The sequence below is a fragment of the Marmota monax genome, unplaced genomic scaffold (genome assembly GCF_021218885.2).
Source record: "Marmota monax isolate L192 unplaced genomic scaffold, Marmota_monax_Labrador192_F-V1.1 WCK01_AAM20220418_F8-fsc00017, whole genome shotgun sequence".
NCBI classification, from domain to species: domain Eukaryota; kingdom Metazoa; phylum Chordata; class Mammalia; order Rodentia; family Sciuridae; genus Marmota; species Marmota monax.
In genome coordinates, this window is record NW_026695241.1 from 8,352,679 (window position 1) to 8,496,857 (window position 144,179).

The 144,179-nt window shown below is 38.4% G+C and overlaps 1 protein-coding gene across 5 annotated transcripts; it reads left to right on the top strand.

The window, feature by feature from the left end:
• The first annotated feature begins 11,487 nt into the window (after nt 1-11,487).
• Galc (galactosylceramidase) lies at nt 11,488-82,779 on the top strand. 5 transcript variants are annotated; one of them, XM_046440715.2, is made up of 17 exons: nt 11,492-11,744; nt 17,511-17,579; nt 17,820-17,883; nt 20,893-21,006; nt 32,468-32,607; nt 34,628-34,666; nt 38,815-38,945; nt 48,450-48,605; nt 50,587-50,711; nt 52,896-53,023; nt 69,514-69,603; nt 70,491-70,577; nt 72,648-72,798; nt 73,821-74,001; nt 78,354-78,517; nt 79,712-79,788; nt 82,010-82,779. In XM_046440715.2, exons 1-17 carry the CDS (start codon nt 11,550-11,552, stop codon nt 82,157-82,159), a joined length of 2,061 nt encoding a protein of 686 aa, XP_046296671.1. In that variant the 5' UTR covers nt 11,492-11,549; the 3' UTR covers nt 82,160-82,779. The 5 variants fall into 5 exon arrangements, 4 of the variants coding, with proteins under 4 accessions (XP_046296671.1, XP_046296673.1, XP_046296674.1 ...); XM_046440716.2 differs by lacking the exon at nt 11,492-11,744 and adding an exon at nt 14,761-15,211; XR_009226354.1 differs by lacking the exons at nt 79,712-79,788; nt 82,010-82,779 and adding an exon at nt 74,900-75,049 and having other exon boundaries at nt 11,488-11,744; nt 78,354-78,485.
• The last annotated feature ends 61,400 nt before the right edge of the window (nt 82,780-144,179 follow it).

The following is a 144,179-nucleotide window of genomic DNA, read 5'->3' on the forward strand; positions in this document are numbered from 1 at the left end:
GAATATGTTGCTATTGAAATAATAAAAGATTAAAGCACAATGTGGAAAATTATTTTTTTTAAAAAGCCGTAAATCATTACAAAAACAAAAGTAATGATTTCAGTGTACTTGTGACTACGATCCCAAATTCTCCTTTTTTTGCATGGTTTGGCACGTCTGCTTCTCTGTGGTTTCTAAACATGCGTATTTCGTGACTCTGAGAATCTCTTACACTACCTAAATAGACTGTACTTCTGCTTTTAGGGAAAGAGAATTTCATGTCCACATCAAAATTCTATGTAGTTTACTCTTCAAAAACAAAAATTAAAAAAAAAGGATATACTAAAGAACATGAGAAATACAATTAAACTTTCACTTCTCCTGATTTAATAGGAGAAAAATTGTGGCCGACCGGTGCTAAAACCTTTGTCCAATTCACACAGTAAGTTTACCAACATTTATAATATTTCCTTCTTATTTAGGCCAAAAAATAGAGCATTGCCATATTTTCAACCACATGGGTCTCTAATGAGTAGTTGGAAATGCTGATTAGAGCACTTACACTGTGACATTTTAACAACATAAAGGTCAGACAAAGCCAATTAGCATTACTGTCTTTATGGAGGTTGGCGTTTGTATCCAGGTGTCTAGCCTTCTGAGGTCACAAGCTGGGCACTCAGCACTGGCCAGTCAGGGCACTTGGGCTACCCAAGGGGGAAAAAGGAATCGAATGTGGATTTGTCTGGTTCCAACTTCTCCATGAGGCAGACAGCCCAGGATTTGATTCTGCTGATGAGGGCTCTTCTGTGAGGCCACTCCTTTGTCTGGTGCAATGGAGACAACAGCTAAATATGGCGGGCTAAGATTTTGAAATACTGTTCTGTTTTCTCAGTCTCATTTCTTTGTACCTCAGGTCTCCTCTTACACACTCAATGAGCCATTTTGGGTTTATTGTCTCAAGAGAAGAGATTCTCATCAGGAAGTAGGAAAAGGAAGAAAGGGGGGAACATGTGAGTTTAAGGTTACAAAAGATGGAAGCAGCTCAGGGAATGGAAAGGACTCAGGCAGAGACAGTGTGCTCGGGAGAACTCCTGCTGAGGTGAAGCAAACCTTCCAGGCCCCAAGAGCACAAAGAGATGTTCCTTGGGGTTGTGAGAGAGGCAGTAAGGAGAGCTTAGATATGGTGAGAACCTGAAACAGGGCCCCTGCATCCTGACTGCTACTCTCCCCCCAGCAACCTCCGGTGGGTGGTGGTGAGGGGTGTGAGATGAAGTGTGTAATCTGGGGAGGAGAGTGGACTTGTGCCTCCCTTCCAGGATGAAGTCCAGTTAGGTGGTGTGACTCAGGGGTAGGTACGTGAGGTGCCTGAGGCAGCCCTGTCACTACAGCACAGTAGAGTAGAACAGTTTCCAGAAGGCCTCATGTTAACTGGCAAAATTTTGAAAGCTTTCTCTCCAAAATCAGAAACAAGAAAAGGATGCTAACTCTTGCCACCTCTATGCAGTCTAGTTCCGAAGTTCTAGCCAGAACCAGGAAAGAGCAAGAACAAACATCCCAGGGAAGGAAAGAAGTTAAATTGTCCCTGTTTGCAGTTAACATGATCTTATATGTAGGAATCCTAAAGATTCTACCAAAAAGCTCTTAGAACTGATAAGTGCATTCAGTAAAGATGAAAGATACAAAGTCAATATCCAAAAATCAACAGTATTTGAATACACTAACAAAGAATTATCTGAAAAAATTAAGAACATTCCCATTTATAATAACAATAAATAAATAAATGTAAGAATAAATTTAATCAAAGAGATAAAATACCTGCACATGGGAAACTGTAAATTGTTAATGAAAGAAATTAAGGAAGACATAGATAAATGGAAAAATATCCTATATTTATGAATTAAAAGAATATTGTTAAAATGTCTAAACTACCCAAAGCAATCTACAGATACAATGCAATTTCTATTGAAATTCCAATGATATTTTTCACAGGCTTAAAAAAATCCAAAAATTTGTTATCAAATCCCTGAATAACCAAAGCAAAGCTGGAGATATCACACTACCTGACTTCAAAATCTAGTACAAATCTATAGTAATCAAGACAGCATGAAACTGGCGTAAATGCAGACACATAGACCATGGAGCAGACCAGAGATCCCAGAAATAAATCTATGCATTACACTCTCTTTATTTCTGACAAAGATGCAAAGGAAACACAATGGGGAATGGCAATTTCTTCTTTAAATAGGACAACTAAATCTTTACATGCAGAAGAATGTAATTAAATCCTTTTCTTATACCATATATATATATTTTTTTCTCTAAAATGTAATAAGGTTTAAATGACAGATCTAAAATGTAATAAGGTTTAAATGACAGATCCTGACAGATCTAAAACCATAAAACTACTAGAAGAAAACATACAGGAAAGGCTCCCATGACATTGGAACTGGTGATAATTTGGGGGGTATGACCCCCAAACCACAAGCAACAACAGAGAAAACAGGCAAATAGGATTGTTTAAACTGAAAAGCATCAGCACACCCAAGGTAATATTCAATAGAGTGAGGATAACACCTATAGAATGAGAAAATATTTGCAAATCATATATCTAAGGAGTTAATATCTAAAATATGTAAGGAGTTAAATTCAACTGCAAGAAAATAAACAATCCAATAAAAAATGGACTATAGACCTGAATATATATATATATATTTCTTAAAGGAAGACATAAAATGGCCAACAGATATATGAAAAACAAAACCCCAATAATTTAAAACTCAAAATCAACATCACTAATTCCAGGAAAATGAAAGTTCAAACCACAATGAAATAACTCCTCGCACCTGTTTGAGTGGCATTTGTCAAAAAGAGGAAAGAAAACAAATGGTGGCAAAGATGTAGAGGACACATGCACAGTGTTGGTGGGAATGTAAATTCTTATGACCATTATGCAAAACTCTATAGAGGTTTCTCAAAGAACTTAAAAATAGAATGACCATATGACTCAGTAATCTCAATACTGGAAATATATCCGAAGAAAATGGAATCAATGTGGTGAAGAGATATTTGCACTCCTGTCTTCATTGCTGCAGAGTTCATAATAGCCAAGACATGGATTCAATCTAAGCGTCCATCAATGGATGAATGGATAAAGAAAACAGGACACTGGGAAGCCCTAAAAAAGAAGAAAATCCTGTCCTTTATGACCACATGGAAGAACCTGGAAGACATTATGTTAAGTGAAATAAGCCAGGCCCAGAAAGACAAGTACTTCATGATCTCATTTATGTGAAGAACCTAAAAAAATTTTTTAAACTCATAAAAATGGAGAGTAGAATGGTTGTTATCAGGACCTGGGAGCTGGGGTAGTTTAAGGAGAACTTGATCAAGTGATACAAAATTTCAGTTATATCAGATGATTGAGTTCGAGAGAATTATCGTACAGCAGGGTGACTACAGATTATATATCAGGAATACAGTGGGTTGTATTCTTGAAAATAGCTAAGGGAGTAGATTTCATGTCTTCTCCCCACAAAACAAAAATGGTATATGAGGCAATGCATACGTTAATTGACCCCATTTAGTCAGTACATAGTATGTTGTACATGATAAATATATGTGTAACTTTTGTCTGCTGAAAATACATTAATTTTATAAAAGAAGAAATTCAAACTTATGAAAAGGCACCAGGGTTGCCTGTACCATGCCAGGAGACAGTGAGAAGGTGGCTATCTACAAGCCAAGGAGGGACCAACCCTGCAGATATGACAATAGATCTGTTCAGTCTACAAGAGGAGATTGATTTTTATGTACTCGAAATGTCACTAATCCAAATTCAGATGTGTTTATGCATAAAATGCACCCTAGGTCTTTGAAAATTTAACATGTAAAGAAGAACATCAAATAAACATTTATGTTATTCCATATGGTGATGATAATAATTTGGATATTTAGGGTCAAATAAAACATATCACAAAAGTTAATTGTACCCCCATTTTTTACTCTTATGTGACTACTAGAAAATTTTAAATTTTATGTGCACTTTGCATTACATTTCTGTTGGACAGTATTGTTCTGACTGTCGTTTTCTTCATTCTTTGGATCTTGAGCTAAGTGGACTCTAAAATTATTCCTCTGGCAGAAGTACAAAAATAAATGGGTATTGACAGTCCAGAGGAGACAAAACACATTACGGGTTCAGCATGGGAGACAGCAAAACTTCCTAGAGTTCCTTATCTGAGAAAATCTATTCAGTAACAACCACCAACAGAAGAACTACAGGTGATGAAGGCAGTTTTGTTTTTCTTTCTCTCTCTCTCTCTCTCTCTCTCTCTCTCTCTCTCTCTCTCTTTTTGAGAGAGAAAGAGAGAGAGAGAGAGAGAGAGAGAATTTTTTTATATTTATTTTTTAGTTTTCGGTGGACACAACATCTTTATTTTATTTTTATGTGGTGCTGAGGATCGAACCTAGTCCCCGCGCATGCCAGGTGAGCACGCTAACGCTTGAGCCACATACCCAGGCCGGCAGTTTTTAAAGCAAAAAAAAAAAAAAAAAAAAAATTGCATACACAGAGACTGAAAATTCTTATCTACGATCATGTTAGCCGTCGTCTGTCACCTGGTCTGTTGGTCAGGGTTCTGGTTTTTCATTGCAGAAAACAAATGAAGCAAAGGCTTCAGAAACAGGCTTATAAATAGGGTGAGAATCAAAGGCCAAAAGACAGACAGGTTCCTGCCTAATCACTCAGGCTAAGATGGCACTACTGACTCCTCTGTGCTGGGCTCTTGCAGCCACCTCTGATGGAGCCTTTATGTCACTGCCTCCTCCAGACTCTGACATGACTCCAGGGTGATTTTCAACTGTGTTGTCAGGACCAGAGTCCAGTTGTGCTAGGGCAGTGGGACAGGTTGCTGAGATACCAAAGAAATACCCAGAGGAGGCACATGAGACACAAGGTTGATTGAAGAATGTTTATAGGGAAGGAACAGTGGTGACAGGCTGGACAGAGAGCACCTCTGTCCCTCATGGTGCTTCACCAAATAGCAGCTCCATCCCTTATAGTGCTGTTCCCAAAAGTCCAGTGGTGACAGCCTGACAGATAGCGCTTCTGTACCTTATGGGACAAATATTGCTTCCATTTCTGATGACACCTTATCTAGTGGAGGTTGACTGCAAAACAGGTACTTCATCCCTAGTGCTCTCAATTCCATGTCATTTACCACAGGGAGAGGGGCTTTATGTTAGGCTATAGAAATGGTGACATCATGAGTTTACTTAGTTTGCTTTGTTCTTTGTATGAACAGCAATCCAAGGAGCAGCTGTCCTAGGGTGAGTACAAGAAAGCAGTTCCTACAGAGGACACTGGTTTACCCTGTTTGCAGAATATGCAATAAAGAGAGTCAGAAAATGGAGTTTATCTGCACATTCTGTTCCTGGCCGGTTCTCTTAACTTGGCTAGGCTCTTGGAACCAGATAGGGGAGTTTCAGGAACATGGGGCTTTACTGTCCTCCCTTTTTTAAAGGATGACAATGTGTGCATATCTGGTCACCCTTCCAAGGTCAACGTTAAGGGTTCAAGGAACTCACTGAGGGAGCTTGGTCACTGTCGGAACCTGTGTTGCTGAGAGCAGCAAGAGGAAGGGTCTGGAGACTTTGCTCCTCAAAGAGGCAGAATTCTACTTCCTGCCAAGACCCTCATCGTGGGGAATCAGTCTCATTGAATGTGGGTTTGGGTAATCATGGGCCAATAGAACAGAACAAAATAACACATAAAAATAACAAAACAAATACACCCAGACTCTCCCCCATAAATAAAATATGCAGACCCAATGCAAAAATAAAAATGATTCATTTTTCTGGGATTGTCTTAGTGTGGAAAGAGAAGTAAACATAAAAGTTATACTGTTGTTAAATTAGTGTGTCATTTCAATAGCAGGTAATATGTGTTGGTCACTCTTCTAAGTGCTATATCACTGTAAAATTGGCTGAACTCCATATCAGTGCATTGCAATCATCATCTCTGCTTTATAGATGGGTAAATGAAAACTTAAAGAGGAAAACATCTTACCTATAAGCACTAGCTAGTAGGTGGTAGGAGAGTGATTTGAAGTCAAGCAGTCTAGAAATTCAGGACCAATGTTCTAAGCATTACACTTTGTCAAAAAAATTTTTTTTTTAATTTCTGCGCACTCTTAATATTCAGTAAGCAACATCTAATTTATTTCATTAGGAGGATTCTGTTCTCTAAAACACTTTTATTGCCATTATATAAAGTCCTGAGTTAACAGAACCCCTTCATATATTTTAGAGAGAAGCTGCTGAGCAGGGTGACCACATTAACAGTTGAGATCAAGAGACTTTTATTCAGAGTTGAAAAACCAGATCCACAGGAGATGCCACAGGATAGTTCATGAAAAGAAAATAATTCATATCATTTTATGGCCAGAGACTACTTTAAGAATTGTTTCCAATGACTTTACTGAGTATGCTACAGGTAGCACGTTGTTATCATACATTTTGTCCTCAGGAAGTACAAAGAGAAAAAAGCCTTGACCTCTGACCTTGAATTTCTGACAGCCTACTTGAGATTTCTAGAAGTAAAGCCCTTTCCTTAAATGATATGTCAATGAGTTTTTGTTAAAAGGCAAGATCTCTCCTCCTAAGAGATCATCTGATTTTTTTTTCATATTTTTCCTTTAGAAAAACTAGATTTTTTTCAGTGACTGGTGTACCCTTGTGTACTCAGAAGAACTTCTGGTTTAAAAGAGAGGATGTCATTGTCACCAGGCCCATGTCTGTTTTGCTTGCCATTCAAGCTTCCTCAAGAACTAGTTGCTGGTGCAAGGAAAAAGGTGTCCTTGAAAGCCAATAAACCAAAGAAGATGGGAGCTTAACACCAACAAAGACAATTTTAGGGAATTTGGGTGTAAAGAATTTCATGAGGAAGAAAAGGAAGAGTGAGGATGGACATCCTGCTCACTGGGGTATTCATCATCTGTAGCCTGTTTTCTTTTTCTTCTTCCAGAATATCCTTGAGATAACAATTGACTTTCATCTCCTAGGCTGTTTCCTATAATTCTTTAGATAAACATATTATTTCCCTGCAAATTAATCATTCTTTTTCTTTTGACTCGGAATTGAATCCACAGTTGCTTTACCACTGAGCCACATCCCCAATTCTTTTTATTTTTTTGTTTTGAAACAGAGTCTCACTGAGTTGTGGAGGGTCTTGCTAAGCTGCTGAGGCTGGCCTTGAACTTCCGATTCTCTTGTCTCTGCCTCTTCCTGTGATTACAGGTGTCAGCTATTGTAACTGGCCACATTATTTCTTTTTAAATTAAAGAACAAGATAAGAAACCCTCTTCCCATGCTTTGAGGTTATCTGAAGGGTATCTGAAGATGATTAGATGCCTTGGGTTCTGTAAATCTAGATACTGATAGATAACTTTTTTTTTTTTATTTATTTCAACAGACACTAGTATGGCAATATGTAAATCAATGGATGTGTAACTGATGTGATTCTGCAATCTGTATATGGGGTAAAAATGGGAGCTCATAACCCACTTGAATCAAACTGATAGATAACTTTTACAACTTGTGTTTCTTCAGTCCGGTTTCCCAGAGATAGCTAAACTTGAAATTGATCACTGAGATACAAAAGGAATCTTTTATTGGAGAATGGGGGAAGACAGTGAAAGACAGTTGTTTTCTCTGGTAGGAGGCACTCAGTCAGAAGTATCAGCTACAGCCAAACTAGTGGGAAACTAATAATAAATGGCTCAGCTGTGGGACTTCATAAAAGAGTGATTTTTAAAGTCTACTAAAGCAAGTGAAGCTAGAGTGTTTACTTAGGATTTGTTTCGATTATATCATTATTTTTAAACTCATTTGAGATGGATGAAATGGGATCCTCCTCCCTTAAGTTTAACTCACTGATCCTGAACCCATAGATGCAATGGGAACCAACCACATGCTAGTCTCTTTATCTTTATTGAACATCCTAAGTGAAAAAAAAATTCAGCTTGTATTTATTTTTCAGCTTGTATTTATTGTTTCTTTGCTTAACGATCTTGCAACAGAAAAAGTTGCATTCTGCAGACTCCTGATAAGGCTGATGACTCAAGAGACCCAGTGACAGAAGAAAGAGCTTTTAAAAAACAGATTTTCAACTCTAGGGGGCTGAGAGTTTGCAGATTGAGGATAGGAATAATGAAGGAGGGAGATAGGTCAGTAAAGGAAAGGAATATTCATGTCTTTTCTGGGAACAGGGGGAGATCTTCCAGGAACTCAGGGGTCACCTCTTTTTGCTCCTTTTATGGTCTAGTGTTTCGGATCTTGGTGGATGGTAGGTGTCTTTAGTCCAAAAGTTAAGGCCACAAAGGAGACAGAAACAATATGAAAACAGAGATATCAAGCCTTTTTATATTGTTCCAGATCCCTTATCAGACATCCTGCAGGCCCAAGTGAAGAGTGAGTGTTTTTAGCAAAAGTGGCCTTCAAGTCTTGAACAGCAACTGTTAAACCACACGGCAGAAGTGTTATCGGCAGACAACAAAGGTAGTGAGAGACAAATAATAAATTGCAAATAATGAATGGCTGTGTAACCTCCAAAATTAGTAATTTTTAAGTCAACTAAAAATCAAGTAAAGCCAGAAAGTTTAGTCAGGGTTTTCCTCATAAATGGTCTCCTGGATATAGATTAGAAATTAAAAACAAACAATATTCTCTCTGGTAAGCAATTACTTCAGCATAGTAATTACTAGGAACCAGTGGTACTTCCTGTGGGGGGTAGGGGTACTTTTTCTGTTAGATGTTGCATCCTCTTCTGCAGATTTTAAATATTGCACAAATATTTGTGGCTTGTCCTCTAAGTACAAGGTGCAATGATGTGCTACAGGATGACATTTGCTGGGTACTGGTTTCAACTTTCTCATCTCATGTACATGGTATTTTCCTGTTTTCACCTTCAACTTACTCACTTTATCATGTGGTGCTTGTATGCTATATGCATATCACAGATATGAAACTTCTGGTTAGTAGGAAGTGTATCATTTACTTGATTTATCATCCATGACTTGCAACCATGGTTGTGAAGGATATGGAAAATAGGCCCCAAGGAACTTCCCCTACTGTATTTCCCTTCCTGCCCCACCCCGCCCTAAATGGGCTCATCACCAAAACTCCTCCTATGACCTGGACCTGCCTTCCAAAAGGGCCAACCAAAAGTAGCTAATTCCTTCCATGAGCTGGCTCTGCGTAGGCCCTATAAAACCCAGACCCTTGTGGTGGCCTGCTGCCATCCCTCACCCCCCAAGATGTGCCCCTTCAGTGCTGAATAAAGCATCGCTGATCCATGAGGTCTCTTCCATTTTCTTATTCTTTTTGTATTCTCTTTCACGTGCTTTCAGGTTTCTCCAACTCATACTTAAAATTTGGGGGTGAAACACATGGGTCAGAGTGAGTTCTGCAAAGCTAAATCTATAAAAGTGGAGAGTTACTGACTTTTATCAGAGAGTGGTGGTGGTGGTGAGGCAGAGTGTTCAGATATGTGTTGTGTGGGAAGAGGAAAAACTGAAGAAAATGAGCGTTCATGAAGGACATGGGAAACAACATCCCCCAGGGAAAAAAGAGAAATAACCCCCAGGGAGAAAAGGAGGACAATGGGTCCCAGAAAGAGAAGGAAAACAATGGGCTCTGAACTTTCACAATTTGTTCTGCAACTATTTTCCTGACTGCCAAACCCACACATGCTGTTATAATTGTCTCTGATGATCAAGTCATATTAAACATTCTGCTATGATTAACTCTCACTAAACCCTATGAAAATCAGACTCCTGTTGTAAGCAGTTGCCATTTTCTCCCCTGAAAATGTGCCATTCCACTGCTTAACAAAGAAAGCTTGCTGATCCATTTTGGTTATTTCTGCTTTCAGTTCATACATGGGGGACCATATAACTTATTCAAACCAGGACACTTTTTTGAGGGTGAAAGGGTATTGCTGGTACTTATGCTGGGACTGCAGAGAGAAACTGAAACTGTCTTTGGTAAATCAGACCTAGAATAATTTAAATAGAAAAAATGAACATAGCTATTGTTCAGTAAGAACCTAGGGATATCAGAGGGTCTGATGAGGTTGTATATGGGATTACCCAGATGGAGATTTGACTTCCTCATATAATTAATTGTGGTCCTGAAATTCAAATCTAGTTTGTGGGTAAATGGCAAAATAATTAGATTTCAAACAGGACTGTGCAAACAAAGTGTCCTTAAATCTTGTGTCTTCTTGAATTTGGTATCTTAGGGGCTTATTTGGGCACTAATAACCAATTTCATGCTTCTGCCAAGGGAGAGTCAGGGATAAGAAAACACTTCCTCTGCAGTCTTTCAGAGTATATTTAATTTGATCCAGTTGCAGGGTATCAGAGATACCAGGGCAACTTTGCTAACAATTGGCTTGGAGTCATTTCAACTAACAGTGGAAGATGGTTCACGATACTTTAAGTGAGACATTGGGTCCCGGGTGGGCCCAAGAATAAAATGGACAAAAGACAGATTTGCAGGGGAGAAGAATACGGTTTAAGTTTACATGGCACAGAAGACTTCAAAAGGAAATGCAGACTCAAAGAAGCAGGTTATATCCTGCTTATAACTTATATCCTGAATTGGACCCCAAAACCAGTTAAGTTGTGAAATGTGATAAGGCAAAGGGGCATGGGCAATGGTGTTTAATTCAATAGAGAACTGATTAGGAAGATAAACGGTGTTTGCAAAGATTGCTATTGGGTTTCAACTTCCTGTCCTTGTTATTATTTTTATAAAGATGACATCTTACACGAGAGAATTTCATCTCCTGTTTGAAACAAACGAAGGTCAGAGTGATCCTGCACCTCCTGTTTTCTTTCAATTGCTTTTAATTGCAAATAGTGAATATGCCAGAGCAGCATATTTTGGGATGACATATTCTTCAAGCCCAGGCTACTCCAGGGTAGTTAGCAGAATGGAGAACCTTGTCAGCTAAAGTTTGTGAAAGTGTGGTGCATACTAGGAAGGTTTACGAGTGTCTATTAACTGATCTCATTTGATCACACCCCCATGCCGTTGCTCTTCTCATCTCATCCAATATACAGAACAACTCGCGCTCCGAAAGCTAAGTGACTGGACCATGATGACAGCTGAACTGTGGCTTGGTTAGGGGTACAAACCCCTTGCAAACCTGGCCCTCTTGTTCTGCTACAGACTGGTACATGGTAGGTGCACCCCAAGTTGTTGGGGTATCCGTGGTAAGCCTACTCCTTGCCATCTGCCTTTGGCAGGTTTTGGATATTATCCATCTTTCTTTCGCTAACATGCTCCATCAGGTGAGGCCCAAAGAGTAGTCGCGAAGTGATAGCACTTGAAGGCGGGTAAAGTTTAAAAAAAGACTCGCCCCGCCTTCCCTCAACACTATTGCGGCTGCGCGGGCGCGCCCTTACTCAGGATGTCCGGAACCGCTTCAACAGCCTTTTGCCCTTTTCCATCATGGCGGCGGCCGGACCCGCCTCTCTGGGCACGCGTGTCATGTGACCCACACAATGGCTGAGACCCGGCACCGGGATTCCCGGCAACGCCAAGCCAAAATCATGACGGCCGCCGCGGGTTCGGCGGGCCGTGCCGCGGTGCCCCTGCTGCTGTGCGCGCTGCTGGCGCCCAGTGCCGCGTACGTGCTCGACGACTCCGCCGGGCTGGGCCGGGAGTTCGATGGCATCGGCGCCGTCAGCGGCGGCGGGGTGAGCGGCAGGTATCCGGGTGCGCGGGGAACGCCGGCGACCGCCGGGACTTGCCCCAGCCCACGAGCCTGGCGGCGCCGCCCCTCCATGGGAAGCCCCTCCGCGGGGGGCCCCGCTCCCCGCCGTTTGGCTGCGGCCGGGGGCGAACCGGTGCTCGTTTAAGATGAACTCAGGGCCATTTAGGTTTCAGGAAGCGAGTCCCCGGAGGTCCAGCAGGTGTGACAGGTCTAGGCTCGAACCCTCAGCCTCCGCGCGGGCCAGGGCTGTCCTCGCCGCCAGAGCGACCGGGAGGGTCGCCCCTGGAAGGGCCACTTGGCGCCACCTGGAGTGCCCCCGCGGGAGGCGCCGGCGCCGGCTCTTCGTTTTGGGAGGCTGGGGAGGCGGAAGCCACGCGCCATTAGTGCAGGTTCTGGCGACCCCTTTCTGAGGGGCGAATGGGTTTTTATTTGGAGGCAGCACTGTTTACCCCAAAGCCTCGCGAGAAAGGTGCGCGGCCTCCAAGTGGCTGGGACCTTTTTCGTTTGCGCTGCTGGGAGTCTGCGTGGTCCACCGAGGTCTGGGGTTTGCTGTTGGCCCCGCCAGCCCCGCGGAGGGTCGCGGCCGAGTGCCCCAGCCCGCAAGGCCGGGCGCTCCCGCCTCGCTGAGGGGTATTTCTGGGTGTGAGCCGCAGGGAAATGTTGGCGCTTCGCGTTCAGGGTGCATAAGAATCACTGGGGGTGTGCTGTTAAAATGTAGATTCTGCCTTCCACATTCCAACTTTGTTGTTCTGGAACAAGGGGAGAATCCTGATTTTAACCAGTCCACCAGTCAATTTTCAGTAGAGGTGTTTGAGAGACAGTATTCTTAATTCAGAAATCTCAGGAGGAGATTTTAAGAAATTAATTTAAAATTTTAAATGCTGGTGAGGATGTGGGGTAAAAGGAATCCTTATACACTGTTGGTGGGGATGTAAATTAGTAAGCCACTATGGACATCAATGCAGAGTTTCGTCCTCAAAAAAATAAAAATAGAACTACCATATGATCCATCCGTACTGCTCCTGGGTATAGACCCAGAGGGGTTGAAGCTAGCTTACTATTAGAGGTACCTGCACAATTCACAATAAACAAATCATGGAATCAGTATATACACAATGGAGTATTATTTAGTCATAAAGAAGAACAAAAATCATGTTATTTGTAGGAAATGGATGGAACTGAAGATCATAATGATTAGCAAAATAAGCCCGACCCAGAAAGACAAGCCTCTCATGTTTCCAACCTCTTGTGAAATCTAGGAGGAAAAACAAACACCCCCCCCCCCCCCCCCGCCCACCCCCCCCCCACAACAACAACAAAACGACACATGACATAAAAGTTGTAGGGAGCCTGTTGGAGAAGAGGAAAGAGATTTGAAGAGTAAGTGAGGGTACTGGTGGGTGGTTTATAATCAAAATATGTTATTTTATGTGTGAATATGCCACAGTGAAACCCATCATTCTGTGTAACTTAAATACACCAATAAAGAATAATTTTAAATTTCACAGTAGTTTTAGAAAGACAACACCCTGTTCTCATATACCAGTAGCCAGTTTCCCCTGTTATTTTTATCCCATATTAGAACGGTTACCTTTGTCACGAACAATATGCATACATTTTTAAAGCCCATACTTCTAATAGATTTCCTTCATCTTCACCTAATACCCTTTTAGTTGGCTTGTTTTCTTAGTCTTCTCTTGGCTGCAGCAGTGGGATGAGTTATTTTTATGAGGGTATTCCATGAGATTTATTTCAAAGGAATTGGGAAAGCAATTGTAGGTTGGGCATAATTGTGAATGGGCACAGCTGGTCATTTTTTAGTTCTCTGGACATGCCAGTAAGGTGACTTCTAAGCCTGGGAGCTTTCTTCAGTGAGATGATTTGTTCTTGGTGCCTAATAATATTTACTATAATATTTACTTACCCCATCACAAGCTCTTTGTAATCTTTGCCTCTTTTATTTGTAACTTGTGGACTCTTGGGACCCAGGCATTCAAGACTTTCCAATGCTGCCAAACCTTTGGATTATTTATTTATTTATTTTTGTGGTTTTATACCCTAGATCACATCTATGGCTCATTTTGTTTGAAAACGTTGAGGCTGAACTCTTAAACTTCTGATTTTGTTAGGTTGAGTCAGATGGGAATCACCATCTTTAAATTCAACTCAGAACAAGCTTGGATGCTTGCTTGCTGTGTGGGTGTCCCAGCCTGTAGAATGATCACAGATCTGACCTTCAGCTGGGGACAAATCGTTTTCTTGAAATTCTACTTCTTGGTTTTTGCACTTTTCAACGAGTCCTGATGCATATTTCAGAGAGAACCTGTGGGCTGATGAACTAATTGTTCTTCACTGTTATCATTCTCCTTTTTTATTTTTCTCATCTTAACCTGAAATAGCCAATATTTCATAATGAGGCCCTGATTTCTCCTTCTGATACCTTCACTTATGATATTAAATTTAGTTTATAATCTTACTGAAAAATGGAAGTGTTTCGTTATATTATGTTTATTTAGCTCAGTTTAGAATTATTGAAATTGGAATCATTTCATAACCCAGAGTAAGAAACTCTGATAATCTATGAAATGTTCAAGTTATTAGTGTCTCTAAGTGTACAGTACATTACTCATCTTAGAAGGTCAATAAATAATGAAGGTAAATGGTCGTACCACTGTATCTGCCTACCAGTTTAAGTATTTTTTTCCTGTGGAATTCTTGGTATCTGGCATGGTTTGAATGCTCTCATTTAATCTTAAGATCATAGGGATGGCATTTTGGTGTAGTAGTTAAGAATGTGGGCTCAAGAAGGTTTTTGGGTCCATGCTGGAATCTGCCACTCTGTGGCCTTGGCAGGTTACTTCACTTCTCTTTGCTTCACTTTCTTTTCCTGGATTCCAGTGATACCTGCCTGATATGAGCATTGTGAGGATAGATAAAAAGTGCCTAGGATAACAGTCTGGCACATGGCTAATTTTGGTTAATATCAACTTTTAGGCATTAGGGTGGAGGAAGTTATTTCAAGCCTTGGAACCAAGGGATGTTTATCTCAAGGCTTCTTCCTGGTCTTGTGAACAGCTTCAAGCCTTATTCAGGCAGTGTGATCAGTGCCGCAATCTGGCTGGGCACAAATCACGAGCCACTCAAGCAGGAACAAACTTTATTTCCGAACTCACCCGAATGCCACCCACGCGGCCCTTCCAGGCACACCACACACCAACTGGAACTCCCTCCTCCGGAACTTCACCAACCAACTCCAGGAAATCCTACCAGAACTCCAAAGTAGCGGGTGCTGGAGGCGGACAGCAGGGGTCTATATACAATTGAATCAATCCAGCATCATCTTAATGGCTCGCCTCTCAACCATTACTTCTGGAAAAATGCCAGGAGTCATCCCAACTCTGCTGTGGCCCTCAACAGATCAGCCTTTTGGAAATATGTTATTGCTTGATGGTACATTTCATCATTTGGTTATCTTACCTTTGACTAATGCTTTTGCATTGCAATAGCATAATAATATGGTGTATTTATCTAAGGCTGATACTTTCTGTTTAAGGGAAAGAGTGCATAGGGAGCAAAATAATCTCAAACAGCAAAATACACAGTTCTACTGGAATAATGCAAGGTATGAAAAATTGCTGACTAGAGTCAGGGATATGTTGGTGTGCACTTTCGGTGTTCAATCATTTGAGAACTAATTTTGGCATTTGAGCCTTTGCTGTGTTGTGAGCTCTTTGAAAACAATATATTTAAAAATAAATTTGTGTATACAATGACTACCATTTATTGAGAGCTTCTGTGTGCTGGTAACTTTGCTAATTTTTTTTTTATGGACTATTTATTTTAGTCTTACAACAGTTGATGAATAATTACAATAATTTACTTACAGTCATATGGCTTGTAAATGATAGGACAAGGGTGCAAGCTCTGTTTGACTCAGAGCCTCCTACATTCGGTTGACTGTACCAGTGCAGTAACAACACCAAAGCTATTAAGTAAATGTTAATTGAATAGCATAGGATGAGGATATCAACTTGGGTAACACAGTCTGTGTCCTCAAGGAGTTTAGAGACAGCAAAGTAAAGCAGCGATTAGGTGCAGAGTTAGAAGAATTATGGTAGAGATATGGACCTTGTGCCAAGGGTGCCTGAGGAGAGGTACTTACACCAAATCCGTGGGGGAGAGACAGAATGTTAGCTGAAAGCAAAGGATGAATTGGAGTTTCCCCAATGAGGGTATACGGTGCATTTTGGGCAGCAAGAAAGGAAAAGATAGTTTGATGTGTCTGGATAGAAGATGTAAGATAGTGATTGGGGCAGAATGTTAGAATTAGGGTCCAAATAATGAAGAGATTTGAGTGTAAAACTGAATAGTTTTGAACTTGATCCTGAAAGCTGGTGGGAAGGGGGAGTTCTTAGAAAGTTTAAATAGAGTAGTTTCATGATTTAGGGAAGGTGAATCTGATAATTGTGTGAAGGGTAGAATACAGAGTTGCAGATGGGATGCTTGAGACCATTTATACTATTCTTCTAAGTGAAGAGGGCTAGGTTAAGTGGTTATGGGGGTGTGGCAGGAAGAGTAGATTTAGGTGTCTGCAGATGGATGGGAAGTTTGATGAAATGCCGATCCCAGGTTTTTGTTATAGGAAGATGTTCTGCTGTAAGAAAGGAAATGTAGGAGAAGGGACAGATTTAGGACCAGTGCTATGTTTGGTCTGGATGTGTTGAGCTAATGAGATGGATCTTCAGTTCAGTGGCAGGGACTGGGGAGGTTCTGGGTGTGAAGAGAATAGATATGGGCACTACTGAATGTCAGTGGTAGCACATATGTCAGTGGTAGCATATATGAAAAGATAGAATGTAAGTTTGAACCCCATAAAAGTTATTTGTCTTGCCCCTGTTATATACCTGGAAGTTGTCAGCATTTTGAACCTAGATCTGTCCAGCTTCTAAGCCAGGTACATGCTCCTGTATCATGCAGAAAGTCCACCTCTTCTATTTCCTTTGCTTATATTGCCTCCTAAAGGATAGAGTTTGGGTCAGATACTGGTTTTGTGCTTTCTTTTTTCAAGTGGTCTTCTGTCATGGTCTGGGTATGGCTGTATATATCTATCTATCTATATCTATCTATCTATCTATCTATCTATCTATCTATCTATATCTATCTATCTATATATATATCTATATCCCCTGCACTTTCTGTATGTGTCTTTCCATTCTTTCTTATGGCAAACTTGTGTGAGGTTTCTTTAATCTGTATGTCATGGGGAATCGTTGTGTGGTCATTTGTAATAGAGACAGGTGAACTTCCGATGGATGAGGAAAGTAGTGCTTCCTTTCAACATTCTGCTTAAAATAGTTTGCTGCAAAATGTTGAGAGGCACAGCTATCTGAGGTTCATCCTACTCATCTTAGCCCCGAGATATTGTTGACAAATGGTTTTAAGAGAGAAAGTCTGTTTCAAGATGTTTATGCTCATGATTTTACCAGTAGCCTTAATAAGCTTACCTCCAGCCAACCCTTGTGTCTCAGCAGAAGAGAACCTTTTAGCTGTTGGGAAAATGACAGCCCTGCTTGTCCCATGACTGGCAAAGGCAGATCAAGCAAGTGACCTGGGAATGACTTTTCATAGTTCCATCTTGCCCACGAGCTAGCTAAGCAGGAGCATGCCAGGGGGCTTACGTGAGCATCTTAGACAAGTGCATGGTTCAATTTATTTTATTTACATTTTTGGCTACATTTTTTTTTTTCAGGCAACCTCCCGACTTCTAATAAATTACTCAGAGCCCTATCGTTCTGAAATATTGGATTATCTATTTAAGGTAATGAAAAATAATTATTTAATGGACTTGTGATGTTTTAAAAAGTGTTATGTTGAATTTCAGCCATAAAATTTATTAGTTTCACAATTCCAGGTTTTGAAAAAAATGGCAAATTACTTTTGGAATAAGCTGCTATTTGAAGTTGTGCTTTTCTCATCTGTAAACTGAAAGGTGTTACTAGTAATTGTCTTGAGGTTTCATATGATGAAGCAGTGTTAATACTGTTATTTCTTTCCACAGCCAAATTTTGGTGCCTCTTTGCATATTCTAAAAGTTGAAATAGGTGGTGATGGGCAAACAACAGGTAGGAGTATTTGGGAAATAGGATTCCCCCCCCCCCCGACATTTTAATTTTGTTTAACCTTATGGATTGAATTTCAGAATATAAATAATGCCAACATTTTTGAGGTATTGTTGCTTAGTAGATTGTTTCTTATTTTTCCTTTTTTACTTGTAATTATTAAAAAATATAGAAATGTGAATTTTTCAAAATAGTACTTAGAGTTTAAATCGCTTATTTAGTTGAAATAATCAGTAGTAAACAAATCCATAATTTTCTAAAAGCTATATACACTAGAGGGAGCATAGGAACAGTTTACAATTTTATGGAGAAGTTCAAAAACAAAGATTTTAGATTTTGTATAGGATATGTAAGATGCAAGATGTTATTAACTTTAAAAATATATGGTAAAATATGCAACCTGTATTTTAGAGATACAGCTTTTTTTCCTTTTAAAAGCAAAACTCTTTTAAACCACTAGGTCTTCGATCTTCATGGTCACCATTTTTTTTGTATAGTACCTATTGTCAGTCAATAGCTTATAGGCCTCTGGTTTTCAGGAAGGAGGAAAAATTATTCTCTCAATGGTTAGGTATAGCTTTTTATTTAGGGGTCTGATTCCATTATATTTAACTTTTCCTGCTAATGATTTGAAAGTCATTTTTAAATCAGATGTCTCTGTGTGGCGGTGTTAGTGTTTATGCTGAAAGAAAAAACTTTAAGGTGAAACTAAAAGAAAAACCTCATAATGGAAACTTTTCCCAAGAATTTGTAAGAGGACCTCTATTTTATTGTCAAAACCTTTTAGGCAGAACTGATAGTGACTGGCCAACTTTATTTGCTGAAGCTAAATTAGAGGTTGAAATGTATAAGCAAGCAGTTCTTGTGAATTATGATGTTTGCCTTTAATGGGCCAGTGTCCTTCTTATAAGGCCCTACCTAACAAGGTACATCTTAAGCATGGGGACATATGAGGACTTTGATGTAAGTTACCTATCTCTGTGCTTGATGTTACCTCAACTAATGTGGACTCATTATTTTTTTTTGAAATTATTATTAATGATGTGAGGTATAAGAACTGGGGTTCAGGAGTATAGATGTTTATGTCCAAATTTGAGAGTCTGGAAGTTGAGGTAATGCAGATTTGAAGTTGGACATGGGGATTTGAAAATCTTAGATCAAAAACTTACCAGAATATAGTCCTAGGACTTTTTAGCTATGTGAAGTAATAATATTTGTCTTATGGCTGCATTCCTGTCTGAGAATCTCTTTTGTAGCCTCCAGTTTACTTATTTTTGGAAGTTACATCTAACTATTATTATTATTTAAAATGCCCAGGAATAGTTGTGTTTTGGCTTTGACTGTCTTTGCTAAGTGTTTAAGATGAAGCAAGTCAAACTGACTTTTGTTTCTATCTATTGTTAACAGTCAGCTGAGTTTCCCTGGGAGTCCTCAGGGAACTTACAGCAGCTTCTCAGTTCTGCTAGTGCCATTTGCGCTAGGATGGGTCCAGGCCTTGCTTGACCATGTGGCTTCCCTTGGAAGCATCAGGGATGTCTCCCTTTTCTGATGACCCTCCTCTTCACAGCAAATGCACTGATTGGCTTTCTGTCCTCCACTGGTCTCATTAATCTCCCTGATCGGGAGGTTATGTGGCCCAGAGTTGCAAAGCTCTTTGGAGAAGTTCCCTATCCCCTGGATTCAGACTGACTCAGAGGGCAAGAACCAAATATTGGTTTTCTTGGCCCTTTTAATTTAACTTTAATTTTAAAACTTAATCTTAAACATCCAGCAAATAAGTTTCAACAGCCTTATACTAAGAGTACTGGGCTTTAATGTCTATCTCTCTCTCCTGTAGGTGATAACTCCTTATCTTAAATTAACCCAGGTTGTGTGTTCTTAAATCAGTACCTCTGTAAAACATTAACAGGCAATCTTAAATCATTTATAAGAAAACTACAAAATAAAATTATCAAGAGTAAAAACATATTTAGTTCATGTAATAGCTACCTTTAATTTTGGCAGAGTTATACATTATAATCCCTTGTTTGAGATCCTAGTAATTGTGACAAAAACCAACTTTTGGACACAACTTTAAATGTACTGAAATCTGGCCTACTTCTTTCATAGTCACTTTCACATGTAGTGAGATGGGACAGAGCCTTATCTCAAGTAAGGCAGGGCTCTTCATAAATCTTAAGTACTGTAGTTCTGAAACTGATCTTTGCTTTTTAAACATCATTTTACAAAGCCTACATAAATTGTTGCTCAAGTTCACATGAATATTAGCTAACAATATAATATCACACCTAAAACATGAATTAAAGAAAGGCTGAAAGCTGTGGTTTTATAATAATAACTTTACAGTGTTTAGGATAATGAAACAGGATGAAATAATATGCTTTGGTCATTGTGTTAGTGAGTTTTCCATTGTTGTGACAAAATATCTGAGGAAAAAAACTTAAAAGAGGAAAGATTAATTTTGGCCCATGGTTTCAGAGATCAGTCCTTGGTTGACTGACATTATTTTGGGCCTGGTGTGAGACAGATCATCATGGTTGAAGGGCTTGGCATAGGAAAGCTGCCCAGCTCACAACAGCCAGGAAGTAGAAAAAGAGGCAAGGAATAAGATATACCTATAAAGGGAGTGCCTTCAGTGACCTACTTTGTTCAACGAGGACCTGCTTTCTATAGTTTGTTTACATAACTTCTCAATAGTTCATTAAATGATGAACCATCAGCGGATTAATTCATTGACAAGGTCAGAGTTTTCATGTTCCAGTTCTTCCCCAAAGCCTACCTCTGAACATTGCTGCATTGGGGACCAAGCCCTTCAACATAGGAGGCTTTGGGGAACATTGCAGATCCAAACCTTAATAGCCGTCCATCTTCAAGTTATTATATAAAATTATTCTTATTTGCCCAACTTCAGGATTAGAACTGGAGTACTACTTTTGTGAAGTATGTATGTGTAAATGACCCAGAAAGCACCATTTATAATGCATTTCCCCTTTCTTTTACTCTCCTATTCAGATGGTACTGAACCCTCCCATATGCATTATACACTAGATGAGAATTATTTCCGAGGATATGAGTGGTGGTTAATGAAGGAGGCTAAGAAGAGGAACCCTGATATTATACTTATAGGTAAGAAATGAAGTTTGCAGTGCTTCTGCTGTTTCTTCTCCTTTAACTATAGATCATGGTGGTACAGTCTGCTAATACTGAAACACTAATAATGTTAATATTACCAGTATGCTACTACCAGCAAAACGTGCCAGGAATGATCTTTCTCTGCCCTTGTGCATTACGTCAGATCTTTATAATGTCTCTGAAATAAGGTGTTACTCTTCTCATTTTATAGAAGAAGCAGTGGGGGTTTAAAGAGGTTGGGTCACTGACTCATGGTTTGCAGATAGTAAATGGCAAAATCAGGTTTAGAACTTAATTCCATTTTTTTTTCCTGTGATGATAAACTTACTTGACCAAATTTCTCATTAAAATTTGTAAAAGGGCCAATATTATTTACAAGATTATAAATTAAGCATAATACTAGATTCCATTTTTTAGAAGCGGTATATATAAGAGCATTTTAATTTGTTTTTAAACCTCAGAGATATGCAGATCATTCTTGAAGGGACCAAGGATACTGAGCAATCCAAACCTCAATTACTGCCCATTCTGGACACAGGTTCTTATTGTCAAGATCATTGGATAATTGCCCAAATGTTACTTCATAGTTCTGTTGCAATGCCTGCAGAACTTCTGAAGTATTTTAGGCTTCTAGAGTGGTGGAATATTTTCATTATTTGAAATGAATTTGGTATTTTGAAACAGGTTTACATTCAAATTAAGTTAAATGAAAAGATCTGTTTTAATGATTAAATTTCAAATTATTTTAAAAAATAATTTTCTCCACAAATTAAAGGAAAAGAGCCTTATTTTTCTAAATAAAATGAGCGAGGAATGAATGTGTTCTTTCAAATGGACTTTTGTGAGAGATCCCAGAGATGTTTTGAGCAATAGAAGCAACATTGAATTGAGCACATATCTCCCCACTGAGTTGTTTCCAAGGTCAAACCTCATTTGAATGTAGAAAATCTGGCATGCCAACAATGTCCCAACAAAAACTCACTCATGGTGGGACTTCAGTTTATATTTAGCATTTCACTGTTTTAAAATGTTCCAATATTTTAGTGTCATATTTTTAATGTAATGTACTTACTTTATAAAAGTAGCATTTTGTCATTTTGATTTTGTACCCCCATCTCCCCAAACTCCAGTGGTGAACTGTTAGGGTAGCTGGTGCAGATATCCCTGGGAGACACATCTCAGTGTCAAGCAAAGGTCTATTTACAGAGGCTTTCTGCCAGGCTGCCCTTCTGCAAGGCACTGCAGCCTGCTGAAAAAACTTATTAACTATATAGTCATGTACAATGAAGTAGTTAAAAAGTAACCCATCTGGTCCTGTGAATGTTACGTGGCGTCTTTGTTGTGGTTGGGTAGTTAGGAACTCTTTGAGGCAGGCTTAATGAGAAGGTCATTAAGAAGCCTTTGTGGGCTTCTTAAGATAGTGGATGCTGATTTTTAAAATGTTTCTTTGGCCTAAGGACCTAACCTGAACTAGATTGGTAATATATTTCATAGCTAAGGATCTTAACTGTTAAGCTTATTTTAAAATATTAGTAACCAAATTAGGATTTACACCTGTAATCAGTGTCTTTCTACCATTCTCAGTTTTTAACTTAATAATCAGGGTTACTGGAAGAATATGGACTTATTGATATACATCATTTAACAAAGATGTATTTTCCTATTGAGTCATTGGCATCTATATTGATATCAGGACAAACCAGTTTGCTAAATTTGGTTACCTGACGGGTTAATGTTTTAAATAGCCTTAAATTGTAAAAAGATGTACTTGTGAATGGGAAATTTGTTTTGTTTATCTGATGGGGTAGTTGAGTATATCTTTTTAGAACCCATGGATTTGACCTCAGAGAACAGAAATTTAACATTGAAATCCCAATGGAGAATGGAGATGTTAGGTTAAAATGTTGTACATGTCTCTTAGTGAGTGTCTTTGAGAGAGGTACATTTGTTGTTTGTTTTCATTTCATTTCTTGGAAAGAATATTTGGAATTATGGGATCTGACTCTAGAGGTCAATAAGAAATTACAGTGTCCATAGATTGGAAGGAATTTCAAGAATTTGTGGTATATAATGGTTCCTTTTGGTCAGCTCTGTAATGTCCTTTAGTCATGGAGGAAGAAATGTCTCTGGAGGAGGGTCCAAGGAGTTCCCAGAGAATGGGGGGGACTCAATCCAGGAGCAGCAGGGTTCTTGCTGTATGTGACGGAAAAGAATTTCAGCACGAGCCAGACATAGGCATAGACAGAGGATTATTTAGGAAGGTAGATATATACTTGCTGGGAGCCATTAGCCAAGTAGGTATGACAATTTCCTTGCCAGCGTACCCCATGTTGCAGTGACATTGAATGTACGTGACCTTGCTCAAGGACCAAGGCAGATTAGGGTGTTCCCGGTTTTAAGATAATCCTGTTTAGGGCGTTCCCAGTTTAGGTTCCAGGTTTAAGGTTTAAGATTATTCCTGCTGGGAATAGGGTGTATCCTGCTGCCTGAGTTCCCCTTGAGTTCTCACGGGATTCAGACAGTATATTTTGGAGATAGAAGCCCAGTGGAGGGGGATTTGGGAAGAGAACGTGGATTTCCCCAGAACGTGATTGTAGACGGCTGGTGTGAGTTCGGGAATAAAGAGTTGCTGTTTGAATCTACAAGCTGTGTGGTGGCTCGTGATTGTGTGCCCAGCCAGACTGTGGCATATACTCAAGAGAGAATGTGGACTATCTTGAGAGTGAGAAGCAGCCCAGACCTGGGGTAGGGATCCAGTATTTATAGAATGTCTGTATCAGAGACCAGACTGGAGGTGAGTCTAGGGGAGCTGCACAATTTTGTACCAGTTTTCCTACACTTTTGAATTTCCCTCATTTTTCAAGGGAATGGGCCAAGTTTACAACTGTGTTTTCTGCATCTCAGTAGCTTGAGGGTGTTTCCATTAAGAGTCCATATTTCTCTCTCCTTATCCTAAATCCCTATCTCATTCTCCCGCTGAGACTTTGATCCCTAATCTTAAGGGTTGGTGAGGAATGAAAATCTGCCTCTTATGGCTGCTTCAGACTGGCAAGGGTTATGACCCTGCCTAGTCAGGGGTCAAAAATCTCACTCTGACTATTGTAAAGGAGATATATTGCTGGCTTTAATTGCAGGGATGGATTGATATTCTTGTGTTTCCATCCTATTAACATGGAATTGTAATCTGGAAGATACAAGCTTTATTAGTTTGGAAAGACCCAGACTTTTTGGTGCCATTGATATCTATTTTGCCTTCACAGAGACACATAAATTTATCAACACAATCACAGGAAATCCTTTATTTTTACTTTTCTTTAAAACTCTCTTATAATCTTACATATCTTTTATAACTTACCCAAATCTTACTTAGTTTTGTATTATATCCCTTTGTTATTTGAGATCACAGTAATCTTTACAACAAAAATCTATCTTTTGAACACAACTTTAAATAAGCTTAAGTTTAGCCTACTTTGGAACCATCCTAATATAGAGGAAGGTGAGAGGTAGAGTCTTAACTCAGGTGAGGCTGGACTGTTGACAGATCTTAGGTGAATTGTTTTATTTCTGAAGCTTATCTTTGCCTCTTCCTTAAATATACTTTTACAGAGTTTTCATTGTTTCCTTAGTCTGTATGGAATATCAGCTGACACAATTCAACATTATATCTGAAACATGAATCAAATAAACTAAGAGAGCTCCTGAATCCTTTTTGTGGAAAAGTGGCAAACTATTTTCATGTTTCACATTGTCAGCCTTTAAACAAATCAAGATTTACTTATTACCTTCCAAAAACACATTTAAGTTCCCATCCCAGTGTAAAAGTAACACAAAATTTTATATGTCACTTATTGATAACAGGTTGTTTTTATCTAGTTATAAAACATAAAATGACATAAATAAATTCCCAACCAAATTTATTATTTTTTATATAAATATGAAAGAAACTATTGCTACAGACAAAACTTTAGATTGGAGTAGACCAGCTTGATAAAGTGCTTGCCTAAGCTTTACATTTTAAAGGGCTTGTATACTTGGAGGACATGAATACATTTAGTACGCAAAGAAGCCAGTGTCAGTTACACAGATGTTCTTTTAAAGAAAAATTTAGAACTTATAATGTAGAGTAACTATAATCATAGGTCTGCATAGGCTAGCAACACAGACAAAAATCAAAGTACAACTTCAAAGCTCTCATGTGTTTAGGAAACAGTGTTGATGATCAGAAATAGACTTATTATCTGATGTATAAATGCACTTCATTTCTATAATACAAATGTTTACATAGCACTTAGATAAAGCTTGGACAAACATATTTAGTTCAGTACCTAGAACTTTCTTATATCTCTTTCCTAGATGCTGACCCTTTCTTAAATTTACATTCTGAAACAATCTTTATGAAATTTGAAAATTTGATTTTCCCCCCAATTACCCCTTTTAATAAGATGAAATTTGATTTTTTCCTCCAATTACTCCTCTTATTATTTATAGCACTTTAATTGAAACAGCTGGAACTTTTTGTACTCTTTGCATATAGAATTATTCCTGTTAGAATTTTAACTCTTAGTATCCTTGCTTTCAATAAAGACCCAGAAACTAAATAATCTTAAACTGTTTTCATTTACCAATTTATAAACACATTTAATATAGTCAAATGTATATTACCTTTTAAAATTCAAGAAATCAAGAGTACTTGAATTTTTATTTAATGGTTGATGTCTCAGTATTTTAATTTTGCATATTAATCAGGTGTCTCCTCTTAACAGATACATTTATGAAGATTAATCCCATTGATGTTAGATCTGATTTACTCATTTTTTTAACTGTAACTTTAAGCTACTCATGAAAACCAGGATATCAGTCAAGTGTAGTTAACAGTATAAGCCATCTTTTCCCTGCTGAAGAAAAATCTAGAAGCAATGGACATTACACTTCAAACATTTTATAGAAATCAAAATTCTATTGATTGTCTGACCACTTAGAAAAATGTATAAAGACATCTTTACTTTTATCTGTTTAACCAATTTGAATGGAACTTTTTCTTAAAGGTCTAAGTCATGTGGACTAAAAGGTATTTGGATCCATTACTTTAAAAAAAATTTAATTTATGAGCAATAATGCCAATTCTGGTACCAAGTAAATGACACATGTATAGACACAGATACAATACACAGGTGTGCATAAATATACGTGAAAACAGGAAAAAAGATTTTTCAATTTTGAATAATTGACTTTTGAATAAAGACAGCAGGAAGAACATACAGAAGGCAACAAACAAACAAAACAACAAAAACCCTCTATAGTTAAAACAAGGCTAAACAGAACAATATATATTAATTTAGGCATGCAGGATCAAGTGTGAATTTACCACAAAAACTTATGAGCTCAAAAAAAAAAAAGTACTGAAGAAAACAATGCATCGGTGATCACTCTAGTAAAGAGCACACAGAACATTTCTATCAGAACAGAGTGCAGTTTTGGATCAGATTAGAGTCGGTCCGGATATTTGAAGAATGTAGGAGGCCATGTGTTCCTCAGGAAAAAGGTTCTTAAGGCAAAGAAGACTGGTACAGATGGGATCTTTTAATTTTTCTTCCCTGGAGAGAAGAGGAAACCCCATGGGAAGTAGGGAATCCCCTGACATTCTTGAGTCTTTCCTGTCAGATTCCTGAAGCTGAGACTCTGATTTTGGGTAATATCTGCTCCATTATTCCCCAAACACAATGCAGAACTCTTAAGTGCCCCCAAAAGGTCCAGGACCTGGGGTAGCTGGCCTTTCCAGATCCCCTCCATCTTACTCTCCTGTCCTCTAGCATTTAGGAAGGAATTTACTGAGAGAGCAGAATACCAGAGTACAAGAAAAGAGAAAACAGTCTTTTATGTTTTGAATCCACAGCAGCTTAGATTTAAAAGTGAAACTTTCCTTCTCTGGTCTCCAACTGATTTGGGCATCTCTTATGTGGCTTACATATTAGATGGGTATCAGGTAGGCAGCGGAAGAGGAGGGAAAGCCGCCGTTTAGAGCATGGGAGGCAAAAAAAAAAAAAAATCTCATACACAGGGCACTTTTGACCATTTTCCCTCTCTCCCTTTATAAAACCAGTCTCTTAAGGAGTGATGTTCATTTATGTTTCCCTTTGGAGACCATTTTTTTATTCCCCCAGATGGAAATCTCGCCAGGTTTGTTGTAGAAAATTATCAGGCATTTCCTTTTTCTCAACTGTGAATAGGTCATCCCCTGGTGTTACTTTTGAGGCTGAGGCTCCCGTCTGAACAAAAGAAAACAAATCACGAATGAAAGTGAACAGAACATAGGCACCTATGCCTAGGAAACTGTCTCTTTAGCTAGGAGATGTCTCCCTGATCCTGGAGCATCTCGTGGTCACAGTTCCCTCCCTTCTTTTCATGACCTCTAGACTTAACTGCTGCCTTATCATTATGGTCATAACTTCTGTTCTTCTTCAGGCCTGGCCAAGAAAAAGGTGCAAGCCTCTGGACTATCCACCCTTACCCTGTGACTTGTAACCTTGGGAGACCATGAAACCCTTAGATGCCTTTCTTGTAATAAATCCTGGTCTGTCTGTCCTAAGCCTATCATTAGTTAATACTCTTTAGTGGTGGTGATGGGAAGAATTGGGCCTCATTCAGAATGGGGTATGCTGACTTCTCGATAACTATTTAATTTAAGGGAGGACATTTGCAGCTAACTGTGCCTTTACAATTTATCTTACATGTTCCCTTTGTCCTTTTGGGTCCTCATACTCACAGGACCACTTCTCAACTTGAAGTGGGAGGCAAGGCTGTTAGTCCTCTGGGTGATGTCCCTAATAGAGGAAGTAAATAGTTTGGCTCCTGAAGTAGGAGAGAAAAGGGAATACTTGACTCTAATTGAGTGAGGCAGAACTTCTGGCCTTTTTTCCTGCCAGATGAGGGGAATATAAAAGAAGAGGTGTCTTGTGAGAGTCTAGAAGGCAGCCTAATTTCAAAGTTAGAAGGGCTGTATCTTGGTAATCTCTCACAGTGGATCCCTATCTAAGAGGTAGATACCAGGGACAGACAGACTTGGGGTAGAAGCATTTCTGAAGAGGGAGGAACTGCTCAGCTCATGCTCTGGGGATTAATGGGTCACCTCTTTCCCAAAGACCTCAGATTAGACTAACACTTCATCTCAGGACTCAAGATTCACTGAGTGAGGGTACCCTCCACCATCGGGCCAAGTCAGTCAGAAACAAAAGACAGACAGTAGTTAATATTTGGTACCCTTGAGAGCTATTGGTGTCAGACTTGGGACATGAGACCTTCGTGCACCTGAGTTGCCTTTAATTGTCTCAAGCCTTCCTCTGTCCCATGCACCAACTTTCTCCCTCAGGAAACTGAAGCAAGTCAGGACCCCCATGCTCACATCTGGCTGAAGGGGGAGATCTGTATAGGAATGGCTGGGGCAAGGTCTGTCCTTCATGTTTGGACACTGAATCAGTGGTTCAAATGGCCACTTGTTCATCCATGAGGTGAATCCCTGTTAGCCGTCACTACTGTTGATTCTCCTTTTTAAAGAACCTGCTAAAGAGGAAGATCTTTCTCTTTTCTTTAGACTCAGTGAGTTGGAGAGTTAGCCCTTGAATAGTTACTTAAGATGAAAAACTTTGAATAATTAGCCAGTTTTTTAGACAGTTTGAGGGAAGTGGGAGACCTAGGTAATCAAATCTCAGTCCATTTTTCCCATTACAGAACAAGCCTCCATTCTCTAATTTATATTGGGACCCAATTATATTACAGAAAAAAAAGGAAATTGATTTAAGCCCTCTGTCTTAAACTAACTTTAATTATTTAATATGCACCCAAGGGGTGAGTTCTCAGGGATGTATGCTAAATTACCCACAATCTCCAATGTGGCTTTCTGCCGCAGTCCGGCTGCAGCAAAATAACCGGGGGGTGACGAACAACTTGTGTGCATTGATACAGCATGAGTGGGAGCCGTTTATTGCAGGACAGGAGCAGTATTTATACATTCCACACAGCTTATCTAATTAGCATAAACTAGATACATCAGTCAACCAATAAGGAATCTCTACACTTAATGGCTTGCTTTTGTTACTTCTCAAACCACTCCCTCTGGCATTTTGCCAGGCACCATCCAGACTTGTTTACGAACTCTAACATTCCCCTGGCTGAATGCCAGGTGTTATTTTGACTTGTTTACAGACTCTAACAGCTTTCTGAAAAGAAAACAGCCTTGGGGTATTCTTTGAAAAGTCTCTAGCCAGAATCAGACATTTTTGTAGTATCTTTGGGATATACTCTGTGTGTCCCCATTAGGATCAGACCTTACAGTCTGTCCAACAATGTAGCCTCTGGGATACTCTTGAAGTCCCCAACCAGGATTGGACCTTTAAGTCTGTCCCAAATGATCAGTGGTACGAGCATGCTTGTTCCATTAGGCAGTGTTCAGGGTGATTGATAGCCCTTACCTAGCCTCAAGAAAAGAAATAAGAAAAATCCTAAAAAAAAAAAAAAAAAATCTGTAAGATCTCGAGTAATCTAGGTACACTCAAGAATTTAAGATTTCTTCTTATTTTAAATAGTGAAGACACAAAAACCTTGTAGAGAGCTTAGAGGCACTTTGGGATAGGACAAAGTCAGGTAAGTTTTAATTAGAAATTTGTTCCTTAATTGGGATCCACTTTATGTTTTAAACCTAATCCTTATTGTCCTGCCAAATGCCGCTTATTTTAAAACTAACATTTTGTTTTTCTTTTTCTCCCCCTCCCTAATTAAGGAGGAAGTGTGATTAACTTTCCCATCCTAGGCTGAGTTATCCATGTAGTTCAATGACCATACAAATCAAGGAATGAAGAAATTTAGACTTTAGGGCTGGTTCCTGAGGGCCTAAGAAACTGTTGTCTCTCATGGCCACACACAAACCATGACTCTTTTCTTTTTTGGGTACCAGGGATTGAACTCAGGGGCACTTGACCACTGAGCCACATCCCCAGGCCGGTTTGTATTTAATTTAGAGACAGGGTCTCACTGAGTTGCTTAGTGTCTCTCCTTTGTTGAGGCCAGCTTTGAACTCTCAATCCTCCTTCCTCAGCCTCCTTAACCTCTGGGATTACAGGTGTTTGCCTGGCAAACTGTGACTCTTGACAGGGTACAGCCTTGCATCTCCTTTTTACAAGCCCCCAGTTTCCCTGACGGTAAGAACTGTAGCCTCTAGGATAGGGACGTTTAGCTGGGGTGGGTAAGGGAGACTGTGAAGAGATGGTTTGGAAAGGGGATGAGGGAGGACTGACCACGAGGTGTGCCTTAGGATTTACAAGTTTTAGCTGAAATTTAGGGTTGGGAGATTATAGCAGAAGCTTAGAGTTAGATTGGCCACTGTGTGTACTGGGTCTGAACATGGTGATTAATAGATGCAGCTACCTTGACTGTCCTGTCAAGGCCAAGTCCCTCCAACATTGTGTCTTGGGTGAACCCTGCATTTGGCAAAACGAGGGGGTGCTCAAAATGCTGGGACACCAATCCTTCGTATGTGCCTCGAAGATGAGCACTTTATGTTCCCTCTGACCCAGGAATGGAGTATTTTGGCCTAAGGGACTCTCCTGTCTTCTGTGCTTTTATAGAAAAGCATTTATCTTAAGGGAGAAAAGGGCTTTTGGCTTAGGAAAGGAGGAAGAGAAAGAATAAGAACATTACCTGTTCAGGTTTCTCAATGTCTGTGGGACTTATTTTTTTCCCCACTATACGGCATAAGAGAAAGAAAGAGCTTTAAAAAGGACCACTGAGCTCCTTCATGGTTTTAGAGTTCAAAGACTCTTTTCAGATCCCTAGGATGGCATCAGCTGTCAGCTTATTGCTACTTTATTCCCACATGGCCTAGGGATTTCCCAGCCACCCAGGAAGGGGGACCCTTGGCAAATGAGGTGGATCAAGATTAGGCTCTCTGGTCTTTGAAAGTGGAAGAAGTAGAGAAAGAGAGAGAAAGGGAGAGGTGTTTATAGCTATAGGAACTAATGGAATAAGTCAGTCATGACAGAAAATATTTGATAATACTTAGCAATGTCAATGCTTCTGAAGCCCTACATCTGAGCACCAAGAGATATCATGGGAGAAGAGTTATCTCTGGAGAAGAGTGCAGGGAGTTCCTAATGGAGGGGGGGAACTCAGGAACTCAGAGGCTCTTGACATATGTGACAGAAAGAATTTCAGCACGAGCCACGCAAAGGCATAGACAGAGGTTTATTTAGGAGAGGAGAATGCGGGCTGTCTTGGGAGGATCCAATATTTATAGAAGGGCTGTATGGGGGGCAACACTGTAGGTGGATCCATGGTGGAGCTGTATAATTTCATGCCAGTTTTCTTATCCTTGTATATTTCCCTCATTTCATAAGGACATGGGCCAAGGTCATAGACCAAGGGCATGGGCCAAAGTTTACAACTGTGATTTTTGTATCTCAATGTCCTGAGGGTGTTTCCCTTAACATTCCATATTTCTCTCTCCTTATCCTAAATCCCAGCCTCACTGTGGCTTAGCTGGGTGTTTTTATTGTTTTCAACAGTGCTGCCACTTGACCTCTCTGTTCTTCCTGGTGTGGCCACTCATCCCTAAAGCCAGTTGAAGACATGAGCAGTGGGAAGGCAGGAAAGGGGCTTCATTCAGCGTGGCCACACAGAGAGGAAGAACAGAGAGGTCAAGTGACCTAATATCCGTCTAAAGGAGATGACCAGAGCTTTGAGGCTTTAGAGAAAGGGGAATGAGGGCAAAGTATGGTGTTTGCTTAGCTGGCAAAGCAGTCAGTCTTGGTTAGCCAGGGTCTGGTTGGTCATGATCTCATGTCTGCAAGGTCCTGCTGGCTCTGGGCTTGAGGAGGTAATTTGGTTCCATGATGGGATGATTGCACCTGCTCCAGGAGGTAACCCTCATCATGGGGTAATTGGTCCTGCTTGGGGGGCAGTCTCATTATGGGATGGTCTGCCTGCGAGATTTGCTGTTCTAAGATAGGTGCAGGAGAAAATGACTGGGGACAAAAGGACAAGTCAAAAAGGCAAGATGGAGTTAGTTCCTGCAGGTTTAAGGCGGTGACTGGAGACTTATAGGTGTCATTCTTGGGGTTTAGATCAGGACAGTTGACAATCTCTTGATTATGAGGACGCTTAGTATTCTTGTCTTGGTACCTTCAGCCTTGACGGGGGAGGATCACTAGCTTTAAATGAACATTCTTTAAATGATCAACTTGTCTATGTGCAGAGCTGAGTGGGAATCTGACCCAGAGTGTAAGGCAGAAAGGAGACAGATACCAAATGAAGGCAGACATGCCAAGTTTTGTCGGCTTTAGTTACCACAGGACATTTGCAGGCTCAAGTGAAGCATCGGTGCTTTTAGCAAGAGAAGCCTGTAAGTCTCTGTTCCAGTGCCATCGCTGTTCACCCTCGCCTTTAACCTCTCTTCTTCTCTCCACAGGGTTGCCATGGTCCTTCCCTGGATGGCTGGGAAAAGGTTTCAACTGGCCTTATGTAAATCTGGAGCTGACTGCCTACTACATCGTGAGCTGGATTTTGGGTGCCAAGCGTTATCATGATTTGGACATTGATTATATTGGAGTTAGTAGTATATTTAAAATATTCATTTTTGAACATTTGTAATTTTTAAAAGTAATTTGATTCTGTAGCACTTTGTTGACTGACCATTTTGTGTGATGAGACTAATTTGTTCTTTTGGTGGTTGATAATAACACATTAACTACATGGATCTTTTATTACTCTTTTTTCCCCCCATTCAAATTCTTCCTACTTTTAAAAACTGTACTGAATGTATACCTTCTCTTAACTGTTTACAAAGTTTTTTTTTTTATGCCCACTAACTCAGCTTCTCCATCTTCCAAGCCTTTCGTAATTTTTCTAGTTCTTACCAATACTGTGTTTCCTGTATAGCTTCATAATTATTCTTTTTTTAAAAAATTGTTTATTTGTCAATGGACCTTTATTTTATCCCATAATTATTCTTATTTTATTGCATGAGTCTTTTGTTATTGTCCTTAACCAGGGATTGACAAACTTTCTTAAAGGGCCAGCACACAAGTGTTTCATGATTTGTAGGTCAAAATGCAGTATTAAAGATATTTTTATGGTAATTATGTATCTATTTAAAATGTAACCACTTAAAAGTAGAAACCATTTTTAGCTCTCAGACTCTACAAATACAGGTGGTAGCTAGATTTGGCAGGCAGGCTGAAATCTACCTCTTCCTGTCCTAAACATTACTTAACATCTTTTAATGATTTAAAAACTATAAAACACGATGTTGTAAAAAAAAAAAACAAAAACACGATATTGTGTGTCTCTAGAGCTAATCTGTTGGCAGACTGGAGGTGTGTCTCAGGTTGCATGGTACCCTGCATAGCTCATTCATATGCAGAGTAGATTTCCATAAGCATTTGCTTATTAATATGCCATCTACCTAAGGATGTTTTAAATTTTATGCAGTTATGACTTAGATTATCAGTAAGCACTTACCCAATTCCTGCTGTTGCAAAACTGTAAATATTCCAGGGATACCAAGATTAATAAATTCTTTAGTTCAGTGAGCAAGGGAGACACTGTAACACACAACTGCATGAGAATGAACAAAGGCTGTAGGAAGCCAGAAACACAGATGTACTTGTTTTTGCTAGCCTTTTCCAAATTACAACTGAAAGTTAGTCTATATTTGAGAGCTTAAATGTCAAGGCATTTTAACCCACAATGAGACAGAATGTAGGATTGGAACCAATAGCTTTCAATTATGTCACAGTCATCTTTAGAAAATGTTTCTGGTAAATAGTGGGTGACTCACACTTGATAATCACATGCTATGGTGAGGAGTTTCTTTGATAAGGAACTCTTTATAGTACCAGGACTGTAGGCTTTTCTCAGTTATTGTTCTGAACTGCAAAATAAAAGTCATAGAAGTTCTTTTTCATTGTTGAACCCCCATGCTTCGTGATTCTAACCTAAGTGATTTGTGTGCGATTTTGTCCCTCGGTTTTCTTTTGGGATCTAGCACAACCTTGTGATTCTCTGTGTGCTTAAAATCTTTTCCTGTTATGATGTCCTAATTAATGAGTGACTTTCAGGTATGCCTGTAGGGATCTTGTCAGAATTATTACAGTACTCTTCACATCTGTTAGTTCTCCAGTGCCTGGTATAGTCCTGGCATACCTTGTACCATTAATATTTGGTGTGAACATACTTTTTATATACAGAGTTACGAAAAATTGTGCTGTGAATGGATAATTATGATTGTAATGCATTCCACTATTGTCATGTATGTAAGAAATTTTTAAAAATAAATAAATATTTATTTATTGAATATTGAATTAATGTATATTCCATCGTTGGGACCATCTGGAACAAATGGATTTTTGAAAAATAATCACCAAATATTTTGTTTTTAAGAATAATATGTGAGTTTAAAGGAGTTATATTGTCTTATAAATGTTTCTAAAATATATGGCAGCAGATTCTATAAGGTAGGAAAAAAGGCTTATCAAATAAAATGAAAGTGTGAGAAGTAACATCTTAGCATCTACTTTCTGATACTTGAAAACTTTCAATTTAAACTTATTGGCTTTTTGTTTTATAGATTTGGAATGAAAGATCATTTGATAGCAATTATATCAAGGTATGTACAACTTTAATATCTTTTGATCTTTTAAGTTATTTGTGAATTTCAGTGGTTCCATATACCTAGAAATTAGTAGGAAATTTATAGTAGAAACACATATTTATTTCAGCACGGTTTTTTATTTTGCTAATTGTGACATAAAATTAAAGTAAAATCTTAAGTATATAATCTTGATATTAAAGTATATGTAATTTTCTGTAATCTCTGAATTGTCTTTATCTGAAGAGTTGGGTGGGATTTTCCTATTTTAAATTTTATTAGTTTTGTGGGGTTGGGGGCATAGCTCAGACTAGAGTGCATATTTACATGCACAATCTTCAGGATCAACACAAAACAAAGCACAACAAAAAAAAAGATAAGTTTTAGACCTATGACAAACATTATTAAAATAATTATGTCATTTTAGACCTTAAGGACTTAAGAAATTTAGCTTTTTCTTTTTATTATTGTTACATAATATGTAGCATATATTGTCATTCTTTTCTTTGAAATGCCTGTTATATTAGAGTGTATTATATATAGTATGTTTCCATTTGTGATTAGCAAAGAGGTAGCACCTAAAATTTGCAAACTGTTTTATTTTTGAGCAACTTTTTCTAATTATTTATTTCAGTTTAATTTTTATAAGCCCCCTGTGAGGCATACTATCATTTTTATTTTTCAGTAAAGAAAAAACTGAAAATAATAATTCTTGTCATAATAATAACTCCTGCCTTTTGCATAAAAGGTAGTTTCGCTTTTCAGGTTGAGCGAGTCTTAGGTTATTTTTCGGATTTATTTGTCTTGTCTATGTCACTTTTCCTTAAGAAATACAATTTTGTGGTAATATTTTAATTCTTAAAATTTTTATTTAATTTGGGTATTTAATATTTTTAAGCAGATAATTTCAATATGTTTATTTTGTTTATCATTCAATCCTTGAGTTAGCAAACATTTGTTTAATACCCAGTGTGTCAGGCATTGACCTGCCTGGAACACAGGGTAGGGAATATCCATTCTGCCCAAAGGAAGTCTGAGCAGTGGATAGACAGTCAGATAGAGACAACTAAAATATCAGTCTTAACTTCTTTAACAGAACAGTGCAATACAGGATTCTCAGGGGGCACCCAGAGATGACACCCTTCCCTGAGTTGATTAGGGAAGTCTAATAAGGAGGTGATATATAGTTAGAATCTTTTAAGATTTTAGGGACTGCTCAAGTTGAAGGTGGGGCACACATTTGCAAGGAGACAGAGTCTGAAACAAAAGAATGTGGGGAAGGAGCAAGTCTTGAAAGATGAATTAAATAAGAAAGGAGAAGCAGGGCTCAACTGAGCCCAATCAGTACGCTAATGTGTTCACTAAATTGATGGCACATTTTAACTAATCTATAGATATAGGGTGGGAGAGAAGACTAGGTTTGATAATAACCATTGCAGCCAGAGCCAGGTAACTCAGTCAACTCCAGGCTACCAGCATTACCAGTAGGGTTGTGGGAGTGAGTAGGTTGGGTGTGGGAGATAGGGCAGTGGAGGTGCCATTGAAGTACAAGGCTTGTTAATTGAATGTCCTGACTGCTGAGTGCAGAGCTTGATGAAAGCAAGAGCACAGAGCAGAAGCCATTATCCCATGTGTAGCATAATGTCTCCCAAACAGGTGGACAGGATTGCTGTAGGATCATAACAGTGCAAAGTGCTGAGCTTTGCATCTAACCACATTTGACTTTTCAAAGCTTGCTTTCTTTTATTGTGATTATACATGTGTCTCTCTAGTTTTTATTTCATTTGTGAGAAGTATTAGAAGTATTAGAATCTGGTTTCCTTTTTCTTTTAAATCAATGATTTTGGGACTGAAGTAGCTATTTTGTTGTTATTATTTTTTTACTTATTGCTATAATAATTATTATTTTAATTATTATTTTAACACCACTGTATTCCAATTGAACTCACCTGATTTGGGAGACTAATTATTGGTCTCAGACTCATCATCAGTGTTATGAACAGTTTAGACTTCATTTCTTTTTCTTTTACTAGATTACCTGAAGGAAAATGTCTCAGAATAGAGAAACTTTTAGCTTGTGCTTGTCAGTTTTTTTTTTTCAGTAGGATTCTATTGGAATCTACATTTTTCTATTGGAATCTATTTCTATTGGAACTATTGCCTATAGTTCAATAAAGACAAATGAATATAGTGCTCAGGTTTGATAACCTTAATGAATTCCATATAGTATACATTAAGATGACTCCTGGAAAGAACGAGGATTTTTTTTTTTTTTTTTTTTTTTGATGCTGGGGATTGAACTCAGGGTCTTGTACATGAGAGGCAAGCACTTTACTAACTGGGCTACATCCCCAGCCCGAGGATCTGGTTTTAAGAGTAGAAATAAATATAATAAAAGCAAGTTATATAAAGATGATAAGGGTACTACTTCTTTTAAATTTTATTTTTTGTTGTATAATTAAATTTATGATTTAGTCTGGTTTTCATGGTATTCTTAGGGTTTTAAAATTGTGTCTGGAAAATTTCATCAAGGATCTGGGGGTGGTAGAAAGAAATGAATTTGCAGTCTCTGGATCCTCCAGAACCTCATCCTTTTAATGTATCTTATAAATAAGCATTTTTTTTTAATGGAAAGTTTCTTCCCCCAAAACATTTGAAAATATGGTTGATGAAATTTTACAGAAAGAATACTGCTAATCATACTGACTTTGGGATGGAAATTTGTTTATAAATCATAGCTTATAGATTTGTATGTTTTGAAATGTTATTCAAATGTACTGTGTAAAAAAATAAGCAATCTGACTGATGATCATCTAGGAACAGGACTAGAAAAATGAGGTATATACATAGTGACAAATACAAATTCGACTAAGTTGCTCGCTCTCTTCTCTGTATGAATAAGAAAGGTTTTAGAGTAATGAAACTCAAGGCTGATCTCCTAATAGAGGCACAGGAATTCTCTGTCCTGCTGAATCTTGAGTTGGTCTCTTATCTACTACTAAGGATCTTGTGTTGCTTTCAGGGTTCCCTCAGATTCAACTGACCTTTGGATTGTCACTCCAGTTATCACCATATTTTCTAAAATAATTAGAGCTTTTATTATTTGCCTCCTAAAAGAGCATTATTAAATGGAAATTTCCTGAGTTCTGAAAAGTTAAAGGTGAAAAGAAAGCTTGCAAAATTGTTTACGACTGCTTATCGCAATTAATTCAACTGATACTATTGAGCTCCTGTATGCCAGACAGTTTGAAGTGTTTGGATGTATGGATAGCAGGGAGCTTGTTTGTATCCATCCATCAAGAGCTGCTTCTGCTGTTAAATCAGATTCTTCTGATCCTGGGTAAAATGGTGTCATCTCTGCTCCTGTCATACCTGTAGACAATCCATATATTTTGTTATGTACCTACTTTTTGATGTTCTAGTTCACTGTGGTCGTTTTGGTGTCCTCTTGAGTGTGTCTGCACCTGCGGGTGAGGGCTTCATCTTGTGCTGCCTTGGGAGTCCTCATGGGCCCATGGATGGTTCCAAGCACCAGTGAAAGCACTCAATTTGTGCTTTGTGGGTTTATTTCCTGTTAAACTTTAGCTATTTTCTTTTAAATTTCATATGTTTAAATTTATGTAGATTTTAAAATTTTCTGTCCTGTTTATAAATGCGAAAGACTTAATAGTAGGAATGGAATATTCCTTAGTTCCTCTAATATGGTACAAAATATTAGGAACTGTAATATTTCTAATAATGGCAGAATATTTAAAGACATTGAGAAAAGCTTAAAATAAGATGAGGTTAAAGCATTTTACTAAATGGTATGTATAATATGATCTCAATTTTATTATTAAGTCTGCATAGGAAAATTCCTGTAAGAAAGTATACCAAAATAATAATGGCTGTTTCTGGGTAGTATTATATTTTGGATTATTTTTGCTTTTATTCCCCACCTTCTACCCTCTAAGTTCTCTGATTAAACATAATTTTAAAGTCAGAGGGAAAACCCTGTAAAACATTTTGCCTCAGAAGACACATTTCTTTTGAGAAATAATATATATTGAAATCATCATCCAGAATGCTGTTTTGAAGATATTTTAGCTATTTTGGTTATAATTCAATAGCAGAAAACTCATTTGTAACAATTAATTCCTGTGCTCTCTCTGTTTCTCTCTCAAAAGGTGTTGAGAAGGATGCTGAACGTTCAGGGTCTCCAGAAAGTCAAAATCATAGCAAGTGATAATCTCTGGGAGCCTATTTCTACTTCCATGCTGCTGGACTCTGCGCTCTGGAAGGTGATTGATGTGATAGGGTAAGGCACACTTTACTTTGAAAACTGGCATTTTCTTTCTTCTTGATCTGGGTATGGACTGTGTCTTTGTTTTTGTCTTCTCGTCCCTGTTTCATTTCTTTCTCAGAAGGTAACTCATGGTTCATAGCTTTCCCTTTGAAGTATATGTACTCAGGGATCTTTCTATGACAAAGAAATGTTTGGTAATATTTAAATATGTGTTCTTATTTGGAGTAATGAAACAGGGCTTTATGTAGATAATGGCAGAGTAGTATTTAATTTTATAAATTTTAAAGGCAGTGTTGTGAAATTAGTTCCTAAGTCAGGTTTCTGTGGCTGGGAGTTTTTGCATGAACACTTGTAAATGATTTGGTGTGTTTACCAACTAACTTTTGTCACATGTCCTTAGTAGCATAGCTTTGATCCTATTCCTTAATCCATCTCTGCTTCAACTGTGGGCCCTGAGAGGTCAGGACTGGATTCTCCAGTGAATTTATATTTTATTCACCATTAGATTCTTATAAACATTTGAAAAATTGAATATGTATATGTGTGGAACATGTTCTATTTTGAAATCTGTTTGATCTCTACATTTGCTTTTTTCCTTTCTCCTGTGGAGAATTTTGAAAGTACACAAAGAGCAGAATAATATAATGAATATTTATGCTCCTGTCACTGAGCCTGAAAAACTAAGAACCGCTGACTAGTTCTCCACTCATACTTACTCCTTTCTTCTTCCTCCTCACATTATTTTGAAACAAATCTCAGACATTTTATATTATTTTTTTCCATAAAAAATTTACCATGTATTTCTAAAGATATAAATTCTTTTATAAAAATATGATTATTACATAAAAATTTAAGCTTAATGATATTACCAGATGCCTGTTATCATTTCTTTACTGTTTTATTTGGTTGAAACTGGATTAATTTAAGATTCATACTTTGTGATTTGTTGATATTTAAGCCTCTTTTAATCTTTAGGGATTTTTTTTTCTTTTAATTTATTTGTTGAAGAAACTATATTGTTAAGTTTCTCACTGTCTAGATTTTATTGATTATATCCTTGTAGTTTAATTTAACATGCTTATGTAACCTGTTTCTTATTGGAAATTGGTAGAGACATGATTACATTAGATTTAGGATTAATTTTGGGGGGTGACAAGAGAAGCAATGTATTTAAACATTTTATACACTGAAATTAGAATAAATGTAAATGGTTTAGTGTGCCTTTATTGTTATTACTTTCATAATAGCTCAAGTCTTAAGGGGAAACAAAGTTATACTGATCTGGAATATATTTGGTTAGGAAAAATATTTAAAATATAGGTTTCACTGTATAATGAAATTGGATGTCTGATTTATTTTGTTTTTATTGATACAGGCATTTTTTTAAAAAAATTATTCTAATTTGTTATATGGGATAGTGGAATGTATTACAATTCATATTACACATATACAGCACAATTTTTCATATCTCTGGTTGTATTCAAAGTATATTCACACCATTCATGTCTTCATACATGTACTTTGGCTAATGATGTCCATCTCATTCAACCATCATTTCTAACCCCATGCTCCCTCCCTTCCCCTCCCAACCCTTTGTCCTATCCAGAGTTCGTCTATTCCTCCCATGCTCCTCTCCCTACCCTACTATGAATCAGCCTTCATATATCGGAGAAAACATTTGGCATTTGTTTTTTGGGGGATTGATTAACTTCACTTAGCATTATATTCTCCAACTCCATCCATTTATCTGCAAATGCCATGATTTTATCTCTTTTATTGTAATATTCCATTGTATATATATATATACCACATTTTTTTTATCCATTCATCTACTGAAGGGTATCTAGGTTGGTTCTACAATTAAGCTATTATGAATTGTGCTGCTATAAACATCGATGTGGCTGTGTCCCTGTAGTATGCTGTTTTTAAGTCCTTTGGGTATAGGTCAAGGAGAGGGATACCTGGGTCAAATGGTGGTTCCATTCCCAGTTTTCCAAGGAATCTCCACAATGCTTTCCATATTGGCTGCACCAATTTGAAGTCCCACCAGCAGTGCCGGAGTTGGGCTGGCTGGGCAGAATAACCGGGGGGTGACGAATAACTTGTGAACGTTGATACAGCAGGAGTAGGAGCCGTTTATTGCAGGACAGGAGCAGTATTTATACATTCCACACAGCTTATCTAATTAGCATAAACTAGATACAGCAGTCAACCAATCAGGAATCTCCACACTTAATGGCTCGCTTTTGTTACTTCTCAAACCACTCCCTCTGGCATTTTGCCAGGCACCATCCAGACTTGTTTACGAACTCTAACATTCCCCTGGCAAAATGCCAGGTGTTATTTTTGACTTGTTTACAGACTCTAACATTTCCCCTTTTGTTTAATTTAAATAACGACCATAGTGGTTTTTACACAAACACCATAAATAACCTGCTACAAACAGAAAGGGAGGATACAAAATGCCACAATACCAAGCCAATTGATGGCTCCATGCAAGAAGCCCTTGGAAAAATTATACCAGCAATGACACTGTTAGCAAAGATACCGAGTTATAATTTGTTATAGATTACAGTTTGTTGTCTCAGTCCAGGTAAAGCAGTGTCTCAATAGATTAACTCACAGTCCAGGTAAATCACAGTCCAGGTAAGTTCTGCAGGCAGCTAGCTTAAATCACCGTCCAGGTAAGTTCTGCAGGCAGCTAGCTTAAATCACAGTCCAGGTAAGTTCTGCAGGCAGCTAGCTTAATCCGAAGTCTCGTCCATTTCTCAGCCGAAGTCTTGTCCGGTTTTCAGCAACACTGGAAATTCTTCCACCTTGGTCTTTACCGGCACTGGGACGAAGGCAGGAACTCTGGATGGCTAAAGAAAATCCTGTAGCATTCTACTAAGAAAACAACCTTCTGAACAATTTAGTACATTATCTCAAGGTTTTTTTACATTTGAAATAGGCCTTAATAGTGCTCATTACTCATTAGCTTCCAGGTGTGGGAGAACCATTGTAGCTTAGTTATTGATCCAGACTTGTTTACGAACTCTAACATTCCCCTGGCAAAATGCCAGGTGTTATTTTTGACTTGTTTACAGACTCTAACAAGCAGTGTATGAGTGTACCTCCCCCCCCCCCCCCGCATCCTCACCAACACTTATTGTTGTTTGTATGCATAATAGCTGCCATTCTGACTGGAGTGACATGAAATATTAGAGTAGTTTTGATTTGCATTTCTCTAATTGCTAGAGATGATGAACATTTTTTCATATATTTGTTGATTGATTGTATATCATCTTCTGAGAAGTGTCTGTGCAGATCCTTGGCCCATTTATTGATTGGGTTATTTGTTTTTCAGTGTTTAGCTTTTTGCTTTTTTTATATACCCTAGACATTAGTGCTCTATCTGAAGTGTGAGGGGTGAAAATTTGCTGCCAAGATGTAGGCTCTCTATTCACCTCACTGATTGTTTCTTTTGCTGAAAAGAAACTTTTTAGTTTGAATCCATACCATTTATTAATTCTTAATTTTAATTCTTGCACTATAGAAATCTTATTAAGGAGGGACTAACCTGATATGATGGAGATTTAGGCCTACTTTTTTTTCTATTAGATACAAGGTCTCTGGTTTAATTCCTCGGTCCTTGATCCATTTTGAGTTGAGTTTTTGTGCATGATGAGAGATGGGGGTTTAATTTCATTTTGATGCATATGGATTTCCAGTTTTCCCAACTTGTTGAAGAGGCTCTCTTTTCTCCAATGTATGTTTTTGGCACCTTTGTCTAATATAAGATAATTGTAATTTTGTGGGTTAGTCTCATTATCCTCTATTCTGTACCATTGGTCTGCCAGTCTATTTTGGTGCCAATACCATGCTGTTTTTGTTACTATTGCTCTGCAGTATAGTTTAAGGTCTGGTATAGTGATGCCACTTGTTTCACTCTTCTTGCTAAGGATTGCTTTAGCTATTCTGGGTCTCTTCTTTTTCCAGATTAATTTCATGATTATTTTCTATTTTCTTTTTTTTAATATTTATTTTTTAGTTGTACACAATACTTTTATTTTGTTTATTATTTTTATGTGATGCTGAGGATAGAACCTAGGGCCTCGCACATGCTAGGTGAGCACTCTACCGCTGAGCCACAACCCCAGCCCTGCTTTTTCTATTTCTATGAGGAATGCCATTGGGATTTTGCTTGGAATTGCATTAAATCTGTATAGTGTTTTTGGTAGTGTGATCATTTTGATAATGTTAATTCTTCCTATCCAAGAGCAAGGTACATCTTTCCGTCTTCTAAGGTCTTTTTTGATTTCTCTCTTTAGGGTTCTGTAATTTTCATTGTATAGGTTTTTCACCTCCTCAGTTAAGTTGATTCCCAAGTATTTTTTTTTTTTTTTTTTTTGAGGCTATTGTAAATTGTAGTTTTCCTCACTTCCCTCTCAGGATTTGTCACTGATGTACAGAAATGCCTTTAGTTTATGGGTGTTGATTTTATATCCTGCTACTTTGATGAATTCATTTACTAGTTCTAGAAGTTTTCTGGTGGAACTTTTTGGGTGTTCTAGGTATAGAATCATATCATCAGCAAATAGTACTAATTTGAGTTCTTTTCCTGTCCACGATATAGGCATTTTAATGCAGTAAATTTTCCTCTGAGCTTTAGCTTTATCATATTAATCTGTTTTGTTATCATTAAGCCCTAACTTTATTGCATTCTGGTCACATAATATCAAATAATTTACTTGACTGAAAAATATTTTTTCTTGAGAGATTCTTTTCGACTTAGTATACAGTTTGTATCAGGATACAGTGTTGAACATATAACCCACCCAGTTGATTATACTGTTTAGATATTCTGTGTCTTAATTACATTGTACTCTTAAGCTATCCAGGGCTACCAGGAGAGAATCCTCTTGTTAGAGGAATTCTGTTTTTCCTTTTCATCCTATGCAGTTTGAACTTCATGAAGGTTGCTGCTTTGTTATTTGGTGTATAGATATTCACAAATGTTTTGTCTTTATGAATATCTTGTTTTTAAATTTTTTTTTTTAGTTGTTGATGGACCTTTATTTAATTTATTTATTTACATGTGGCGCTGAGAATTGAACCTAGTGTCTCACACATGCCAGGCAAGCACTCTACTACTGAGCCCCAGCCCCAGCCCTGGGTATCTTCTTTATTAATACACCTGGTTGGTCTGTTTGGTTTCAGGAGGCGTGCTAGGGAGTTTCAGAAACTGGGCTAACACCAAGCTCTGCCTTGTCCAGAAGTTCTAATTTTCTTTCAATTCAGTGTAGGTACATTGCTCTGTCTTGGCAAACTATAAAGTCAGTTCATTGTGAGGGATCTTGTATTTATCATTCAAAGTTTGAAAAAATCATGCTGTGGAATGATTGGGAAATTTTACTTGATGGTGTTATATTTAAAAATTGTATTTTTAAAGAGCCTTCTAATTTTGTTGAACTAGCAATAGATCTGGACATTGGGAAAGGATCAAATTTTAGTATCAATTTTGTCCTTATTTATTTAGATCATTTAATAAATTGCTCAGGTTTTGACCGTAGTAACAATTTCATTATTTTATTAATGTAGTATGTGTCACTCATTCCTGTGCATGTTTTTTTTAATATTTATTTTTTAGTTGCAGTTGGATAAAATATCTTTAATTAATTAATTTATTTTTATGTGGTGCTGAGGAATGAACCCAGGGCCTTGCTCATGCTAGGCAAGCGCTTGTCCTCTGAGTGATAACCCCAGCCCCTCCTATGCATGTTTGTTTTTTTTAATAGCAAATTGTAAAATGTAGAAAACTGTAAATAGAATTAAAATTCACTCACGATCATTGGTCATAAGAAACATGATAGCTTATACTTTTAAGATTTAAAAAAATATATGCAAGTATATTTTGATCAGATTCATCAGGGATGCATTTTCTCAAATATAACTAAATTATATTAAATATAGTTAAAAATATTAAATAGAAAACTAGCTAAATATTTGGCTGAGGAGGCAAAGCTGAATATCACGATCATAGAATGAAGTTGTGGGATAAAAGAATAAGTCAGAATTGTGAAAATTTATTCAAGTTATATTTTTTAAAAAGTTGAAGAGCAGTTTATTATTTCATATTAATTATACAGAATAGTGGGTTTCATTGTCTCTTTATTGTACATATGTTATACATATTTTGATGATGTGCACCTGCCCATTACTCATCCTTTCCCTCTCACCCCTCCTCCTATCCCTTTCTTCTCTAATAGCGTCACACTACACTCATGTTGTCCCTCCCACTCCAGATTATGAGAGAAAATATGATACTTTTTGAGTTTGGCTTGTTACATTTAACATGTTTCATCCTGTTTTATGCAAAGGACATGATTTTATTCTTTTTTATGATTGAATAATATTCCATTGTGTATATATGCCACATTTTCTATTTATTCATCTATTGTTGGATACCTAGGGTGATTCTATGACTTAGCTATTGTGACTTGTACCACAATAAACTTGGGTGTACAGATATCTCTATAACATGCTTACTTTAATTCCTTTGGGTATATATCCAGGGGTAGTATACCTATATCTTATGGTAGTTCTAGTTTTAGTGTTTTGAGGAACTTCCATACTGATTTCCATAGTGGCTACACTAATTTACATTCCAGCCAGCAGTTTGTATAAGAGTTCCTTTTCCCCTGCATCCTCACCAGCATTTATTGTTATTTGCATTTTTGATGATTGCTCTTCTGACCAGGGTGAAGTGGAATCTCATTGTAATTTTGTTCTGCATTTTCATTATGGCTAAAGATATTGAACATTTTTTCATCTAGTTATTGAATATTTGTACTTCTTTTGAAAAGTGTCTATTTAGTTCATTTGCCCATTTATTGACTGGATGTGTGTGTGTGTGTGTGTGTGTGTGTGTTTAGTTTTTGAGTTCATTATATATTCTGGGTATTTATTCTCTGTTGGAAGAATAGTTGGCCAAGATTTTTCTCCCATTCCATAAGTCGTTTGTACTCCTTTGTTTCCTTTACTGTGAAGACGATTTTTAATTTGATACCAGCCATTTGTCAGTTCTTGCTACTATTTCTGAGCTAATCGCACCTGGCTACCTCCTTATGCAACCACATATCTGTTGGTTTGAGTCAACCTCAGAAGCAGCTGGTACATGCCAAATGTCTCTAGTTTGCCTGTGACTTTATCTTACAATGTTAACTCTTGTTTCCTTCTAGCAGTTTCAGATGTTATTCCTAGGTATTTGATCCATTTTGAGTTGGATTTTGTACAGGGTGGTAGGGATTAAGTTTCATTCTTTTACATAAGAATATTTGAGTTTCCCCAGCACTGTTTGTTAAAGAGATTGTCTTTCTCTAAGAAATGTTTTTGGCACCTTTATTAAGAATCAGGTGGCTGTAGCCATGTGGGTATATATCTGTGTCTTCTATTCCATTGATATACTTGTCTGTTTTTAAAGCCTGTACCATGCTGTTTACAGTGGTTAGTGTATTTTGAAATTAGATATTGTGATACCCCCAACATTGTTCTTTTTGCTTAACATTGCTTTGGTTAATTTTTTTTTTTTAAATTTTTTAGTTGTAGTTGGATACAATACCGTTATTTTATTTATTTGTTTTTATGTGGTGCTTAGGATCAAACCCAGGGCCTCGAATGTGCTAGGCAAGCGCAACTGTGGTTATTTTTTTTTTCATAGAAATTTTAGGACTATTTTTTCTAGTTCTATGAAGAATACCCCTGGTGTTTTGAAAGGTATTGCATTGAATTTGAATATCACTTTCAGAAATAAGACCATTTGACAATATTAATTATACCCATCTATGAACATGGGAGGTATTTCCATCTTATAATGTCTTCTTCAATATCTTTCTGCAGTGTACTGTAACTTGAGTTGTAGTTGTCTTTCACTATCTTGGTTAGATTTATTCCTAGGGATTTTATTTTTTGGTGGGGGTACCAGGGATTGAACTCAGGGCCACTTGAACACTGAGCCACATCCCCAGCCCTGTTTTGTATTTTATTTAGAGACAGGGTCTCATTGAGTTGCTTAGTGGCTCGCTGTCGCTGAGTCTGGCTTTGAACTTGAGATCCTCCTGCCTCAGCCTCCCGAGCTGCCAGGATTACAGGCATGCATGACCGCACCTGGCTACCTCCTCATGCAACCACATACCTGTTGGTTTGAGTCAGCCTCAGAAGCAGCTGGTACATGCCAAATGTCTCTAGTTTGCCATTTTATTGTCTCCTCAAAGATTAGTATTTTGATTTCTGAAATTTAACATAATTGTGCAAGGAGATAATTTCTAAAACATGTCTTCACGATCATTCTTTTGATGTTATGAATACTGCTATGCCATACTATAAAGATTGGAATTCTGATATAATCTAATCTTTCTTATTCTGCTTATAATGGTGTTAATTTTTTTTTATAAATAATTGTTGACCTGAAAAGTATACACTCATATTTCCAGTTATTTAACTAACGTGCACTCTTATTGTATTGGCAATCGGTTTTCTGTTTTCTGTTACTGTTTCTTACTTATTTTTATTCATGTCATCAGTTGCTTCCACAGTCATCAGTATGGCAGTATTTTATCCTGCAATAAGAAGTATGCATTTATGCTGCACCAGATTGACTCCCTTCAAATGCTGGAGTGAGGGAGGGATTCATTTCCTGGGCAGTTTCTCATTCTCTACACTATGGGTATTTTCACTCGACATTCCTTGTTGTGGAGGTCTGTCCTATGCGTTTTATATGCTCTGTAGCATTTTTGGCCCAATTCATTGAGTGCTTGTATAGCAAATCTCCCCTGCCCAGGTGGGGACAGTTGAAAAAATGTCTTAGATTTTGACAAATATCCACTTCAGGAACAAAATTACCCAGGTTGAGAACTGCAACAGCTCTGAGATAGTAACTTCTAACTTTGAAAATATAGTTTATTATTTTTTTTTTAAGAATTAACTATAGGGTTTTGTTTGTTTTTGCATTTTGCTTGGGAATAAATGGCATGCTGTCCTCCTTTCTAGACGCTAGGGGCAGCAGTAAGGAAGAGGGTGCTACTTTCTATAATGGACTCATTAGTCTTATTATTGGCCTCCTCCTTGCCCATTCCCTCCTACTGTCCCCAAGCTCTCTAGCTTCCTCTGGAAAGTTTGAATCCCATCTTTACCTCATTCTCCTCTTGGAGCACTCTAGGCCGTGTCCTCTTCCATCTCCATCTATCAACATATCCTGCTATTTTATGGTTTCCAGAATTTTCTCACCCGTTAATGCGTTTTCTTTCTGTCATATGTGTGACTGTAGGTTTATCCCCACCCCTTTTTCTTTTTTGCTATCATTGTAAGAATATCTCGGGACAGAAATGTGGGAAGCAGATGCTTCTGTCATCTATCTGAAAGAAGCTGCCCAATTTTTAAAAATAGGGAGCCTTGGAGAAAACTTGTGTTTAATTCACTCAGAAATATTTTTAAATGCCAGATTCTGACCTTTACCCACTTTTGCCTTTTCTTTTCTAGGGCTCATTATCCTGGGACCCATACAGTTCGAGATGCACAGCTGACTCAGAAGAAGCTTTGGTCTTCTGAAGATTTTAGCACTTTAAACAGTGATGTGGGTGCTGGCTGTTGGGGTCGCATATTAAATCAAAATTATATCAACGGCTACATGACTTCGTAAGTTATTAAAAGCCTTTTAGGGTTTCTGTTACAGCAAATTTAGACAGTAAGTAGAAAAGAAGGATGATGGGCTTTCACAATGTAGATTCAGTGATTTTACCACTTGTGTTATTGGCTTCATCTATACCTGTACCTACAACTGATTTACATCTAATCTGTACCTGTTTTTCCATATTTGAATATAGTCTATATTAAGTAAAGTTGTGTTAATTGAGGTATAACATATATCATAGGATTCATGCAGTTCTGTGATTTTTGATAAGCAACATATATTATAAATTAACAGTTATGAAATAGATTATATATCATTATCATGACACCATACTCCTAAATACTTAATTGTCTCCAAAGCATAAGGATATTCTTTACGTGATTAGAATGTAATTTTCGTGCATATAAGCATTTGAAAATATTTCCAATACCCAGTCTACATTCAGATTTTCTTCACTATTATCTAAAATGTCATTTATCACTTTCTGTTTTCTTAAAGGAAGATCTAATTAAGCACCATGCTTTCCATGTAGAAGCTGTGGCCCTAAAGTCTCTCTTAATCTACAGTAGTTGTCTCTTTCACCATTTTTTTTAAATAGTCATCTTTAAAAAAAAACAGGCCATTTTTTTATAAGACTTTTATAAGACTAACTGCTTACAGTCTGCATGGTTGATTCCTCATGGGACATCATAACTTGGGAACTGTTCATTTGCAATACACGCAAGAGGTTCTTAAGGGAGAACACAGCTTTACTTATTCCTAAAGGAAGCATTTCTTAATTGCTTTGATCATACTTTAATTATAATTAGATTCAAATTAGCCTTCTAAGACCATGAAAAATAGAACAAGGGCAAACCAACATATATTTTTGTTGACATACATTTGCATTTTTTGGATATCTTTTTGAAAAAAATAATGCTTATCATGGCCTGCTTGGTATTAAGATAAAACACATTTATGTCAGAGAATTTAGAAACTGAAGATATATACAAATCACCTATAATCTAACCATCCAGAAGTAACTGTACTTAAAAATATTGGTATATATCCTTTTATATTTTATTTACACAAATATATTTTTAATACAAATTTGAGACCTTACTGTGTAATCTGTTAGGTGATATACTTTTCACTTAACATGCCACTATGAATTTCCTTTGATATTTAAGTATATTTCTATTTTATTTTGCATGCCTATGTATATTCTGTTACAGAAAGCAGTATTTCCCAAACTTGCCTTGTCTTTATAAGCACCTGATAAGCACTCCTTTATGGAGTAAAGGAATTTTACTGACTGCTAGGCAGCTGCACATATTTAATCAAAGCAGATGCTAAAAGGAAGGCTCTAGGACTCTGTCCCCTGTATTCAGTGCCACAGGTGATTCTGCAAAATTGGGAAACACCAATGTAGAAAATATACCTCATTGAATATTTCCCTTTTCCCAGAAATGGAAGTTTCTATTCTAATTAATAGCTTTATACAAGCTGAAATGATATTTGTACACATGTATAATCCCAGTGACCTGGGATAGGAGAGCTGAGGCAGGAGGATCTCAAATTCAAGGCCAACCTCAGCAACTTAGTGAGATCCTGCCTCAAAATAGAAAATAAAAAGGGCTAGGAAGGTAGCCTAGTGGCAGAGTGCCTCTGAGTTCGAACCCCAGTACCACAGTGTAAAAAAGAAAAAGAAAATTCAATAAAAAGCTATATGACTACACCACTGTTTAGTAAAGAGCTTGTATATCTCATAAACATTTGTATGTTTTTTATTATGTGTTATTCTCCATTAGAAATGTTTACATGCATATAACAGTGGATTTTTCAAAATGTTAGTGCATTTAGGCAACTTATAGGTTTTTGGGTGGTCATTTTATTATGGTCATACATATATAATCATGATAAAAAGTTTTTACTTGAGGTTCATAGTCATTTACATTTTCTCACAATTTATTTTGTTATTTCTTTTTTATCAAACAAATCCTTTAGCACAATCGCTTGGAATTTGGTGGCTAGTTACTATGAACAGTTGCCGTATGGGCGATGTGGATTGATGACTGCCCAGGAGCCATGGAGTGGACACTATGTGGTAGAATCTCCTATCTGGGTGACAGGTATGGTTTGGTATTTCTCACTACCTAAACACCTAGAGGAGATTATATAAACTGTGTGCTTGTCCATGTCTTAAGTGTGTATTTCTATTTTAAGTGAGATTAGCCAGTGTTTTATAAGAATAATTTTTGTAATGAGACACTTTCTATATTTCATAGATAATTATTCTAAAACCAGACCCTTAGTAAAAAAGAGTGGGAGAAGAGAAAGAAAGGAAGAGAAAGGAAGGTCGGGGGAGGAGAAGAAGAAGAAGGAGAAGGAGAAGACGGTGTGAGGGAGGGAAAGGGAAGAAGGAAGTGTGGTGGTGAAGACAGAAATAATCACCTGAGTCTAAAATCATGTTATGATAATTGCTAATAAGATGATATGTTTGTTCAGATTCATTCCAATTCAGAGCATCTCAAAGTCTTAAAATTAGTCTAGGAGACAGTTTTTCTTTTTACATAAATTATTTTGATTAGAATAGTGTGCTAACAAAATTGAAGGTGATAAATAAAAAAGTTGGTTAAATAACAAGTTGGTTAACAAGGGCTGTATTTATTGAGTCATTAAATGAGTAAGTAAATATAAACATTGTATGAAATATCATGGCTTTAGATGGTTCTTTAAATCTACTGGTGGGTTTTATTAAAAGCTCATTTTCAGAAAAAATGCAATCATAATTCTCATAGACAAAAAAAGAGCACATGCTGAAGATTTTATGTTACTCTAATGATACGAAGGAACGAGGCAGATGTTAGAACCAGTTTAAAGGAAAAGTCAACAAGTACAAATTTGTATGGAATAAAGGAATTTGAGATGAATTGTAGATGGAGACAAGTTGAGTTTTTCCAAGCCAGGAGGACATCAATTAAATCTGTCCCACACAGGACACGATTTATATTAGCTCAAAGACAGGGCTATAGATTGACCCATTCCCACTGAAACAAAGCTTTTTCTACAGTTTCATTCATTAGTCACAAGTAAAGTTGAGATCATGCAGACAAGGGATGGCATGGTTTCGCTTTTTCATGAAGGGATATAAGCCTATTAATTATGAATGTAGTTCAAACAAAATGAGAAAGTCCATTTGATTCATATTGAATTTATTTATTTTTTGGGGTACTGGAGATTGAACTTAGGGGCACTCGACCACGCAGTCACATCCCCAGCCCTATTTTGTATTTTATTAGAGACAAGGTCTCACTGAGTTGCTCAGGGCCTTGTTAAATTGCTGAGGCTGACTTTGAACTTGCAATCCTCTTGCCTCCGCCTCCTGAGCCACTGGAATTACAAATGTGCGCCACCGCACCCGGCTCATATTAAATTTGTTTTTTCCAAACTTTTTTGTAAAAATATTAAACACTTATAACCATTTTGTTTAAAAATCATAGCCACAGTCATAGATAAGATGCTTTCAGAGGAAAAATATGAATTCAAAGTGAACTTGTTTTAATTTTAAACTTGTATTTTGGTGATTTTCTGTTTTAGTTTATGTGCTTTCCTCAGGCAGATCTGTAATTAGGAAATTAATCATGTCATCATGACATCATTCTAAACTCCTTAACTTGTTCTTTGAAAACTACAGAAAAATTAAGTTGAATTTTCAGACTTAGAAATCTTAGTTGGCAAGTTTCTTACATGTTTAAATTCTTGAACCTACTTAGGAGACTGATATGCCTTTATTAATTTGAGACTGGTTTTTTTTTTTTTTTTTTTTTTTAACTGTGGACTTGGAATATTGCTTGCTTAATTCATTTTCAGAACCAGGTTTGGAAGTGACCAGTAAATACATATGTTGTAGAAACAAATTTGTTTGAAACCATACCGTTTTTGAAGTACCTTAATTTTCTTAATGACTGCCCCCTTCTTTTTGTAGTTAGGATGGGTTAAATAGAGATGAACAAAGTTTGGGAGGATTGACTTAACTTTGCTTTTGGGAAAAAAACCCAAACTAATAAATATTCTTGAATTGACAAGTTCTTTTATTTTTACCAGTTGTTCCATGAATCTTCTTGCAGCTATGCAATTTAACTGAATTACTCATTTAAAACTTGAAATATTTAAAACTTGGAATGTAGTTTCCTTTAAAATAGAATGTAGCTGGTTAGAATCAATCAGACTCAAATTGGTAGGCAGACTTGTTAAAAGAAGCCTCATCATGACCATTTTCATCTCATTTGTACTTTTTTTCTGCTTTTCTGCAGCTCATACCACTCAGTTTACTCAGCCAGGTTGGTATTACCTGAAGACAGTTGGACATTTAGAGAAAGGAGGAAGCTATGTAGCTCTGACTGACGGCTTTGGTAACCTCACCATCATCGTTGAAACTATGGTAATTTTTCCTTATTGATACTGGATTAACTCAATTTTTTACTTTTGGAAAAATAGGATAATGCAAAACTATACACCCTTAGTTTTTAATTTTCTGCATGCATACACATAAACATGTAGACAGATGCCAAGGTCTTAGAGCTTTCGTTTAAAAATTCTAGCCACAAGTGAGTTAAGAAAAGGCAATATAACTCACTGGTCTGTGTAGTTGGTAGTTGGAGCTTGTCTTTCTGGCCGTGGGGTTCTGTAAGGTTACCATCCACCAGTATTTGTTGGGGAGGACATCAACACCTTCCCTTGCCCTGATATGTAATCTCACAGAGGTTGTGGCTTTTTTCCATTTTCATTCTCAGGAAGGTGCTTTTGGGGATATTGAGTCCATTGAGAGAAAGGGGCCTAGATTTCAAATGGCTGTAGTGGGAAGGAGAAAGGTCTGGCCGTGGTGAACAGAGGAATGGAGAAAGCAGGAACTGGAAGTGGGACAAATCCAAGGACTCAGGGACCTGAATGGAAGACAAAGTGGCAAAAGGAGGAAGGGGGAGCAGGGCAAATGGAAAGTAGAGCTCTTATTAGTGCCAGTTTGGGAGCTTAGGCTTAAGGACATGGATAGAGTGTTGATGTAGTGTGTAGTCCACAGGGGTTTGAAGAGGCTTTCAGTCGACCCATGGGAGAACCAGGATCCTATTGAGATAGGCCTTAAAAATATATATGTCTCCTATCGGTTTCTGAATGTCAGCCTACCCTGCTCTTAAAAAAATCAGAAATTTTTTTTCAAGTATTATATTGTCAGGTTTTAGCCAGGACAAATAGTAAATATTCCTGGCACTATTGATCTTTTTTTATCCCAAAGCTACCAGGTGTTTTGAAATCAAAACAATAAACGTTTCAGCATTTACTGTGGAACAAAAAGGACTTCCCAACAGAAAGATGCAGCTCTCCCTAGATATGGAGCCATTCCCAGAGAGCCAAATGAAAGACACAGGTATCCTCCCCGCCAGAGCTGGCAGCACTCAGTATGCTAACTACAAATGGGGTATAACACATATTTTGAGTCAGCCATATTTTGGGGGCTCCTAACATGAAGTTGGGTGCCGGCACAAACAAAACTGGAAACTCAGATGCCACAGACAGGCAGAAAGTCAGGCTACGATCTTGGGGCATAAGTTGAGACAAACAAAAAAGCAGTATAGTTATCCCTGAGAGGAGAAGGATCTGTAACTAGAAGGGACCCCAAACCAAACTTACACAAGAGTAATAGATTAAACAAATGTTTTTCTCCTGCTAAGCTGAATTTGGAAAGAAGAGGACAGAAGTGTTTTTTTTTTTTTTTTTTTTTTTTTAACTTTCCTCTTACCCTGGTATGCTATAAGGAAATCCAGGAGAGCAGGCCTTGGCAAGAATTCTTACCTTTTTGCTAGATTTTTTTTTTTTTTTTGTCAGTTGTCCCAGGATCTCCTATGCAGGCTCTAGAACCAGTGGACATCTCATTCTCTTCACCAGAAATTTTGTCTTCATAGCTAAGGAAGTTCTTTTCCTCTGGAACTTGTCAAATGAGGCTCTTATGACCTGCTTCAAGGGAGAAAAGCAGGGGAAAGTCAGAGAGTAACCTTCTTGCTTCTGCTATTTTCTCAAATTGTTTCCCCTAAAATGTTTTGGGAGTGAAAAAAATAGCATGATAAGGTAAGACTGCATGCTCCTGTTGCCCCATGGCCTGGAATTAAAGCGGCAGGAATACTGCTTCTCAGCGAGGCGCCTGACTGAGGGAATTCATTGAAATTCCATATTGGACAATCAGTTTCAGAGACCTAGAAAGTTTGGTATTTCAAAGAGAGGATAACAAAGGAGTATATGGAGCCACGCCAGTGGTGACAGTGTTGCCAGGTCACTGTAGAGGAAAGAGGTAACACAAGGGGAAAGAGAAACCGTGGCAAATTTAACTTGGAAACACCTATAGAATACAAGGACACTGTGAATTTAGCTGATTCAGAGGCTGCAGTGCAGTCTGGAGTACTAAAAAGTGTTCTAGGTTTCTCACCTTGTGAGGGGGGAGCTGATGTGGGAAGCCATCTTGTGAAATCACACTGGAGCTTGCTACTGTGAGAAGTAGGTATATCATAGCAAATATTGTTACCCTGTTCAGGTCAACACCTACCATGTGGCCTAGGGTGCACCTGGAAGAACATGACTGAAAAAGGCACAGAATTGTATCCAGGAGGATTCAGGTCATAGGTATGGAGGAAAGTGTAATTTACTTTCCCTTTGGGTCTGGTGGTTCCAACCAGCTGAAGAGGGTTGTGAAATCAAACAGGTGAATGTGATTATATTTAGGGACTATGTCTTAGAAGGCTGTAGTCATGGGTGCTTTAGTGCATGAGATCTGCTGTGTTGATTATTCTGCCTTATGAGTAAAATTCATGACAGGTACTTGAGGTCCAGTTGCCTAGCATAGATGAGCATCTCCCTGGCCCTTGGGGGTCTAATCTGATGATCTAATCTCTTCGGCATAGATACTACCTGACAAAGTTCTAAAATTCTGATCAGAGTTAGACCCCAATCAAGAGAACTTCCTATCTAGAACTCAGCATTAGCTCTGCTCCAGGAATGCATTGATTGTGTCTCTGGACAAAACTCCAATATATAGTACTTCCCATTCCATTCCATCTGACCTTGTACTGGTGAACAAGGAAGTTGAGAATCATTTCAGCCAGCAGATTGGCAGGCAATGCAAAAGGAAAGGTTGAATAATCCACACTGCTTCTTCTATGGGGGTGAACAGCCCAAGAAGAAATAGTAAAAAGGTTAGTTTAACAAAGGTAGGGAATATCCATTCTTTACCACTGTTTTGACCAGTGGAGATAATTCTTTTCATTTTTTATTAAGAATTTTTTGTTTGTTCTCATACAAATACACTCATATTTTCTTCTTAAATAATTTTCCATTTGTTATTATTCTGTTAGTGTTTTTCTACTTTTTTCTCCCTCTAATAAATTCTCTTTTCTTTATCTCTTTTGCTCTTTCTCCATTAGTTTCTTTCCCCCACTTCTTTCTTTTTTGGCTTTCACTTACTAACTTTGTTCTGTTTTCTCTCTTTTTACCTTTTGAATATTTTAATCTTTCTTTGGCCATTCTATCCCATTTTCTTTTAATGAACTGTATTTTTACCATCAATTAAAAGTATCTAGTAATTTCTGCCCCCACTCTTCATGTTGTTGAGATTATTAGCATTGTGCATATGTTCTTGACAGCTGATGTTTGCTTCAATGCTATATCTAGTTTAATTGTCGTTTTTGCTGTTATTAATTTTTGACTCCCACCATTTTTGTGATTATTAATGTGTTGTAGATGTTGCTGGTATTTACTTTAATACTATATGTTATTGCCTGCTGTTTTTGCTGTCATTTATTCCCCCGTGTCTGTGAAGTGCTGGTAATCTGGTGTGACACTATCACAGATAGTGATAGTAAATTCTATGCTACTGAGCTGTACCCCAAACCATTTAAGAGAGAGCGTACCTTGCTCTGCATACAATAAAACTTCACTCAAACTTCAGCCACACTGTACCATAAAGAATAGAGGAGATGATAAACCCAAGTGATGACCAGACCCCAGGTAGGAATGACTAGGAGTCTCTCAGGTTCCACTGTTACTGTGGTCCGACAGTAACAGCAGAGAGAAATAACACAAAGACTGAGGACACTATACTGACAAGGGGCCTCAATATAGACTGAAAACATATGGAGTTGACAAGTCTAGGAGCACAGGCACAGAGGGTGTACCTCATGGTCCCTGCTGTATACAACACTGTTGTTTGACTTACTAGAAGGAGCCCAGTTATATTCAGTAATTCACAGCAGTCATCCCTGAATACTTGACCAGGAGAAGGCTGTTTCTGAAAAAGACCCCCACATAAAAGTAGAAGGGAAATTCATCCTAACATGCACAAATCATAACTTGGGAATATATGAGACATGAAAAAACAAGGTAATATGATGCCTCCTAGGGTTCATAATTCACTAGAAACTGACTTCAAAGATATTGAAGGGATGAAATATGAGATAAAGAATTCAGTTTTCCAAGGAATCTCCATACTGCTTTCCAAATTGGCTGCACCAATTTGCAGTCCCACCAGCAGTGTATAAGTGTACCTTTTTTCCCACATCTTCGCCAGCACTTGTTGTTGTTTGTCTTCATAATAGCTGCCACTCTTACTAGAGTGAGGTGGTATCTTAGAGTAGTTTTAATTTGCATTTCTTTGATTGCTAGAGATGATGAGCATTTTTTCGTATAATTGTTGATTGATTGTATATCCTCTTCTGAGAAGTGTCTGTTCAGTTCCTAGGCCCATTTACTGATTGGATTTTTGTTTTTTTGGCGCTTATCTTTTTGAGCTCTTTATATACCCTAGAAATTAGAGCTCTATCTGATGTGTGAGGGGTAAAAATTTGTTCCCAGGATGTAGGCTCTCTATTCACCTCACATATTATTTCTTTTGCTGAGAAAAAACTTTTTAGTTTGAATCCATCCCATTTGTTGATTCTTGGTTTTAATTCTTGTGCTGTCGGCATCTTATTAAGGAAGTTGGGGCCTAGCCTCACGTGATGGAAATTAGGGCCTACTTTTTCTTCTATTAGATGCAGAGTCTCTGATTTAATCCCTAGATCCTTGATCCATTTTGAGTTAACTTTTGTGCATGGTGAGAGATAGGGATTTAATTTCATTTTGTTGCATATGGATTTCCAGTTTTCCCAGCATCATTTGTTAAAGATGCTATCCTTTCTCCAGTGCATGGAACCACCATTTGACCCAGCTATTCCTCTTCTCGGACTATACCCAAAGGACCTGCAAACAGCATATTACAGGGACACAGCCACATCAATGTTTATAGCAGCACAATTCACAATAGCTAAACTGTGGAGCCAACCTAGATGTCCTTCAGTGGACGAATGGATTAAAAATAGTGGCATTTATACACAATGGAATATTACTCAGCAATAAAAAGAATAAGATCATGGCATTTGCAGGGAAATGGATGACATTAGAGAAGATTATGCTAAGTGAAGTTATTCATCCCCAAAAAAACAAATGCCGAATGTCTTCTCTGATATAAGGGAGTGACTCAAAATGGGGTTGGGAGGGGGAGCAAGGGAGGAAGATTACCTCTAGATAGGGAATATGGGTGGGAGGGAAAAGGAGGGAGAAGGGGAATAGCATGGATGGTGAAAGGAGACCCTCATCATTATACAAAATACACGTATGAAGATATGAATTTGGTGTCAACATACCTTATATATAATCAGAAATATGATAAATTATGATATAATGGTGTAGTAAGAATTGTAATGCAAAAATAAATAAATAAATTTAAAAAATAAATAAAGATAAAGAATTCAGAAAAATGAATATTAAAAAAAATCAATGAGTTACAAAAAATACAGAAAAATTACTGTATAGATTTAAGGAAATCATTACAGGATATGAATGAAAAATTCAATCAGTAGATAATGAAAAAGAACCAAAGAAAAATCTTGGATATGAAATACATAATGGATCAAGTTAAAAAAATCAGTTGAAAGTCTGATTTTCAACTAATTTTTTTAATCAGTTGAAAGACAGAATCTTAAGAGCTGGAAAACAAATTGGCCAGCTTTGAATATTCAGACATTATTTGAAAAATAAGAAATTATGGTCAGAATATACTAGAACTCTGGGAAAATATTAAGAGATCAAACTTAAGAATCATGCTCATCAAGAATGGAAGAGAAATATAGGCTGATGGCATAGATAATCTTTTCAGGGAAAACAATATCAATAAATTTTTCTAAACTTTGGGAATGAGATGGACATAGATAAAAGGAGGCATTTAGAACCCTGAATAGACAAGTTCAAGAAAGATCCTTTCTATCACACATTATAATTAAAATGCCAACTATAAGGATAGAAATTTTAAAAGCCTCAGGAGAGAAATGTAAGGTCACATTTAATAGTAAACCAATCAAAATAACATCCGATTTCCTAAAAGAGACCCTAAAATTTAGATAGGCTTGGGAATGACGAGTTCATGCCCATAAATACAAATGCTACAAATGAAACTGCTATATCCAGCAAAGCCATCCTTCAGAATTGAAAATGAAATAAAAATCTTCCAAGATAAATATAAACTAAACAAATTTATGACTACTAAGCCAGTGCTGCAAAAGATATGTAAAGAAATCTTTTAATAAGAGAAAGAAAAATAGCACAGCTCAGGACAGGACAAAAATAGTTAAGCAAATGAGAATTAAGATCAAATTATACATTAGAAATTAATCAATATATCAGAAAATACACATTTTGCTACAATAACACTGAATGTAAATGGTCTCAACTCTTCAATTAAAAGACATAGACTGGCAGGTTGGGTTACAAAACAAGACTCATCTATGTGTTGCCTGCAAGAGATACACCTCTTAGGCAAAGACATCCATAGGCTAAAAGTGAAAGGATTAAAAATGATATTCTATGCAAATGGAGCCTGTTAGAAGCAGGAGTAGCTATTGTTATAACCAACAAGAGATAGTTCAATCCAAAATTAATCAAAAGAGACAAGCTCACTTCATATTGGTAAAGGGAATAATCCAACAGAAAGGTATAGCAGTAGTAAATATTTGTGCCTCAAACATTAGTAGACCTAATGACATAAACACACCTCAATATAAAAGTTCAGGTAGATCTTAATAAAATAGTACAGGGTGGTTTCAACACACCCATCAATAAGTAGGTCCTCTAGACATAAAATCAGCAAGGATACCTCAAACCTAATAAATACTATAAATCAAACGGAATATTTTATCCCACAACAGCTAAATAAACTTTCTTCTCAACTGCTAATGGAACTTTATCCAAAATAGACTGTATTTTAGACCACAAAGCAAGTCTTAGTAAACACAAAAAGATTCATATAATTTCTTGCATCTTATTAAATCATATAGAATGCAATTAGAAAATCAACAATAAGAAAAACTATGGCAGCTATATAAACATGTGGAGATTTAACACTACTCTTTGAATGGCCATTGAAGACATCAGGGGAGAAATTAAAAAATTCTTAGAACCAAGTGAGTATAGAGAGATAAGATGCCAGAATCTCTGGGACAGTGTAAAGGTGATTCTAAGAAACAACTTTATAGCTGTGAAGGGCTACATAAAATAAAGATCCCAAATAAACAATTTAATGATGCATCTCAAGGTCCTGAGAAAATAAGACCAAACTAACTTCAAAACTTGTAGAAGGAAGGAAATAATTAAGATCAGAGCCAAAATTAGTGAAGAGGGAGTTAAAAAAACCAAGAAGGATCAATATAATGAAGAGTTGGTTCTTTGAAAAGATAACGAGAGTTATAATCACTTTAGCCAAGAAATAGAAGACCCAAATTAATAAATTAAAGATGAAAAAGGAGATATCACCACAGATATCACTGAGATCTAGAGGATCATATATGGACTATTTTGAAAACTTACATTTCAATAAACTGGAACATCAGAAGAAAAGAATAAATTTCTAGACACGTATGACTTACTAAAATTGAATCAAGAGGGTATGGAAAACCTAAAGAGGCAAATAGCAATCAATGGGATTGACATAGTGTTAAAAGCTTTCCAACAAAAAGAGGTCCAAGACTAGATTGATTTTAGCTGGATTCTACAATATCTTTAAAGAAGAACTAAGTCAACACTCCTCAAATTATTCCATGAAATAGAAAGTCCAGAAACACTTCCAAAACCATGTTGTGAAGCCAGTGTCACACTGATACCAAAGCCAGATGACATATTAGAAACCCAAACTAGAGACCAATATCCCAAGTGAGCATAGATGTAAAAATTCTTAATAGGTTATTAGCAAATCATATTTAACAAGATTTTAAGAAGATTATACATTATAGGCAATAGGGTCTCATTCCAGGGATGTGAAGATGGTTCAATATAGACATACCAACAAATATAATTCACTACATAAATAGTATACGGAAAAAAATGCATATAATTATATTCATAGATGAAGAAAACTTCTTCAACAAAATTCAGCACCCATTCATTATAAAAACAGTAAAGGAATTAGGGACAGAAGGAACTTACTTCAGTATCATAAAGGCTACATACAACACTCCCAAAGCCAGCATCATAGTGGATAGGAAAAAACTGAAAGTATTTTCTCTAATATCAACAACAAGAAAAGGATCCCACTCTTACCACTTACATTCAGTGTACTACTTGAAATTTTAGTCAGAGCATTTATTCAGAAGAAGAAAATGAAAAGGATACAAATGGAAAAGGAAGAAGTCATATATGGTATGATCCTATCTTAAAAGATCCAAAGAGATTCATGAGAAGACTTCTCGAGCTAGTAAACATTTCAGCAAAGTAGCAGGACACAAAATAAACATACAAAACTCAATAGCTTTTATATATAAGAATAATGAATCAGCTGTAAAAAAAATAAAAAAAGTTTCATTGAGAACATTCTCAAAAAAGAAAAATAAAGATTCCTTGAAATAAACCTAAACCTAATCAAGAGAAATTTTCTACAATGAAAATTACCAAACACTGAAATTGAAGCAGACACTAGAAAATGGAAATTCCTCCCATGTTCATGGATGGGCAGAATTAATGTTGTTTAAATGGTCATATTTCCAAAAGTGATCTAAAAATTCAACACAAACCCCATCAAAAAACCCAGCAAATTCCTCACAGAAATATAAAAATGCCCTAAATTCATAGAAAGAATGTAAACCCAGGAAAAGTAAAACAATTCTGAGTAGTAAGAGCAATACTCAAGACATTTCCATGCCTAATTTCTAATTATATTATAGAAGTATAGTACTAAACCAGTAGGATATTGACATTAAAAACAGACTTTAGGCCAATGGACTCGAGGACACAGGGAAACCCACATAGTCCAGTCATTTGATTTTTGACAAGGGAACCAGCAACATCCCATGGAGGAAAGACAGCCTTTTAAACCAGTGGTCCTGGGAAAATTCAATATCCATATGTAGAAGAATGGAACTAGATCCAAATCCCTCACCCTGCACAAAAGTCTATTCAGAATGAATAAAAAAATTGGGGTTAGACTAGAGACTTTGCACTGCTGGAAGAAAACATAGGGGCAGGCACTTACTTTCTCAATAGGACTCCTAAAGCTCTGGAAATAATATTAATAATTAATAAATGGGATGGCGTCAAATTAAAAAGCTTTGCACAAAAAAGGAAATGATAGAGAACATGAAGAAATAGCCAACAGAATGGGAGAAAAATCTTTGCTACTTTTCTGACAGGGGATTCATATCTGGAAAAAAAACCCCTAAATATCCCAATTAATAAATGGGCAAATGAACTAAACAGACACTTCTCAAAAGAAGAAATACAGATGGCCAACAAATACGTGAAAAAATGGTCAACATATTTAGTAACTGGGGAAGTGCACATCACCACTACACTGAGGGTTGCATCTCACTCCAATTAGAGCAGCAATCATCAAGAATACAAATAATACCTGGGCGGGTGGCACACATCTGTAATCCCAGCTGCGGCTCAGGAGGTTGAGGCAGGAGGATCACGAGTTCAAAGTCAGCTTCAGCAAAAGCTAGGCACTAAGCAACTCAGTGAGACTCTGTCTCTAAATAAAATATAAAATAGGGCTGGGGATGTGGCTCAGTGGCCAAGTGCCCTGAATTTAATCCCCAGTACCACCCAAAAGAAATCAAAACCAAAACAAACAAACAACAGCTGGGTACAATGGCACACACCAACATCTCAGGAAGCTGAGGCAGGAGAATAATAAGTCCAAAACTAACATTTTCAACTTAAACTTAGCAAGGTCCTTAGAAACATAGCAAGACCCTGTCTGAATATATAAAATAAAAAAGACTGGGGATGTGGTTCAGTGGTTAAGCACCCCTGGATTCAATCTCCAGTACCAAAACAAACAAACAACCCTAAAAAATAGTTTAAATAGTGATTATTTGAGGGAAAAAATCAATCAACTTATACATTGTTGATTTGATTGTGAATTTGTCCAACCTCTATGGAGATTGATATGGAGGTTCTTCAAAAGACTGGGAATGGAGCCACCATATGACCCAGCTATACCACTCCTTGGTAAATTTCCAAAAGAATTAAAGTCAGCATACTGTATTGATGCTCAAGTTTATAGCAGCATGATTCACAATAGCAAAATCATGGAACCACCCTAAGTGTCCATGTACAGGTGAATGAATAAAATAAATTTGGTATATATGCACAGTAGAGTTTTATTCAGCCATGAAGAAGAATGAAATTATCATTTACAGAAAATAGATGAAATTTGAGAACATTTTGTTAAGTGAAATAAGTCAAACTCAGAAAGTCACGGGTCATATGTTTTCTCTCATATGTGGAAACCAGAGATTTTAAAGGAGAAAAAGAGATGGGGAATCTGATGAAGATAGAAGGGAAACCATAGAATAGTGGAAGTGGATTAGGGAGAGGGAGGAGAGGGAAAAAGGAGGTATTGGGGAATAAATTGACCAAATTATGTTTTATGCATGTATGAATATGTCATAATGGACCTCACTATTGTGTATAATTATAATGCACCAATAAAAGAAATATTTTGGCATAACTTTTCCTGAACTCCATTATGCCTATTATGAAGAATGCTGCAATTAACATTTGTATAGAAGTTTTTCTGTGGACACGTGTTTTAGTTTTCTTGTGTGTATATAAAGGACTGGAATTGCTAGGTTGAATGATACTCTGTTTAACATTCTGAGAAACTACCAGATTATTTTCCAATGTCAACATACCATTTTACATTGCCACCAGCTGGTATATGAGCCATAGGATTTTTCCGTATCTTCATGAATCGTCATTGTCCATCTTTTTGGTAATATCCATCCTAGTGGCTAGGCAGTGATATGTTATTGCGTTTGATTTGTATTTTCTTTGTGACTAATGATGTTGGATATATTTTCATGTGCCTGTTGGCTTTTGTATATCTTTGGAAAAATGTCTGTTTAAAGCCCATTGCCCATTTTTAATTTGGGTATCTGTGATTTTATTCTTTAGTTGTAGGAGTTCTGTTTCTAGAAGTCCCTTAACAGGTGCATAATATGCAAATATTTTCTCCCATTCTGTAAGTTGTCTTTCCCTTTCTAAATGTTGACTTTTGAAGAAAAAATATTTTAAGTTGAAGTGAAATCCAATTTTTCCTTTTGTTTCTTTTGCTTTTGGTGGCATAGCTAAGAAATCAGTGCATAATCCAAGGTTATGAATATGCAAGATTTACATCCATGTTATATTATAAGATTGTTCTAGTTTTGAAATATTACATTTAGGTCTTTGATCCATTTTATTTCTTAATGTGGCATTTTACATATTTATCTAATTTCTTTTTTTTTTTTTTTGTCTATGCACATCCAGTTGTCCCAGTACCATTTGTTAAAAAGACTGTTGTTCATGTTTTGAGTTGTCTGTCTTTGGCACCCTTGTTGAAAACCAGTTGACCATAAATTTGAGAGTTTATTTCTGAAATCTCAATGATATTTCATTTTCCTATATGTATCCATACTTCTTAATTACTGTAGTTCTTTGGTAAGTTTTAGAATCAGGAAGAATGAGTCCCCCAACTTTGTTCTCTTTCAGGATTATCTGGCTATTCTAGCTCCCTTGCATTTCAAAATGAATTTTAGGATCAGCTTGTCAATTTGAGGCTACCTAGACTTTTGTTGGGGATTTTGCTTCATCTGTCGATTAACTTGGGGAGTGTTGCCATTGTGACATGGTAGTCCATGAAGGTCTTTCTATTCATTATGTCTTATCTAATTTCTAGGATGTATTGTAGCTTCAGTGTATACATCTTATGCTTTTTTTGGTTAAAGTTGTTATTCCTGAGAATTTTTTATACTACTACAAATAAATTGTCTTAATTTCATTTTCAGATTTTTCATTGCTAGTGTATAGGGAAACATAATTGATTTTTAAATATTAGTCTTGTGACCCACAGGTTTGCTGTACTCATTTATTAGTCCTAAAAATTTTCAAGTAGGTTAGTAGAGGATTTTCTGAGTATGCTGCCTGTAAATGAAGAGAGTTTTACTTCTTCCTTTCTTATCTAATTTGCCTTTTATTTCTTTTGCTTGTCTAATTGTCTCTGTTATGCTGTCTGTGGCTTTTGGGATAATCATGTCATTTTTGCCCTTATTCTCATAGTATGTTATGTTATTTTGACTGATTTTTGTATGTGGCACCACCCATACATTCCTCAGACAAATTCTATTTTGTCATTATGTATAACTCTTTTCTTATTTGTTGCTGGATTTGGTTTGTTAGTATTTCATTGAGGACTTTGTGTCTCTATTCATAATTGAGATTGGTTCACAGTTTTATTATGATGTCTTTGGTTTTGGTATCAGGATAATACTGACCTCATAGGATGAAGTGTAAAATGTTCTGTTTTGAAGAATTTGTGAAGGATTGCTATTAATTATTTAAGTGTTTCAAAGGAACCCTCAGTAATGCATCCGGCCCTGGGACTTTCTTTCACAAAAGTTTTAGTTTATCATTTCAGTCTCTTTTTCTTGTTATGGTCTATCCAGATCTTATATTATTTCTTCAGTAGATTAGATAGATTTTGTTTTTATATTTGTCTCTTTAATCTATGTTACTTAATTTACTTGCAAGTAATTGTGCATAATATTCCCTTTTTAAAATTTTAGTGTGGTTGGTAAAAATAAAAATTCCCTTTTCCATTCCTGGTCTCACTAACCTGAGTCTTCTCCCTTTCTTCTTGCTTAGTCTACCTAAAGGTTTAATGTTGTTCTTTATTTTCCAAGAAACAATTTTTGCTTTTATTGATTTTTCTCTGAAGGGTTTAATTTTGTTCTTCTTTTCAAAGAAACAACTTTTGCTTTTATTGATTTTTTGCTGTTGTTTTCCTTATTTCAGTAATTTGTACTCTAGTGTTTAATATTTCTTCCCTTCAGTTTCCTATGGATTTGGCTTGTTCACAGGAAACAGTTTAAACACTGAGTTTTAGTTAGTTTTTTTTTTTTTTTTTTAATTGTTTCTGTGACAAAAGGACCCGACCAGAACAACTGTAGAGGAGGAAAAGTTTATTTGAGGGCTCACAGTTTCAGAGGTCTCCAATCCACAGATAGCAGGCTCCATTCCTCCAGGCTGGAGGTAAGGCAGAACAACATGGCAGAAGAGTGTGGCAGAGGGAAGCAGCTCACAAGAAGATCAGAAAGTAGAGAGAGAGTGTGACGCCATTCACCAGATACAAATATATACCCCAAAGCCACACACCCAATGCCCACCTCCTCCAGCCATACCCGATGCCTCCAGTTACCATTCAGTTAATCCCATCAGGAGATTAGTTCACTGATCGGGTTCTGGCTTCTGTAACCCAATCATTTCTTCTCTGAACCTTCTTGCATTGTCTTTTGGAGGGCACCTCACATCCAAACCATGGCATACTGTTTAATGACTTCTGATTTAAACTGAGTTCTAGTGAGATAAAAAATTTTGTATTTCTTGAGGTGGAAGGAAGGTTAATGCTTTGAGTTTTTTTTTTTTTTTTTAATATAGGCATTTGCAATTATTACTTTCTCTATAAGCAGTACTTTAGTATATTCTTATTATATTAGTGTATTCTGAAGTTTTATGGTCTATTTACATTTTACTCATTTCAAAGTATTTTTCTAATTTTCCTTGTGATTTCTTCCTCAGCCCATTGGTTCTTTAGGAAGGTATTGTTTCATTTCCACATTTCTGTGAGTTTTGCCAGTTTTTTTTATTATTGATTTTTCATTTCACTTTATTGTGATTGAAGAATAAATATACTTATTTCTTGTTTCATTGCCTGTCATTTGGTGTATCCTGAAGAATGTAGACTTGGGAAGAGTGTATGTTCAGTCTTGTGTGGAGTTCTATGTAGACGTTTCATAGGTCTGGTTAGTTTATGGCATTATTTAATTCTTCTATTTTCCCTGCTCTGTTATTAATAGTTACTAATTAAAATCTTCAACTGTAGTTGTTGTATTGTCTGTCTTCCTTCCCCTAGTCTGTCAGTTATTGTTTCATGTTATTTGGAGACTTTCTTCTTAGGTGCAAGTATGTTTCTAATTGCTCCATTTATCCAATGTATTGACCTTTCTGTCATACTCTATCCCTAGTTACAGTTTTCTTTTTTTAAACAATCTGTTTTGTCTGCTATCATTCTAGCTGTTATCATTTTGGCTTTCTTGTAGTTTGTTAATATAGTTTCCCCCTCTTTTTATTTTCAATCTACTTGTTTCTTTGAATCCAAAGTCTGTCTCCTTTCAACAGAACATACTTGGATCTCTCTTTTTTTCTATCTAGTCTGGACTTTCCATTGGATTGTGTTGGCCATTCACATTTAATGTTAATGTTGATGTACAGTTGGATTTACATCACCTTCTCAGTGTTTGCATTCTATATATCTCATTTTTGGTTCCTTGATTTCTCCTTTACTAAACACACACACACACACACACACGCACACACACAAACATATTTGTATCAAATGAATATTTTTGGACGTAACATTTAAATTCCTTTAATGATTTTTTTCACTATATTTTTGTGTTATTTATTTAGTGATGGTTCTAGTGTACTATATACATCTTAACTTATCAGAATCACTTCAGATTTAAACTAATTGATCCAGTGAGATAAAGAAATATTATTCATTGGTTGTTCTCTTCCCTCCTCCTTTGCTTGATTTTTATTGTATCATTACTTACATGTTAGAAACTTGGGAAGACATTATAAATTTTACTTCATATTTTTAATAAACTAAGAGAAGAAAGGTGAACAAGCATATGTTTATGGCTTTTGCTATATTAAGTTTTTAATTTATTATTTGGGTTCTTTTCATCTGTTTCTGTGTGTTTGAGTTGCCATCTGATGTCATTCTAGCTTTTTGTCCACTGGCTCCTTTGTGTTGTTAGTGCAATTAAACATTTTTTTTATTGCAATCCCACCAATAAAATTATATATATTGTCTCATAAATCGACTTTAAAATCAGTTATGAGAAGAAAGGATAGGTAATATGCATTTTTACTGTCTTTAAAATAATCGTGATTACTAGTACATTTGTTTGTGGATTTGAAATACTGTTTTGGAGTCCCTTGCTTTGAGCTTGAAGCATTTCTTGTCGCATTTTGTAAAAGCTGCATCTGCTGTCATCACAGTCTGTCAATTTTTGCTTACTTGAGAATGTCATTATTTTGCCTTTATATTTTTTTGGGGGGAGATAGTTTTGGTGGTTATAGGATTCTTGGTTGACACTTTATTTTCCTTGAGCACTTTGAACATGTCCTTCACTGTATCAGTGGTAACTGTTAATCTTATTGAGCTTCCCTTGTAAATGGAGCCATTTTTTTCTTGCTGCTTCCAAGATTTTTTTTTTCTTTGACTTTCAGCAGTCAAAGTTTTCCTAAGATGCATCTGTGTGTGGATCTCTTTGTATTTACTCTTGGAGTTTGTTGAAGTTCTTAGATAAGTAAACTAATTTAGTCAGACTTAGAAAGTTTTCATTTTGAGTATTTTTATTTTTTATTTGGCCCTTGAAGAAATTTGTTATTTAGTTTTTAAATATTTTAGAATTTTCCAGAGGTTTTTTTTTTCTTGTTTATTTGTGATTTAATTCTGCTATGGTCACAAAATGTACTTTGTGTGACTTAAATCTTTTTAAATATATTGAGACTTCTTTTGTAGGTAAGAATATGGTGTACCTTGGTCAGTGTTCTGTGCGCACTTGAACAGAATATCCATTCTGCTTTTGCTGGATGGAGTGGTCTATAGATGTTAATCTGGAAGTTACCTGATAGTGTTGTTCATTTCTCCAGTAGTTGTACTGATTTTCTCTCTGGTCATATATCAATTACTGAGCGTAGGTATTACAATGTCTAATTATAGTTGTAATTTTTTTTTTATTGTCTACAAAGGCTAGGACAGACTCTGGTACTGTAAGTGCGTTATAATTGTTGAATTCTCTAAAGCAGGAATTGTGTATTGTACATTTTTGATCCCAATTCATAGTAGTTAACTCTTTAGTACATGAGGACAGCAGTGTGAGAACTGTGTGTCATATATATTTAGCTGATTTTACTTTGTATTTATATGTGATGTCTTTTTAGTGAAAACATCCAAACTTTTGATTTTTATTTGGTGTATTTTATTTGGAAAATATTTATAACAAAAAAACAATTTTAGTCTCTGGAATTTAGCTATGAATTTAGAGTTTGATTTAGTTGAAATCTCATTGATATTTGCTTTGATTGTATACACATAATGCACATTCATTAAGGTTACAATAGAAAAAATATTTTAAAGTATGAAATAAATTGTGTATGCTATTTTTTTTTTTTTAAATCTTGGGGCAGTAAATAAGTCTACCTCAAATAGCTTGTATATCATTTGGATAACTTACATTTTTTTTATTCCCTCAGAGCCATAAACATTCTACATGTATACGGCCATTTCTTCCATATTATAATGTGTCACATCAATTGGCTACCTTTACTCTTAAGGGATCTTTCGTAAGTACATAAATGTGACTTTCACTTTGATTTTGATTTGAGAATGGATATATTCTATCACAGACCAGCAGTTCTTTAGTGAAGTCTTACATTATGAACTACTAACAATTTGCATATAAATATATAACTGCTCTGGTATCTTCTTTCTCCTGACTCCTTTTAATCAAACAGGACAGAAGCCAATGGGAGGTAAAGCTTTCTGTGGTTTTGAGGAACACTTAACAGAAGTCACTTTCAGGAAAATTGTTCTTGGTGATCTGAGAGTGATTGTATGGTCCGAGAAATGTTTAAGCATTGAGTATATTAAATACAAATAAACAAAACCAAACAAATAAGAAACCAGATTTTTGCTATTTCTACCTCTTATTAGATTTGAATTGAGAAAATGCAGTACTCTCTTTGAGATTTTTACACAGGTAAAATAATGAGCATTTTTTAAGCAAAGGCACTAAAATCTTTTAAAACATTGACCAAAATTCTTTAATGTTTAAGGAAATAAAGTATTTGTGTAAACAATGTTTTCCTATTTTTAAAAACATTATTGTTGGGGCTGGGGATGTGGCTCAAGTGTTAGTGCGCTCGCCTGGCATGCACGGGGCGCTGGGCTTGATCCTCAGCACCACATAAAAATAAAATAAAGATGCTGTGTCCACCGAAAACTAAAAAATAAATATTAAAAAAATTCTCTCTCTCTCTCTCTCTCTCTCTCTTAAAAAAAAAACAAAAAACAAAACAAAACATTATTGTTTAGAATTTGAGATAGTTCTTTTGGTAGAGAGAAATAGTGTACATCATCATTGCTCTGTTCTTACTGGTACTGATTTTGGAAATTCTCCCAAAGTATGGGATGGATCACTGAACCATGCTTTCTTGTGTTTTCTCCCCAGAGTGATATACCCGAGCTACAAGTGTGGTATACCAAACTTGCAAAACCGTTGGAGAGAACTCTTTTTAAACAACTGGATTCTCTATGGGTAGTTTTAAAATAAATTCCTATATTTTGGGTATTGCAACAGTAAAGCAGTAAAAGGGAACAGAAAGTTGATGAAAAAGAGTTTTTAATTGATCATTGATTTTATAGCTGAAGCATAATGGAGATATAATTGCATCCTGATTTTTAAAATAGAAATCCTCTAAGGTATTATAGAAATTTTGTATATTTATGGGACTGTTTTGTTCTTAGATACTGGTTTGATTTGGTGGCTGGTGCCATTACCCACCCGGCTGCCCCAGTAAGAAATTCAAGTCTCACGTGAGGCTGTCTTTCCCACTCACCCTCTGTATCCCACTGGTGGTCAACTGTGGACCATTCTCTTATCCATGTGTTTTTGCTCCTCATTTCTTATTCTCTACTTCTGCTGCTGCCTGTTTCAGCTCCTCATTATCACTTTCCTGGATTTCAGAAACTACCTCCTGTTTTCCCAGCCTCCAGTATGACTCTCACCAGCCATCATCACCTGCCCCCGTGCTGTGTTTGCAGTACAGGTCTGGTTTTTGGCAGCACTGTGTTTAGAATGCCCCAGCACTTTATTTTTGTCAGTTCATATCCCTTAGCATAGCGCATGACCCTTGTACCTGCTCATGAGGTGGCAGACTGCTTTCTAGACGCTTGTCCTGTTAAACTGGCCTCTCTTCACAGACGAGACCTCTTCCATTTTTCAGAGCATGGCACACCCATTTACCTACCTCTGTGCTTTGCATCTGTTCTTTTCTTCTTCTGGGATGGATTCTCTTCAGATCTTTGTCATCTTTCAAGACTCAGCTCAAGTGTCACTTCCCCTGAAACTTTTCTCTACCAGTCTTAGTGAATAGCCATTTGGCCTGTATGCTGCCCAGTTTAACAGTTTCCCCATTACAGTAGACACCCGAGGATTGGGAAACTGCTTTACTTCGCTTCAGCCCAGGGGCCTGCCTCAGTACCTAGCATGGAGGTTTCTCAGGAGAGGTTTCAACAAGTGAATTGGCTCAAGCAAGCACATTACTTCACCTAATTGACACAAATCTTCCTACTTTTTCTGATCATTCTTAATGTTCTGATAATTAGCTTGTCACTATTAATGATGAAACATCCATTACATAAAAAAATCTAAAACAGAACAGTCTCTACTTTCTGTATTACAAATTGCTAGAAAGAACATAACAAACCTGATTTTTTTCCCCAGGGGAAAAAGAATATTATTTCTGAGCCAGAATATAGCATTATATATTTTATAGATCTGACCATCAGTTTAGTGTTAAAGCGAAGATATTTAAACTTCTTTAATTCCAAATAGGAAAAAAAAACCCCAAAACTCTCCAAAGTCTCATAAAATGGGCATAAATTTAATGCTTACATTAATTGTGCAAGGGATTCTAATGTCTTCAGAGGTCTGCATTTAGCACAGGACAGCTATGACATAGGGAGTGTTTGCTGTTAGTCACACACTAAGCTAAGTACTTTATAAACATCATCTGGTTTAGTTCTCAAAATATCTCTGTGAAGTATGTAGTTTTCCCCTTCATTTTGAAGGTGAGGGGGAAAAAAGTAGAGATTAAGTTGTTAAGATCATAAATGTGACATGAACCTAAACTTGAACATATAGGGCATAAATTTTCTTTCTTAATTGTTAAAGGTTTTCTGGGATTAATAGTTGAGTCAACAGTAATATTTTATGGATTTTTCTTTCTTAGTAAAATCCTAAAAGAAATAAACAGGCCTCTTAATTGCATGTATTAAATACACACACACTATAAAAAGCTTACAGTATGATGAAAAATAATAGGCCTATAGAATTGACTTGGGAATCATCTAATCCTTCTTCCCTCCACAAAGTAAAATGCTTTAATTTTTCTTTCTATAAATTATAATTAATATTATAAAGTCTTCTAAAATACTTGAGAAAAAAGGATCCCACGGACCTTGGTATTAATGTGTCTTTCACACATGTTTAGGAAGTTCTAGCAGAAATGAATTGGGCTCTTCCTTAAACTTGGTTTTTGAAAAGCTGTTTTGTCCCAGAGATGAGCCATAGCCCCTGGCATTGACCCAGCAACATGTTTTTCAGCTCCTTGACAGTGGTGGCCGTTTCACCCTGGACCTGCAAGAGGATGAGCTGTTTACACTCACCACTCTCACCACAGGCCGCAAAGGCAGCCACCCACTGCCTCCCAAATCCCAGTCCTTCCCACTCTCTTATAAGGATGATTTCAATGTTGGTAAGTATTTTTCACTAAAAATTTCCTTGGCCTCTTTCTTTAGCAGGACTAGGTCAGTTTCTGTCTGTTAAACTACATGCATCATGGAATGACTATCACAAGCATATTTATCAAGCTTTTAAGTCTCTGTGTGGTGAAATGAGACCTAAGTTCTATGTTCCTGCAAGGCAAATCTTATCTGGATTTTTCAGTGCCAGAGAGGTTACTGTCAGAATGAAAGTTATAATTCTAAGTTGTTTTTAGTGGAACTTCAGATTTGTAACTCTGCCACTGCTCCCTTGACCATTAGTCGCTTGTGTGGCAGTTAGGACATACGAATGCCTGTCTTTTCATGGTGCTTGTGAACTGAGTGCTGCAGGGGGCAGTTAACTGTTCTTGATGATGAGTAATCCACATCATCATAAACCCTTTAGTTGTGTCTGGGAGTTGTATATTATAGCTGGTGTTTGGGAAGATCTGTCTTAAAACCATTAGAAAAGTTTCAGATTATAGGTGTATTAGGAGAACCATTTGAAAAAAAAATGGTAAGAGAAATGGTTATTGTGATTATATTCCTAGATCACTCAGTAAGCAACAAAATTTGTTAACTAATAAGTGGTGTTATACAGGATTGTTGGCCTCATAGACAAAGTCAGGTGGCTTTGTAATCTGTTCTAAAAATTCTGTACCTATGTGAGAGTAAGAGGGAGGATATTAGCATTACTAAAGAGAATTTAAACTTCTTGTTGGCTTCAGGACTGCTTGTTCCACCATTTGGAGACTTCTACCACTCACTAGCCCTCCTTGTTAACCTGGTCTGTGTGATCTTTAGCCAACTGACTGTACTGCAGTCTCTAAACTACTTGAATAAGATAAAAATGGGTAAAAGTTGGATGATGTAAAAGTCAATCTCTTTGTTATATCTGAATGCCAAATTTTGGTTATCTGTATTATTATTTAGAAATTTTCAATAGTGTTTCAAAATGTACCATCAGATTCTGTAAGGTTTTTATACTAAACAGAATTTATTGTGTTTTGAACAGATTACCCATTTTTTAGTGAACCTCCAAATTTTGCTGATCAGACTGGTGTATTTGAGTACTATACGAATATTGAAGACAAAGGAGAGCATCGCTACACGCTGCGCCAAGTTCTTAATCAGCGACCTATCACGTGGACGGCTGATGCTGCCAACACAATCAGCATTATAGGAGATTACCATTGGTATGTGAGATGCTTCAGAATGGACCCAGAATTACAAGGTCATTTCAGCCAGATCTACATTGAGGATGTCAAAAAGTTTTCAGTAGTCCTCCCTGCACAAGATCATAGCAGATGTGTAATAATTTTTGAATATCATGGCACCCACTAATCAGCAAATTGTTTTGGTGTCTTCATGTTCCTCCTTCATATTAGCCCAATTTAATACTGGTTATTTCAGGAGAAATTTGGTTTTAATATAAAAAGTGAAAAATTTGGACCCAATTGTAATTAATATTTACTTATATAGACTTTGTGGTTTTGTTTTGCTGGAATTGATTTGTTGATCTGGTGTTGCCACCTGCTGGATGAATAGTATACTTACACTTTCTTAGCCTTTGTGGAAAGTCTAATTACCTGCTTTAGGTGGTTCTTTTCTGTTTTTTTCCTATTTCTAGTAAATTCTTCTGTGGAAAAACAAATATGCATGCATGCATGTATGCACATGAACACATGCATTCCAGATTTCAAGATAATAAATAGTAATGTCAAGCTATGAAACTTGGAAACTGGTCAGGGAAAAGAAGACTCTGAAAATTTCTTGAGTTGCTTATCGACAGAATGCTACAAAAAGTCTTTATCCCATTTGTATTGCGTCACTCCCAGTTATAAATCCCTATTCTAGAACCAAGCTCTGACGTAAGTCTAAGAAATTTTTAGTTATCTTGTCCCTGGAATCTTACAACGCTGTGGAAAATAGGTAGAATTCTTCCCTAATTTAGGATAACTTTAGTGGCTTGTTCTCTTATTTAACATACTATTTATCACATTGTCTCTGAGGTAGAAACTTTTAACTGGATTTTCTGAACATGTCCTTGGGGTTTGTTACTTTCTCATTTGTGGCTATGGTCTTATGATACAGGTGGATGGGTGTTTTAGTTAGCTTTTGTGTTGCTGGGATCAAAACACCTGACAAGAACAACTAAGAGGAAGAAAAGTTTATTTGTGGCCCACAGTTTCAGAGGTCACAGTCCAGAGGTGGCTGACTCCATATTCTCAAGAGCTGCCCATGGTGAGACAATACTTCATGGGGGAAGGGCCCAGGGGAAAAAAGCTGCTCTGTTTATGGCAGGTCAGGAAGCAGAGGAGTTGGGGAGGGTGGAAAGGGAAGGGGCCATAGGGAAGATGTACCCTTCAGGCACACCCCTGGGGACTTACCTCCTCCAGCCACACCCCACCTGGCTTCAGTTACCAAACTAGGATGGACTGATTAGGTCATAGTCCTCATAATCCATCTTATCTCTGAATATTCCTGTATTAACAGGAGCTTTTTGGGGACACCTCATATCTACAGCATAACAGTGGGTTTAAGTGTAAAAGGCATGACCCATTGTTTTGATCATCAGGTTGGAAGTAAGCTGTCTAGGAAACGTTTAACTTTTCTTTGTACTCCTGTTCCTTATAGAGACCTCTCTCTAAACTCAAACTATCATTTCTGGGTGAGTCTCCAGAAAAATTGAGAGGCCACTTGTAGTAGAATGATGAGATTTACTATCCAAAGATGATGACAACAACAAAAATCTCATATATTTAAAGATTTAATACCAAGTGGTAATAATCTTTGCTATGATCTATTATAGTGGATAAGGCAGTGGGGAAGAGATAGGTGGAGGAGAGTATGGAGACGGGGAAAGAGTTACAAAATCTGAAAGAAAAGGAACTAATGAATAGCAGTTATTTGAATCAGGAAAGGACTGTTTCCATCCTTCTCAACCCCTATTTTCAACAGGTTTCTCCACCACTTGGGAATGTACAGCAAATCTGCCTGCTCTCACATCACCTCCATACTTCTGTTCCTGACTTCCAAGATCCTTTATCATTTGTCTCTTCTGTTTATTCTGTTTTCCCCAATATTCCATCTTCTGTTTGAGGCAGCCAGATGGGCTTGGAGATGTATGCTGATCCCATGTTCCTTTCTGTCCTGTGTCTGCTGACTAAGGAAAGGAGGGAATGAAAACTTCTCAATAACAGGCACTTCCCACAACTACCTATGGCAGGGATGTCATCCTCTTGCCTTTTGAATTGAGGACCTGAGGCCCTGGAATGAGATTTACTAAGACAGACCCAGGCCTGGAGGTTCTGTTCAGTTCTGTTACCTGCACCTCACAGCCTCCTGTACTCTGTGTCTTCTCCCTGAGAGTGGGAGGGGAGATGAGTTTAGTTTTTCTGTAGATCTGTTTTAATTAATCAGTTCTAGTTCTCAGGTGCTCAGTGCTGACAGTTCTTAAATTGTGTTTTTCAGTAGAACTTTCTCTTACAGATTTTGTTAAATATCAGCACAACAATTTGACAAAGGGGAGGCTCTTCTAAAGCTACTTAAGACTTTTCTGTCTTTAGTAAGCTGTCACTGGGATCTCAAGACAATCACAAAATTACCTTGCTTGTAAACTATTCATTCCTTTGATCAAACTTGCTTAATATATTGGTATTTTTCCCCCTTCAGCACAACCTAAAGACTGTGGCTGTGGAAGAGTAAACTGCACCTTTATTCTATTTCATTCATTATATACAAAAGTAGCTGGCAAGTTCTGATGAAAGAATCACTTATTCTAGAATATGATGTGGAAAAAAAAAGTTTCATTTTCTCTCATTCCATCTCTAAATAGAATAAGTTTATGAAACTGACAGTATCTGTTATACTTGCAAACTTCTGATAAGCCAGAAAAGAAGTTGGGGATGTACATGAGAGTGCCCGTCCTCAGAAGTTTCATGCTGGTGACAATCTATGGCAAGGAAAGCTTCTTCTAGTATCAGCATATATGAGATGGGGCTCAAATTACTTAGTGTCTGATCTTCCTGTAAAGCACTCCAGATAATTAACTGTGGGTCTTCCTGATTGTGTTCCCATTGTACACACTTCTTTTAAATATATTTTCCTTTATGTAGTAAAACTCCACAGTGCAAAATTCTCTTAAGAAACTCTGAGGAATATAAAAACCAGGTAATTCTAGATCCACCCCCCTCATTCCCAAATAGATTTCCTGGTATTCCTAGTCTTACTTTGGATTGCTAGCTTTCTTTCTTGGTTGCATGCAGATTTTTTCCCCTTCCCATTTGCAATTAGATACTGAGTAGGAAATAATTTTTTTCCAGAGATTATGTTGGTTTGGAGTGGTTGTATTGCTCCTAAAGGAGAGTGTTTACAAAGAAACCTGGAGGAGAGCTCATTGTCACAGCTCAGGTAGTCCTTGGCTGGCTGCATCTTTCCCCTTCTTTAATATACTCTTGGTAAAGAGTGAGCCTAGAATCAGGGTATAATTGCTTCTATATGAGCAGATGCTCTGTAGGGTAAAAATGGTAGTGGGATTGCTGTGGGATTCCTGGACCACAACAGCCTCCCCTGGGAAGTCATGCACATTCATGCACATTCAGAGGGCCTACCTCACACTTAGTGAATCAGATGCTATGGCAGTGGGGTCAAGGGGCTGAGCGTAATTGGTCTTCCAATACTGCTCAAGTTTGAGAAGCCCAGCAGCAGAGGCAACAGAGTTGATTCCATCTTTGCAGAGAAAGAATTTCATATCTTTCTTTAGGAGCTTTTAATTCTTCTTAGGTGTAAATGTGGAAATTGGCCACAAAGTAGCTTATGTTCTTCCCAGAGGCTCCCAGCATTGCTCTCATTGCTTCTCTTTGCTGATGGAAATTTGAATAAAACTTTTGTTCGATTGTGTAGAAACTGTTACTTAGTATTCATAGAAAAACGGCTTATTTCACTATTATAAGAATGGCAAGTTGTTTTATTATTGACAAAAATGTGGTCTTTTAAATTTATTTTTAAATTGGTACATTATAGTTGTATAGAAAAGTGGAATTCATTGGGATATGTTCATACATGCACATGGCCTAGTCTGATCAGTTTCATTCTGCTCTTTCTCCCTTTTCCCATCTTCCCCCTCATTTTCATGAGATCCCCCACCTCACCTTTTTATAATTCCTATTTCTCCCTAACTTCTGCATTTAAGAGAAAACATTTGACTTTCTGAATCTGACTTATTTTGCTCAGCATGATGTTCTACAGTTCTATCTGTTTACCAGCAAATGACATAATAAGAAATATGATCCCAAAGAGCTTAAGAATTGTAAATATTATTGTCCAATAACCCATTAATAGAAGCTATGAAGTAACTTAAGTTTTGTAACACTTAAAACGATTATCAGTGAAGATTCTTGAAGCTCATCCAAGCTACAAACTCAGACTTAGCAAGTCATTTTTTGCTTCACTTAGAAGTTTGGAAGCATTTGATGTAAAATGGAATATTTGTACTGCATTAGGAAAGGCATGATTAAGCCTACTAATCAACATTTTCATTCTGCAGGAGCAATCTGACGATACAGTGTGACGTTTACATAGAAACCCTTAATAGGGGAGGTGTATTTATTGCAGGAAGAGTAAATAAAGGTGGTATTTTGATCAGAAGTGCCAGAGGAGTTTTTTTCTGGATTTTTTCCAATGGATCTTTCAGAGTTACTGGTGACCTAGGTAGGTGATTTTTTTTTTTTTTTAATAGCACGTGACTTGCTATGGGATGTTACTTTGAGCATCTGCTTGTTATTTGTGGGAGCAATAAAGAGCTCCACTGCAAAGTGCTGGTGCCTCTGATTGGGAAGAGATTGACCACACATGTAACAATAGCCAACAGTTCAGAGATGTAGTTATTGAATTTGTGTAGATGAGTAGCTCAGTAAATGAAAAAATAAGCATGCAAAGGTTTTTAGGGTATAGAGTGAGCTGGGCTGTGATGATAGGATTTGTGTAAACTGGGGTGAGGTAGTGAGGGGCGGGAGAGAATGCTGAGGACACCCTGTTCCCAAAAACAAGACGATGAAATGTTACTATTGTGCTTTTTAGAAATTAAGGAAAGGGATTGATCTGCTTAAAACTGACAAATACTACTTCCTAATTTACTTACTACTTGAAAACAGTGTGACTTTTCTCATTCTTCTTCAGAGCACTTGTCCTGCAGGGCACAGCATTTAACCCTGACTAGGTGCAGTAGGGACTGTTGAATTACAGCATGCCTGAGCTGGAAGATATCTCACTGATTTTCTAGAACAGAGAGCCAAAAAGTTGAATTGATTTTCCTGAAGTCTCAAAAAATAGTTAGTGGTAGAACTGGAATTAGGAATTTAACTTTGTATCTTCAGTACGCATACCCACTGTTCTGTGTTTTAAACTGCCTGTTTGAGGTCTCATCCTGGCTTTTTCTCAGTCATTCAAATGTGATAAATCCCAAAATTAACTCTTTCTTTTCTCCATGTTAATTCTAAGTGAATGCTATTACCAGATGAGCACTTTCACAGCTGGGAATCTTAGGGTCATCCCGGACAGTACTCCCTCTTATCCTCTGTATTCAGTCTAATCAATTATGAATGTACACTTGAATTAGATGCTAATTCATTATCCAACCATTGGCTTCTAAGTTTGTCTGACTAGTTTGGTTGTGAGCAATTTAAACACATAGCTTATGGCCCATAACAGGATATCATACATGCTTATGGAACATATGGCAAAATGACAGATGTTTTGTTTTAAATCAGTTGTAGAGCTAGAAATGAAGGGTCATAGTTCTGTATTATGGCTGGCCTTAGTGCCATGTAGATGCCACTGCATTATATGATTCTGTGATTTAGATTTTAAAAATGTATCAATTAAGATAATCTTTTTGCATCACAGCTGGATGGATGACGTATACCGCAGGAAGTGTTGAAGTTACAGCAAAAGTGTGGTATACACTCACATTAATAATTAAGGTAAGGATTGCTGATTTTAATTAAGTAAAATGACCTCATGCCTTTCTAGAATTTTCTGTTGTAAAACACGTGGCAGAAAGTATGTTAAGTTTTGAAGAGTCATGGAAGCAGTAAACCACTCATCTCTGGAATGAAAATGATGTCAGTGTGACCACACAATGACTACAGCAACTGACTCTATCAGACCACTATTTTAAAAAAAAAATTTTTAATTTTTTTCTGCTTCTTAAATTCTAATTGTTAAAATCAATAATTGAATTATTCTTCCAGTTTACTTGAACCAAGACTCTAATTGGAACTTATAGGTATAAGCAAAGTCATATAAATTTATTTTTGATGATTTAGAATAATTTGTTTTTCAACTATAAGCACAGTTTTGTAGAAGTTGGTTTCCATGGATTTTTGTTAGAGAAGATTCCAGAGTATTACAAAGGACATCTAAAAATAGTCATCAGAAATCACTGGCTGATAATGAGTTGCTGATTGACAGTGTTCCAAAGAGAAACTGCATAAAGAAATTCCTTTTATAACATGCTGTTCTCTCCCACAGTAGACCTCTCATAATTTTGTTTAGACTGTGATAGAAATTAATTATGAGATTCAAGTAAGTTTTGAATAAGTTTGTTCTCTCTTCCCACCAATCACTAAAAATGACAGTTTTTCAAACACTAACAATATGTGTTAAAGATCTGGTTTGAATGCAGTATAATTTATTTATGGGCTTGATGGGCATAACTTTGTTCTCAATTTTTACCTTTATGAGGGGGATCCTAAATGTGCTTTCTTGAGGTACACATATGGTACTGTTTAGTCACATATTTAGAAGTAGAATTACATTGTAGGTTTTCATAGCTATTGCCATATTGCTAGTTATACTATACCAAGTTTGGAACAATGATAATATGATTTTAAATATTTTTTCCAAACTAATTTGCATTTCTTCAATAATTAGGGAGATTGCACATCTTATTATGTTTATTGACTATTTGTATCTTCTTTTCTCTGAAGCTGCTTGACCACATCCTTTACTCATTTATTTTTATCTTTTTTGATGGATTTGTATGAATTTATTATAAATTTTGGATAGTAACCTATTATCTATTGGTCAGATGTATTCTTCTCTTTTTTTATGTGTATTTGAATTTTGCTTATGATATTTTTGATGAATAAGTTTTAAAAGTTGATACTGTCAAATAGTTCACCTGTTAAAATGTTTTTCGGTATTCACTGCCGTGTAAGTGGCATAAGATGTTTAGTTAGCACTTTTAGAGCTGAAGATAACTACACAGGTGTGTAGTAATAGGAGTGTGGCTCTGAATTTGGAGTTGGATGACTTGGATTCAAGTCCAAGCTCTGCTGATAAACCTGTACAAGGCCCTGGGTTCAATTCTCAGCACTGAAAAAGACAAAAAACATATTTATTTTGGTTTTGGGCCTAGTGCTTTAGATATCCAGCCCATTACCTTTTGAGAGTAGCTGGTTTTAAATGTTTGGCTAAGGTTGGCATGCTCTGATATAGGTTCAGAATGTGCCACAATCATGACAATAAAGCCTATCATTTATTGTTCATGGTATCTAAGCACTGACCTGAGAAGAAAGGCAACATCATGAGGAAAACACATTTTTTTTCCTTCTCTGTCAGTGATTGTACCCCACACCCTGCCCTATCATCACTTTAACTGATGGTTTTTCTACCTTAAGGGTACCCATTTCCCTGTGGCTTCTAGTGATATGCTATACATGGGGACAAAGCAATAAAACTCTTCTGGTTGGGTGAAAAGTCCCTAATGAAGACCTTAAATACATAATGAGGTAGGGACAGATGTTTTGGCTGCAGCACAGCCATACCTGAAGAACTGTGGCCTGTTAGCCATGGCATTTGCATTTGAAACTATTGTAAATAACAAAAGTTTTGCTAAAGCTTTATTAGAATGTTATGAAAAGGATTACATTTCTGTTTTTACCTTTGAGTGGAGTTCAAGGAAATACTGAGATATTCCATGTGCCTTGGTAACTATTTAAATAAGTAGTTTCTATTAGTAATTCCAGAAATTTTTCCCCATACTTCAAACTTCTGTTTAAACTCTAGGAATTGTGTATTGCAGTAGTTAATATTGAGAACAACGTTTGCTTCACTAAGTATGTGGGCTCTATTTTATTAAGAAACAAACTTCAGAGATGATATCTATGTTTTCAAGGGATGCATTTCTCTCCACTCCAGGGTTCTTTGTCCTCTGGCATGTTGAATGGCAAGCCGCTGTGGACAAACATCCATGTGAATTATCCAAAGAATGGCTGGGCTGCGATTGGAACACACTCCTTTGAATTTGCACAATTTGACAACTTTCATGTAGAAGCCACAAGATCATAGAAGCTCAAGCACATCATGAAGCCTGTCTAGATTTTTTTTCATTTTAGTTTTGGTTCAGAGCCAATTCTTATTTTGATGGACCAGTACATGAGCCTTTGGAGGCTAACAATAATGAAGAGTAACTAGAAGAAAGATATATTTTTGCTTGATCCTGTTGAAAGATTTTCTTAGAACTAATCCCAAAGGAAAGATAAATGAATCTTTAATATTAGCTGGCATGTCTCTTAAAATTCAAACCGTTCATTGGTCCTGTATTCAGGAGTGGTTAGGGTGGTTCAGGCCTTGAAACCTGTATCTTATTTGCAAGTGATGATGCAGGTGGCTGTGAATTGATCATCACTGAGATGTGTTTAGGAGTGCCATAGTGTGTCTAAGTGAGCTGATGTCCTCCTGGTGAGATGATGATGCTACAAGAGGAAGTCCAAGAATATAGAAGTGCTGCTCTTTGAAAACCACTTCAACATGTTATTCTTACACTCTAACAAATACTTTTTTATATCTTCTTTTTTAAAATGATGCTTCTGAATTGCAGGATATGATGAATGGAATGGTTTGAAAAATGCCTCATTAGTAAACTACCTCTAAATCTATTTCTGCAGTAATAAATATTAGCAGATTAACTGGTTTGTTTGCATTCTTTAATTCTTCCAATTTTAACTTGTAGTTCTTATAACCCTCTTGCTTCTTGGTGTACATTTTTCCAGGTGGCTGGAAAAAGAGAGAAGACCCAAGATAGCTAGTGCTGTAAGTGGGCCTAGAGAACGAGTTGTCCTTGTTTTCCTATGTGTCATTTCACTGTGCCTTTTGTGACCTGCTCTCATGTGCGTCTCTGGGAACCGACCAAAAGAACCTTGAATGATTCATCTTCTCTTGTGTGAAAGGAGACTTTTACTAGCTCACAGAATTGGGTCATCTCCTAATGATGTGGATGGTTAGATCACTTTTTCTTTTTTTTTTTTTTAAAGTCCCAGTGCATTTATATGTAAGTATAGCTGAGCATGTTTCTCATTAGTATGATGTATATCTAAGCATTAGTATAGTTCTTAGAAGCAAATCAGTTATTATGAGGGCAAAGTAAGTTCTGGAATTCTTTCTAAGAAAAGAATTACTCATCGAACTGATTCTACTATTTAAACATTTTTAATGGTCTAACATAGGCAAAGCCACAATAAAATTTTGTATTACTTTTGATGACAAGAAGCTAATTACTAGAATAAATCAGATTAGAGAAAAATTTAAAATTAAAACAAAGTCTAAATGACTTCTAGTTCAAATTTCTAAATATTTTTAACAAACTAATATATATATAGGTATACTTTATGTATGATAGAATGGTCCCATTTTAAGTGTATGGTTCAATGAGCTTTGATAAGTGGATCTCCCATGTAATGGGTACTCCAGTCAAGCTGTTGAATGTTGCCATCACCTCAGAAAGTTCTCCATTCCCCTCACTCCCAATTTCAAGCAGCCATTGGTGTGACTTCTGTTACTATTAATTAGATTTCTTTGCTCTAAAACCTGAAAGTGGCATCGTGTGCTGTGTACTCTTGTGACTGATCTCTTTCAGTCAGTATATAGAGACTTTTCCATATGGCATTTCAGTGATTGGCTCCATCTGAAGAGTATTCCATCATATGGATTGCTACATTTGTTTTCTCTTCCCAGTTTCCATTATTAAAGATAAAATTCCATCAGTATTTACATACAAGTCTTTGTGTGGACATATGTTTTTATTTCTTCTGTGTGAATACTGAAGAGTAAAATTGATGGGTCTCATATTTTTTCAGACTATTTACATTCAGTACTATTATAAAGAGATGGTTATTAATTACTGCCATTTAAATTTATTTATGATGCTTTTAAAAATATTTGTTCTACTTAGTTATACATGATAGCAGAATGCATTTCAATTCATTGTATACAAATAGAGCACAACATTTCAATTCTCTAGTTTTATACAAAGTAGAGTTGCACCATTCTTGCAGTCATATATGTACCCATCTCTTTCTGCTGTCTTTCCTACCCCATGCTCCTCCCCTCCCTACACTCCTCTTTGCCCAATCCAAAGTTTCTCCATTCTTCTCATCCCCTCCCCGCCCATTATGGATCAGCGTCCACTAATCAGCGAAGAGAAAACATTCTGCCTTTGTATTTTTTGGGATTGGCTTACTTTGCTTAGTATGATATTTGCCAACTCCATCTATTTACCTGCAAATGCCATAATTTTATTCTCTTTTAATTCTGAGTAATATTCCATTATGTATATATTCCATAGTTTCTTTATCTAGTTTGTTTCCACAGTTTAGCTATTGTGAATTGAGCTGCTATAAACATTGATGTGGCTGCATCACTGTAATATGCTGATTTTTAAGTCCTTTGGGTATAGAGGAGTGGGGGTTAGCTGAGTCAAGGTTCCATTCTAAGTTTTCTAAGGAATCTCTATACTGCTTTCCAAAGTGATTACACCAATTTGCAGTCCCATCAGCAATGTAGGAGTGTACCTTTTCCCCCAAATCCTTGCCAACACTTATTATTCCTTGTATTCTTGATAACTGCCATTCTGACTGGCATGAGATAAAATTTCTTTAATTACTAGAGATGTCGAACATTTCTTTTTTTTAATATTTGTTGATCACTTGTATATCTTCTTCTGAGAAGTGTCTGTTCAGTTCCATAGCCCATTTATTTATTGGGTTGTTTGTTTTTTTGGTATTAAGTTTTTTGAGTTCTTTATATATCCTGGAGATTAGTGCTCTATCTGATGTGCATGTGATAAAGATATTCTCCCACTCTTTAGGCTCTCCCTTCACATCATTGATTGTTTTTTTTGCTGAGAAGAAGCTTTTTAGTTTGAATCCATCCTATTTATTGGTTCTTATAAAAAATTTTTTAAATTTTTTTAATTAGTTATACATGACAGTAGAATGCATTTATGCACTTTGATATATCATACATAGATGGGATATAATTTCTCATTTTTCTGACTGTATGTATTGCAGAATCATCTTGGTCATGCAGTCACATATATACACACAGTGATAATGTCTGTTTCGTTCTACTATCTTTCTTATCCCCACATCCCCTCTCCTTCCCTCCCATCACTAAGGTACCTAATCTAAGGTACCTCTACCTAATCTAAGGTAATGCTATTCTTCCCCAGTGCCCCGCCCCCCCCCCCACCTTCTTGTGAATTAGTATCTGCATATTAGAGAAAACATTCGGCCTTTCTTGTGCTTTAGGAGTCTTGTTAAGGAAGTTGGGGACTAATCCAACATGATGAAGATTTGGGCCTACTTTTTCTTCTATTAGGCACAGAGTCTCTGGTCTAATTCTCAGGTCCTTGATCCACTTTGAGTTGAGTTTTGTGCGAGGTGAGAGATATGGGTTTAATTTTATTTTTCTGCATATGGCTTTCCAATTTTTTTCCCAGCACCATTTGTTGAAGAGGCTTTTTTCCAATGTATGTTTTTGGCACCTTTGTCTAGTATGAGATAACTGTATTTATGTGGGTTTGTCTCTGTGTCTTCTATTTTGTACCATTAGTCTACATGTCTATTTTGATGCCAATACCATGCCATTTTTGTTACTGTTGCTCTGTAGTATGGTTTAAGGTCTGATATTGTAATGCCTCCTGCTTCATTTTTCTTCCTAAGGATTGCTTTGGCTATTCTGGGTCTCTTATTTTTCCACATGAATTTCATGATTGCTTTTTCTAGGTCTATGAAGAATGTCATTAAGACTTTAATAGGAGTTGCATTAAATCTGTATAACAGTTTTGGTAGTATGGCCATTTTGACAATATTAATTTTGCCTATCCTAGAGCATGGGAGATCTTTCCATCTTCTAAGGTCTTCTTCAATTTCTTTCTTTAGTGTTTTGTAGTTTTCATTGTGGAGGTCTTTCACTTCTTTTGTTAGATTGATTCCCAAGTATTTTATCTTTTTTGAGGCTATTTTGAATAAGTTAGTTTTCCTGATGGGTCTTATATAATATATGCTTAATTTTGTAAGAATCTACCAAACTATTTTTTTAAATGATTGTGTGATTTTGCATTCCTATCAACGTTTGAGAGTTCTCATTATTCCATAATTCTTATCAGTGCTTCATGTTATCTGTCATTCTTTTTGATTGAACTTAATTGTGGATGAATAGTTTGTACATTTTTTTTTCTGATGACTAAAGATATAGAGTGTCTTTTCATGGGCTTATTGGCCATTTATATATTTTGTTTTATGAAATATCTGTCCAAATAGTTTGCTCATTTGAAGAGTTTTAAGAGCCTTTTCTATATTCCAAAGGCAAATTTTTTAAATCAGTATATTGCAAATTATTTTTTCTTTCTGCAAAGAGCCTGATGAAACTTGTTAAGTTCACTTAAATTATAGGTCAACTTGGGGAAAACTGATATCTGAAAAATATGCAACCTTTCATTCCTGAGCAGTTATATCTCTTCATGCATTTAGGTTTCTGTAACTTCAGCAATTTGAGTAGTTGCCAGTGTACAGGTCTTAAATTTATCTTCAAAAATTTTGTTTTTGATGCTGTTGTAAACATGTGTTTTTATTTCCTTTTTCAGTTCTTTATTTGCTCATCTTTAGAAATACAGCCAATTTTTTGTATATTGACCTACATATATTCTTGCTGCCTTGCTAAGTTTACTAATAGTTCTAGATTTTGTTTTTATTTTTTCCATACACTCTTGGATTTTCCACACTATATGTCTTCTGTGAATACAGATGGCTTTACTTTTACTTTGCAGCATGCCTGCTCTATTCTGATGTCTTTGCCTTGGCACTAGCTAGGACTTCAGATACAGTGCTGAGAAGGGTGGGCATCTGTGTCCTTGCTTTGTTCCTGATCTTAGGAAGAGTGTCTTTCACCACTAAATGTGATGTTCTAGGTTTTTTGTTTTTTGAGAGCTCTACTTTGCCTAGCAAAAATTTCCTTCTCTTTGCAGTTTGCTAAGATTTTTATTATGAATAGGCATTGAATATGTTAGAACATTTTCTACATTTGATGAGAAAGTTGATTTTTCTCCTTTATTCTATTAATGTGTTATATCATATTGTTTGATTTCCAAATGTTAAAGAAACTTTACACTCCTGTCCAAGTGGGGTTTATTTCTGTTTATAGATTGGTGAATTCCATTTGCCAGTATCTGGCTGAGAGTGTTTGTGTCTATACCCATGTGGAATATTGGCCTAGTTTTATTTTCTTGTAACGTCTTTGGTCTTCCAACAGTTTGGAAATATTCCTTCTTGTTTTATTTTTTGAAAGAATTTGTGAGGTTCTTAAATCTTGGACTTCATCATTATCAGTCAGGATCTAGTCAGGAGACAGAAACCACACCAGGAAGGATTCAGTATAAAGAATGGTAACTAATAACTGGGGATTTACTTCTAAGGATTAAAAAGAGCTCTAAAGAAGGCAGGAATAGCAACTGTAGTGACCCGCTACTTCCTTGGTTGGGGTGGAGTAAAAAGGGACAAATTTGGAAGAGGTCAAGGTTGAGGTTTGATTTCATTCTATTAGCTGTGACCCTGGGGTGGCCTAGAAGTTTGCTGAGATGCTTCATGCTGTGGCTGGCAAGCAGGAAACTGCTTTCTGGGGTATGTTTGAGACTCTGAGAGGTTGACTCCTGTGGTGTTGTTGACACTCACTAGGAAGCTACTGTTTAGGTTCTGATGGAAGTTTCTGGGAAACACATGCAGAGTGTTGGTGAAAATACCTGGAGGGTAAGTGCCTCTGGTTGTCCCAGCTCTCCCTGGAAGGGCTGGCTCATTGGGTATCTGCTAGCAGCCACACTGTATGTCACAGGAGCAAGGAGGAAAAAGCACACTAGGGCAAGGAAGATCAGCTCCTTCCCCTGCGGTGTCCCTCCAGTGACCTGTATTGACAAAGGTCAAGTGTGCCATGTTTATAGACCCAGCTCCAGTATCAGAAAGCAGGTCAAAAACAGTGGATTGAGGCTGAGCAGCCTTAAAACCAGGGCTCCTCTAGTTTCTCATGTCAGTTTTAAGTCTGTTTTGGAAGTTTGTGTCTTTCAAGGAATTTGTCCATTTCATCTAAATTGTTTAATTAATTGTATTAAAGTTGTTTATTTTTTGTCATTTTAATATTTAATGTATTCCTAATATAGCCAGTTTGTCCTTTCTTTCTTTTTATCTTGATTGGTCTAGTTTGTGTTTTATCAATTTTATTTATTTTCTAAGGAACCAGCTTTTGGTTTCTTAGATTTTTTTCTTTTGCTTCTTTGTTTGCTATTTCATCAAATGCTGCTTATACCTTTATACTTATTCTACTTTTGGATAAAGTTCACTCTTCTTACAGCTCTTTAAGCTTAGGTCTTCAATTGTTGAATCTTTTAAATTTTTAATATAAGCATTTAATAAAAATTTTTCTGATCTCTTTTACCTTATATGTTTTATATTAATGTTTAATGTTTATTCCATTCAAAATGCTTTCTAATTTCTTTTATAATTTTTTGACCTTTGTGTTAATTAGAAGTGTGAGAATTTCCAAATATTTGAAGATTTTTCAGATATCTTTTTGTCATTAATTGTGTTGTGATCAGAGAATATGCTGTTTCATTTTAGCTATTTTATATGTAGTTAGACTTCTTCAATGACCCAATTTATCTCAGTTGACATACCTTTAAAATAGTTAGCTTTCTTCAGTGATTGGCTGTGGAGTTTTACAAATATAAATTAGGTCACATTGTTTGACAGAGTTGTAAAGACTTCTCTGTACTTACTGGTTTACTGTCTACTTGTTCTATCAATTACTGATAAAAAGCTATTAGAATTGCAAGGCACTGTGGTACACACCTGTAATCCAAGCTATTCGGGAGGCCAAAACAGGAGGCTTTCAAGATCAAGGCTTGCCTGGGCAGTTTACAAACAGAAACAAAGCCAAACAAATGAAAATCTACAAAAACTATTGTGTGTTCTGTTTTCCCTTTTAATCTGATGGATTAATTCTTTGGGGGCTGTCTAGCTCTATAGCTTGTTCTTAAGGCATGGGATTCCCTGGGAGTCAATGAGTCTTCTCTGCTCCACTTGTTTAGACTTTGAACATCTTCCAGCCCTGTGAGAATTATGGTAGTAATTCAGCTATTAGGTCCCCATTACCTGTTCTTCTCCTGGTCATTCTTTGGTTGGTTCACAGGGTTTCACAATATGAATAAGTAGCTTACTCTAGAACCCAAAAGGCAAATAGCATCCCTTGGAGATTTCTGGATCTTTTTCTGCATAGCTTCCTCTCTCAGGTGCTTTGCACGGCAAGTTTCAAGCTCCTTAAATCTTCTTGAATGCTGATTTTTATCTGCACGGTGTTATAATATCCTTAAGCTCTGAATTTTACCTTCCTGTGTTGGGATCTAATAAATTCCCCCAGACAGAAACTGAGGATGAAAGGAATCACCTCCTCTCTCTCTCTCCTTTTGGAGATCATCTAATAATAAATAACACCTGCACAAGCACTGTGATGAGAGTTTTGAACTTGGGTCCTAAGATATGGATTGAATGCTGGCTTCACTACTTATTTATCTGACTTTAGTTGAATCACTAAAGCTCCAGATTGAAGCTGCTACTTCTAGAAAAAGAAGAAATTATGCTAGATGATCACTGAGACACCTTCCACCTCTAACTCTGTAAGGCTAATATGCAAATACAGTGACTTTTATATTTGCATTTCATCCAAATCTTTAGGTCAGTGTTGCTTGCCTGAAGAGGTATTTTTTTAAATTTTAGTTTAATTAATTAATTAATTGATTTATTGATTAATTAATTTTTTTGTGCTGAATGAACCCAGGGCCTTGCACATGCTAGGCAAGTGCCCTACCACTGAGCTATACCTCCAGCTTTGCCCCTCACCTTTTTAAATCAATGAGGTCTGTCACTTATTGTTTCTTCTTCCCACAGATGATTGTAAATTGCCTTATAGCATTTCATCCTAGCACAATGGCTTCATCACATAAAATCATTTTGCAAATGGATTTTATTTTATGGTAATATTGTTATGCCTTATGGAAGATTCCATTTTTTCTAGATATGTGACCTGCTTAAAAAGAACTCTCTTTTATCACTCTCACGGATCTACTGGTGATATTTTAAAGTATTATGGGGTTCAACCATTGTGATATGGTAGACTGGAATTTTCAAGAGGTAGAAGGTTTCATTCATACAGTAACATGTTGGGATTTCCTTCTAGACCTATTATCCTGATAAACATTTGTTTATTTGTCCATGGACACTTGGTATATTTCTAGGTTATTAGGGATGGGGTTCAAATGGAGTTGGACAATTAGTGTTTAATGAATTTAGAGTTTCAGTTTTCCAAGACCAAAGTGTTCTAGAGTTGATAGTGCATACTTAACACTACTGAACCTGTATACTTAAGAATGGGTAAAATGGAAGATTTTATGTGAAGTGTATTTACTAAAACTTAGGAAAAAAAAAAGAGGAAGAAGACATTACAGTTTATTTATGTATGTATTTATTTATTTTTCGTAGGTGGGTTCTTCTAACCCTTTAGTTTTCTTTTATCTTGTGTTAATATTTTTCACTCACTTGAAATACAGCCGGTTTTCTTTGTGTGATAGAAGTATTCTAATTTGATCATATTATTCTGAAAACAGCTTCCCTGCCTATTTTAAGTCCATGGGTAATTTGAAATTGTTCTAAAATGCTTCCTTCTCCTCCATCTTTTCCTATTCCTTCTTTTCCTCCTCCTCTGTCCTCTCCTTCCTTCTTCAATAAAATCAAACTTGATGGTCCTTGGAATTGATAATTGCTATTCATCTAGGAAAATGCAAATAATTTGACAGATTGTGGAGGATTGTTGAACAAGAAATTTAAAGTGACCTTTTTGTTTTTCAACAGGATATTTATAGTTTTCACATTTGCTGTTGGGTGGGCATTGTAGAATTAAGTGATTTGGAAATTTATACTGAAGAGTTTATTCCTTTTTGCATCTGCTTAACAGTTTGTACTAATTAATGCTTTTGAATTGTGTGATATATATTTAACACAATGTGGATAGTGTTAACTTCATGCTGAAGATTTTATATGTGGTCCCATGGGCTTTGGGCATTAGCATAGACTTTGGCATCAATTACTTTGCTGCAGGGAATTTACTACTCTGGTAAACAGGCTTTCAGCCATTCAACTGGAGACCCTCTTAGACACAAGCAGACAGTGAAGCCCTTTTATGTATATAAATGATGCCATAATTCACCTCTCAATTGTTAGCTCCTCAATGAGGGGCACTCAGAGCTCTATTCCAGGTAGGGGTGCATAGTTTCTGGATCTGTAGACTCACAAGGGTTCTTTGCTGCTTGTGCTACAATCTGATGGGATGGGAACATGGTCAGAAGCTTTCAAATGGGAAGCTTCAGGGTGTATGTCCCATCCTGCCTCCTTCCAATTGCTCTGGAGACTCCATCTACGTGCAGGCCTCTTCCCTAGGTGGAACTGCTAACAATTCCAGAATAATTCAAGAATTTGCTGTAAGACTGAGTGAGTTCAAGGTAGTTTCTCAGGGGTAGCCATCCCCACAAACCCCTTATAGGCCCAGGCTGCACACCTTCTAGAAATCTTTTTATATTCACTCTGGCACAGATTTATAGAGATGGTGATTATCTTTGCAAATGATTAAAATTTTCAAATAAAAGAGGCTGTGGTTACACAAAATTACATATAAGAGTTTGTAAGGGGAAAGGGGAAAAAAAACAAGAGAGAGAATTGAATAACAGCAGATGGGGTAGAGAGGGAAGATGAGAGGGAAGGGGAGGGGGATAGTAGGGGATAGGAAACGTAGCAGAATACTACAGTCACTAATATGGCATTATGTAAAAATGTGGATGTGTAACCGATGTGATTCTGCAACTTGTATTTGGGGTAAAACTGGGAGTTCATAACCCACTTGAATCAAATGCATAAAAGATGATATGTCATGAGCTTTGTAATGTTTTGAACAACCAATAAAAAAAATAAATAAAAGAGGCTGTGGTAGTTAATTTTATATGTCAACTTGGCTAGGTCATGGTACACATCTATTTGGCCAAACGTTTTTCTAGAGGTTTTTTGAAGGTGTTTGTTTAGATGAGATTAACATTTAAATCAGTAGATTTTGCATATGAGGGTTGGCCTCATCTAATCCCTTGAAGACTTTAATAGAAAAAAATCAACCTCTCCAAGCAAGAAAGAATTATGCACTCAGTCTTTGGATGGTGTTTGGATGTGGGGTGTCCTCAAAAACTAATGTGTGAGACAATGCAAGAACATTCAGAGGTGAAATCATTGGGTTATGAGACTCTTCACCTAATCTGTGCATTAATCCACTGATATGGATTAAGTGGTAACTATAGACAGGTAGAGTGTGGCTAGAGGAGCAAGGTCACTGGGATTGTACCTTTGGGGTTTATATTTTTTTCCCTGGTGAGTAGAGATTTTTCTCGGCTTCCTGATGGCTGTGTCCTGAACTGTTTTCTTCCTCTATGCCCTTCCACCATGATGTTTTGCCTGACCTCAGACTTAAAGCAACAGAGTGAGCCATCTATGGATTGTGACCTTTGAAACCATGAGTGCCAAATAAACATTTCCTCCTCTAAAATTGTTCTTATTAGATCTTTTAATTATAGTGATGAATAAGCTGAAGAAAACAGATGGTCACTGGAGTTCTTACTGTTGGCCTACCCTGCAGAGTATGGTCTTACCAAGAATCCACTGTTGCCAAGCCAAACCCTTAAAGTAAATCAATCAGTCAATCTTCCCCTCTCCTGCCTCTTCCCTCTCCCCCTCTCCTCTCATTCACCCTCCTCCTCTATCTCCTTCTGTACACACATCACACACAGACCCTATTGGTTCTGTTTCTGTGGATATAACCCTGATGAGTACAGATCCCTTTAACCAAGAAGTGCATCTTAAATCCTTAGATGCAGGTAGACAGTTCTTATATTTGGAATACTGCATTACATTTTCTAATAAAGTATAATTTTTTTTAGAGTATAGGAATTTTTGTTCATTTTTTATATAGGTTAGAAGAATACGTGGGAAATCTTCACTGATCATAAACATTTTTTCAATGAGAAGCTTCCTTGTAGTCTAACTATGATGGCATTTTTTTTTCACTAGAGGGGTAAAAAGTGTAAGAACCCTTGAAAATTTTATAGCTCCCTGGGTAATGATGATATATATTTAACAAAATATATTGTTAAATATTAGCTTTCTAAAATTCTTCTTTGGTATGTTTCAGGAGCATTTTACTTTCAATATCTTTTGTTTATTGCTTTGCATTAGGGAAAGAAAGGACTTGACCCTTTCCCTTGAAGGAAACGGGCTGGAATGGCCAATTTATATGTCATTGACCAAAAGATAGCAAAATTCTTGGCAGGGAGTCACAGGGGAGACTAGGAAACACAGCTTTTCAGCTAGATGTATAAGCACTTCAAAAAAACCTAGGAGTCAGTTACTAAGTAGGAAGGGGAAATGGATATTGGAGTAGGTGACTAGAAGCCTTTGCCACAGAGTACCTATTTTTGTTAATATTTAAAATTTCAATTGGTAGAAGGGCATTTTGCATAGTACTTTTTTTTTGTTTTAATTAAAGCTGAGCTGAAGTATCATTGTTTTTAGGGAATAAACAATACCCATTTAGGGGTAGGGATGTAGTTCTGTGGTAGAGTGCTTGACTAGCTTGCACAAGACCCTGAGTCCCCAGTGCTATGTAAAACAAAACAAAACAAAACAAAAAACATTGCAAAAATCTAAACAAAACCCACCAAGAGCACATTTACAATTATCAAAAAGTGTTAGGGTGGGCATGGATCTTGGTTGATCTACTCACTATACACACACACACCCACACACACCCCCCCCCCACATATATATACACACACACATGTATACATATATATGTGTATATATATACATACCCTGAATATTTCAAGTTTAGTTGAAAAAGTTCATCCATCCCTTCAGTGCTACATTATATTATTTCTTTTCTTGAAGCCTAACTGTACAAATAACCTGCCATTTGGCAATCCCCATGCACAAGTAAAACTTTGCAAATTCTTGGCGTACCACTCACACTGTTTATTTTTAGCAACAAATGAATCGTTCCGTTTCTTACAATCTTGAAATAATAACAGTGGCATTTCTTGAGCATTAGTTTGTAAGCTCCATGGAAGTCGGGATGAAGTTTGACTTCATGTACCACTATATCTGTAGTGCTTAGCATAGCCCCCGATGCTTCATATATAATGCAAAAAATAAATAGCTGTTGGTTGAGTAAATGTAGTGTTTATGAGGTGGCAGACATAGTGTTAAGCACTCGTCATGAATTATCTCATTTTATCCTCGTAACAGCCCCATGAGATAATGTTTGAAACTAAGATTTGAAAACATGCCCAAAGATACAAATAGTGAGTGTTGAGACTCCTTCCTGAATTATGAGGGAAGCTGAAGGTTGGGGGCTTGCCATGGATTATCATATGATATGAATAAAATTACTCATAGATTAAGCATAAGGAATTTTAAAAGCCTGACTAGTTGACAAGCTATCTAGCATGAAAGGTAAGTTGACTAGGCTTACAAAAAAAAAAAAAAAATTGAAACAATGACCTGTTAATTTAGCTAACAATATGTGGCTAATTTTGGGGGAGTGGGCTGGACCTGATTGGTAAATAGTTATTCAATAATGCTCTCACCCTCTTTGTCTGATTAGGTTAAGCCTCTCAGAATCCAATCACCTCACCTCTAAACCTCGTGTTGTCTCACACATGAGCTTTTGGGGACACCTAATATCTAAACCATATCAGAGGGCATAGAGCAGGAAATAAGGTGAGTAGGACAAATATTACGGCCACCTGCAAATTTATGTGTCATCTAGGGCCAGTTTCATGCTACCACAGCAGAACTGAGTAGTCACAGTAGGGATCCTCTGGCTGGCAAAGCCCAAAATATTTACATTCTGGTCCTTCACAAAAAAATGTTTGCCAATCCCCAGCATAGAATGAAGTCCACATTCAAGAGGCTGTGGAGGGCATTTACAAATCAGTGGGTCTATTGATGATGCCACTTGTCTTATTCTGCCACACATACAAGTCACAAATGATAAGTAATAGTCATAAGATAAAATATAGCTTTTGTAAACTTGTGGAGAACAAGTTTTTTTTTTTTTTCTAGGCATGCCATAAAGTATAAACTATAAAGAAAGAGTTTTCAAATATGACCACAAATAAAATTTTATTAAAGTGTCGGGGAGCACCAAAAACAGTACCAAAAGACAAATGACAAACTTGGGAAAATATTCCTAGGATGTGCTTGGCATGGTTAACGTTTGCTGGTCAGACCTCAGTTACAGATATAGAATGCACTCTGGCTCTTGAATCAGGGAGGGATTTAATGTAAGGTATAGGTGCTTCTAAATTGTTGGAAGGGTCAAGAGAAGAGCTTCCAGAGCTAGCCTGCCAAGGTATCTGGTACTCTCTTCTGCCCAGGAGGCTGCTGAGAAAGCTGCTGTCTCATTGCTGGCCACTGTATCACATGGTCACAGCTATAATCCAAGGATTAGGAAGCTGTGACTAGAACTGTTGGCTGATGAGCCTCACTAAGCCCACTGACTCCAGAGCCACCCCAGTGCCTGTGATTCATGGGCTCACTCCTTTCCTTTTTCACTGCTCCCTGCCAGTATGTCCAGGGGGCGGAACAGTATCACATTTGGATTCTTAGCTGCAAGAGAGTCTGGAAAATGTGTTTGGCTTTCTTGGATCAAGAAGAGATTAGAGCAGGTCCTGAAAGAAGCACAATCTACTGCCCATAATTATGCACACTGTCATGTACATAAGAGAGCTCTGAAAAGTGAACCAGGCAAAGATAAGTACCTTAGTTTAAAAAACAGGCAAACAATAAAGCAACGCATAAGAAGAAAATCAAAAGGTCCATAAAAGGGAAAAGCTGAAATTGCTAAATAACAAGTGTGGTATTGTCAAAGATGTGGGAGATGCAGCACTTTCATACCAGCGTGAAGTCAGATAATCTTTGTAAAGGGCTGAGAAAACCCTCTGTTTACCAATCCTATTGCAAGGAGTGTCTGCAAGTAAGGAGATAGCCTCATGAGATTAACAAGTAGTATCTCCAAGCATGGCTATCAGAGTGTTGCTTGTAATTGCAAAGCATTGCAAGCGATTGAACTGTCCATCCAAAAGGGACTGAATAAATGAATGGGATTACATTTACACCACAGAGCACCGTACTGCCTTTGAAAGACTGGCATTTGGCACCACGTGGAACTAAGTGCAGTGACAGGCTTTCGAACAAGAGTACTTGGATTTGAATCTCAATTCTACCACTTACTGTGAAATCTTGGGACTAAATCTTCCCATGCATCCTTTTTGGTATTTGTAAAATACAGACGAAACAGTAAAATAGGAATAATAACAGATAACTAACTTGGCTGGGTGTTTTTGAGAGTTAAACGAATTAATATAATACCTCTTGTTTAGCTTGTACACATCAATGGTAAAGGCAACAACAGAATTTGCCAGAGTGTTTACTTTGTTTTGCACTATGCTGTATTTGTGTATGTATAAATGCATGCTTATAATGTTGCATGTCATGTTTTAAGTAAAACTAAGGAAAACTTACTTAAAAAACAAAAGGGCAGGATTTAAGTTCCTCTTTTTATGATTCTGATAGAGTAAGCCGCAGCCCACTACTGGCAGACTGGCTCCCAGGTCCCTGACGGAAGCTGAAACTGTTAGCCAAGCTTGGACACTCACTGTGCACCAGCAGGGAGCCTGGGCTCCCAGCAGGAGTCAGGCTCCAGCTTCAATCACCATGGCAACCACAGCTGAACATTAAATAAGGAGTTCTGAAGGGAGAAATACTCCTCCTGGACAAAAAAATAAGAAGCTTTTAATTTAAATTTTTTTTTAAAGCAATTCTCTTTCCTCCATCACCAGAGCTCCAAAGCAAGCTCTCCAGTCCTTTGTCTGTAGATCCAAACAACAAATCATTGATTTGGCTTTTTCCAGACACAGTCCTCTTTGACAGACATATCTTCTTTTGATGATCTGTAGACTTTATCGACATCATTATTTATTAAATATCTTGAAAATGAGGCATGCAAATGAGCGGTGCCTTCTTCAGATTAGAATCAGTACATCTTTGAGTTATTGGGAAGTTGCTTTTTCCGCAGCTCTCACTAGTGATGGTTTTGTTCCCACCTGAATCTTCTAGAGACAGGTGCCCCTGTTCATGCATAGACATGTCTTCATTGTAGGAGAGTTATGATAATTAGATGTGAATTTTTTTTAAAGCCCACAAATCTGCCTTTATTTATTTATTTCAAAACTGGAAATCGAACCTACGGGTCTTTTATCACTGAATTGTATCCTTAGCCCTATTTTTGATTTTTTTAAAAAAATTTGAAGCGGGCTCTCACTAGGTTACTTAGACTGGCCTCGAACTTTTGTAATCCTCCTACTTCAGCCTCCCAAGTCACTGGGATCATGAGCATGTGCCAACACACCTGACACAAATCTGCCTTTCATGAACTTCAGCCAGCTAAGTCTAGTTCTAGATCAGAATTAAGAATGCTCAACCCTTTTCCTATTTCTCAGCCCTTCACATAGATAAAGACCACTTTCATGGACCATTTCAGGAGTGGCACTTATGTATAACCTCTGATAGGGTATGTTAGGAGTCCTTAGATGCTGGGGTGTCCAGAGAAATAAACTCATCTGCTTGATAGTGTTGCTTGAAAAACTGATGTAGTTTCTTTTCTCCTTCCCCTAGTTACTCTTCAAAAGCAGGGCAAGTGTTAAGCCTTTGAGTTTCCTGGTTTTCTCAAGAAAGTTGCTTGCTGTTGCTGTTCATTCTGCTATGGTGTGAGGGCTTATTTTCAGATCCATCTCCTCCTTAAACTAACAGTCACCTAGCGGGGAGGAGTAGGGTGCTATCCATACCTGATCCCAAATACCTACTCTACTTTGGGACTTGATAAATATTGAATATCTGACATAATTGGTACAGAGGACAGGGAGACAAGGTCCCTTGTGTCTGTTATCTCTGACATTAGCTTCTTGATTTATTAGTTGTTAGTGTCTTAGTCAATTTGAGCTGCTATCACAAAATACCATAGCCTAGGCAGCTTAAACAACAGATATTTATTTCTCACAGTTCTGGAGGCTGGAAGTCCAAATTCAAGGTGCAGGCAGATCTTGTGTCCAGAGAGAAATCTCTTCCTGGCTTAGGGACTGCCACCTTCTTGTTGTCTTCACAAGGTGGAGAGAGGCAGGCAGCTCTCTGGCTTCTCTCTTATAACAGTGCTAATCCCATCATGGGGCACCTCCCAGATTCTGTCACAGGGGCAGGATTAGAGAATGGAATTTGGAGGTGAGGGGAATTTATTCCATAGCAGTGAGTGTGTGGTTCAGCTATTGATAGATCCAAGTAGTTCTCTTTTACTGAGATGTCACAGAACTTTGAGATTTTCAGCCACAGGCAGAGTGACTTTACCCACCCTTTCAATGCAAAATTTTAAAATTTTGATGATCTCACCCATTTTAGTTTTGAGCTGTTAAAATGATGTAACAGATGTGGAGTGGGATCATCTGGTCCTAGAATTGCCTGCAAAGTCCCATAACTGACACTCAAAAGTAGTTAGCACCCCGTCTCTGATTTCAGAGAACTGTTAGCACTTGGTGACTGGCCCCTCTCTGTATGGCTTTATGAGACACACCCTGATTCTGCTGAATCAGTTCTCCAAGGAGAGAAGAGGGCTGATGGCGAGAAGCAACCTCTTTGGGGGAAGGGGAGGCTCCCACATCCATAAAGGGTGTCTGAACCATTCCTCTCTCCACCTGTTTGGGAACTAGTTGATGGTCATATGTTGTCTCCTCTACCCAAGATCTGATGCTTCTGAAGTGTGGAGACAGGAAATAAAGAGAGAAGTTGAAGCCCAAAGACCCCCTAGTGAAGCATGGGAGTGGCAGGGCCACAGCATCCTGTGATTCCAGTCGATGCCCTATATTGGGTTTCCTTAAAAGGGAGTTGGAGTTGCTTACTGGAAAAGGGATCCCTGAAGTCCCCTCCAGGGAACCTTGAGGAAGTAGGAAAGGTCAAACCCAGCAGGATTTCTATGATGGGAACTGTGCAGCCAGGAGTCTCTGAAGATCACACTCTGTCACAAGAATCCACAAATGTGTTCCTAAGAGTCCATTCTTAATCCTATTACATAGAGGGACTCATGTTTAGGCAGGGTAGACAGAGAAACAGGCAACCAACAGAAAATGGCAGGCAGCTTGGCCACCAGCCACTTTCCAGGTGGGCACCTGGACCACTTCTCTCCATCCTTCTGCCCCAATACTGCAGTAGTAGAAAATGAAAAGAGAGGCAGAGAGGCTGTGTAGGAGTATCAGGGCCCAAGTTTATCTGCCTTAGAGGGAGAGTTAAAATGAAGACAGGACTTTAAGAACTATCATGATACTACTTTCCTTATTGAAAGTGACCAAGGCATGATGGAACTGGCTGTTACAAAATATTACAAAAATACTCTTCTCTCCAGCTGGGAGGAGTTTGCATACTAGATTCTTTGGCACAGGGTGGTAATTGGGGAACATAAGACCATTCTATGTTTACATCACCAGGGAGACCACCATGCATCACCTTCTGTGGAAGTTTGTAAACAGCCCAGAGGCATATCCTCATGGGAGCCTGCTGGGAGGCTGGGTCACTGTTATGGTTTAGGTATGAGGTGTCCCCCTCGAACATCTGCAGCGTTCCTGTTTTCATGGCGTTGACATTCTAGAAGGGATTGGCGTCTCTTTCTGTAAATGGCTTTGCAGGCTGTACCGGCTCTGCTGCAACTACTCAACTCTGCTCTTGTAGCACTAGAGCAGCTATGGCCACCTGTGCCTGCATGGCATAAGACAAAACGTTTGCATTGGACCCTTGTTAAAACCCACAAGATAGATTTTATTTAAGTTTCTGTAGTAGGAGAGAGGGACTTCAGCATAGAACCACTCAGCTCTGAATAGAGCAGTCCCAGGGGCGTAGGGAAGGAAAAATGACTAAGCAGAACTTATGAGGTATGGAGGAAAGGGAGATACTTGCTAAACTCACCTAACAGAATTTTTGCTAAAGGCAGATCAAAGACTTAGACCTCAAGGGTGGGAAATGGGAATTTGAATGATATCAAAGGTGAGGGGATTCTTACTAAACTGGCTTAGTAGGATTCTTGCTGAAATTGGGCTCCACAGGTTAGACGAGGCCCGGTTGAGAAGAAATGATTTGATTCAACTCCCAGGAGATGAGGCTGCAGAAGAAGCACACGGCAGAAGGCATGAGAACTCAAAAGTTGGGAGGTGACTCCAGTGGTCCAGAGACCTAGGAAGGTGCCAAGTGCCAGGACAGTAGTGATGAATGAGGTAGTAAGAAGTGGTTGCATCCTAGATAGATTTAGAAGGTAGAACCCATAAGCTTTGCCGATGGTCCAGCTATCAGGCATAGGAGGAAGAGCAAAGTTCAAGGATGACTCAGATTTAAGCTGTAGCTGGAAGAATGACCTTTCCATCTACTGACACTATCAATAGTGAAGGGAGCAGATTTAAGGCAGAAGACCAAGAATTCTATTTGGCTCTTGTTAAATTTGAGATCAGATACCCAGATGAAGATGCTGAGTAGGTGATTGGATACACTGATCTGAGATTAAGTGAGATCCTATGCCACAAATACTAGGTTCATTGATATATTTGTGGATAGTTGTTGAGGAATGGACAAGATCAGCCCATGAGTCAGAACTGACTCCATGCACTGAGCCCTGGTATGCTCCAGTGTTTGGAGGGTATGGCGAGGAGGCAGTCACCATGGGCACAAATGATCAGGATGTTAGGACAGAGGCAAGAGAGAACAGGGTCAGGGAAGAGGGTGTGTGGTGCCCACTGCTGCTGGTGGGGTGACCGGATGAGGGCTGAGAACACCGCCATCTCCCTACATTCTGGGCTTTCTGTGATGAGCATCTAGAGCTGAGATTGTCACTCATGTCCCGCGTGGGCAACGGAATCAGGGTTACCCCGTGTGAATTGGGCAGGCAACGAAAAGACCACAACAAACACAAAATTTGGGGGTCAGGATGGCTCTGAGACCTCAGGGGTCAGCTCCATGCTGGGCAGCATTGGAAAGAGCAATAGTGCAAGCACACCTGAAACCCCCCTATTTATTGGGGAGAAGATATTCGATAGAATATTCCACCCAAATAAGGCAAGGGGTAGGGTTTCAAAGGGTGGAGTCTTGTTTAGGGAGGTCTTGTGGTCAGCAGATTGATTGACATCTTGGCAAGTCACACCCATCTCAGGTGCTGCATGGGAGAGCAAGAGGCACATTTGTGTCGCACAGCCCAATCAGCACGCAATGCCAGACCAGTCCCCTTATCTGCTCAAACGCGCACAGCTCACACATACAGCCTGTGGACTTGTGAGCTAAGCAGGAGTGCCCTTGGAGTTTCCTTTGGGAATGTGCATTTCATTTTCCCCTGCTGTCCTCTGCTGCTGCTTTCGGGGAGCTCCCAGGCCATCACTCTTTCCACATCTTGTTGTCACTAGATAAGTTACATTTCCTTCATGACTTGGCAGGGAAATCGTACCTTCCAAATTGCTCATGATCCTTGGCTAAGCTGCTCCCTTTGTAAAGATGAAACCAACAGAGTTAGAGAATGATTTCTGGGACCAACAGGAAAATCTTCTAATAAAAATACAGGCACATCACAGACCTGCACACTGGCTCTCTTCACCCACTTCCCCTTTTTCCTGTTCCTTGGGGCAAGATGGATGGAATTCTGAAATCTCATCAAGTTAGCATTTCCCCTCTTGTGGGGTAAAAACGCAGCTACCCTGAGAAGTATAGGACGCACAGTCTGGCTTTCACATGGAGACAGAAACAGAGGGCTGGTCCTTCACAAGTGAGGGAGTGCCTATGCTTACGGGCAAATGTGGAGGAAGCAGGAGGTGGGTGGAGGCAAGGCGAGCTGACCAAAGCAGACAATGGCGGTGGAGTGACAGAGGCCTCCCTGGGCATCATCGTTACTATCTGTACCCCAGGATCAGCCCGGTGTTTAAGGTCACAGATCCAAGAAATTGGTCCCCTTCTTCCTCTCCCCTGTTTTGGCCCTGTAAAAATGACACCTGGCACCCTGAGCTTGCTTAGCTGACAACTTTGTTCTATTTTTTTCCTACTCTGTTCAATTTGGGTGTTTGGCATGGCAGACTGAGGTTTGAAAGTGATGCTCCAGCTGTCCCCTCTGTGCCCACTCCTACTGAATTATCTTGAAATCCCGCGTGCTTGGCAAGGCTTCCTTCAGTTCCTGCTAAGCAGAATCTTCAGCAAGTCTCTGTTGTGACATGGAATCATGCACTTGGCACCTTCCTGCCAACACTCTTCTTGTGTTATTGAACAGCTGTCCTCTAAGCTTCAGATCTTGTGGTTGGTGGAAGACCAGCTGTCCCTGAATGGAGCTGAGAGCCACAGAATCTATGGGGCCTCTCAACGGGTTGGGTTTTAAGCCAAGGAATATACAGGACCCCAGTGCTTAACATAGCTCTGGCCAGCAAAGTTCTTTATACTAGTGGGGTACCCATAAAGATGGGATGGCCTTAAAATCATTTAACGATTATTTTTGTTCCTGGGACTTATCAAATTCAGGATACAGCATTTCTTTATTGTCCTGGCTACCAGGTATCAAAGTCACGAAGAAGTCGGTGGTAGAGGGATGTATTATTTTAACATCTGCTTCCGAGAAGGCAGCTAATTTAGGAGAGTATCTTAACAGATCATTTGGGGATGGAGCAGGGAGCACTGAGGACTTTCAGGAGTTAGGACAACCAAAGGAGTTTCAAAATTGTATGCATAGGATGTGGAGGCTCAGGAATGAGGAAAGAAAGGAACTGGAGTGGCGGCCAGTGCCTCTGTTGGTGGCAAGTAGGGCAAAGGAGTGTTGTGCACAGAGAGGACAGATGCTCAATTTGAAGTGGCTGCATTTTACTGAAGTAGCTCTGGTTTTTAAAAGTCTTTAATTAATGTTAAATCTTTAGTTAAATCCCCTTCTTCCTCTCTGCACAAAAATACACACCTGTAAGTGGTGTGTGTGAGTGCATGTGTGCATGGATGTTTGCATGGACATGTGAATGTGTGTGTATCTGTGCATGTGTGTGTGTGTGTGAGAAAGGGAAACCCACAGAGAAAGTGAGAAACAGAAAGAAACAAGGAGAATGGTTTGTAGATGGAAGAACTCAAGTTCCTCCGGACGGTTGCCGCAGTGCAAAACAGGGTTGCAATGAGGTAATCCAGAAACAGCAAACTCAGCAGAAGCAGGATTCTGAATCAGAGGTGCTGGAAAGGTATGGACCCACTGGCATATTGTGGACAATCGATGAGAAATGGGAGCCAGACACAGTGGTGCACATCTGTAATTTACAGCGATTCAGGAGCCTGAGGCGAGAGGATCACTAGTTCAAGACCAGCCTCAGCAACTTAGTGAGGCCCTAAGCAACTTAGCAAGATCCTGTCTCAGAACAAAAGTGAAAAAAAAGGGGTTTAGTGCCTTTTTGTTAAACCCCTGATTTGGGGGGGTGGAGAAATGGGAATCACAGCCAATCTTACATAAATTGTAAGCTGCAGGGTGATAAGAGCAACAATTTTGGAGGTTCCATTAAGTCTTGGTAAAATATAGATGCCCAAGACCTATAAATATAACCGAGCCAACAAGGCAGATAATCTGGATTGTTCCTTCACTTTCATGTTCCTCTCCAATTGTCACTGTGTGACAACTTTCCATCACCCCCTAAGGCACTCTTGCTTAAATTTTGGCAAAGAGGTGTCAGAGGTGAGGGTGTAGGTTTCTGCATTGGCTTGGGATGTTGGCACTGCCAATGGGATTTTCACTCAGGGCATTGAAAAAATTCAATAAAAGCAACTTGGTTTACATAGAACTGCTAGGATACCAGTTGTGTCAGATAAATTGTATTTTCATGCAAAGTTCCAAAGGGACAAATGGCGAAACTTGTACATCATTCTTGAGGTCTTCTGTGGCTTTGGAGCAGTGACTCAATCTTGCAATACCCCCAGTACTCTTTGGGGAATCAACATCACCCCTTCCCTGGCCCACTGTGGTAGGTAGATAGCATCATTAAGATGCATCTCCCACAGAGGGTGAGCCATCAATACTAATAGGATCAGGCATATATTAGGGAGGAATCATATAAATTGATTTCCAGAGTAAAATAAATGCAGCACAAATTTAAAATTCACAACGAAGCTACCACAACTATTTAAGATGTAGTAAAAATCCATTTTAATAAGTATCACATAGTTTACTTGTAGCCTATTACATGCATTTTAGAGACAGGCAGAGTGAAAAGCAGAATTTGGTTTTAAGTCTTTTCACTAACATAAAATAATCCAAATGAAGTATGGGCCTGCTTGCCCTATTAAAGGATATAGAAAATTGTACCAAACTTTTATGTTACTGGTACCACTCATGTGCTTGACTGCGATAGGAATGAATTCTATATAGTCTATGTCAAAATTCTCCCAAGGGCATTGAAGGCCAAACAGACATTCCACCTCCCCACCATCCTCAGCTTTTGTCTCTTGTTAGCTTTCTGATGTTGGACAAATTGCTTAACTTCCCTGGGCTGTGGGTTCCTTCAGTGTTTGTAAAAGTATGTAGGCTAATTAATCCTCTGAGTACTATTATTCAGGTAAAAGAAGATAATGCATACTAAGTACTTAGCTTTATTCTGGCAGGTACTAAATACTCAGTAAATGATACCTATTATTTATAAGCTTGTAGGATTTAACTCAGCATTTTTATTTTTAGGGTCAAAAGTTACATTTATTTTAACCATTTGAGGTGAAAATTTTAAGTAGATAACTTATGCTCTATCTGCCTGTTAAGCTGAATTTTATTTGTCATAACAACTATTATAATGATATAAAGGAAGTAAAAAATAATCCATCCTAATTCTGATGAACTAATACAACTTCTATTTTCCTCTTTTAGTCCTTGATCAATATGTAGGTGCATTTTGATATCACTGTAATTTGTGTACCTAGATAGCATTATTTTATAGATATTTTATTTTTTATTTTTTTGGTGTAGTGCTGTGGATTGAACAGAGCCCTGCACATGTTGGGTAAATGACTGACCACTGAACTACATCCTCAGCCCCTGTAATTAATTTTACATGGTCTCCATAATTGTAATTTCTGGTGGGCATCTAACATTTGGCTGAGTTTGTGGACCATAATTTTTTAAAATCTTTTAAGAATGTTTATTTTTGTGCTTTATTTTTTGGATCATAATCTAACAGTCCTTTTTTTGTTTTTTTTTGGTAGCCTCTGTTTTTACACACACTGTGGTGGTGAATCTTTTGTAGGGGGATTAAGGGGTTATAGATTTGGAGAACTCCATTTGCTTCCAGCTCTGGTGGGGGCTTTGTAGCTGAGGTGTTTGGGGTTGGACGACTGGAGCTTGTGTCTTGGAGAACCAGCCCCAGTGGGGGTGGGGATGGGGGTCCCAAGGGAAAGGATGCTAGGACAGCTACACAAACCTGGCTCAAGCTTTATGGAGTCAGGTGGAGGGGACTTGGAGGTTCTCTTTCTGCATTGCCCTGCTTAGTTCCCCGGAAAGGGAAACACATGTCAAGGGGGACAGCAGTTCCTCCCAGCAAGGGAGGAAGAGGAGTAGACACTTATGTTTGCAACCTGTGCTTCTGCCATGTTATAACTGTGGGCTCATTTAATCTTATAAAGTACTTTTAGCCCTCTGAAGCCACTCATGTCCCATTTAAACAGGTGGGGAATGTGTAGAGATGTGGAACAAGTGGCTCAGGTCAACAGTTCACAGTTCATTGGGGTCTCATCTAGCTCCTCGGAACTCTCCTGAGTGGAAGGAAGTGGAACCTTCTGGGATGCTCATCTGGATGCCTCTGGGAGTCTTGCTGGTCTTGGACCAGGGAAGGGCTAGTTCTGCATTATGATTAAAACCTTTCCTGCTGAGTACCCAGAGAAACAGATAAGATGGGAGCCCATGGCTAAGTGAAGCTGCTTTTATTGCAGGCAGTGTTTCCAGGAAGGGGGACACCTCTAAGAGCACAGCAACCTGGTGTGTGCATGTAAAATGATTCTACCTTTCAGGACCCTGGATAGCCCACAGAAAATGGACTTTTTAGCAGTTTTCTGGAATCCATCTTTGATGCCATTCTCAAGCAATGACTGAGTCCACCAGATTGTTCTGATGAAAACTGTTTGGGACCTGAGTGGTTCTAATTAATATGAAGTGTCATAAGATGTATAGGTTAATTGAAGCAATGAGAAGTCAGCATTTTGGGGGCCTATCACATTGGTAAATGCATATACATGAAAATATTTATATGTGACAGGTAATATATAAAATGATACATTTTGCTTTTATGTGTTCTGTTTACCTATATTGTCTATTATTATCTGTTTAAAAATATAAAAGGGTACACATATATATGTATAGGATGTTAATTACTGGGCTTTTTGTAGTAGTAAGAAATTGGAAATTAAATGTTAATGAGATTGGGATAAGTAAAGACGTTATGGATACCCATATCATAAAGTTGATCCTTTTAAAAAAATCATGCTTGCAAAGAACATTTAATGAGAGGGGAAAATGCTCATAATATAATATTAAGGTTTTAAAAGGCAGTATATTAAATAGTTACCCAGTCTCTTAGTCTTTCTCCGCTTACAGGTTCATGAGGTGAGTACTATGTTTACAAAGAAAATAAAAGTATAAGAAACAATTGCAAATAAATGAATCAAAATATAAAAATGGAAATGATGGTTAATTTGGGCGGTTACATGCTTTTTTATTCTTTATGTAAAGTTCATACAGTTTCTTCAATGAAAGTGGAAAATACACATAGAAAAATATTTGTGCATGTGAAGGAAGTAGAGAAAAACCACATTATCTAGATTTCCTCAAATTATTCCAATTTCTAATTTCTGCCCTGTTGTCAGATTATGTAAATTGATTTTGTCTTGGGAAATAAGGTGCTGTAGGAATTTGAGGAAGAGTCAAGAGTTCTCTGAAACAGGTGCTGTAGTTTGGATGTTGAATATCCTCCAAAAGCCCATATGTAAAGGCTCGGTCCCCAGGATGATGACATTGGCAGATGCCATTGACTTTTAAGAAGTGAGCCCTTGTGGGAGGTCCTGGGGTCATTGGCAATGTGTCTTTAAAGGGGAAGTGGGACCCAGTCTCTTAGTCTTTCTCCGCTTACATGTTCACGAGGTGAGGACTTGCTCTGACAGGCATTCCCACTGTGATGTGGCACCCTTGCCAGAAGGCCAAGCCAATGGACTACCCAATCTTGAACATGAACCTCCAAAATCATAAGCAAAAATAAGCATGTGTTTCCTTCATATGTAGTCTAGGTCAGCTTTTTGTTCACTACAGTAATGAAGAGCTGATGAATCCAGTAGGTTTCAAACAAGAGCTAGCAGGTGAATTGCTCTACAAAACTACAGTCCATGTTGGTCAAATGGATAACCTAGGATAGCCAACAGATAGTAGAGAAAGAACTGTTAATCTCCTGGTCTGATGTGGCCATCTGTGGCCTCTGGGAATAGGACTGTGCATGGTATAAAGGAGCATGGGCCTAAGTTCAAATTCACATCCAAAGTTACCTATGTTGAACTAACCTGATGAAATCTCAACATCATTGTAAAACGTCCGCCTCCTAAGGTTGCAGTGAAGTTAATGATATAATGGTGTAAAAGTGGTAGCAAGCAGTCTTGTTTACATAGAGCATGAAATAAGCCGTATCCAGCTATTGATCTTTCCTGGTTTATGTCTTTGCCTGTCAAATCAAGGACTTGGAATAGATGATCTCTAAATTCCCTTTTCTCTTTAAAACATCTATGGTACTTAAAAAACCTTTAGCAAGGAGAATTTAATATTCCCTTTAGCTTTTATTTTTCCTCCTTTGGCGAAGAATGAGTTATTGCAGCACATGCACACACATTAAGGAACTAAATAATGTTTTTTAAATTTGCCAGTGGGAGTAGCGGGGCTTAAAGGAAACTAGAAGAGGGTCACAGTTCTCAAGGTGAGGGATGGGGAAGGATGAGGTGACTGGGTCCAGGTGATTTGCTCTTCTGCCCTTTCTGGAAAGCTTTATTTCATTTTTCAAGGGCTTTGAGTTTTATTTTCTCTAGAGTGTGGTCCTCAAGCTTTATTGCAAATTACAATCACCTGGACAGCTCTAAGATAATCCCCAATGTCCCAGCAGCACCACAGATTTGGCATTTTCCAAACTTTTCTGATGATTTCAAGGTGCATCCCAAGATCCATGCTTCAGAGTGTACAGAGTTTCCGAAGCATTTGTGTACCCCATGTGTCAACTCCCCAGCCAGCGGGTAGAAGCAACCCTTCTTTCCAAGTCTGTCCGGATAGAAGAGAGGCTTGATAGCAACCGTGGAGAGTAAAAAGCAGTTGTCTTTATGTTTGTCATCCTGGCAAAGTACTCTCCTTATTCACAGGGGGATCAAACTTACGAATGATATATCCAGGTGCTTTTGAAGAAGGTATTTTAAGCATTATCTGATGCCCGTGCTCGTTTAGTAGGAGGAGAAACCGAGACTCAGAGACAGGAGGTGACCCAGTCAGCCTCTGAGCTGAGAAAGGAGGCAGACCCTGCTCTCTCCTTCACCACCTCTGCCCTACCTGGTGCAACCTCCATATTGCACCGATGCAGGTGGAGGGGCAGAGTAGGTCCTTTTCCAAATAGACCATGTTTGTCACACAGCGTTGGTCACAATTGTCTAGGGACTACAACAAAAAGAAAAAAGAAAGGGAAGTGACCTGTCGGTGCTTCTTTTAGAGTCTAGTTCCTCAAAGACTCACCACAGAGCTAAACAAAAAGAGTAGGCTGTGTCTGGTGTGGTGGCACTTCTTTCTAGGGGGACACATTTTCTCTTATGAGAACCTTCTCATTTTTAGGCAAAAGCAGAAAAACAAATTCTATTTCAGCTGTCTGTGACTGACGCTTTTGAAAAATACCTTTTGGCTAATACAGGAGGGAGGGATAGTGTGGGAAATACTCTTAACTATGCTCAGAAAAAAATCTACTGAGGGTGTTCCTAAAATGAGTCCCCTAAATTAAAGAAAAAGAGAAGTCTGACATTTCTGGGGAGAACCGCAGTACTACAGGATCTCCACTAGATGGCAGCATGACCACAGGTAAAATATCATGGGTTTCACCTCAGGAAAGGGGATTTATCTTATTGAACACTGGTTGGAACTCAAAAGGTTTTATGGCTATGGATCTACTATTAAAGCATTCTAAACCATCAGGGGTGTGTGTGTGTGTGTGTGTGTGTGTACACGCGCGCGCGCACATGTGCACATACCAAGAATGAGAGGAGTACAGAACTAATAGAAAAGACTTATTGTGTGGAGTGGCATACCGGGATTCTTACTGTAATTCTTACTACCATTTAAAAAAATCATATATGATTTAAGCTGGTTTAAACAAGCAGGTTTAATGTTATGGTTAAAAGTCCTTTTTTGACTACCACCACCTCTGCTTGGCCAATCTCTGTTCTTGCCTGGCTCACTCCATTCTTCAAAAGGCAGGGACTGCCTGTTAAATGACTGCGGTGGAAAGCAGGCCACTGTTATGATCCTACTAATTACTGCTCTATCATGATTTTCACTTAGTTGTCAGATGTGGGAGATTTCTTTTTCTACTATAATTAGCTACATATTAGCTACAACTCCAGTTTTGACATTTCAGGACTGCAATATGTTCAACAATTACGTTTCCACTGCCAGGTCACGTGTGTGCTATCAGCCATACAGAGCAAGACATTTATGGAGGATCCACAGTAGTGGAATTCATACGATTACTTAAAGTATGTACTTCAGTTAGAAGCCAGCTTTATTTTTGACAAATTATTTTAAGATCAAGATACTTACTCTATTGATCATGGAAAACTTTTTTTGGAAAACACAGGTGATTGGGGAAAGAACAAAAATTTTGGACTAATGAGCACCAGCAGTGACTTACTTAAGGATTATTAGAAAATCAATGCCACATGTGTTTGTGGGGGGCAAGGGCCCCCATGCAGATGTCTGCTATTGTCACCATCTGTCATGTTTAGGACACATCCATGCAGCCAAGACAGAGTAAGTTAGAGATATGTTGACAATCAGTCTGGTTAATTTAGTTAGTTAAAGAAATGAACACAAACAGGTGTCAACTAACTAACAGCACAAGTCACTGAGCTAAGTATGGCAAAATTATTCTTTTCTCTTTTAAGCACTTTGTGGTTGATCAAACGTGCTCAGTGTGTCACATGTGAGTTTCAGAACCTTATGCTTAATACAGGAAGCATCCAGTTCCTGTTCACATAGTTGGTTCGTAAAGAGAGAAGGCAGAAGTGGAACGATACAACATGTATCAAGTACACCCAGGAGGTACCCAGAGAATTGCTACGTTACTATGGCTACTATTTACCAGAAGCCTGGTCACTGGTACCCCGACATAGCAGTCTTACACCAAGCTCTTTGCAGTTCATTAATTTCCGACTTGAGGTCTCCAGACGCTTTTCAAACGCCCACCCGTGTGTCTCTGCTCCACTTGGGTTTTACAGTGAGGGGTGGGAGGAGGGGAGCGCCTTGTGGATCTGGGGTCCGCAGGATCTTAAACCAAACCAGCAGCGTTGCTGGGCAGAGTGTCAATTAAGCAACAGGCATTTTTCAAGGATGAAATGTGAAGAGGCTACACCTTATGCTACCAGCCTGGAAAAGATGGTTCTTGCTGCAATGAGCGTGGTTGGAGAGCGATGCTCATTTATAACCCGCCAAGGGACGCTGTCAGGGTCGCGGTGACTGCTACAGATCGCTGAAATGTTAGAGGGGAAAGCTGTTGCCCGCAGCCTTAGCAAAAGCGCTGTTTCCAACAACAACGAAAGCAACCAGACAAACAGAAAGAGAAAACTGCAAAAGAATAAGAAACAGCAGAAGGATGGGAAAGCGTGAGTCCAGGCGGAGGAAAGGTGCAAGGTTTCCAGGGCCCGAATCTCCCATCAAGAAGCCAACGCGGGTAGAAAGCGCAGCCGGCGCCTGGTCACATTTGCTAAGTGATTCTGATGACTGACTTTTCAACTGAGTTCTGTAGGGAGCAAAGGAGGGGTGTGAGAAAAAGCCATTTTCCCAGTGGGAGTATAAAATCCCTTGGCCTAATGAAATGCTTTTTTCTGGTTTAGAGATAACAACCTGCTTTTGGGTTTAATGCTTAATATTGATTCTTCGTGTATTTTTTTTTTTAAATAGAAGTTTTGATGACATTCAGTTAATTGTATTTTATTGGACTGGGAGATTGTCTTTTTTAATATTCTCTAAACCTCCACACTCATCGTTCCTTTTCCCTTCTATCAATAGTTTAACTTTGATGGATGGTTTTGTGGCAGTTAAAAAAAAATAAATTCAAAACTCTCTCTACCTTTTTGATCCCCTTCCAGTCGGAAAAATTGCAAACATGCTGAAAAAGCCAAGTGCCTTTTAAGCAGTAAGATGCTGAAATACAGTCATTAAATCCTGATGGGTTTTTCATTCTACATCCCATGATTTTAAGGAGAAGCACTTTCTGAGATGGTTGGATAAATGCAAAATTAAAAAAAAATCATAATAGGGTGGATGCGAGGGCCCAAGAAGCTTTGCAATCTTCTGTAGGGTGCTGAGTTTATTTACAAACACTTTAAGAACTCCTGAGTGCCTAGAGTCGCAAAAGAGGGCCCAGGTACAAAACATGGCAGGTGCCAGGGAGTCAATGTTTTGTAACTGGTGATAGGGTCTGTTGTGTCTTCTATATTTTTTATGTCCACGGTGTTTTATTTAGTGAAAGCATTATCTTGACAGAACTGCTTTGCTGTTGGGTAATAAATGGAATTATTTCTTGAGATAAAGTTTCTCATAAAAGAATTTGACCCAGAAGATTCTGGTTTATAGAAACTGTAATCTTCATTGAATGACTGGTGGTGGGCATGGAAAGAGGAATTAAATTTAAAATTGCTTAAAGGACAAAATGGTTCTGATTGATTTAAGCCCAATGCACTAAAGGATCATAAAATAAAAGGTAATACAATATTATGGTACAAGAAGCTCTGCCATTGGATTTTCAAGATTTGTATTTTGGTTCTTGTTTTGCTTAGAAGCCATATGTCCTTGGGTAAATCTCTTAACTTCTCCAAACTTCAGTTTTTCTATCTGTAAAATTGGGTCTTCTGAGCCTTCTAATAGGCTAGGATAAGAACTTTACATGTGTTACAACTTAACCATTTCAAGAACCTTATGAGGCAAATGCTAGTATTATGATTATTCCTGTAACTCAGATGGAGAAATCGAGGCACACAGAAAGTTGATAACTTTCCTGAGTCTTTGAAAGGGGCAGAATTTGGACACAGACATCCAATGTTAGGAAAATATTGCATACCTACTACTTATGTAGAACCATCCTGGAGAGAGAATCCTTGGTTTGCTTGATTGATTGTGCTGTGAATTAGATGAGTTAATATGTATAAAAATCATTCTGTGAAAAACTCATGTGCAAATGTAAGGTGGGCTTGGTTTTCACTTTATACCATCAGCTTCCTGCTATGGTTGCAATGACAGACTTCAAGAGTCATGTTGAACTATAATCCCTAGTTGGTGGTTTTAAGAAGTGGTGCCTGTTTTGGGCAAGTGTTGAGAGCTCCGCCCTCATGATTGGATTAGTGTCTTATGAAAGAGTTGCTAGGAACAAGCTTAGACCCTTTGGGCCCTTCTGTGCTTTCTGCCTCACGAGTGAACAGGGTTCAAAGAGTCACCTTGGAAGTAGAGTCCAGACTTTCATCAGACACTGAACCTGTCGGTACATAGGTCTTGGACTTCCCAGCCCTCAGAACCATGAGAAGTAATATCTATTGCTTTCTAATTAGCTCGCCTCCTGTATTTATTACAGCAACATAGACTCAGACATTTCCTTACTGATGGCTGTGGAGAGTGCCTACCCAAGACTGGAGTGCAGTGCTATGTGGCTGCTCCAAAAAGTGGGGTATTCGTTTTCTAGGGCTTCTGTAACAAAGGAGCACAAGTGAAGTTTAGAACAAATGAATTGTATTGTCTCAGTTCTAGAGACCAGGAGTTTGAAATCCAGGTACTGGCAGGACCACACTCCCTCTGAGGGTCCAGCATCTGTTTCCAATCTCTTCCCTAACTTCTGGCAGCCTCAGGCATTCCTTGGCTTATAGATGACCATCTTCTCCCTGTGTCTCTTCACATTGCCTTCTCTCTATGCATGCAGCTTCTAATTTGCCCTCTTTGATAAGGATGCCAATTATATTGGATGAAGGCCCACCCTAATGACCTCCACCTGATCATCTGCAAACTCTGTTTCCAAATAGGATCATGTTTATAGATATTGGGGATTAGTACTTCAATTTTGGTGGTGGTGGTAGGGCAATATTCAACCCACAACAGGGGGCAAACACAAGGAGGAAATTTAGGGCCAGAATTCAAATCCAGTCCCTACTGTTTATTAATGGAAAGTATTAGTTTCCTATTGCAGCTGTAACAAGTTACATTTAGTAGCCTAAAACAACACAAATTTATCGTCTTATAGTTCTAAAGGTCAGAGTCTGAAATGTTTCCAACTAGGCTGAAATCAAGGTGTCAGCAATGATGTGCTCCTGTGGAGATCTTAAGGGAGAGAGGCTTTTCTTTTTTACTACTTCTAGAGGTCAACTGCGTTCCGTGGCTCATCACTCCTTCCCCCACCTTCAGAGCCAAGGGGGTGGCATCTTTAGATCTCTCTCTGAGTTCAATTCTAGCCTTCTGCCTGGCTGTTTCATCTTTTAAGAATCCCTGTGATTACATTGGGCCCACCTGGATAACACAGAAACATCTCCCCATGTCGATCCTGAACTTAACCACCTTCTGCAAAGTCTTTTTGCCATGTAAGGTAATATATTAAGGTTCCAAGGATTTGGACATGGACATCTGTGGGGGGGGGGGAATTTTTCTGCCTACACTCACGACTGTCCTAAATTCCTTTAGAGAGGTGAATGAGGAACCTTTTTGGTTTTATTTAAACAGTACTGTTAAGAAGTTTAGGAGAAGTCATTTTGGGAGGGCTCTCAGCCTAGCACCTAGCATGGAGCAATAGCTCACTACATGTTATAGGTTTATATTACCATTTTCATCCATGTCATGTTTTAGCAGAAAGGTTTCTTTTGAAATCCTTTTAAGCAGTGGGATACCTATGCAATTATTTCTGATGTTCGTATGAACCCAAGGCAAAGCATCCATGTTCTGCCTTCTGAGCAGTTGGTGGGACCATATGTGCCTGCTGGACAAGGAGGAGGTGGGTGGCTTGAACATCCTTTGCATTGCCCACGTTTCAGTTTGTTTCACTATTTGATCAAGTGCCCTTACTAGAGATCATGCTCTGGAAAACAGCCAATTTAATTTGGAGGTCTTCATACAGTTAAGTACTCCATTTTTAGGCACCTTAGTGTTTAAGAAATTTTAATAGCTACTGCAACACTTACTCTATCACCTTTCAATCCCCAGTCTCAATTTAGATCTTTTTAGAGTGTTCAGTGCATCTTATATGAGCAGTCTAAAGCTTTACCAATAGAATTCGATAATAAAAATTATTGTTTTTTTATAACTATAATAACAATATAAATAATTGAAGAATACTTTGTAGTTTCACAAAAGACTTTCTCATAGACTATCAAATAAATGGCAGATTTGAAGGTTATACAAGCATTCTAGTGTGTAGAGCCTCTGACCCTGGCCTTGGAATCTGACCGATCTGCTTTCTAATTCTTCCATTGTCCCTCCCTATGAACACGGTGAACCAAGGCAAGTCACGGACCCTCCTAGATCCCCGTGTATTAAATGAGGCAAACATCACGATTTCCCGGTAGGGTTGTAGCGAGGATTCAATGCCCACCAAGTACCCACTGTAGTGCTGGATGCCTCTCAGTGACCCATAAATATTGTTGGCCATATTATCATTGCTACTATTCTTGTAAAGAATAAAACAAAGGTCTTCGTGGCCAATTTCAGCTGTGTATTCAAGTTCAAAGAAGCAAGGTACAGAACCACAGGCAAAGCTCACAAGGCCGTTGAGCACAGGCTTGGGTACTGACTCACCCCGCACCATTCATCTTGGGCCTTGGATGGGTTCAAAGGTGGAGGAGAGTGGATGATGAGATGAAGCAGCATGGAGGGAGTTGCTGGCTTATGGTGAGTCTCTCCCACAGGTAGAGCGGAGGGGGGGGGGCATTTCACCTCCGCTCCAGAGAGAGGGTTGTCAGAAATCTGCCCAGAATCTATTATCCTCCCCTCCCTCCCTCCCTCCTTCTCTCCTTCCCTACCTACCTACCCACCTTTCTTCCCTCTTTTCTCCCTCCCTTCCTTTCTTCCCTTCTTTCTTTCTTCATCTACCTTATATACCTATCTCTGGCTGCTTGGTGGAGGTCATAGACCAGCACGTGACTCATCTCCCGAGATAGGATTGTGAGAGCTAGACCTATGGCTGCTAAGGGAATGGAGTAGAGGAGAGATTCCTGCTGCCTGGAGTGGGCATGCTCCAGGGTTTCTGTAGGCAAAGAGATGCACCCTGTGGAGCAGAGATCTGGGAACCAGGCTTCTGAGAGAGCCATCAAGCCCGCTTAGATCCTGACCAGGACAGCTGGCAGCAGGTGGGGAGGCGCCCACCCAGGGGGGATGGGTTCTGGATTTCCAGGGGCTGAGGAGGGATCCTCATGTCGGCCGGAAGAGAGGGGTGGGTGGGAGCTTCATGGAAGGCTCCAAAGAAGAGAGCCTGAAGGCCACGTGGTGTGCCTCTGTGAAATGAGACTTTTTCTTCTCGTTCCCCTCACATTCTGATCCAGAAGGGTCATGACCATGGTCCTTAAGTCTGTGCAAGGTGGAGAGAGCAGTCAGACAGCGCCCTCTCCCCTGCAGAGAGCCAGCCTCCTCTGGAGGACGGGGAAGGGAGAGGCGGGAAGAGTGAGGAACAGTTCTATTTATTCCTTTGGACAGGAGATTTGAATTATTGAGTTATATTTCCTTCAGTTATTTGAAGGTGTCCAGCCGACTTAGGAAACTTGCCCTATGTCTGAGCTCAGGGTTTTTCTTACCAGCCTTGTGGGACAAACTGGAAAGGCCTATGAGAGAGAGAGAGAGCCCTGACATTCCCCCTTGGTCACTTTAGGATTATGCTTGCACATCGTAGTGATGGTCTCACCATTTATCACAGCAACCCAGAGGGGAAGGTGTTACTGTGAGGAGTCATGACCACTCTCTAGATGAATTCATCCAAGCTCAGGGGGGTAAGGGGTTTTGCAAAATCCCAGAGTGAAGCCAGTGGTAGCAAACCTTGAACCCTAGTTTCCTGACTCTTCTTGCTCCACCCAAACATAGAGCAGCAACAGCATGGCCAGAAGTGGTAATGGCACTAAAATGCATGAGGGCCCCAGAACCCAAAGCATATTCTCAGAAAGTTCTGGATTTCTCGACAGGAGCCTTTCAGTGGGCTTACAAGTTGATACTCTTCCAGTTGCCCACATATATTGAAATAGGTGGTGTTATCGTTTGGATCTGAAATGGCCCCCTAAAGGCATGTGTTGAAGGCTTGGTCCCTGGCCTGTGGTACTTGAGATAGTGGAATCTTTGGGAGCTGTGCCCTTGAAAAGGGTATCTGGATTCTGGCCCTCCTCTCTCTTTTTTGCTTCTAGCTGCCATGAGATAAGCAGCTTTCTTCACCCTATGCTCCTGATATGATGTTCTGCATGACCACAGGCCCAAAGTAACATGGCCAGTTGACCATAAACTGAAATTTCTGAAACCTTTCATTGCTTCAAGTTGATTTATTTCAGGCATTTTGTCACAGCAATGGAAAACTGACCGACACAGATTGTTTTGTGGTAAAACCCAGACAAAGCCCATTCTTTTTCCTTTTAGCACAAATATGACTTATGGGACTTTAGTTGGGAGAAGAGTCTTTCTGCTATACTATCTTTTTTAGGGAAGAGCATGCCATAGGCTTTTTATTGTTTTAGAGCAAATACCTTGATTTTATTGCTTTGAGGATCAGGCCACTTTAAGTGGAATTATCTAGCGGAGAACCGAGATTGTGAAGATAAAAACTGCCACAGAAGATTGTAGGTGACATTCCCTACGGGGGCTTAAAGACCCTACTGAGGCTCACCTGAAGTGAATATTCTTTCATTTTTCATAGAGACAAATTGGCTTGACCAAGTGTGGCTACATCTGTGTGCTCAGTGCTGTCACCATGAGCTCTGTGTTTCTTTTCCTATTGGATGCTCACGACATTCCTACACCAGGTAGCTCTTTTACCTAGAAATACTGCTTGCTTGTGTGGACATGGAAGGGACTTGCCCTTAATACCTTACATGAGTTAGGAATGTTTCTGCACCAGGAAAAGGAATAAAAAGAGACTCTCCCCCTCATGTTGAATCTGTTTCCTGGTCATGCCCACTGTGTGTCCACCCCAGTGCCACCCCTGAGTGTCAAGAAGCAGTACCAGTTTAGAGGGCCATTCAGGTAGTCATTCCTTTGGCCAACGGCTGGAAGCAGTCACTGTCAAAAAAGCTAAATAGTACATTTCACAGTCTGGATAGCAACCAAAAGAAAATAAAAACAAAACCTCTAACCCATCGTCGGTCTGTCTGTCTTTCTCTTTCTATGTCCTGAGGCTTCCATCTCACTGAAATAACAAAACTGAATTAAAGGTCACAGCCTATTAGGGAGTCATCTCTGATTTTGGCAGGTCCTAAAACAGAAACCTTGTCACATCAAGGGCAAATGAAGAAAAGGAAATGTTTAGTTCAGAAGCAAATGAGGGAGCCGGGAAAGAACCGTTGGATGGAAGAAGAGAAAACTTGTTCTCTGTGACTCCAGAGGACAGAGCCAGGCAAGGGGGATTGAGGCTTTATGCAAACACTCTTGTGCTCATTAAAATAGACAGCTATTGAGCTCAGGGTGTCTCATACTTAGAAGCTACTGTGCTCACTGCAGACCATCACAAAATTTGCCATGTGGTTCTCTTAGGGCCTGTGGCCTTTTCTTTATATCTGTCCATAAAGCTAATAATTAATTGTTGCCATAGTGAGTCATGAGAAATTGAGCATGGGATGGAATGGTCTTGTGGATGACACTTTTTTTTCTAGAGGGGGCAAGATTGGAGCTTGATACTATTTTCTCCTCTTAGTGCAGAAAGGCGAGTAGGTTTCAGATGAGACTGCTCTTGGTTGCAGCCTGGCCAGGCCGCTTGTAAGCTGAGTGACTATAGACAAATAATTTAAACTCCATAAACTGTAGTTCTTTTATTTGCACAATGCAAAAATAAATATCACCAGTCTCCTAGGCTAGTTGTCGCGCCTGGGTACCTGATGATAATAATAATAGACAAATATAAAAAAGCAATCTCAAAAGGCACTATATATTTGTTTCAAGTTCACTGTGCTAAGGAAATATGAATACAAGTAAACAGTACATTCCGTAAGACAATATGTAGTTCCAATTACAGGTTCACATACCTTAAAGGAGGGATTTGATCTCAGGCACTGGCAGTTCTGAGTTTTGCTGTTAACTTGGGCTCTTTGAGTATGTTTATGTAGCTCTCTGCTAGCACACACTGGCAGACATGGTAGTAGATCTTGTCTAAGAAAAAAACTATTTGATCTATTTTTGTATGTTAAATTCAGTGTAATTATTTTTTGATCCAAGTTGGGTTTGCATCCACGTTTGGCTGCTTCATTAGCTTTATGACTTTGAACAAATTACTTAACCTTTTTAAACCTGTTTGCTCACCTATAAAGAGAGAATTATGAGGATTAAATTGAATGAAATTATACATGGAAGAGCTTAATGGTGATAGGTTTTCAAAAACCGATAGCTATTTTTTTTTCCCTATAATTATTCATTATCCAATTTCAGCTATTGACTGCCTGGGTTATGAGGCATGCACACTTCTTAGATGCAAACTTGGAGAACCACTGTGTCAACAGTAACCACAAGTGTGTTCTGGTCTGTATAAGGTTCCTTTCACTGAAGTAACTCATTACCACAAACTTGTTGGTGGCTCCGTACAGATAGAGTCTCGTAGTGTGCTGGGGCCTGAATCCTAAAGTTGGTCCTATTTGACTGAATCCAAGATGTTGGCAGGGCTGGTTCCCTGTGGAGGGTCTAGGGGTAAATCCATGTCCTTGTCTTTGTCGTCTCCTGGAGCCCACATTGCTTAGCTGGTGACGCTTCCTCCCATTTCTTCAACTTTTCACTTTCATCAGAATACCCTGAGTTCTGTAGCTGGGTCTCCCTCTCCTTCCCTCTCATAGGGGCCACTTGTGATTACATTTAGGACCACCTGGATAATCCAAGGTAATCCACATACCCACAAAGTCCCTTCTGCTGCATGAGGTAACAGGTTCTGGGGATTAGGGTGTGGACTTCGTGGAGGGGCCATTATTGAGCCTACCACATGGTCTGTTTGGGGAAATAGATACGTTTGTTTGAATTGAGTAAGCCAAGGCCAGGGCCAGGCCTTGTCAGCTGGGGTGGAGTGTGATTCCTGTATTGACTGGAAGCTTTTTTTTTTTTTTTTGAGGAACAAACTGTGAGCAACTGGAATCTGTGATTTTGAGTGGAAGGTGATGGGTAAAATTGTATCACTCCAGAATGAGAGTACTTCTCTTGGTCTCTCTGCTCCATGTTGGAATGTTTCATCTCAGCTAGGCAAGTCTTGTGTCTATAAGTGTATTCTCTCGGGATTCTGTTCCATCTAATTTTCCCTAATTCATAGGATGACTGAGACCTTCTCCTACTCTGTGGGGATTCTCTCATTCTGCTGTCATTCCCTTCTTTTGCACTCTAGCTTCAAACTGGCAGGTCCCTGAGATTTCTATAGTGCTTTTATGCCAGCACTGTTCTGAACATTTTATTGATGTTGATGTTAACCCATTTAATATTTAAAACATATTATTATGGATGCATCCCCATTTTGCAGATGAGGGGCCTGAGATATTGAATGAAGCACCCTTGTCAAAGTATCAAGTGAATGTTCAATGTATATCAGGCTTCAGAGTCCACATTTTAAATCACTATGTTATACGTCTTTGCAGGAAGTTCTCAACACAGGGTCATTATTATTATCATTCTAGACCCCAGAAATAAATATGTGGAAAACCACATTCTCCAGTTCTGCTCTTCATTCCTTCTGTTTCTCTCAGAAGAAAAGAAAATGAAGAAGGAAAGAAAAGGTAAAGAATGCAAGAGAAGTTCTTGTGGACTTGGTATAGAAGTCACATCCCTGGATGAGCAACGTGGGTGTGGGTGCCTCAACATGTAAGCAATTAGAGGATTTTGCAGTCCAGCATTTTAGCCAGTGTCAAGCAGATGCTGACAAATTTCAGACAAACATCATAAAATGGTGATTAGACTGAAAAGAATCTGAATGGTAAAACACGTAGAGTTTTAAGTTTATAGATTTATGGTTATTCTGTGCACTTATATAATATATAAAAATCCAGTATTAAATCTGGAGCAGTGTCATGAATTTGTAAAATGAGGGAGAGGGTAGAATGGCAAGGAGTGATCATGCCCAGGTGATTAAGCACAGTGGCCTCTCCACTGGCAGAACCTCTGCTGCTCCCAGCGGGTGATAGAAAGTACAAAATGTACACTACATGATGGTTTAGAATCCATTTGGTTTGGGGGTTTATTAGCTATCTAACTTTGGCCAAGTATACTTATCTATTCTTGTCTTAGTTTCTTAGGAGAGATGGGCATAATAAATTGTACCTACCTTATAGGGTTATTGTGTTTCTTTCAAGGATACTAATCCCATCCTGAGGGCCTCACTTTTATGACCCCATTGAAAGCTAATTACTTACCAGAGACTTTACCTCCCAATACCATCAACCTGGGGGGCTAGGAGTTCAGCATATTAATTTGAGGGAGCTACTAACATTCATAGCATAATATTAGTAAATATAAAAATTAAGAAGATTGTTTTGGGTTATGGTAAATGCCATGAAGAAAATGTTTTGTTAGAATGGACTTGCCTTCATCATATATACCAAGAGCAGGAGATGAAATTTGAGAGTAGGAGATGAAATTTGGAAAATGGACAGGGACAAGAATGTGAATGATTGTTAGTTAACTTTTCATTGCTATGATCAACATACCCCCCAAGAACAACTTAAAGGAGGAAAAGTTTATTTTAGGCTAGCAGTTTCAGAAGTTTAGTCCTTAGTTTTTTTGTGTGTGGAATGATTCATTTCTAAAGTATTTATTTTATGCTAGACATATGCTAACCACCCTGTATACACCTTTGATAGAAAGCTAAACTGTAAATTTCAAGAGAGGGAAGAAATAGACTATAGGTATGAAATTCCAAAGGAGACATTAGACCAGATACAGATTTTTAAGAGGTTAGATGGAATGAGGATGATATAAAAGAACTGGAGAGTGAACTTACGAATAGGATTTCTTTGAAGAGAGCTGCTTCCAAATCTCTCCTTTTTCCTCCAATGATGGCTTCATGGGACCATGTGGAGGGTAGATTGCATGCTCTGGCATTTTGGGGGCACATTGAGACTGGGCCTAAGTTGAGAAAGTGGGAAGGAGGGATGCCCGGGAAGACCAAGGGAGGAGGAAGTAGGGAAGCAGCTCAAAGGTACGTGAATGTGGACCAGAGGTGCCCACTGTGGTTGGATTGTTGGTTCTGGGGCCATATTAGAGAGACTCTGCCCAAGAGGACCATCTAGAGGAATCATATTCTTTATGAAATCAATCCTGGCTTGGGGAGGGGAGAAGATTTAAAGTGAAGTCAAATTTGCTGGAACTGAATTTTCCAATTTCTGAGTTGAGACTCATTTGACATGTGATTGGAGGATGTATTACTCTCTGAGGACCCTGTGTCATGGGCTGTGCTTCAGAGAGAGACTTAGGGCAAAGCCAAATCTCCCCTTAGTGAAGACATCTTAAAGGAAGTGTTGAGTTTTGTTTAGAAACCCTGAACCACTCCAACATTACTGGTTCTCTAGTATTTTATTTGGCCCTCTAAGAGGTGGTCATAGTCTCAACCCTGTCATAGGATCGAGGAGGTTAGGGCTTGAAGAGTTTCTACTCATCAGCATGAAGTCACAAAACTAGCCACGAGTAGAACAGGTTGAAACCCGGAGCTTCTCTTAGCTACCACATCATGGTGCTGCAGAAATAATAAAGGACTCCATTGGCCAGGCTGATGCTGAACTCAGGGAGCTGGCTCATGGGTGGTGGGTTCTGATTTTTTATTTAAAGAACAAGGATGTTGGCCAATGTGCCAAGCCTAATTCCCCTCTCTCTCAATATTGGACAAATTGAAAAGTTCCTCAGCAGGAAGAGAAGCTTTGGTCTTCCATGGCTCCTGGCATTGTCTTTAGTGCATCCCAGGAGGGCAGAGCAGGGCCTATCCCTTTCCTGCATCTGGGTTTCCTGTAGGTTCAGACCAGTCCCGTGGGCTGATTATACACCAAGGCCTTCAACCTGTGTCCAATTTGCTGAGTTTTGCAGGGCTGGGGTCAGTTCTGAAGGCTGCAGAGCCAAGCTAGAGAGGTGAGAAATGAGATTTTCAGAGGGCTCTCAGGTGTCCTGAAACACAGCCTCACACCCTCTCCCACTTCTCCTGGTTCCTTTCTTGGGTAGCATCCTGAAAGCAGCTTCACAGGTGTGTGCCTCCACCTTCAGTCCAAAGCCATTGTTAAACACCCATTGTTAGGATCGAGGCTATTAGATAAATAAAATACTGCTGTATGCTCAAGCGCGGCCTTTACAGCATTATATTAAAACAATAAATCAAGTTTCACAGACTCAGCGTTTGAGCCAGCTTTTATTGCATTATTCCATTCTCTCCATTATCCAGCTTTAAAATCCCTCCTCCTGCATTTATGATTTTGAAACATTACATCAGTTATGTCCCCACGGCACTTTAATCTAATTCAACACTTTAAGGGGTAGGTAAGTGTTTAGGACACTGGGCCAGGCTCTGATCATTTTATGAAACTGTTGTTTTATGGAAGAACATTACCTTTATGACCAGATTCTATGGTGTGTTTGGTGGGGGTGGGGGGTGGGGGACAATCTGGTTACAATTACAAACAGTGTTTTTTAAGGGCTGTAGTAGAAAGTGCAGCCATTTGAAGATGAGATACAGCTTCCTCCATCGCTCGTCCATATTGGTGCAAGATGCTGAAAAGGAGCAGCTCTGTGCCTCAACCTGGGCTTCTCCTGGGTTAGGTGTTGGCGCAGGTGGTTCCAATGGAAAGACCTGACGTGACTCTGTGCCCAGGATGGATGGGAGTCATCCACAGCACCGTCATCACCTCTGTGGAAGGACAGCCTTTATGGTCTGGCCAAGGCAGTTTGTTAAATTCACCCCAAATGAACTGGATGCCATTAAACTTTTAGAGTAGTGGGTGCTTTCCTACAAGATGGAAGGTTAGACTCTTGAAGGAGGAATGCCCTCTGCAGCCAAGCTCCTCCTTCTTGCAGACAAGCAATAGGTGTCTGGCTCCATCCACCCTCAAGCACCTGCCAAAATTCATGTGTGTAGTTTCTCAATAGCCAATTCTTCCATTTCACTTGTATTGGAGGGCAGGGAGATGGTGTGCAGATCAAACTATTTTTAAACAATAACTCAAACTGTGTCAGTCAGGTACTGTTTAAAATTCAAGTGGCCTGTCTTTCATATACCATAAGTCTTTGGGAAGCTGATAAATGTCAAAGAAATGTCAAATTATTTATGTATTTATTGGGTCCACAGTGCATTTCTGAGGAAGCCTGGTGGGCCTTGGTCATCGCAGGCTTTGAAATCATCAACAGAACAGGTGCCATAAATACATCAAATGAATTTCACCGTTACCTTCTGCACAATCAACTGTCCAGTACTAAAGTGTGCAAAGTATGTCTTTTCCAGGGCTTTGCTGGATGGTTCTTTTTATTTCTGGTGTATAAAATGGGTGGGTGGGCATGTCTCAATGATCAGCAGAGGCCCAAGTATGGATGCTCTCTGGTGTTCCGGCCCTCTTTGTGGAAACCATTGAATACTACACAGCACTGAGCTTCCTGGGATTTTTAGCAATTGCTTGTCGGGTAAAGGAAAGTAAGTTACAGCAGGAAGTTGGGTGCCCTGAAAAAACCTAAAGAGCTGACTGTTGGCAGACAGCACTAACAAGGACTTTCCAAGACCACCCAACCCCGACCTAGGACGGCACAGTGATTCTTTCTCTGCTCCTTGCATAGACAGATCTCTGAGGGACTCAAACTTTCTAAGTGAGCATGGCTCTGTCTTTTAGGGCTGACCTGAACGGAATATGCAGGCAGCCGGTTTGACGATGGGTCTTTCTTTTCTTTATTAAAAAAAGTGAATGTGTCACACTTCTCATTAAAGAAAATACCAATGATAAGGGAAATAAATTATTTTCCTTTTTGATACTCTATTCTACAGCTATTCTCTCAAACAACCTGAATTCTTAGCCAGATTTTTTTTTCTTGTTTTAACCTTTGGAAGCCAACATTAACAGAGCACCTACTCTGTGACTGGTACTGTATGCGAAATTAATCCCCGTTTAATTAGTGAGGAAACTGACGCCGAGATTTTCCCAAGTAACCTAGGTTGGAAGTGCTAAGGCAGATGTTTAAAGTCTGGTTTTCCTGTCTCTCTCACCTGCTTCCTCAAGATCTTTGCTTGTCACCTCGGGGTGGGGTGGGGGACTCCCAGGACATGCCTACTCCTGATTTGGGGAGCTTTCTGAGCACATATAAATGTTTGGGTAATTTATTCACCTCTGAGCCTCACCTAGAGGTGGAATCACGCCAGACACTCTCAAGCCACACCCACCATTTATCCATTTCCTTCTCAAAGGAAACCGAATGCCAGTCTCTTCTGCTGCACCAGTTATGGGGGACAGAGAGGTTCATCATCAAGCAATGCAGTTCAGGGCAGAAAGGATGGAGAATAAAATGAAGCATAGCTACCAACAGTGATCCTATGCTATTTTCTTGCCCATGACCCACACAGGCGGTGGAATTTGGGTTTCCTCTGTGTGAAGGGGGCTGGCTGTGAAATAAAAGCTAAGAAAGAAAATGGCAAAGAAACTACGGGACACAGGAAGTAATTTTAGAAAGCAGGTGTGGGAATGGCTCTCCTATCTTAGGGTTCGAGCTTCCACAATGGAAAAAGAGCAAGAGTCTGCACTTGCTTTACTTATTTATTTATTCACTTTGAATTTTTTAATTACTTTTTAAAATTTATATATGACAGCAGAATGCACTATAATTCTTATTACACAAACAGAGCACAATTTTTCATATCTCTGGTTGGATACAAAGTATATTCACACCAGTTTGGGTCTTCATACATACTTTGGATCATGATGTCCATTCCACCATCCTCACTAATCCCCTGCCCCTCCCTTCCCCTCCCATCCCTCTGCCTTATCTAGAGTTTGTCTATTCCTCCAATGCTCCCCCTCCCCACCCAACTATGATTCAGTCAACTTGTATCAGAGAAAACATTCAGCATTTGTTTTTTGGGGACTGGCTAACTTCATTTAGCATTATCTTCTCCAACGCCATCCATTTACCTGCAAATGCCATGATTTTATTCTCTTTTATTGCTGAGTAATATTCCATTGTGTATATATGCCACATTTTTTTTAATCCATTCATCTACTGCAGGGCATCTAGGTTGGTTTCACAGTTTAGCTATTGTGAATTGCGCTGCTATAAACATTGATGTGGCTGTGGCCATGTAGTATGCTGTTTTTAAGTCCTTATCTACCTTGCTCTTGGTTTAGGCAGAATTAATATTATCAAAATAACAATACTACCAAAAGCACTATACAGATTCAAAGCAATTCTGATTAAAATCCCAATGGCATTCCTCATAGAAATAGAAAAAGCAATCATGGAATTCATCTGGAAAAATAAAAGACCCAGAATAGCTAAAGCAATCCTTAGCAAGAAAAGTAAGCAGGTAGCATCGCTATACCAGACCTTAAACTATATTACAGAGCAATAGTAACAAAAACAGCATGGTGCTGGCACCAAAACAGACTGGTAGACCAATGGTACAGAATAGAGGACACAGAGACTAACTCACAAAATACAATTATCTTATATTAGACAAAGGTGCTAAAAATATGCATTGGAGAAAAGATAGCCTCTTCAACAAATGGTGCTGGGAAAACTGGAAATCCATATGTAACAAAATGAAATTAAACCCCTATCTCTCACAATGCACAAAACTCAACTCAAAATGGATCAAGGACCTAGGACTACAACCAGAGGCCCTGCGTGTAATAGAAGAAAAAGTAGGCCCTAATCTCCATCATGTGGGATTAGGCCCCATGTTCTTTAGTAAGACTCCTTTTGCGCAAGAATTAAAATCAAGAATCAATAAATGGGATGGACTCAAACTAAAAAATTTCTTCTCAGCAAAAGAAACAATCAGGAAAGTGAACAGAGAGCCTACATCTTAGGAGCATATCTTTACCCCTCACACATCAGATAGAGTATATAAAAAACTCAAAAAACTAAGCACCAAAAAAACCCAAATAACCCAATCAATAAATGGGCCAAGGACCTGAACAGACACTTCTCAGAAGATGATGTACAATCAATTAATAAATATATGAAAAAGTGTTCATCATCACTAGCAATTAGAGAAATGCAAATCAAAACTGCTCTAAGAGTTCATCTCACTCCAGTCAGAATGGCAGCTATTATGAATGAAAACAAGTGTTGGTGAGGAGTTGGGGGAAAAGGCACACTCACACACTGCTGGCGGGGCTGCAAATTGGTGCAGTATGGAGATTCCTTGGAAAAGTTTAGATGGAACCACCATTTGACCCAGCTATCCCTCTTCTTGGTCTATATCCACACTTGCTTTATTTATATGGGGGAAGCATCACAGGTTTTCCATGGGATGTTCTTCACCAAATAAGGTAGGAGGTGGGCTGTCCAGTTTCTAAAGGTTACACCCAACTGTGGAGCTACCAGAGCCATCTCTCTAGCTGAGCAAAGACAGAGGTCATAGGCATTGTGCAATCTATTGAGTGGGAGGAGCCACAAAATAGTTTGCAACGCCAAACCTAAATTTCCCTCACTCAAGACCAAGTGAAGACTCAAATAATTCACGAGTGGCATCCCACACTATTAATCTGAAGCTTTTTCAGAAAAGAGTCTTGAATGAAAGATGGCTGCCTATACAGGAAAAGTCAGCAGGCACAGTGATGTGGAAGAGAAAGACGGTCACAGACTGTATGTAACATGCATTAAAAGATCTCAAAAGAGTTTCTTTCGACTCTCTTCAATAATTGAAAGCGGGGTGGGGGGGGAGGCGGACCTCAAAACTACACATGAATGAACTCACATTTGTGGAAGGACTTCAGAACTTTAGAAATAAATCTTTGGAAGAAGATTTTATCAACCAACTGGTATTATTAGGACAACTCTTCATTTCCCATTTGACAAATCTCCCTGATGCATCCTCTCTCCCTTGAGCCTATCAGGAAAGAGTTTTGCACTTGAATTAACCTGCATAGCACTCCTCAGACTCCTGTCTAGCCAGATCTATTCAGGTCCGTGAGGCATTTACTTAAAGTTCTTCTGGAATATTCCTCCCTTCCTGGCTGCCATTGACCACACTAAAGGGAACATCTCTCATTGTGGAAGACTAGGGAGGTTTTCAAGCCTCTTCACTGGGATTACAGTAATGGAAAAAAACCAAACCAAACCAAACCAAACCAAAACAATCCAAAAAGCAACAAGAGATCAAATGCACAATGAAGTTGTTGGACAAATCCTGCCTTTCTCCTACTTAGAAGAACCTTAATAATTTGAATGTCATTAATGTAGACTCTTCTCCAAGTCTGTCAGAGAAGCCTGAAACATTACCTTCATTAATAGCAAAACCTGGACTGCAGGAAACGTGCTTGACCTCCCTTGAGAACACATTATTTGAAAGTCCATTTGGCATTTATTTCTATATCAGTAATCGATGTGCAGATTAATAATCATTTAAATCTGATGACTAGAGCAGGTCCAGAAGGAAATTGACTTGCTTATTTGTGGTATTCCATTTTGGCTAAAATATGTAGCTGTACTTCATAGGCTTGTATATCTTTGAATATCCAATAAGTCACGATTTATTTCTCTACGACTTGAGCAGAATCAATCTAATGAGATTTTTCTGCATTTCAGTGTTGACAGTTTTCTTTTTATATGTTTAAATTTTACATTCAGGAATTTTATTCTCTACAACAAATTACACAGGACTTTCAAAAATGTTAATAAATGGTAACTATACAAAGGTTTGGCAAGGGGAAGTGGAGATATTTTGAGGCTTATTTTTTTTAACCTCGGCTGGCATTACAGGTACGATGATTAATTTTCTTTTTTCTTTTCCTCATATTTTGTAATATGTTTAATAATAATAACAAACTCATACAAATATTTTCAGAAAGTAGGAAAACAAGGCAATATTTCCTGATTCATTTCATGATACAGAATAATTTTGATACAAACCTTGACAAATTTTAGAATGGAAAACTTAGGCCAATGTTACTCATGAAGATAGATGTAAAGTATTAATATACATATAAATATGTTATATATACGTATATATAATATTACTGTTTTCATTTTTTTTAAATTTATTTTTTATTAGTTCTAATCAATTATACATGACAGCAGAAAGCTTTTTGATTCATTGTACACAAATGGAGCATGGAGCACAACTTTTCATTTCTCTGGTTGTACCTGATGTAGAATCACATCACACTGCAGTCATATGTGTACCTAGGGTAACGATATTCACCTCATACCACCATGATTTTTCCTAACCCCGTGATTCCTCCCTTTCCCTCGGCGGGGGGTGCAGGGGGCAATGATTAATTTTATGAGTCCAATTTGACTGGGCTTTAGTGCCCAGATATTTGGCCCAACATTATTCTGTATGTATCTGTGAAGGTATTATTATTTTTTTTGAGGGGAAATAGGTTAGATTGGTGGGTTTTGAATTAAGCTGATTACCCTCTATATTGTGGATGAACCTGGCCCAATCAATTGAAGACTTTAATGGAACAAAGACTGACCTCTCCTTGCAAGAAGAAATTTTTTATTTTTATTTTTAATTGCTTTTATTTTTTAAATACATGACAGTGGAATGCATCACAATTCTTATTACACATATAGAGCACAATTTTTCATATCTCTGTTTGTATATAAAGTGTGTTCACACCAATTCATGTCTTTATACATGTACTTTGGATAATGATGTCCATCACATTCCACCATCCTTGTTAACCCCCTGCCCCCTCCCTTCCCCTCCCACTCCTCTGCCTTATCTAGAATTCATCTATTCCTCCCACGCTCCCTCTCCCTACCCCACTATGAGTCAGTCACCTTATATCTGAGAAAACATTTGCCATTTTTTTTTGGGGGGGGATTGGCTAACTTCAGTTAGCATTATTTTCTCTAATGTCATCCATTTACCTTCAAATGCCATGATTTTATTCTCTTTTATTGCTGAGTAATATTCCATTGTGTAAATATGCCACATTTTTAAAATCCATACATTTACTGAGGGGCATCTAGGTTGGTTCCACAATTTAGCTATTGTGAATTGTGCTGCTATAAACATTGATGTGGCTGTGTCCCTGTACTATGCTGTTTTTAAGTCCTTTGGGTATAGACCGAGGAGAAGGATAGCTGGGTCAAATGGCGGTTCCATTCCCAGTTTTCCAAGGAAGCAAGAAGGAATTTAACTATGGGGGGGCCTTTGAACTCAAGCTCACCTCTTTCCTGTGTTTTAACCTGCTGGCTACCCTACAGATGTTGATCTTATGTCTTCACAATTGTGTGAATCGATTTCTTTAAGATAAAACTCTTTCTCTCTCTGTATCTCCAACACTTTCTTTATCTCCTTCTCTAAACTCATCTCTATCTCCTTGGTTCTATTTCTCTGGAAAATCCTGATTAGGACAATAGGCTTCTCCAAGTGTTGACTGTTTAATACCACACCTAGCACTCTGCCTGGCACATTTTAGAAACTGGTTCTTTAAAGCTGTCTGAATACTTTTAGGTCTGATGCAGAATGACATCGAATATAGTTTATTTACCTCTCTTTTCAGTTTGCAGTTAGCATGGTACAGAATTTAGCACAATTGCAACAGATAGTAAACATTTGCAAGAATTTCACAGAACAACCGGACAAGAGAGGGCATAGTAGTCCATGGCTTAAAATCAGAGAGAAAATAAACTTTTATGTTTTGGCAGGATTCTGTTCACAGAAACACTTTTAGGCAGTTTCTAAATGTCAGGCTTAAAGTAGCACATGTGAAAAGCAGAAGAGAATTGGCCTATTGAATTTAAATAGGAGAAAATGTTAATTTTTTTATGTGTTAAAGGGAACTTTGAAGTATTTAAACGAGCACAATTGGCCTCTACTACATAATTCGGATAATAAGAGCTGGTTCCTGTGCAAAAAAGACCTGATAAAATGTATAGAATTCATTTGATTAAATAACATTTTTTTCCTTCAAGTAAGTGGATATAGGAAACCATAAAAAAATTGGAAAGATAGAAAATAGGGTGGACATCACTTTCAAAAGGTGACTGTTATCGACATCATTTTGAAATATTTTCTTTCAATGTATCTTTCCCTGGCATTTGGTTTTTACATTATTATATTACATTGCAATACTCAACATATTTTGTATCAATCTTTTTTCTCTTTATCTAAAATGAGTGTTTATTGAAAATTTATGAAAGTGTGACAAAGTTGTCCAGGAAGAGCTAACATTTCCAGAAATCAGAACCAAGCATGGTAAAAATTGAGAAAGAAAATATGTTATTATGGTTAGAACATGTTTTCCTCCCTGACAGGCTGTTAGTGCCTTCATGAGTGTCTCTGGTCTATAAAACCATTATGGCAGTTCAAAGATGGTTCAGGAGGGTTGTCAAGTACCAGAGTGCCTGGTTCAAATCTCAGCTCTGCCTGCCACTCACCCCTGGAGGAAATTTGGGCAGACATTGTTTTCTGTGAAGTGGGGATTAAGGAACTTCCTCTTTGATGGGACTATGGCAAGGATAACCCAAAACATGGAAAAAATACAACACCGTAGCAATGATAAACTCTCAATCTATGTTAGAAATTATTGGATGACATGGGACTACTTCTAAAACCACATTACTAATTTAACTTGTAATGACAATAACCCCCTAATGAGTGAGTGTCATGTATGAAGTTTGTTATGTAAATATGCTAGTACTATATCTGTTGATTACAACAGTTCTGTGATAGAGGCCATTCCCATTTTGTAGGTAAGGAAACAAAGCCTTGGGGGAAATTCCATAGCTTTCCCAAAGCCCCCAAGATGATAAGTGGAAAAGGTAAGTCACCAGGTTTTTAGGAACTCCCTGTGGCCTTTAAAATGAGTGTCTCCTGTCTCACTGTGTGGCTGTGGGTGTAGCTGCAGCTGGAGAAAGAAGTAGATGGGAGAAGGAAAGGAGGATTTTAAAGAGGATGTCATGGTCTACAGGGGGTCTGCAAATGCACATGAAGAATGGGAGTTCTTTTGGAATCTTTTAGAGGCAGCACTTACCCGTTCAGCCCTGCTACTCTGAGACTAGAGTATATGCGTTAACAACTTTTGATCGCTGCGTTCAACTTCTTTTTTTGTTAAAAAACAACATCAACGGGCAAGGAGAATATCTGTTCCCCATGAGGAATTGTAGAAAAGGATGACACACATTTTCCTTCTGCAGTTTTCTGTGGGAAATAAGTCATTGCATCTGAGAATGGTAGGCTGAGAATACCAGTCTGCTCTTATGTATGATTATGTCATCTGCAAACTGCTTTTGAAAGAAACACCCAAGGTAATTCATCAAGGAAACAGCTTTTGACTCTATTCTTTTCCCTGGGGTTTATGAAACCTTAGCAGGTGGCATTTTGCTATCGAGCATGACAAGCTAGTGAAATTGCCATAGCTAGCTAGCAATGTGGAGGGGCAAGATGGTGTTGCTTCGTTCATAGAGAAAGAAGCTAACATATATTAGGCTTTTTGAATGTCCTGAGTCCTGGGCTAGGGGCTCTAATTTATGTCTAATTTCACACACTTCGAATTTGTCATAGCAGTCATTAATCCACTCAGCTATTATTTATCAAGAGCCTACCAGTGAGCAGATACTCTGTTAAAAGGTTTACAAGGTAAACACATAAAGCTAGTGAGGAAAACAGACAAGTAGGTGCCCACTTAACTGGGTCATGCTGTGAAGGTTCAGAGTACTGTGAATATAGAGGGTAGAAACCCCTTACCTAAGAAGAGTGTCATCCCTTAAGATTTTATAGTTGAAAAAATTTTACTGTCATGAAAATGTTTGTGCTATTAAGTAATGAGGCCAGGATTCTGCATTTTCCAGAGGATTTCCAATGAATCCATCGAAAAGCCTCTATTTTCTGTCTTTCTCATGATCATGTGCGGTTTGCCTCATCTGGCCCCAAGTCTGAAATGTGATCTTGTCTTCTTGTATCCTGTGCATTTTCCTCTCCAGCCCTCTGCTTCTACTCATCACCCCTTCTCAGTGACCTCCTCTTTAGGGCTGAAGACAGAATAAGAAGAACTGAAGTAGCAGAGATAACCCTTAACAGAAAACAGAGAGCAGAACCGCTCTTCACAGATCTCCTAGCCACTCTTGTCTGCCTGTAAGCTCCAGCAATGGGAAAACTCGGCCTCTGACTCTCCTCGCATCAGGTTTCACAGGGAGCCACAGTGGTTCAGTGCAGAAAAATATTTCCTACCTAAGTGGTTTGAAAGAGAATGTAGATCAGGGGGTCTACAAACATTTTCTGAAATGGGCCAAATAGCAAATATATTGAGCTTTATGGGTATTACAGTCTTGATTCCCTCTACTTTCCCTGTTACTGTAGAACAAAAGCCACCCAGACAATTCCTAAGCCAGTGGGTGTGGCTTGTGTACCAATGAAACTTTACTTTAGGACACTGCGATTTGAATTTCATATAATTTTCACTTGTCATTTATATGTTATAGAATAATACTCTTCTGACATTTTTTTTCAACAGTTTTTAAAGCGTGAAAGCTGTTCTTTGTTCCTGGGCCACATGTGAACAGTTGGTGGGTTGGAGTTAGCCTGGAACCGTGGCTTCCTGATCCCTGCTGAAGAGCAGTGTATAAAAGCTCAGGCTCAGGATTAAACCTGCATTCAAGTGCAAGTTCTGCCCACCTCTGAACCTCAGCCTCTACCTTGGTCCTGGTTATGAATATCCCAAGCTCTTTCCTCAAACAGGTCTTTAATACTCTGTTCTTATGATTGCTTGTTTGGAATGGTCTTTCCTCTGAACTTTGGGTTAGGGGATATTTTTCATTGTTCAAGTCTTAGCCTGAAGTGGTCATCCTCTATCTCAGTACTCATTACCCCATTGCTTTGCTTTATTTTCCTCATAGCACTTACTAAATTTGAAATATATATTATTCATTTAGTTGTTTATTTATTTATTTGTGGTCTACCTTGCCCACGAGAATAAGCTTCATGAAAGTTGCAAGTTTCTTAAAACTTTATTTACCATTATGTATTTAGGTCCTAGAATAGTGTTTAGGTAGGTGCTCAATAAACATTTTTGAACAAATAAAGTATAAGGACAGATGGTTCTATATAATACATCACAGGACTTCTAAATCATAGAATTCTGATGAGGATTAAAATATATATATATATATATATATATATATATATATATATATATATAAAATAAAAGGTCAGAGCTCATTTTGTTACTGAAATTGTTAACATATATTAACAGAGAATATATGTTAATAGGAATTAATGTTAACGGAATTAATAAATAATAAAATCAAAATGGGATATGTCAAGTTATGTCAGTTATTACAACAGATTTTTGTGATCTTAGCATTGGGAAGGAATGTAGCAATGAGTTAACAAAATGAAGTGCCCTTTGTACACCCTCAGTGTTTGCATATAAAGAAACTGGGTTCTAGGAGAGCTTAGAAAACTTATTTGAATACACAAGATTTTGAGAGCATTGTGACAGCACCATCTGTCTATCTATCCATGCATCATATATAACTAATTTATATGTTTTAGCAAGCAGGGGGTAAGGTGTATACTAGTTTTCTATTGCTGTGTAACAAATTACCACAAGCACAGAGGTTTAAAAAAATACTAATTTGTTTTCCCACGGTCTTAGGTTAGAAGTTCATCATGGCTCATTCTCTGCTCAGCATTGGGGTGTCTCAAGGTGGCTACAATCTCCTCAGAGCCTCTGGGAAGAATCTGCTTCTGAGCTCAGTCAGGTGGTTGGTAGAATTCAGTTCCTTGTGACTAAGGATGGAAGTCCCCATTTCCTGTTGTCAGCTAGAGCTCTTAGCTACTAGAAACTGCCCGCAGTTCCTCATCATGGGCCTTCTCACAGGCCTGCCTGCATCATGACAGCTGGCAGAAGGTTTCTTTAAAATGAATCTTCATCACACATTGAATTACTTTTCATTCTCCTGCTATCAACTAGAGAAAGCACACTGATAATTATTAGGTTGGGTGGACCTTGATAATCCCCCTTTTGATTAATCCAAAGGAACTGATTGGTAACTTTAATTGCATTTGCACGAATACCTTCTGTGATATATATGTAATTATATAATGTATGTAATGTAACAATAATAATAGTAATGGTAATAATGATAATAATTCTAATAATGTAATATAGTCATGGGAGGGATATCTCTTCATATTCACAGGTTTCGTCCACATGCAGGGGAAAAGAGATTATTGCCATGGGAGTTATTTTACACTTCTACCTACCATGCTTTTTGTAGTGCCTTTGTTTTTTATTTATTTATATTTTTGCTTGATCTCCATTTCTGTTTTGTCCCTTGATTTTCTGGAGTCTTTCTATATTTTTAATTAAATCTCTGCAGCAGATAAGTTTGGGTAACATAGAACAATTCTAATCAGAGTCCTGCTGCTGATACCATTGATGAATGTCCTTGACTTTGAATCCACCACCATCTTCACAGAGAGCCTCACTTTCCAATAGGGTGCTCCAGGCAATGATGGAGTTCAGCTAGTGACTAATGATGAGCTACTTTGGCTTGATTCAAACTCTCTGTTGGCCTTGTTCAAAATTTTTAGAACTGCTATAGTCCGCGAGACTGGTGGCCCGAATGAGGATTAAAGCCTTCACTAAAGTGATCTGGAGGGACCACCTGGGCTAGAAGCTCCCTTGCACAGGTGATGATGTAGCTACCTAAAGCATGAAGAGCAAAATGCCTACAAAGACAGAGTGCTGTTGCTAAGTTGGCTTGATGCCCTGAACACAGATGAAAAATTGAAGGCTATTAACTAAAAGTTAATGATGAAGTGTGAGAGTCAGAAGGCCTCCTTAATACTTTACAAAGGGTCCTTTATCTACTGCCTGGAAGCAGTGGACAGCGCTGCACAGTAGACTGACCAAAGTCATCAGGAATGAGCCGGTGAGATGGGCACCAACATCACTAAGAAGTTCAGTAGTGCATCCTGGGTAGACCAGGGATGCTGAAGCTCTGTTAATCCCCGTGGGGATGATGGAGCCCATAAGTAATAGAAGTCCGGGGATAGCACTTCACTCCTGGGAGCTGGAAGGTCACAATTCTCATCACAAGCTCAGAGGGGCAGCTTTCACAGAGCTGTGGAGGTGGTAAATACAATGTGGCATTCCCAGGACAAAATATGTGAACAGCCATCGAGGAAGCTGCCAACATCAACAGCAGCAACAGAAAAATGGCAGAAATGGAGATGCAGGAGGATGAGGGTATCCACTTGGGAAAAAGTTCTAGGCCTTTGCAGGTTCTAAGATTTGAGTCAATTTTTAGATCCAGAATCTTTTGACCATGGTAATTATGTTCCTTTCTTAAAGGAGCCTGGAGCTGTTTCCGTGGATGAGCATAAATGGGAGTAGAGAATAACCAGATACTTTGAGCACAATTAGACATTGGGTTTGAGTTGACATTGCCAACCAGAGACCACAAACATCAGGTTAGCTCCCTGTTACAGTAAGAATTAAAGAGATCTGAGTAATAAATGATGTCCTGGAGAAAGTCTGGCTCACAGGGGCTCCATAGGCTCCACAGACCCCCCTCTGTGGTCATTTTCCCATGCTTTCTCTGAGCTGACCTTGGCCAATGCCTGAGCAGGGTCACACATGCAGTCCCACTTCTATAAGAGGTGGGACTCTTCTGATGGGAAACTTGGGCTCAAGAACTCCCCAGCAGGCTAATGGGACCTTACTTAGACTGTATGAAAGTTGAAGGCATTTCACCTAAATTTCTTCCTTTCTTCTCCAAATGGGTCTAACCTTCCTTGGGGTTTGTCAGCTCTCCCAGTTGCTACCTACTCCTTTTCCATTTTACCTTACTGACTTTTCCTCCAGTGGATCTCCTGCATGGCCAATCCCATTTTACATTTACTTGAAGAATGCAAATTATCACGATAGGAGATGCAGATTATTTATGCACATGGCTGAACACTTTGGAGTCTTGTCCTAAAAGACATAGGGAAAATCACTTGTCCCTTCCATTAATGCAAGAAGCAAAGTGAAATGTGTTCACTCTGTGGTCATGCTGGGAGATGATAAAACGTTCTGTATTTTTGCAATTTTTGCAGCTCGCCCAAGGGTTTGAGCCTTCTCTTCAGCTGTGTTGGTTTTGCCAAAGAAGGTCCCTCAGTATCTAGGAATATCATCTCTTTACATAGGTACTTCTTTTTGAAGGTATAACAAATCAAATACCATTCCCAGGGACTCAACATTGATCTGCTTCTTTCCAAGACAATTTAAGGTCCTTCTTTCTCCTTCTGACAATGTAATGACAAGTGCAGAGTTCATAAACTAGTTTATAAAGAGACTGGCTCCAATCCTTGCTTCAAATGATTTTTCCAATGTCAGAATATAGAGCTGTTATTACCTGGGCCACTAGTTTGGCTCTTACCACTATGCTGTCTTGTGATAGCTATCAAACTCTGCTGTTTGGAGGTTTTTTCCCCTTAATTTTTAAAAGGAGTCACAAAGAAAAGGTTAAGAGAGAGAGAGCCTGCAGAGTTAGAATGACATTCATGTGTTTTGGGAGGACACAGACTCTGATACCTGCTCAAAGGTGACAAGCCGGGTACTCTCTTTGATAATGTCTATGTGCATCAATTTCTTATCTGGAAAAAGAAATAATAATGCTGTATATTTAGGATAAATCATTTTTGTAGACTCCATTTGGTGGGGCTCCATTTGTGATGGAGCCCTAAAATAATAATGATCAGGGAGCAGGACTTTCCTGCTAAAACCAGGGGGCCACAAGATCAAAATAGCTGGCAAGGCCTGAGGGACAGCTAAGGAGCAGGTGCTAAATAAATGGCAGCTAACATTTAAACTCTGAAATGTAAGATTCTACAGTAAGCCCCTATAGGGCATGTTCTTCAGGATTCAGTGTGCCAAGGACAGGACTTGAATTAGTAAGTGCTCAAAATAATCAAAACCAATGAATAGATGGCAGGATGTTGAGATGAAGTCTACATAGCAGCTCTGGAAAGATAAGAAGCCACCAGTGTAAGAGTATATCTTAGTTGTCGTCTTCTTGAATCTGTAGTCTTTTTTTTTTTCCAAAGCATGAACAAAGACACGAGGAGGAGTGGCCTTGAAAGGAAACCTTTTGGATGCTCATTCATTTAGCAAGCATTTATTTGGCACTGTATAACTGTTAGCCTCTGCTTGGTGGTAAGATGTGGAAGCAGAAAAAGGATTAATTCATGTCTTCAAGGAGCCATTAGTTCAGAAATGGAAGAAAACCTTGACAGGTTACTAAGGAACCTACTCAGAGTTAGGGAGGGGTTGGCACAGAAGACTCCTGAAAGGAAGTACCACCTGGGGTTGGTCTGTGAGTTAGTAAGGTGAAGATGGCTTTTTTCCACAGTACACAGGCTCATGGTTATGAAAGAGCCAGTCATTGAGGGGATCAGGGCATTCATCATAAGTTATGCATCAGTAAAAGTACTGTCCCTCAAATGAAGGAGAAAATGTGGCAGAAAATGTAGCTTGGGCATGAATAGGATTACTTTCACCCACAAAGTCTTAGATAAATTCTTAGCTTGGAACTGTGTCCTAATGGAGTAGGATTTTGCACACTCAAATGGCCAAGGCAATAATGAGCTCTTGGGGGAGTGGAACCGATGTCTTTGAAATAACTTTTAAGGACACGATTTATCTTCAGAGACCCTTATACAATAGTAGAGATATATGGAAGTAGTTGTTAAAAAATGAGAGCCCTCAGCCCTCAAAGGCGTTGATAGGTAGTATGGGGTTCATTTTCCCCTGGGTCATGGATTACATTCCTCAGATCGCAGCAGACAGATGGCCATTTAGTTTCTCTGGCCAGTCTGCACTATAGCCTTTGCTAACTCTTCAGGGAATGCTTTCTCTTGAAGGTGTCCCTCCTTGCAGTCACTCCTGGGCCATTCCAGTACTCTGATTTCTGTATTTACCAACTTATCTTCAGGAATGAGCTCCATTTTTCTGTCCTGCCTGACCTGTATTAAGAAAACCATGAATGAGTTTCACCCTGGGCTTAGAGTGGGCATGTCCTCTACTTTCCTAGTCAGCCACCCGCCCTCTCCCCACCTCCTCCTGTGTACCCTCTGTGGCTAGAATATCTTTCTTTCTTTCTTAATTCATCCTCATCTCCATTTGCATGAGTTGTTTTTATTTACCCTATAATCATTTTCTCCACCAGTTAATACACTCTTCTTTATTTATTTTTTCCCTATTCAGTGGGTAATGTGGTTTCAATGTGCTGTCATTCATCTAAAGACTGTTATTAAGTAGCACAGTGACAGTGTTACTTTTCTGAGGTGGCCTGCTGTATTCCCTGAGAAGGTTCCTACTGGGTTCCAGAGGCCTTGCCTTTATCCTACCTAGTTGCCAGGCCCTTGGGTAACAGGGAGTCTAAGTGACATAAATCCGAGCTCTCTTAAAGTTATACAAACACAAGCTCTCCTTCTGCTGCTTTATGTGTGCTTGGATGTGCTATGTGTCTGTCCTCTCTTCTAATCTTTATCTGATTCATGAGCAATAACTTGAAGAGAGTCAAGGCCGCTGAGCTCCAGGGCCTGAAAACTTTATTTTCTAGGTCATTTTTGGTGTGCTTGGGATAAAATGGCCAAGCCAACTGATTGATAATCAAAATACATTTCTTTTCACCGCTACACTTTTGCCTGGAGTTTGAATTACAGTCATATATAAACCTGCGGCCGCCACAGACCATATTGTGAGCTCATCACTGAGACTCTTAGACTTGTTTCATCTATTTGTTTCCCTGAGAGTTTTATTTTTAACATCTTTTAATATCCAAAACAATACATGTGAGCGATGTAAAATTATAAAACATAGACAATTAAAAAGAAAATAAAGTGTACCTTTAATCTCACCAGAGATGGTGTTTTATCTGTAATTTTAGATATATACATGAGAACACATAATAATGTGGTGTGTGTGAATTACACACTTTATTACAAAATTAGAATCAATATATTGAATTATATAACATGCTTATGTGATGAACGTCTTTTCATGGCAATGCATAATTGAGTTTTAGTAGATAAATAGTATCTCATTATGTCAATGATATGTTCTATCATTGGTTTCTTGTTCTCAGTCATCTAGTTTATCTCAAACTTTTCATTATATACAAAAATAGAGACAAATCTTTATGCAGTCTTTATTTTTCCCTAACAAACTATTCCAGATGGAATTATGAGTCCATAAGACATTTTAGAGGTTTTAAAAACATACTACCAAATTGCTACCCCCATATTCCCCACTGCCCCAGATAGTTATTAGTGTATCCTGAGACTTTTTGAGTACATAGGAATTTTAGGGCCCAGAGACAGATCTGGATAGGCTCTTGGGAAGAGAGATAGCAGGTGTCTGGGAGGCTGAAGTCTGAGTTTATCTCTGTGATAGCAGGTAGACCACAGCAGTACCATTCTGTAGCTCACAGATACTGCCTAGAAGCTCACCAGCAAAACTCTACCATTCTTTTGAGCTCACCTCGACTTTGGGCCCATGATTCCTTTCCTGTTGCTTCTTTCTTTCCCCACAGTCTTTATTTTACTGTATTTAGACCTTGACTTGTCCTGTATGTTCTAGTGTTAGTGCTACAGATTGGACGTGAGATGTCCTCCAAAGCTCCTGAGTGAATGTGGGAATGTTTGGAGGTGAAATGATCAGATGATGAGAGCTGTAACCTGAACAGTTCATTCCAGTTTGCATGGACTGAGTGGGTGGTAATTGTGGCAGGTGGGGTGTGGCTGGTGGAGGTGGGTCAGCGGGAGCATGCCCTGGAAGGGTTCATCTTCCCCGCTCCCCTCACCTTTCTGTTTTCTGACTGCCATGAGTGGAACAGTGCTCCTCTGCCACGCCTTCCGCCATGATGCTCTACTTCACGTTGGGCCCACAGTCATGGAGTTGGCCTACCATGGATGAATCCTCAGAAACTGGGAGCCAAAATCAACTTTTCCTGCTCTAAGTTGTATTTTGGTCATAGCAACACAAAGCTGACGAACACAGATTCTATGCTGTCTCTTTTAGTCTTTGCACTTAACGTGTGTTGAGACTGCTTCTCCACTCTTAATCTCTCCAAGCAGCAGAATATTTCGGGTTCTTCCGTCAGCTCAACCTTGCCTGGTACCTGACAATATATACAATAGGTGATAAATACCTACTGACCCAATTCACAAGTCAAACCAGACCACAGCCTAATCCTGTAGTTATTGTTTCCTGGGAATTTCTAAGAAGTTGCATAAATTGTAGAAAAATAATGACATGGACGGGAAGGGTGTTTTCTTCACAATTTCTAGAAAATACAAACATGTGCTGTGCTGGGGAGCCTCTTTCTAAACCTTCAGAGAAATGCATCATATTCTTTATTATCCCCTCAAGGAGTCATGGAGCTTGCTATTTTCAAGCTGTGTTACATGGAAAATCGAAGCCTAAATCAAGTTTGCCTCTTGTTTTTGCTCAGTTCCAATCTCTTGATTTGATTTCCCAAGTCAAAATTAGTAGAAGGAAGGAGGCTTGCATACTGTGTATGAGCGGAGACAGACGGCTGTTTACCAGGGTAACTGATGAGCAAGGTGGGCTTGCCTTCTTCCCGGGTCTGCTTTCCCCTCCCAGCTTAGATTACTCTCCTCACAGCTTCTGGGCAAGCTACAGCCATTCCCTGACTTTAATGCTAATCCCAGATCACTTGGAATCCTGTTCTAGTAGCTTCTCTTTATCTTCTCTAACAACAAATTTCTTCTGTCTCCTGTCTCAGTGTTGATGGATTGTATTGAGAAAATAGAGTTGTGGGTGATAATAAAGGGTATAGTTAAATTGTGGTGGTGGTTTTAATTTGATCCAGTACCAGTATCTTGAGTCACATATATAGAGAGGCTGAAGCGTGTACACATGCCTTCCCCACAGTGGTGATTGCCCCAGAGGCCAAGCATTGTGCAAACAGGTAGGAATAGACTAGAAAAAGGAGCATGGCTGACTCCCCAGTCAGCCTTTGGGATCAAGCGATTGACCAAGGTTTGTGATTTATTAGTTGGGAACAGCCACACTCAAGCGCTTAGCATTGATGGATATTTTTCTCATTACATTTCAAATATAGAAAATGGTCCTTTCTGAATGAGGAATCTGGGGGCATTTTAGTCATTAGTCATGTGAAACTTTCTTTCTCTCCTGGTGTTACAGAAAGAAAAAAAAATGACAAGAACTAAACCACATTCCTGACTCTGAATTGCTTCTGTAGAGAACAAAATGAAATGCTTAAGTTCAGTAACTCTATTAGCCTGGTGGTGGGTTCTTTTTTCTATTCCTATTTTAGTAACCTTGCTGTATTCAAATCTTTAATTATATGGGAACTAAGAATACTTGCGTGCCTGCTGTGCTGGGTACATATGTCTACATATTAACTCTCCAATGGGTCCCTGTGGCACCTATAATAGAATCCAACTTCCTATCATGGTTCAAGGGAGGTGTTCAATTAGTGTTTGATTGTGGAACTGAATGGGGTAAACAATAAAACCTTAAGTGCAAATGAATGCACAGATATTCAGAAAACCTGAACAGCTGATTCAACTATAGATATGTCAGTGTCAGTTAGATACACTTAGTATTTGTCTCTTGAGGTGGCTGGGTTGCAACCTTGGCCTAACCAGTGGCTATGCTCAGAAGCCATGTTCATCCAGTTGGATAGTCTGCCTAAACCCATTATCCTCCTGTTCTGATCTGAGGGGGTGCATCAGACTGCACATCTCCAGGGATTTTCAGTTAACCTGCAAAGTTTCCAGTCGCACTGAGTCTTGGATATTTGGCTGCTTATGCAAATGAGCTCACATTAAGTTTCTCCGCACTAATTTAAATTGCTTTATCAAGGTTCCTTAGGGCTTCTATTATAAAAGTTATAGTTTCAGAGGTAGTGGTAATAGTTATGATAACTTTAATAGTTTGTAATAGTTTGTAGATGCAATAATGGTGTCTACAGACTGGGCCTTACACTCTTCCTCATTATTTCATTTAATCCCCTGAAAAACACAGGTGGTGTGAGCTATTTTCTTATTTCAGATAAGGAAATCAATGCTTATAGAGGATAAGGGACAGTATGCTGCAAAGTCTGAACTTGATGTGGAATTTTAGCTTCATATTCTAGTACCTTCCTTATTCTGGGACAGTGTAGGAAGCCGGCAAATGTCAAGTTTCGGAACGCAGATCTATTTACTAAGAGCTGGTAGCAAATGCTAAGGTCTTTGAAGAGAAGTATGTCTTTGTGTTGTCTGAGGAATAAACTTCTCCCTGCTAGAGGAACTTGGAGTCATTAAAATCTCAAAGAATATAAAAAGGGAAAAATGCCTTTGAAACACACAGGTGCATGCAGGTGTACACACACACACACACACACACACACGAGCATCACCTCTTAAAGACACAGCCAAAAGAAAATGATTTAAACATGAAAACATGTTTTAATGTTTGTAGAATGATGAGAAATTTACCCTGCCTTCTGAAATAGGGTATACTAAATTAGTCCCCAACTTTTATAAGGGTAGGGATTGTGTTTATTTTATTCGAATTGCCTCCTTGGTACCTAGCTCTGTACTTGGAACAGAATAAGTGCTCTATAAACACCTGATTGGATGAATCAGTGAATAAACCAAAAGTCACATCTAAATAGAACATAATGGAGTTTAACGCAGGATAGCTGGTTTTTGGAGGTGATCTCATTTCAAGTCAGTGGAGAGTTTGTTGCTGGTTCATTCCACACCTTTTCTTTGCTTTGGAGAAACTCATCACTCTGCCCTGGATGTTCATAGGAGCACCCAGTTAGCCATAAATCCACTGATGGTAAACTCAGCTGAAACCGAGTCAAATTTCATCTCAACTCCATCTGATTTGTGTAGCCACGGCACCTTGGTTTATTTTTCTAAGGAAAAGGAAATGTATCGCTGGATGAAAACCCACTAATTTAAATATACTGTCAAATATGGGTTTTCCATAAACTAGGTAAGCAGCCCAGCCTATCTGTTTGGCTTTTAATTCTGAAATTTATTAGATCTTTCTAGCCAATTGCAGATATAAGCTCATTCTTAATTGTTTCATTTTTATTCTTACTCCAAACAGTAAATCTTAATGGCTGTGCTTCCAACATTAGGAGGGAATATGGTAACTATAGGAAAGTGTTCAAAACGCATTAAATTAGCAACAATATAATAATGTTTACAAGCTGTTCGTAAGAACTCATTTTGACTTTCAAAGAGTAATTGTGT

Coding starts and splice junctions, on each gene's coding strand:
- Galc (XM_046440715.2), top strand. CDS start 11,550: ATGGCTGAGACCCGGCACCGGGATTCCCGGCAACGCCAAGCCAAAATC. Junction 53,024..69,513: donor CCATCATCGTTGAAACTATG/GTAATTTTTCCT, acceptor TTATTCCCTCAG/AGCCATAAACATTCTACATG. Junction 78,518..79,711: donor CAGAGTTACTGGTGACCTAG/GTAGGTGATTTT, acceptor TTTGCATCACAG/CTGGATGGATGACGTATACC.